General features: G+C 39.8%; 2 protein-coding genes and 1 long non-coding RNA gene across 9 annotated transcripts; 2 read left to right on the top strand and 1 right to left on the bottom strand.

Moving 5' to 3' along the window:
* Positions 1 to 27,529: 27,529 nt before the first annotated feature.
* On the bottom strand, positions 27,530 to 98,069 carry g2e3 (G2/M-phase specific E3 ubiquitin protein ligase). 6 transcript variants are annotated; one of them, XM_023800697.2, is made up of 15 exons: positions 98,052 to 98,069; positions 97,484 to 97,544; positions 97,169 to 97,266; positions 96,886 to 96,987; positions 81,599 to 81,723; positions 78,152 to 78,320; positions 76,500 to 76,606; positions 76,284 to 76,400; positions 62,605 to 62,729; positions 32,539 to 32,644; positions 32,108 to 32,418; positions 30,820 to 31,001; positions 30,539 to 30,711; positions 29,496 to 29,707; positions 27,530 to 29,018 (listed from the first exon to the last, which is right to left on the bottom strand). In XM_023800697.2, the coding sequence occupies exons 2-15, from the start codon at positions 97,530 to 97,532 to the stop codon at positions 28,771 to 28,773; spliced, it is 2,124 nt and encodes a 707-aa protein (XP_023656465.1). In that variant the 5' UTR covers positions 97,533 to 97,544; positions 98,052 to 98,069; the 3' UTR covers positions 27,530 to 28,770. The 6 variants fall into 6 exon arrangements, 3 of the variants coding, with proteins under 3 accessions (XP_023656465.1, XP_023656466.1, XP_072555044.1); XR_002836805.2 differs by lacking the exons at positions 27,530 to 29,018; positions 98,052 to 98,069 and adding an exon at positions 30,282 to 30,435 and having other exon boundaries at positions 29,580 to 29,707; positions 97,484 to 98,028; XR_002836806.2 differs by lacking the exons at positions 27,530 to 29,018; positions 98,052 to 98,069 and adding an exon at positions 30,282 to 30,339 and having other exon boundaries at positions 29,580 to 29,707; positions 97,484 to 98,028.
* A 5,526-nt stretch (positions 98,070 to 103,595) lies between these two features.
* LOC140578385 (uncharacterized) lies at positions 103,596 to 106,682 on the top strand. The gene is made up of 2 exons (XR_011982522.1): positions 103,596 to 104,582; positions 104,863 to 106,682. It is a non-coding gene; the product is annotated as an uncharacterized lncRNA (long non-coding RNA).
* A 1,935-nt stretch (positions 106,683 to 108,617) lies between these two features.
* On the top strand, positions 108,618 to 143,371 carry scfd1 (sec1 family domain containing 1). Of its 2 annotated transcripts, none has more exons than XM_023800696.2 (25): positions 108,618 to 108,702; positions 110,827 to 110,897; positions 111,010 to 111,098; positions 111,623 to 111,713; positions 111,833 to 111,955; positions 112,052 to 112,139; positions 112,977 to 113,066; positions 114,485 to 114,540; positions 114,984 to 115,069; positions 115,335 to 115,434; positions 121,746 to 121,885; positions 124,032 to 124,122; positions 125,262 to 125,335; positions 125,808 to 125,889; positions 126,508 to 126,604; positions 128,022 to 128,092; positions 130,861 to 130,940; positions 132,072 to 132,134; positions 132,952 to 133,027; positions 133,262 to 133,315; positions 140,090 to 140,142; positions 140,471 to 140,504; positions 140,999 to 141,064; positions 141,346 to 141,414; positions 143,028 to 143,371. In XM_023800696.2, exons 1-25 carry the CDS (start codon positions 108,672 to 108,674, stop codon positions 143,049 to 143,051), a joined length of 1,899 nt encoding a protein of 632 aa, XP_023656464.1. In that variant the 5' UTR covers positions 108,618 to 108,671; the 3' UTR covers positions 143,052 to 143,371. The 2 variants fall into 2 exon arrangements, with proteins under 2 accessions (XP_023656464.1, XP_023656463.1); XM_023800695.2 differs by having other exon boundaries at positions 132,949 to 133,027.
* The last annotated feature ends 808 nt before the right edge of the window (positions 143,372 to 144,179 follow it).

Genomic DNA, 144,179 nt, shown 5'->3' with positions numbered 1-144,179 from the left:
CTATGAGAAATTCATAAAATCTTTAAAGAAGAAACCTTATATTCACAGCCAATGACTGTGGATGGAGACAGCATTGAAAAATATTTGTCAGTACTTGACCTGCCCTCCATAGGAACGATACATAATGATAAATTATGTTCCCCCATTACCAGGAAAGAATTAGACACGGAAATAAGCAGACTGAAGTCTAATAAGTGCCCAGGGAGTGATGGCCTCCCGAGTGAGTGGTGTAAGATCTTCAAAGAGGATCTAGCAGCAGTATTGCTTGATTCCTTGAATTGGACCCTCGGCAAAGCAGTGATACCTCCATCATGGAGAGAGGCTGTGATTTCAGTTCTGCCCAAAGAAGGCAAGAATAGAGAATAGGTCTTACCGACCTATCTCTATACTGAATGTTGATGATTGTCATGCGCACCGGTCAGGCGATCGCCACTAGGACCCGGAAGTAGGTGATCGCCCGGAAGATAAATAGCGGAACATTTCATTCTCTCGCCGCTCAGTCATTGAGAAATGACCCAAGCCCTTTCTACCTCCATCGCCGGTACTGTGAGTACTCCAGTCCTTGGTTATATCGTTCTGATTGTGTGTGCGTTTAGAACGGGGATTCCGGTGGGAATCCCTACTCTTTATTTAAAGAGCGTTCTTAGATCAATCGCGTGGTTATCCTACCTTTTCGTGTAAACTCCGCGTCTGGGTTACCACCCATACTACACGGACTATCCGCGGTCACCAGACTTTCTCCATGTTTGCTACTGGAAATCCTGACAGAATGACTGAGCCCTGTGCGGTTAACCCAGCGGAGTTCGCCGCCATCTGTGATGCCGTCGCAAACCAGTCGGTGCTGATCGATCAGCTCCAGCGGGAGGTCGCGAGTCTCCGCGAAGCTGTTCGGGAGCTGGCTGGCGAGCGGCGTGGGCGGCGGTCCGTCTCTCCTCCCCCGCCTTGGAGTCCCACATTTCATTACCTGATAAATGGAATGGGGTAGACGGGACGTGCAATGTATTTCTTACTGCGCTAGATCTGGTGTTTGAGTTCCAACCCGCCAGATACTCCACAGATCGGCAGCGCATTGTACTTCTCGTCTCCCTTCTTACTGGGCAGGCAGCAGAGTGGGCCACAGCCATAATTCGTTCCGGATCTGACATAGGCCACTCTTACCCTGAATTCACGCACCAACTCCGCGCTACATTTTGTCATCCGGATAGTGAGGTGGAGACCGACCAGAAACTACACCCATGTAGTTTTTTTTCCAGGAAATTCAACCCCACTCAGCAGCGATACGGGGTAGGGGACCGTGAACTGCTGGCCATCAAGTGGGCCCTGGAGGAATGGCGTCACTGGCTCCAGGGTGGCAGTGAACCATTCACGGTCTGGACGGACCACCAGAACCTCATCACCATCCAACACGTCAAACAACTCAACCCTCAGCAGGCGCGATGGGCCCTGTTCTTTGAACAGTTCAACTTTCACATCTCATACCGCCCAGGGTCCAAGAACACCAAGGCTCACGCACTCTCCCGCCAGCATGAGGCCGATGCTCCCCGGGTGGACCCCGCGCCTGTTGTACCCACCGCTCGAATCATCGCACCTCTCCAGTGGGACCAGTGAATTTACTACAGCTGAGCTGATTTTAGAGCATGTAGTCCGCTTGCATGGGTTCTCCACGGACATCGTCTCGGACAGAGGGCCTCAGTTCACTGCCAGGTTCTGGAAGGCCTTCTGCCGTCTGATCAACTCCACTTGCAGTCTGTCTTCTGGTTATCACCCTCAAACCAACGGTCAGACGGAGCGGACCAACCAACAACTGGAGCGCTACCTGAGATGCTTTGTTGCGGATAGGCAGCGCTCCTGGGCACGCTACCTCATCTGGGCTGAACTTTCCCATAACCTTCACACTTCTTCTGCAACTGGTCTCAGTCCATTCGAGGTATGCAATGGTTTCCAACCTCCGATGTTCGACTATCAAGAGCCGGAGGTTGATGTACCATCGGCCCAACAGTTGGTCCATCGATGCCGAAAGCTCTGGACGCAGGCCCATTCAGCCATCAAAAAGGCTAATCGTCATTATACGGCTCAACATCGCCGTCGGCACCCACCAGGACGATTGTTCCATATAGGTGACAAGGTTTGGCTCTCCACTCAGAATCTTCGCCTCCGCACCGACTCACAAAAACTCACCTCCCGTTTCATTGGGCCGTACCGCATCACCCACCGGCTTAATCCTGTCACCTATCGTCTCCAGCTGCCTGTGACTCTTCGAGTTCATCCAGTTTTTCACATTTCTCAGCTCAAGCCCTTTGTCACTTCCCCTATGGTTCCGCCGTCCCCCGCCCCCCCTCCGCCCCGTATCATTGACGGTGGTCCCGCTTACACTGTGCGCCGGATCCTCGATGCGCGTCCTCGGGCCCGCGGTACTCAGTACCTTGTTGATTGGGAAGGTTACGGTCCCGAGGACCGCTCGTGGGTCCCGGCCCGGTTCATCCTTGATCCTTCCTTGGTGCGGGATTTCCGTCTTCGGGTGTCCTCCCTGCCTGGGCCGTCTGGTGCCGGTCCTGGAGGGGGAGGTACTGTCATGCGCACCGGTCAGGCGATCGCCACTAGGACCCGGAAGTAGGTGATCGCCCGGAAGATAAATAGCGGAACATTTCATTCTCTTGCCGCTCAGTCATTGCGAAATGACCCAAGCCCTTTCTACCTCCATCGCCGGTACTGTGAGTACTTTCTCCGTGTTTGCTACTGGAAATCCTGACAATTATAAGTTGTTCACATCCATTATTTCAAAAAGGGTTGAACAATTTCTCCCTGAGTTAATAGATGAAAATCAGACTGGGTTCATTAAAAGAAGGCAAATAGGAGACAATATTAGGCGTACCTTGCACGTCATAGAACAGGCCAATAAACAATGACTGAGTGCAGCCCTGGTCAGTCTTGACACCGAAAAAGCATTCGATAGGGTTAGCTGGACACTTTTATATGGAGTACTAGAGCGGATGGGTTTTAATGGCCAAATTATTAAATGTATTCAATCTTTATATTGCGACCCGTCAACTAGAATTAAGATTAATGGGCACCTGACCGAGAGTTTTAAACTGCATAGAGGCACACGACAGGGTTTGTTGTCTTAGTCCCACACTTTTCTACAGGCTGAATTAAAAAATGACATTAGACGAGCTAAAAGGAATGTCGAAAGGAAGATCGCATTGGAGGCTAAGGATGACGTTAAAAGTTTCTTCCAGTATTTTAACTCTAAAAGAGCTCTAAAAGCTGAAATTACTAATCTGCAGGATAGTAAGGGTCTTATAATTGAAAACGACATTGACATAGTAAATGAGTTCAATGATAGTTTTGCACGGGTATTCACTGTTGAGGACACTAGTAACTTACCAGTTCTTATTACTAATCCAACATTGTCTATAACTAATATATATATAACTGAAGCTGATGTTTTGCAAAGCCTAGCTAAGCTCAAAATAAATAAATCACAGGGCCCTGGGGGGTATTCCAGAAAGCAGGTTATGTGACATACCCGGGTAAGTTTAAGGGTAAGTTAGTGGATAACCTCAACTTTCGGTTCCAAAAACGGAGGTTAACTTTCTGGGTATGTACGTAACCATAGCAGCTTACTCTCTGAAGATAACCTGCTACTGAGCAGGTTATGTTCCAGGGTAAGTTTGTTGCAGAAGGTTACTGAGCATGGCGTGCCCTTTTGATGACGATCCTATGAACGTGGAGGCATAAATTATACAAGGTTTTTTTCACCGGGAGAGAGTTATAAGACCGCGTATTGATGTCTTGTCATTTCCTAATGATTATTTGAAAAAGCGTTATCAGTTTTCAAAAGAATCGTTCATTTACTTAACATCTCTTGAAACCGCATATTGCAAATGTTACAAACCCAAACCGCGGGTCTGCGCTTAGCACAGAAAACATTCTGTGCATAGCACTTCGGTTTTTTGCGTCAGGGCATTTTTTGTACAATATGGGCGACGCAGAGCATATAGGAAAGGCAACTGTGTGTAGAGCCGTTTGCACAGTATGTCTGGTACTTAACGCTTCTTACACACGTTTATACAGTTCCCTGTCCATAAAGCTCTGCGTGTTATTAAAGAGGAATTCCACAGAGTGGTAGGTTTGTCCTTTATAGTAAAATCTATGATGCATGTTTAATATATAGTCATACTATTTATATCTATAGCCTACATGTATTCATCCTGCACACACACACACTTGATACTTCCCTATATGACTTTCTATTTCAGGGTTTCCAAATGTAATTTGGAATACATGTAATACATGTATAGTGACAATAAAAGGCATTCATTCATTCATTCATAATTGGGTGCATTGATGGCACCTACATTCCTATTAAAGCTCCTTCAATAAATGAGGGAGACTGTTAATAGATAGATAGATAGATAGATAGATAGATAGATAGATGTCTTTATTGTCACTATACAAGTACAGCGAGATAGCGGAGGAAATCTATTCATAGTATCAATGTGCAGGTAACTTGATTTTGTATCCTTAATTTTTTGCCTTGTTAAAATCATCAAACTCATTACTTTTTTCCACTAACTATAGGTAATAATTACAGCACAGTACAATGCTGGTTACCACTGGTTGCCCTCAGATGGGGTGAGGGGAGGTGGTGGTGGGCCCCCGCCAGTTAGACGGGCTTCAGCCTTTTTTCTATTAGCTACATGACAGAAAGAATATACTAAATCGTGTTTAATAAATAGTTAAGTGATCGTGTAATCAATTACCTTTTTGCAGAATGTTTTTGTGTTTCATTTTGACTTGGCTCAAAGTTCTTCTGGCTCCAGAAGGATTACACCTTATTAAATAAGAAACCATATATTCCTAGTCGATACACATTGTTATTTTAACCTAAAGAAATGAATGGCAGGAAAAGTAAATGCTTTCATAGTGATTTAACAGTAAAAAGGATGCGGAAGGGTTACGTGTTTAATTATTTTGCATTATAATAAAAGGGGACACGCATTTACTCTGTCCGTTATTTTTTGCCAAGCCAACTCTTTCTTTAGCCGATGCAGCCGTATTGCTTTGTTTCATTATTATTGTCTTGAATTCCTCATATGCGTGCATTAAAACTTCCAACTCCGCCTCTGTGAAGTATGCCGCTCTCTTTTTTTCACTTTGATTTTCCATTCTGACTCGTGAAATCGGCGATCAATTGAAAACGTCTTTATGTATGCACGGTGCACGCGCATTAACTCTGGGTAACCGATAGGAGGTTGATTGAACTTACTCTTCTCAGGTGTTTTGGAACCGACATACTCATGGTATGCGGGTTTGGGGTATATCAACCCAGAGGTTAAGATTTACCAAATGGTAAGTTAACCAAGCTTTCTGGAATACCCCCCTGATGGCATCTTACCTATAGTGTTAAAAGAGATGAGGGATATTATTTGCCGACCCTTAACATTACTGTTTCAAAAATCCTTATCTGAAGGTGTGGTACCTTCTGATTGGAAGCATGCCAACATAACGCCCATTTTCAAAAAAGGGGATAGAAGTAATTTGTCAAACTATAGGCCAATCAGTCTAACTTGTATAACTGGTAAAGTTATGGAGGCTATAATCAAAGAGAAAATGGTAGATTACCTGGACTCAAATAACATTTTGAGGGATAGCCAGCATGGATTTAGGAGAGGTAGATCCTGTTTAACAAATCTGTTGGAGTTTTTTGAGGAAGCTACTCAGGAAGTTGATGATAAGAAGGCCTATGATGTCATCTACTTAGATTTCCAAAAGGCTTTTGATGTTGTTCCCCACAAGAGGCTCTCACTTAAACTCAAAGGGGTGGTTTCCCGGACAAAGATTAAATTAAGACAGGAGTAGGCCTTCATCTAGAATAGTTAATCATGTTTTAAAAAAAGGCTTTCTGAAACACAGATTAAGTACAGATTACTAACACCTGAACTATGGAGTCCTCAACTAAAATACACTTGATTAATTTAATGCCACCTGTGCAAATCAGGATTAGCTGGATTGAGGTTGGAATGAACCAAGAAAAGGTTAAAATTGTATGCAAATGAGAAGCAAATGGCAATGGAAGTTGAAAAGAGAGTACGATCAAAGAACTTTTCTGAACATGAGAAAAGTCTTTTAAAGCAAATAGTTTCGAGACATCCTGTTATTCGAAGATAAACTACACACATCAGCTGTTGAATCAAAGAAAAGGAATGCCTGGACATCTATTTGTAATGAATTTAATGCAAATGAACACACATCTACAAGAACAATACAACAACTTCAGGTAAGAATCATTAGTTTTATTATGGCTTTTTAAAATCACTGTTGTATTTATAATAGTTATTTAATACAGGTGTTGTGGAAAAATATCAAAATAATCCTCAAAAAAACTGTTGCTGAAGCTCGAAGAGAGAGGTTTAAGACTGGAGGAGGACCTGCAAATAAAGACTGTGATGTGTTGGATGAGTTACTGACAGGAATACTGGAGAATCAGCAACCTTTGGAGAACATACCAGATGATGACCATCTGGACAGTTCAGATGATGGATCACATGCACCTATATTAAGTATTTGAATTTGATTTTGGCTTTTGTTTCTCTCCTCTCAAACTTCTATTTGCTTCTGTCATATGATGTGAAACATTTTCTCATTTAATCTGTATTTATTTGACCATATACGAACTGTTCATGTTTCAAGGAATAGGTCAAAACAGAACTGAAGAATTGGAAAGCAGCTTACCCTCCACATCCTCAGAAGCAAGGGTGGCAATGTCTGCCAGTACTGGTAACCAGAAGAAAAGACTCACTGTTCATGAAAAGTTGGCTAATGATTTTCATGAACATAAATTGAAGTATCTTAAGGAGGAGCATGAAATGAAGATGAAGATACTACAAGTAGAACTGGAGATAAAGATGAAGGAGAGAGAAATGCAACAGGCTCAAATATCACATCAGTACATGAATCTGTGAAATAAATATTGTTTTATTAAGAAAAGATGGATGTTGTGGTGGTTTCAGTAACATACCAGACCAAAAAGTTGTACACTTTTTTCAAATATTTGGTTTTATTATTACATGTATCAGATCTGAACAGAGGGTTGAAAGTTAAATAATGTAAACAGATCTATTTAAAGTGGCACAATGCAAAAGCATCCCTGTATGCAAGTCCTTCTCTGTGGTTTGTTGTAAATGGTGGCACATCTGGTTTGTCATCCTCTTCTATTGGGGGATCTGGGCATCCCTGCTTTTTTAGGTAGTTGTGAAGAACAGCTGTTGCAATGATGACAGTGCAGCATCTACTTGGTTTGAATCTGAGTGTTTTCCTAAGGCACTGAAAACGACTCTTCCAAACACCAAACATGCGCTCGACTAAACCCCTTGTGCGCATATGAGCCTGGTTGTAGCGCAGTTGTTCAGCTGTTGTTGGGTGCAAGTATGGCGTAAACAAGAAATCCTTCTGAGCATACCCACTGTCACCAAGCAAAATTCCATTATGATCTCTTCTTTCAAATTGAGTATACAGAGATGAGTTGAGGAAAATTCGGGAATCATGAGTTGCACCTTTCCACCGTGCAACAATGTTTGAAAACTCTAACTGGGGAGTGCATACACCTTGGACATTTATGGAAAACCAGTTCTTTCGGTTCCTGTATTCCTCAGCATCTGGAGTAGAGGGACGCTTAATGGGAATATGGGTTCCATCTATGCAACCTATGACTCCTGGGAAATTTCCATATTCATAGAATAGTACCTTGTACTTAGCCTGGGTTCTAGCATCAGGGAAGTTTATGTAATGTGCTTTTCATTCACAAATGGCCCTGCACACTCTGTGAATGACTTTACATACTGTTGGTTCACTGACACCACATAAATCCCCAGTTTCTCGATGAAAGGTGCCACATGCCAAGAACCTTAAAGTTCTGAGCACCTGGAGACAAACTGGAATAGGCTGTCCTCTTTGGGTCACAGATGAAAGCCTGGGTTCTAAGAGTGAAATTATCTCCACTGCATTTACTTTATGCATGCGAAAACGATCTCGAAAACTTATTTCATCAAAACGTTGCAATGGGTCACTTCTGTCTGCAAGAACTTGCCTGGCTGGTGGAAATCGCTGATCATCATTGACATAGTCCAAGTAATCCATGTGTCCTCCAAATGAAATTAATCTGAAGTTAAACCTGCCTCCTGGTAGGTTTAATTTAAGCCTCAATTTAGTCCTGAAGTTGCTCTAGTCTTCCTCCAGGAAATTAGCCTATTAAATTCTGGACTAGACTAAGTCTTAGACTTTTTAAAACCATGACAGAGAAAGCACATTTCTGTCTGATTTAAATGGCCATTTTAGTCTAGGACTAGGCTTAATCTTGGTCCGGGAAACCACCCCAAAGCGACAGGTATTTTAGGAACTGTAGCGACCTGGATTGATAACTGGTTAACGGATAGGAAGCAGCGAGTAGTTATAAGAGGCTCAATGTCACAGTGGGCCTGCGTTCATAGTGGGGTACCGCAGGGTTCAATTTTAGGACCACTTTTGTTCCTAATTTACATAAATGATATAGACACCAATATATACAGTAAACTGGTGAAATTTGCAGATGACACCAAGGTGGGTGGTGTAGCAGATACTGAACTAGCGGCTCAGCAGCTACAGCGGGATCTTGATTTAATTAGTGACTGGGCTGACACCTGGCAGATGAAATTTAACATAGACAAATGTAAGGTACTCCATGTAGGGAGCAGAAATATAAAGTACAGGTATTTTATGGGACCTACTGAAATAAAGGTAGCTGATTATGAGAAAGACCTTGGTGTGTATGTTGATGCTTCCATGTCTCATTCTCGCCAGTGCGGGGAAGCAATAAAAAAGGCCAATAGGATGTTGGGGTATATCTCCAGGTGTGTGGAGTTTAAGTCAAGGGAGGTAATGCTAAGATTATACAATTCCTTGGTGAGACCTCACCTAGAATATTGTGTACCGGTTTGGTCACCATATCTTAAAAAGGACATTGCGGCCTTAGAAAAAGTGCAGCGTAGGGCCACAAGAATGATTCCTGGTCTTAGAGGAATGTCATATGAGGAAAGGTTATTTGAGCTAAATCTGTTCAGCCTCAAGCAAAGGAGACTGAGGGGGGACATGATCCAGGTCTATAAGATTCTAACAGGTTTGGATGCTGTTCAACCGAATAGTTACTTCAGCATTAGTTCCAATACAAGAACTCGTGGCCATAGGTGGAAATTAGCGGGAGAACATTTCAAACTGGATTTAAGGAAGCACTTCTTTGTACACGTCAGAGTATGGAATAGTCTTCCTGATAACGTAGTGCAAGCTGAATCCTTGGGTTCCTTTAAATCAGAGCTAGATAAGATTTTAACAACTCTGAGCTATTAGTTAAATTCTCCCCAAGCAAGCTCGATGGGCCGAATGGCCTCCTCTCGTTTGTATAGTTCTTATGTTCTTATGTTCTCAATATATATAGAGCCTTTGGCCTATGCTATTAGACAAAATGAAGAATTTGAAGGAATTAATATAGCAAATGACAATCATAAAATCGGACTCTTAGCAGATGATATAATAGCCTACATCCAGAATCCAGATAATACTCTTCCCAAACTTATGAAGATTTTCGATGATTATGGTCAAATGTCGGGTTATACTATAAACACTACAAAAACACAAGTTCTCCCTATGAATTATACAAGCAAGGAAATCAGGCAGAAATATAAATGGAATTGGGAAATTAAGTCAATAAAACACTTGGGAATCTCCATTACTCAAGATATGAACAAATTATATGAAATAATTTATAACAAAATAAATAACAGGATTCAGCAGGATATAACACAATGGTCAACGTTGATATTGGATTTTAGTTCTAAATTGGACATAGTGAAAATGAATCTGTTGCCAAGGTTATTGTATCTCTTTTTGTCGTTACCAATGCAGATCCCAGACTCTCAGTTCAAGGCTTGAGACAGGTTGATATCCAGGTTCATCTGGACAGGAGCTCGGCCGAGGGTAAAATTTAGGACACTCCAAATCCACAAGGAATATGGCGGGCTAGCACTCCCCAATCTTAGAGAATATTATTATGCCACCCACATCAGATACATTACGTACTGGTGTTCTCCAGAGTATCAGGCAAAATGGAAGCACATTGAAATAAATGTGGACAGACCTCAACCCCAGACTATGTTAAGTGGGATTGACTATCAAAAAGGGGGAAATAGCATAATCAAAGAAACTTTGAATATATGGAAGGAGATTTAAAAAAAATATAATTTGAAAGGAGACATTAAACTTCTGATGTGGCCTTCTCAGACCTCCATGTTTAGTCCCGGAGAACTGGATATTACATATGCTAGATGGAGAGATAAAGTAATTACAGCTATATGTACACTTTTACAGGGCAGATCATTTAAAACCTTTGGAAAACTTAAGAGAGACTTCAGACTGGAAAATAAGGATCTGTTTAGATATCTACAGGTGAGGCATTTCTATGAAGCAGAAATTTAAAAAGGAATTTCAGAAGAAGGTAATGATGTGATCGATGTGTTGACAACGGCATATAAACAGACACCCGTTAAAATAGTCTCTAAATTATACAGGTGTTTACAGAAATGGAAGGGTATAAATACAATGTGCATTAAATTGAAGTGGGAGCAAGAAATGAATATTGTGATACTGGGGGGCGATTGGCATTCTATGTGCAAAACACAGCACCCTTCTACTAGCTCTAAAAGATGGCGGGAATTTGGCTGGAAGACCTTAATTATCTTTTTTATCACCCCTCACATTAAAAGTAAACAATTGGGCGTGCAGCAGCAATGTTGGAGACAATGTGGACACGTGGATGCCAACCACTCTCATGTGTTTTGGTCCCATTCTGGGAAAGAATCCTTCAGTCTTTGGAGGAATTATTTCTCATCAAGGTTCCCAAGGATCCCAGGATATTGCTCCTGGGGCTGGTTCCTAGCACCATGTTTCAACCTGAGGACATTTACCTTTTCAAAATTCTGATACTTGCAAAAAGACAATCACAAGGAACTGGCTGAAATGTGATCCCCCCAGTCAAGAACAGTGGTGGGTCATCATGGAGGAAATACACTGCATGGAAAAATTGACTTACTCCCTCAGGACTAAAGCTGGGACAAGATTATGGTCCAAATGGTTTGTGTACAAGAAGCAGCTTTGCTTGGACTTTCAGTTGTTGTAAAACCAGTCCAATAGGCCTAAGACACACGTAGTAACACCACCCCCCCAATTGTGTGTTATCTCTTCTTTTTCCTCATGTTCATTTTCTTTCTTGTTGTACTTGCAAAAAGCAAAAATAAAGAGTATAAAAAAAAATGGATGTTGTCCAACCTGTGTCGCCATTCCTCAAAGGCTGCTTTGATGGCTTGGAGCTCGCGATTACCGATGTTGCAATTTTGTTGGTGAGCTTTTTGGAGAAGCGGTGCACAGGTGGATCTTACAAGTGGCTGAATTGCATTGGGACAGAATGGCTCTGATGCCGACTTCGGAAGCATCTAGGTCCACTGTAAAGGGGAGTGATGGGTCTGGCAGGTGCAACAGTGGAGTTGAACAAAACAGGTCTTTCAATCTATGGAAAGCGACGGTGGCCTCAGATGGCCAGTGAAGTTTTGACCCTCAGGTATGGAGGAGGTCTGTCAGGGGACTGGCCACAGTGCTGAATACCTTAAAGTGTCGCAAAAAATGTGAAAACCCTAGAAACCGCTGCAATTCCGGGGTTTGGGGTTGGGGCACAGTCCTTACCTTGTCCTCATCCATCTCCATTCCACCCAGGCAGATTTGGAAAACTGAGGAATTTGGTGGTACATTTCTCTCCCTTCACATACAGATGGTTGTCCTGAAGCCATTGGAGCATTGCACAAACATTAGACACATGTTGCTCCAGAGAGTCTGAGTAAACCAGGATATCATCAGCATACACTAAGACAAAACAATGTAGCATATCATCCGAAATCTCTCCCATGAAGGACTGACATCTAGAGGGGTTGTTAGCTAATCCATAAGGCATCACCAGCTATTCATATTGACCAGTTGAGGTAATAAAGGATGTTTTTCATTCATCCCCAGGTCAGATCTGAATCAGGATATATGCACTTTGCAGATCCAGCTGGGTAAATATGCATGTGAACTGCAATTGTTCCAAAGTGGTGGATATGAGCTAAGGGGCTCCCAGAACTTCTTGGATATGGCATTAAGCACCTGATAATCAATTCAGGGACAGAGCCCACTATCAGTTTTATTAACAAAGAAAAACCTGAGGTCAGAGGAGAGGTTGACGGACGGATAATACCTTGTTGAAGGGATTCCTAGATGTATGTCGTCTCCCTGAGATTAGTCAGGATGGTGATCAATATGCAGCCCACATTGCATCAGGAACGCCTTATAGGTGTCCAGGTTACCATCATAACTATTCGACATAGCAACTTGCACCTGGGACGACTTCTGGGGTGGAGTTGCCGGTAGTTGGACAGCAGCCACCATCCCCTGTTGGAGTTGGCCCACCAGATAGGTAAGCGGTGTGATCTGAGATTGGGCTTCCTGAAGTTGGGCTTGTACATAGGAAGGGTCCATGCTTTCTCTGCTGAGGTATACTATATCAGACAGAACTCTGAACACAGACTTGAGAAGCAAGGTTGGGGTACACAGAAGCCAGGAGGTCAAGAGCAGTAGGTCAATCCAGGGATGGAGATGTCACACAGGCATGAGGCACACCAGGGAACTTCAGGGAGAGGATTGGGAGGAGGGAAGTTGGTCTTGGTTCGAGGGCAGATTGGGCAGGGCAAGCAGGGTGGTTCAGAGCTAGACAAAGAACGCAGGTTAGTTTGCTCGGCACGTCTCCTCGAGAAGGATAATACCTCACGTTGATCCACTGATCACGCTGGGTTAAGTAGACTTGTTAATGGTCGCCTGCTATGTCTTTGCATTCTCAACAGGGAAGGGATGGAACAGGTGTGACAATCTAGAAGAGTGGTGCACATACTTTTTATGTGTATGTTCATTTTCTCTGAATCACATATACACTTTTCAGAAATAACATTAGATCAAATGCAGATTTCTACTGAACTTTTTTGTATAAGAGGCCCCAAGAGTACTTGTGTTAGCTGTTATACTTAGCAACTGGTCTACTTCTAGACTGGAGAGTCACACAGTGGTCCTATTCGCAAAACTGAAAATTTGATCTGGTCCTGATCTTCAACCTTACAACATGTCTGCAAAGGTTGAAAAAGATCTGTCAAATACTTTTTGAGTAATTGTGAGATAAAATGTCTGAAACTACCCTCTTTTTGTTCCAACACTATGTGATGCTACAATTTACATCAATCTCAATATCTAAAAATTTGATCACATACAGTTTGTCACTCCTACAATGTGCCTGCACAGTTTGAAGAACGTCTGGAAAATACTTTTAGAGTTACTATCAGGGCCATAGCCAGGGTTTGAAAAATAGTGAGGCTCGGGACCTGGAGGTGGGTCTCTTCAATCACACATTACATGCCAGAGGCCTATTTATATTTGTAAGAAATATATGTAATGTATTTTGCTTTAATCACTTTTACATGTCACTCCTGCTCTGTGTAGCTTGTTTTCCAGGTATAGGCTATGTTTTATATAATAATTTAGGCTACTGCAAGTTATGTGGAACTATTATATGAATATGCCTCATTAAATGAATTTAGGTCTATGTCCATCCATCCATCACCGTAACTGCCTAATCCCTGCCTATCCCAGGAACAATGGGCGCAGGAAGGAACCAACCCTCAGTAGTTGCCAACACACCGCAGGGCATACACACACACACAGGGCCACCTTAGGGTCGCCAATTAACCTATTGTGCACACTTTTGGACTGTGAGAGGAAAACGGAGCCCCCGGTGGAAACCCACATGAAGACGGGGAAAGCATGTGAACTCCACACAGAAAAGTCTGACGCCTGTCCCAGGACCTTCTTGCTGTGAGGCTGCAGTGCTAAGCACTGTGCCACTGTGTCACCCTAGGTCTATGTCATAAGAACATTATAGAGCAGTAAAATATTATAGCTGTGAAGCATGTAATTTAAGTTTGTAACCACATATGAACATAAAAATGTGAGAGAAATGCTTGATGTCAACACACCATTACAAGCTAGCATCAAATACACTTGTTTTCCATCCATCCATTTTCCACTGCTTATCCGGGGTTGAGTGTCACGATGCAGGGCGGAAGCAGGCGAATGAAGCCGTGAATAGGGGAACACAGGGTTTAATCCACAAAAAGCAGGCAACAACACATTGACACTACAATGACCGGACTGGGGAAACAAATGGAAACGCGGACTAAATACAATGGACTAATTGACAACGATCAGGAACAGCTGGTAAACACGGGGAATCCACATGGGGTTAACGAGGGGGCGTGGCACATGAGAGGAGCGGACGATCAGGGCATGACAGACCCCCCCCCCCAAAGACACGCACTCCGGGCGCGCCCCAGGGGAGGCGACGAGACGGGGACACGGGACCTGGAGAGACAAAAACAAGAGCAAAACACATCAATGGGGCACAGGAAACAAGACGGAAACACAGAACAGGCACAGGACAGAAACCGACAAAGAACGAGAAACGCCGACAAACAGACCAGGAAAGGAGACACAGGGGGAACACAAGCAGGCGGAACAAAAGGGCCAGGAGGGAACACAGGACCCACAGGAGGAGGAGGAGCAGAAATAGGAGGGACGAAGGGACGAGGAGCAGACAATGGAGACCAGACAGGCAGGGACGGAGGACAAAAGGGAGCCCGAAGGAGCCCAGGCGGGCGACGGGCAGCGGCCGGGATGCCCAGACCTCCCCCTCACTAGCCACCTCCTTGAGCTTCTCTAGGGGAATACCAAGGTATTCCCAGGCCAGCTGAGAATTCTCTCCAGCGGGTCCTGGGCCTACCCCGGGGCCTCCTACGGTTGGACATACCCGGAACACCTCCCCAGGGAGCCGTCCAGGAGGCATCCTAGAACCACCTCAACTGATTCCTTTCGATGCAAGGGAGGAGCAGCGGCTCTACTTTGAGCCCCTCTCGAATGTCTGACAGGGACTGGACTGTATTCCACTCTGGAGTTGCCCAGGGGGACAGGCGTAAGGCAGGGGTGGGTCTGTTTATAGCCCCCCAGTTTGGTGCCAGTTAGAATTTACACTGGTGGATGAGGGGGCCGCCTCCCTTTGACTTCAAGTCGGGGAATGGGCTCTGACTGTTGTCTGTGCATACACTCTGAACAGCAGTCCAGAGTATCTGGCCTTCTTGGAGACCTTGAAGGGGGAGCTGGAAGGCGCCCCTTCTGGGTACTCCATTGTTCCCTGTTTTTGTATTATTCTGTCTCAATGATGTTGTAATGTATCACAATCCACCCATGTAAAGTTCCTTGGGGTGACTCTGTTGTGAAAGGCGCTATATAAAAATTAATTGAATTGGATTACTTTGTTCATGTTGGCCTCAGCTAGGCCCCAAATAAGCTGGCTTGCCCTAGGCCATCCTCGGAGATGGATCTGCTGGTCATAGACACTTGAATAATGTTGTCACAAATGACCTAGCATATTGACTGTATTTCAAGCAAAACTGAGACTGTATAACAGAGCTGACAGACAGTCTTAAGCCACTTTGACACATGCACTGCCATCTTGGGCAGGGGCTGTATGTGTGAACACAAATGTACAAATCAGTTGTATCAGACACCTGCTACCCTGCTAGCTCCCTAGTACAAATTCTGGATAATTTCCAATTGACTCCCATATATGAATGGAGCAGGGAAAATTTGAGAGAATTCACCACTAAGTGAGTTTGTTGATGATGTCTCTATTATGTGACTTTAGAAATTAGAAAAATACAAACATCCGAGGGTGAAGAAGAATGAACATTTACAGAATGCCCCAACAAACATGGCTGACTGGAGAGACGACGAGATTCAAGAACTTCTGTCAGTAGTCCCCTAAACAAAACACTGATTTCCACAGCGTGTGAACATGGACATTCTCCGTTTGTGTGCCACATCTTTGATAGGGCAACTGTCTGTTCAACTACTCTCTCCTAGTTATTCAGAGGCATGTTTTGGGTGCAGCATGCAATGAACCAATTGGAATGGCGTGTCTTCTCACAGTGGTGAGGCAGCAGTGCATGATCTACGGTGCATTGCAATTTTGTTCAAACAAAACACAACCTAAAGTTTTAAGGTGTTTCAAAATAAATAATAACACAATAGTACAAATAAAAGACAAAAGGGCTGTTATTTTCCTGCTATTCTTGCTATTCTTCTTCGCCCGTGTTGCCACCATGCCTTCTAAAGTCCTGTAATGTGTCTTCATTTATGTCCAGCAGACATCCATCATGCATGGCAGTGTTACGCAACATACAACATGTCACAAAGAATGCTGCAACCTCCTGAGGGCTGTATTGTAATGTTCCAGCTGATCTGCCCAAACACCTGTGCTGTCTATGGTGCAGACAGAGATCCAGCAGCAGACCAGGCCGTTTATGCCTTTTCGAAGGGGGAGACGTGGACACACCAGTTAGGCCAACTGCCCAGTCCTCTCAGTGCCCCTCCATCCTGCAGCCACTTTTGGGGGGTCTCCTATCCTGCAGGCCCCTCAAGGCTCTTGTGTCCTCAAGCTGCAGTCCCCTCTTTGCCCTCCAGCTCCCTTCCTGCTGTTCCTGAGCGTCCATCAGACTGCCCTCCTGCTCCAGACGTGCCACCGATCAGCCCAGCCTCTCATTCACCTAGGCCTGTGGCAATCCACTAACCCAGTCCTTTTGTGACTCATCCTCAGTCTGTTAACCCTTCAGTGTCCCTTCGACCACAGTGTGTTCTTACCATGTCCATTCCTCCCCTGTTCCTGAGCCTGTCACCCCTTCAAGCTCCTTTTCCCCCTTCCCTTCTGGTTCCCCAACTCCTTGTTTCTCCTCCCCATTTGGCCAGCAAGTGTTTCTTCAGCTACCATGTGTTCTTATTCCGCAGTCCACGGCATGATTCAACGGACTGAGTGCGCAGCTCAGATTGAGAACCTGCTAGAGATGGGTTCATGACTGGTTTGGAATCAGTCTCATATGCTATGTTTAATTATTGGTTTTTGTTCCTAGTGTTTATTAGTTCTTTGTTTCCCTGTTTTAATTCACCCTGCTTGTGTCCTATTTGATTCCGGTTTTACTTGTACTTGTTCCTAGTCTTTCTCTAGTTTCATTAGCCCTCTTTGTTTGCTAATGTTCTCTGGTTACAGCTCTTGTTAATCCTAAATTATTCCACCTGTGTCATGTTGTTCTGCTCCTTTTTTGATTGGTTGATTTTTGTCTTGGTCCACACTTGCCCTTTGTTATCTGAGTGTATATTAGTGCCGGCCTTTGTCCTGTTCCCCAGCCAGTCATTGTACTCATGTTACCATGTGTGGTTGTTATAGTTTGTCTTCCAAGTCCTGCTTCCTGTGTTTAGTTACTTTGTGGTTCTATAGTTTGTTCCTTATTTATCTGGTGTGTTTTGAAAACCTTGTGGTCTTTTTGTTTTGGTGTATTTCCCCAGTGTGTTTTTTTCTTTTTTTTTCCATTTGTTTCATTCAATACACCCCTTGTCTCAGAACCGCCAGTGGATCGTCACCCTCATTTGACACTAGTCTGACACTGGTCTTGCATCTCATTCTTAAATTACAAGTCTGAACCATAGACACTGTAATCAGAGACTGATACAAGACTGAATAGAAATGCTTTTAATTTTGAGAAAAAAACGAGTTACTGAAGAATTGAGACCAAGACCATAAGACATGTCCACTAGGCACAATCAAAGGTGCTAAACACAGAAGGAATAGGATGGCCAGTGACACCTGCTGGCCAAATGGGGAAACAATGATCAGAATGGGACAAGAGGGTGACTATCAGTTCCCACCAATCCTTTTAACATTTTGAATTTTATGCTGGAAACCATGTGATGACCACTACTTTGGGAACTACTACTGTATTGTGTCTTTTCATTTTCAACCATCTCAAAAACCAGCACCTTGGAGCATAGCTGTCAAGTCTCCCGTTTTGGCCGGGAAACTATCGTATTTTACCCCTCTTTCCCGCCATCCTCCCGTATTAGTATTTCTCCGTAAATCTCCCGTATTATAATATAATTTTTTTTTTAAATCCTCTGCCTCTCCAAACTGAACTGTCAGTAGCCTCGCGAGAACTGCCACCTGCAGTAGTCTGCAGGTCATTTACAACATTAACCAGGTCATAAATGCGGAGGTTAAAATGGCAATGCTGTGTGCCAAAAACAACGTTACTTTCACCTTCTGTGACAACTTCAACAAGGATACAAAGTCTGCAACAAATCTGTATAATAAATCATTAGTGAATGCCAGAGTGCCACATGAGTGAACATGAGAAATTAAAAGAAAATGTGTAATGCAAATAAAATGTAAATGACAAGTGGTTATTTTAGATTTCTTGTACACCTGTCTTAAAATGTAAGGGATACTGGAGCTTGGTTGGAGTGGTGGGGTGGCTTGCGGTGGGTGCCGGAAAATTTCCCTTATTTTCAAATCCAAAACTTGACAGGTATGCCTTGGAGACCCCCACATGTACATAAAAACAACTATTCAGGAAAACATTATGCTGTTCATTAGGTGGCAACTGCCACATTGCTAATAAAATGCAGCAGATCATAGCGTCTGCATAAAGCTGGAATATAAGATTAAGTCTACATAGTTCAAAACGGGGGCTCCAGCCTTGGCAGAGGAGTAACATATCCATGGGCTCTTGAGCAAGGCCCTTAACCCCCAGCTTCAGAGGTGCTGCACACTGGCTGACCCTGTGCTATGACCCCTAAGATTGCACCTGCATCTGTGTCTCATGGAAAGAAAAACAGGGTAGGTAAAGAGAAGCATTCCAATGTACTTATGCAAATGGAAAATAAAGGATTATTTCAATTAAATGGACCTGATTAGATTATTTAATGGTGGGATTGGAAATCTTATGAAACACTTTTTAAGTGTGTGGTTGCATTATAGATACTCATCTGCTTATGATGACTTAGGTGCTGACATCCATATCTTAAACTGATTTGGTAGAACATTATAAGCATGTACTACCACCAGATATTTCCCTTTCTCTCCTACTTCCCGTTTTTAAACAATGATACCATATCAAGTAAACACACAAACTGTGGACACTTTTGACATCAAAACAATGTAAAAGGTGCCAGATACGGTGTTGTCTGGTTAGACAGTTTAGGCAGCCATGTGACTGAGTGGTTGTTGTTAGACCTAATGGACCAACCACCATAATTTGAAAATAATTAAGACACTAGCTTTCCTTTTATCATTAATCACTTTTTAAATTTTTGTAGCTGTATTTAAATATGGGTGTATCACATATTTTATTTTTTCTTTTGCTAGATGTTTATGGCTACTTGCTGGCTAGTTCTACTGAGACATGAGGGTGCAGGTTCAATGTAACAAACAAATTAACGGTCATTAACGATGCCCAAACATGTTTGCCGCATGCAGTCTGTTCACTCAGTTTTATTTTTATCAACATTTGACCATTTTTACATGCTTTAAGAAAAACAATATAATGCTCTTAATAGCAGCAGTAATTTGTCTGTAATTTTTTCAAGCAATTATCAGCATTGTACAGCTGTGTATTACCAGACCAAACTTAAAAATACATTTATCTGATATCAAGAAATGTCACAAGTTAAATACAAGCTCATGTAAAAAAATATCATAACATACACTACTCCTGTTCATTGATTTTAATATAATTGTATAGCAATTTAGCAGACACCCTTCTCCATGGTAACAAACAGTACATGACCTCAGCAAAGTGTTTTGCTTTTTCTAAGTAAAGTAAAACAATTCATTCAATATAATAGAACAAATAATCACAAAATTGAACAAGCCACCATCATTAAACTCTTGAAATAATAGTTTTTCCAAAGTCCCGCCTTGATGGACTCCCATAGACAGAGTCTTATAGTATAATTACAGTAATTATTTCCTTCTTGTTTATTTATTCATTTGTCTATCCATTTGTGCAAACCACCACATATGTAGACACCATTGCCTTCATTGCTGAAGAAATATGTTAGTATGCTCATATTTATAAAATGACAAAAATAAAGCCCTTAAATCTTATATTATTTCTGAAGCTAAATAAGAAAACAGTTTTTGGTGCTGTGACATTAATTACCATATAACTTGCAATGCTATGGAATGGGCTGAACATCTTCAAGGCAGATTTTTACAAATAAAACAATAAATCAGTACTATGTATTTTACATTCACCTACCAAAATATTTTGGCCATATGTTTTATTATGGTTTCATATATGCAGAAATATAACGCTGCATCTCAATTGTAGTGTACATACTAATTAATGTGAAAAGTGCATGCTTTTCTTATAAATATTTATGTTTCTGTTTTGGGTAACGAATGTTTTTATGTATCATTGGGTATTTGATATTAGTCTAATACGGTAACACAAATAAGTACAAAAGAAACATTGCTATACTTGCTTTATTTAACATGTCTTTTCTGTGAACATCTATATTGGGCACAAATGGTCTTGCATTCTCTATGTTATGTCTACATGACAGTGTACTGTTCAGCAATTTGACACTATTAAATGAAATGGCTATTACTTAAGCATTTCAGTCTTTAACCTTGCAACATAAATAATTTTATTGATATAGGAATTTTACTCTATATATTATACAATAGAGATCAGAATACAGAAGTAATATAAATAATATTATATAAATCATTATTTACATTTTTAACTTAAGCTGCCCAGTATGTTGGACACAAATGCCATCTATTGGTAAAGGGAAAAAAATACCCTAATAATCTATCATATATGTTTGTATTTGGAATACTCAGAAAATGAATTTCTTTTTATCTATAACAGAAAAAAAATAAACACTTGAAACCACAAAATTGTGTTAAAATTTTCTACACTGTAACATAGTGTAACATATAATACTAAATTAATAGCAGTCAATCTCCACAATTTCTAATTTTGCTTGTGTGCTTTGCAAATAAATGATTTTTCATGAATGTATGTGCACTCTATGTGTATTTCAGCATCCATCAAAGTCAGCAACGATACCTCAGATAACCACATGCTTTTTTGCCAGACTTGTGCTAGTTGAATTATTTGCCCCCTCTTACTCTCGGATTTAAATGTATTTGCTGACATCTTGTGGTGAAATCATATATAAGGTAGATTAAAAAAACTCAGTAAGTGGTGCAAAAATGATTTGGAGAAATTTCTTTTAAACGTAGAAACAGTTTAATTGTATTTTACATTCAACATCTTATAACATATTCCATAACTAGAGGGTCATGGTGTACGTATGTATGCCTGTATGTATGTGAATATAGTTGTAACTACAAAAGGCAATTATGAATATTCTCGGCTTCTTTTTATTCATTTCCCTTCCTTGCTCTTTCCCTCCCTACCTCCATCTATGTATATTCTAACGGCTTATCCAGTGGAGAGTCAATGGGGGACCCTATCCCAGGCAACAGGGGACAGTCACGAGTACACCCCAGTTCAGACTCAAACAAAATCACATGCTAACAGAGTTGCCAAAACTCTTAACTGCTGGTTTGTGGACTGCTTTTTTAAATTATAATTTTGACCTAATTTCTATTTTGGCACACTCAATGAATACCAGCCTACACATTTTATTGTAAATAAACAATTGAGGGAGTGTTTTATCCCATTAGCTTTAACTGACACTATAAAAATGTAAAATTCTTAAATATTTCATTTCTAAATTCTAAATATTCTCATCATGACCTGTGGTAGTTCATTTACAGTAAACTGTTTTTAAATAAAGCAGTATGTATCATTCATAAGCATTTCTATATATTTTAAAATATGTATATTTTTTTACATAGCTGCTTGCTACATCACTAATCTTTCATCTTTTTTATTCTGCTTTATTAAATAGAAACTGGAATTATCACTAAAACTACATTACACATATGATTTAAAAACTACTACAAAGTGTAGTGATAAACTACACTAAATAGAATTAAAAATTTAGATGATTGCTTTGTCTAACAGGATTTTAAAGGCATCATTTGCAAAGATGAAGTGATGAGAATACGTAAACTGGTAATTTTATTTTTTAGTCATAAAAAGAGTACGTTATTTGGCCTACTGATTTCATAATTGTAAAAGAATGAAGCGGTATCATTTTTACTGTTAACATATAGCCAAGGTGTTGGAAGAAGGTGCTTTTTCTCACAGGATTGTTGGATCAAGTTCAGGCGTTTCCAGCCCTCTCAGCCCAGATGTCTGTGCTGGTGCACAGCTCAGATTGTGAGGAGTGGAACAGATGGGACTCCAGTTCCTTGCCCTGGTAGAGATGGTGACATCCTGCCATTGCCGACAAGAGGTGTCTGTGATTTTGAAATGGTGGCTCCTGAAAGTGATTAATACATGTGATCTCATTCACAAGTGGGGGGAGGGAACCTTAATGTTTTATGGTGAGGTCTAGATTTAATTTTCACATGCACACTTATGTTTGCTTTCATGCAACTCCTCAGCCTATGTGATACATTCAACATTACCAGAGGTGGGATAAATGCCTGTTTTTCATACAACATCGATGACATATAAACCTGAAAGAAAGTGTTTCCCTAATGACCTAAATACTATTTAAACTGTGGTAAAGAACTACTTTACCAAAATTCTTAATGTCTTATGTCTTTTACTGATTTTGCACTCTCAATCTCTCTCTCTATATATATATATATATGTGTGTGTGTGTGTATATATATATATATATATATATATAAAAAGCTTAATGGAGTTAAAATAAAATATATGGTTTTCATATAGCCTGCTATTTATCAGTATGCATTTGCCTGGCAAAGTGTAGTTTTGGGTATTTTTGAGCTTTCACACTACACTTTCAATTATGACAAAATAAAAATGAGTAGAAAACCTGTCTGGAGCATCTGCATTATTGTCACAGTCTTTGGAGAGTTCAAGGAAACTGTAAGGTGTCTGAGCCTAACAAGATGTTTTTGCATTACAATGAAATCATTCATATGATAATGCAGCATAATAATTTGAATTGATCTGAATGGATTTTCTTTGTTTCATTATTAGAAATGACAGTTCTACTGTTTAAACAATATTGGAATTTCTTATTCGGGGAAAGTCTATTTTACACATATACATAATGAATATTTTTATATTTTGATATATTTTTAAAATACATGATCATAAATTTTGTGCTATTTGCTTTCTGCTTTTTGGAGGAAGGTGGATGACATGATTCATTTTGTTTTGAATGAACTATGAATACTATTACATTCTCATCAAATCTGTATACCACGGTAACTAGTGTTTGTGTGTTTAGTCTGTGGCTTGCTATATAGGTTGCTTTTTAGAAGGGGAGCAACTGCAGAATCTGTGTATAATTATATCTGGGACAAACCTTGACCAACATAATTAGCTGAATTTCGATTTGTTCTCAATTTCCTATTCAATATGCTCAATAGGAAATCATATAATCCATTAGCCATGAACAGCTCTTTAAAAAAGGAGCATTTGTGAAGCACAGATAATAGAAGACTTAAAATCCTGTAATACAGAGGCTCTATCTTTGTTCCTTGATTGCATAATCCTATTTCACATGCATTTCCAATGTGTTCTTTTATTTTTTTTCTCTCTCTTTCCAAGAACCTAAGCATGACTGAATTATGCAAAATGTCTGTCTGCCTAATAACCATGCCATGGGTTTAAAATATAATATTGCACATAGTTATACACTGCTTAATATTAAATTTTCAATTCCGTTAACCTAACTGAGAATAATGGTGTCAGGACATCCCTGTGAATGTGTTGAAAGACAAGTGTTATGTCATAAGTATATGATTGCTGCTACACACTTGCTGGAATACATTATGAGAAAAACATAGATCTGTATTTCCTGTACCAAGTTCAAATCATGGCTGTAAGAAATAAACTGAAATTGAGTCATTCATAAAACTTTGCAAACATTCACAAATACAAAATTCATTAAAATTGTTATATTTATTACTTCAGGGGACTTAACCCAAACTGTGCAATACCTGAGTTAAATTCACAGTTTAATCAGTTATTTTCAGTTTACTTGTAATGGATAGTGATTAACAGATATCTAACCTTAAATACCCTGGCTTTCATAATTTTTGTTTTATTTGGGAAATATTGTTAATATTTTTCCAACCATGAAATGCACTTGTTTCAATCAATTCATTTGATATTTCTTACATATTTTATGTGCATGTAAATGGTCTGCAAAGTCTAAAGGTCTATGGTACATGCCAAAGGGAGTAACATCACAGAAACCACTGTTCTCCAATCTGCCTGAAATTCCAGCCCTTACTTCATCGCATAACAGTCCTTATTGGCTACCTACCTGCAAGGATCTGTCTACAGACTGTAAGACAGGAATGGAGTGTGTAGGGCAAACATAATTCAGGCAAGCTGACCAATCAGAGCATACTGGGCTCATCAGAGGTGAGGCTTAAAGCTCTATCGCATGGTGTTTCTCAATACCAGGAATGCGAAGATTGTACCCGTCATCTTGGCAGAAGTTGTCTTGCTAACTTGATTCCCAAGAATGAACCTGGAGTGTAATGCATCATGGGATTGGTATCGGTTGGTGAGGATGCAACTGATGAATCCTTGATATTTGGGGTGGGGCAAAAACATCTGAGAATTTTGACCATCCTCTGCACTTCTGTATTGAAACTGGAAGATTCTCATTATAAAATTTAGATTTTTTTTTTGTGTATTTCATTCACATGAAATATATTGTGTATTTTTTTTTTTACTTGCACAACAACCACTGACGTGGCTTGTATAACTGTTACTCTATGCATTCTCTTAGCACAGGTGACTCAAAGTATCATTCCTACAAGCTCCTTGTTTCTATATGACCCACAACTTTTAAAACCTTTACTCTGTTGGCGGGCCAGATTTATCTGTATCGACTAATTAATTGAAACTGAGAAGCCTGTTACTTGGTTACTTGCCTAAGGACAACTTACATTTTGCATTGTGGCGTAATGTGATGGAAGGTGTATAAGGTTTGATGTGTTGCCTGTTCTGGTTATTATGAGCATCTCCAAATGCTCTAAAAAGCATATTTTATTGAATTTAAAATGTGTCCATATGACTAAACATGTTCTTTTTGTTGTAGAGTTCACAATACACTACTAACATCACTAGCACCAATCATTAACGTGTTGTCACATCATCATTTAAACCACGATATATAACAGCATAAACTATATAACCATTTTAGATTCTATGTCATGGTATACCATGATACTTTTGACTAAGGGTACAACAGTAATTCCAAAACATCAGCATCCTCTGAACAACCTTACGTATAGCAAAGGATATTCTGAATTCATTTTTTGGAATACTAACCCCACAATAAATGTATTTTCTAGGGGTGTGAAAATGCATTGTGGTGAATTGATTAAGGTGGCGATTCAACTTCATTGATCTGTGACATCACAATGACTGAGGGATCCCACTCTTTTCTACGGATCATTTTCCAGTACATTTTAATTGATGATTTAGGCTAGCCAGTATGACAGACTGGGGTTGTGCCATACACCAATATTTCTCACTGTGGAAGTCTTATTTAAAAGCTGTGCATTCTATGGCTGAAATAACTTCTCTAGGAAATCATCTCAGATATTAAGAATAAAGCAAACAGAAATGTAGAGCATTTAACTTTAATACATCCAAGTCAAAGCAATGTTCTGGGTAACACTTGCTTTCTCTTGTTACATTATGGATGTAACCATAATTCAAGAGGCTGAAACTCAAAGTAATGTAAGTTATCTTTCAAATTCAAATAACCACTGCTGGCTAGTATCAGGTAGTTTTTATTGGTTTTACAGATAGATGTTTAAAATGAAACATGGTATTTGGTATCCTGGTATTTACCTGAGAACAGGTGTGGCTCATCAGAAGCCAGGTAAGATAGAAAACCTACTGGATGGTAACTCTCCAGGACCGGAGCTGGAGACCACTGTTCTTTTTTTTAAATATATACATGAAAAAGGTTAACCATAATCCATGTTTCATTTTAAACATCTATCTGTAAAACCAATAAAAACTACCTGATACTAGCCAGCAGTGGTTATTTGAATTTGAAAGATAACTTACATTACTTTGAGTTTCAGCCTCTTGAATTATGGTAACATCCAGAGAACTCCATAGGGGCTCTGATTGTTACTGTGATGCTCACTTCGCGGTTGCAGCCTCATTCTGGCCGAAAGCAATTCACATATTCAAAACTTCATATGGCAATATTATTCGTTTGCTGGATTATTTTTCTAGGACAGTACAAGATTTTCCAGGACACTTTACTTTTTCTGCTTGCATGTGTCTTCCAAGACTGGAAAATGGGTTGACTTTTTTCCACGTCTTCCGGGACACATGGGAACCCTGTTTTTTGGTCAGAAACTTCAATGCTTACAAGGGTAGATGAAGATGTTGGGGGTAATGAAAGTAGGCACTTCTTATTTTAGGAAAAAGAGGGAACATGGGGTGGAAATTAATTACAGGGAAAATCACCCTTCTCAGCTTTCTTCTACAAGCCAATGTTAACGTGCTGTAGTGGGGACTGGCAAAGTTGAGTTGAGACCACAAAGTTAAGGTTGGAGTAGGTGTGGGCCTTTGACAACACCGACTCTCGAGCAGTTTGATGCCAAGTTACAGGATGAAAACCAGCACCTCCAAACCCAAAACTGTGGAACTCTAGGAAAAAGAGTATAATGTTCCTTTCAGGTAGTGGTGGGGGAGCAGGGGTCTAGCTGTAGTGACTGTGTTTAAGTACTTTCAGATCTCGCTCACCAGTAACAAAGAACATGAGATCATAGCCACTGTGGCCCGCACCAGGTGAAATGCTATGAAGATCCTTGGATCGGTAGATGTGTACAAACTAGGTCAGTGTTACCCAGCACCGTTCTCTGGGACCCCAAGACAATCCACATTTTTGCTCCTGGCCATTTTCCAGCCAATCAAGATTCCCAAATACCTGGCACGAGTGTGTTGGGAACTGGGAAACAGCAAAAACGTGAAATGATTGGGGGTCTCAAAGGACTGGGTTGGGAAATACTGGACTAAACTATTCACAAAATAATTTCATCAGGCCTCTTACAAAGAAGGAAGATTCACTTCAATTTTAAAATTCAGGAAAGATTCTAGTTAATTTTTATCTCAAAACTAAGCTTACATGATATTTATCCATTATCCATTTCCAAACACACAATTTTCATATCAAAAGTTAACCCATTACAATCCAGCAAATCAGATAAAAATATAAAATGAGAATACTTTAAAGTTTAAATACTACACGTGCAAAAAGGATGAGTAAGCAATGGTTACAAAGGAGTCTACCAAAAATTTTACTACTACTAATATTACATTAGATGTAAATTCCATAGTGCAGTAATACAGCAGGAAAAAAAGCACCAACAATGCACTTGCTTTTAACGTTTTGTTTTTAATAATTATTTAAAAATAACTGTTATACTGTGTTCTTACAGTTTCAGCAGCTAGCACTCTTATGCCATTCCCACCCCACTCTAAAATCAGAATAGAGGAAAACTCACTGTAGCTTCTAAACCAGGCATGCAGAACATTCTCCTGAAAAGGAGTAAAATGGTCTAGAGGTTGGAGAGTTAACTTTAAATTACAAACAGATTTACACTAGATGAATTTATATTCGGATGTTAATAGCAAGATTAAAGCAATTAATAAAGTAGCAGGAAGGGGCAAATACTGCAATCCCTAAAGAATTACACTTCCACTAGACCTATACTAGATGGTAGTTTCTTCAGACACTAAGAACAGAGCTGCTACTTCACATGAACGTCTTACAACAGAGCAATGGGAAGCTAGATCACTAAAATTAAAATCAGTCCTCTCAAAACCCTCATATTTAATTAGTATAAAAACACAAAACACTGAGGGATGTGCAGCATTATCAATAAAACAAAGCAAAATTTAAAAAAAATCCACACAGAAACTAACAGCATTATTGCATGCATAATATATGTGAAAAACCATACCTCATATAGCATAAATAAAACAGGCCTAGTAGATATCCTCAGTTTGGATGCAAGTCATCTGTAAAGTGCCATCAGCAGACTGACTAATTGAATGAAACTTTGTCCATTACACCTATTCTCAACAAACTATAGTGTGATATTAAGATAAAAACAAAACAAACTAGCAGTAACACAGATTATCTTTATAAGTCATTTATATTGCATTTCAGAAATATACATTTGCAACCTTCTGGAAAATTATTTGCCCAATAAAACAGAAAAAAACAATGACTAACATTGTAAAAATAATCGGGAAAGACTAGACTGTACATTTCTTGATACCATTTCAATAATCTACAAATATATATCTAACTGGTAATTAATAGAAATTCTACTCAACATGTGGTTATATATATGTAACACTACAATGTAAATGAACACATGTATAAATATACCATACACCCACAAGAATAAAAATCAGGTGATTTTTTTTTTTATATTAAAGCTCAGTGAGTTCGGTGTTTATAGAAATTAATGCTGAAAAAAACAAAGGGCTCGCTGCATGGTCAGTATGAAAATGACTGTATTCCATATCCTTAAGATTGCAGATGAATTAAAAAAAATTGTGAATTCTAACATAGGATGACCCTTCACATTGTTTAGTAACAAAAATATTATAGAGTCTGCATCATCGTAAGCTGACATACTGCATACTCCATGTGTTTCTTAAAGATCTCATACGAGGTGAGCACAGGAAGCACAATGTGGTTGCAGCTAGGGTGGCGTTCAGGAAACACACCTACAGAGATCTGTGGGTGTAGAAATGAAAGACTGGGGGCAGGATTAAATCCTACTGCAGGGACCGCATCTGCTGAAGTAGAAAAAATGAGGATATCCTCTAATGTTGTTGCACACCTGCCCTCTGAAAGACAATAAGTCAACATGGGCTATTAAAAAACAAGACCTTGACATCAAACATACTTGTTTCATACGGGAAGGAGTCATTGAAGGAATTTAAAGGGGCTCCATTATGCTTTTCAGTTTTCCCCTGTCCCCTGTAGTGTGTCAAATAGCTTTATATGCATGTAAATGGTCTGCAGAGTTTTAAGGCCCAAAAGTACATACACCAAAAGGAGTAACTCATCAGAACTACAGAAAACACACTTTTCTAATCTTTTCTAACACTGGGTTCACTGGAGGTGAGGCTAAAAGCTCAAATCTGTATATTTCACTGTTTATAAACAGAGTGAATAGAGATGTACAGTATGAAAAAGAATGATTTGTAATGCTGAAGCATATAAATCTATTCCAGTACACCACAAAATAAAATTATGAACAGTGAAAATTAGTATAATAGGGCCTTGAAATTAGAACATCTAAAACGTTTCATATATCGTACCTTCACATTCATGCAAGTACTGCCTCCAGAAACCCACTACTGTTCTTTCTTTCTTTTTCTTCTCCTCATTAACAGAGAACTGGACAGAGAAAAGGCTATCCATTGTACCAGCTGACATCTTTTCAGGTGAGGAGCAAAACAGATCACAGAACGGTCCAGGGAACATTTGGATTTGTTCAAAGAGACCCAAAGTATTCAGACCCTCACGAAATCTAAAACACAAAATAAAATCGTTAGCATTATGTGAATCAAGCAGCTTCTAGGCTTGGGCAGTATGACAGTATCATGGCTTTGATATTTAGAAATTCAAAGGCATTACTTTTAATACTGTCAAAAATATAGACACTTCTCTTTCTATTAAACAGATACGGAGATGCTATATTGAGACAATGTTTTGTACTGCATGAAATAAAAAATAAAATTAAAAAGTCCAAGAATGCATAAGTAAAGGTTCATACCACAAAAACGAAATATGCCATGTACACACTGTAAACTGTTGGAGTATGTGTGGCATACGTGAAACCTAGTGTGGATGTGGCTGCAAATCGGCCAATGACAGAGGTGTCAAACAATCTTTTCAATTAGTTGTCTCCTCGTTCCCCTAGTGCTCAACTTCCACAATGATGGGCCCATCTAGGCTCTCTTTGACTCTAGAGTTTACAGTAGCCTACATGATTTACATTTTTTCAAAATACAGTCCAATACTGTATACCAGTGTGAAATGTGTAGAAGGTGTGACAATATGTGACGAAAAACAGACACCGCCCAAGCCTAATCGTTTCCTACCTTGAGCACCTCAAAGTTCAAATTCAAAAGAACATCAGCTTCCCAAGAAAACCTTCATCTTGATGAATACAGTGATCGCAGATGAATGGTAACAGGATTAAATTTAAAATCTTCTCATTGTATTTTTACAGATTCACCACCTTCAGTAGTTTTACTCCAAAAAAACATGAAAAAATTCTCAGATGATCTGAATGAATAAAACTGATATTTCTCCATTACAATTAAACACACATTTAGAAAATATCTTTTGTACTAACCTTTGAAGTGGCAATTGCATTCTTGTTATAAAATGAAAGGTCACAATATCATCCACTAGCTGCTGTTTGTCAGAAAGGCAATTCATTTGTCTCAAACATCCAGCTACTTTCAGATATTCTGTTGAGGAACTGACTGCCTCTTTTAATTCCTTTAAAGATCGGGCATCTCTTATCTGGGGAGAAATGTGGACATTTTTAAATAAATTTAAATAAATCACAAGTATGCCGATTTCAAACAGATAAATATCAGAACTGATGCACTGCAGACTTGTTTTGCATACCTTCTTCACTTTTTCTGCTAAAACGTTGTCCACCATGTCTCTCACTGTCAGGGGGCTATCGCTGGGAAAGTTGAAAAGGCATTTGTACAAAGCTCTAGAGAAGAACCTTGGTGGTGGTCCCCCATGGACAAGACTTAGAGCCAGAGTACATCCTGCATCAAAGTACAGGTCATCTCGTAGAGCTGCAGAGAGAATAAGCAAAGCAAAGTTGAACACAACCTATTGAAACAGTCCTCCAAATCTTAGCTAGTCAGAAATGTGACAATCAAATAAATTAGACATAAGCATTCACCCAAAGTGGGGGTGAGCACTGACTAGACCTGAGTTCATCAAATCAGCTTTTCAGATGAATACTGGTCATAACTAACAAGACTGAGCTTGAATGTAAACATGCTTGTTGTACAATTTTATGCACACTAGAAAAGTATTCCTATTGAGTTGAATTGCTGTCAACTCAAAATGCTAAACCAGTATCTTGTTACAGCAGAGATCACCTCTTGTCATAGCTATTAAGCTAGAAACACAAAAATGGTCAATGTGCATCTGAAAAAAAATCCTGACTTGGTTTTTTGTAAAAATAAAATAAAATCCCGTTATAGTGGACTTAATGGAATTTTGCTTATAACAGACAAACAATTTGGTCCTCAGGGCCGCTTTAAGCTGTAGTTTTGTTCAGCTATAATGGACATGCAGGCTCCGCCTACAAGCTGGTGATATCCAGCACAGATACGTAGTCAGGATTATTAATAGTCACACATCTGGTCAGGTAAAGTTGGATTACTATATGTACAATATAATAGTCTATACCACAAATGTGTCTGCTGGGGTGTGGCATGAGTAAATGTGTCCTGTAGTTGTGTTCTGGGCATACAGCAACTCTGAACATAACAGACTGTTTTGCCAGGTCCCTTGAAGCCCGTTATAACGAGATTTTACTGTAGGAATGTCGGAAAAGTGAGTATTGAATATTTGCCATGGTCACTCAATGTACAAGCCATTTCGAGACTTTGGAAAAGCTCATTTGTAAAGTCAGGTGGTAAAGTCTGTTGGAGATCCATGAGCCTGAACCTGCCCCGTATTAAGTAAAATTCTGTAAAAATATTTTCAAAGTCATGAAGAAAAAGCATAAATTAACAAGATGGATTTCAGAATTTCATGAATCATTACTGAATCAGCAAAAACCAGTATTATGATTACTCATGAAATTGATATTGTTCTCTCCCTTAATAAAGACATTAAGTTACTTTTGCCCCCCGCCCCCCCAAAAAAAAGTATAGCAATATTTTACCTTGAGAATCCAAAGCTAAGTTTTTCTTGTTTTCAGGACCCTGAAAGACTGACAAGTTTTGCAAGTCCTGCACCAGAAGCCTTAAAAACCGGCGTAAGTTCCCAGAACCTACATCCTCGCTGTGCAGTTTATCTCCAGGAAAAGTCACAGTCATGGTGTGGTGTGGGTCAAAGTCATTCTGTCTCAAAATCTGTTGGGCAGCCTTTAAAACTCCATCTTTTTTTATCTCAACCAAAGTGAAATTGAGTGGTGATATTTTTTTGGACAGACAGTGCAAGATCTCCTGAGGTGAATTCATCTGAAAAGAGGATCTGTTGGGAGGAAATAAATAAATAAATATACCAAAAAGCATGCTATGCTACTCATACTGCAGACACACATGAAAGCAATACTAAAACATGGGAGTTCTTTTAAAATGAGGCCATACATACTTTTTACAAATTATGGCAGAATGGAGAGAAGATTGTTGTCTTTTCAGCAGTCTTTTCTTCTCCTGTTCCCCTGATGTTGGAGATTTTATATGCTGACAGACAACACCTATAAAAAAAATTTAGAAAAAGAAAAATCACCAAATGTAATTGCAAGGTTTCTCAATCCTATCAGAAGTACGAAATTTCCAAGGTAAAATACTGTAATCAATTATATCACCCAAGATAATGTGATTAATCTTAAGTTTAGAGCCTATTCAAGACCACATATTTCCTATCCTATCCATCCATCCTCTACTTTCCTACATAAAGGTACTCAAGCAATATTTTGAAGATTGATGAGCTTCTACCCTGCAGCTAAAACCATTTTAGACTTGCATCTATATGAATGAAACAAATCCAGTGGTAATCCAAAAATCTTGGAAATCAGACAGGAAATACACTCACCTAAAGGATTATTAGGAACACCATACTAATACGGTGTTTGACCCCCTTTCGCCTTCAGAACTGCCTTAATTCTACGTGGCATTGATTCAACAAGGTGCTGAAAGCATTCTTTAGAAATGTTGGCCCATATTGATAGGATAGCATCTTGCAGTTAATGGAGATTTGTGGGATGCACATCCAGGGCACGAAGCTCCCGTTCCACCACATCCCAAAGATGCTCTATTGGGTTGAGATCTGGTGACTGTGGGGGCCATTTTAGTACAGTGAACTCATTGTCATGTTCAAGAAACCAATTTGAAATGATTCGAGCATTATCCTGCTGGAAGTAGCCGTCAGAGGATGGGTACATGGTGGTCATAAAGGGATGGACATGGTCAGAAACAATGCTCAGGTAGGCCGTGGCATTTAAACGATGCCCAATTGGCACTAAGGGGCCTAAAGTGTGCCAAGAAAACATCCCCCACACCATTACACCACCACCACCAGCCTGCACAGTGGTAACAAGGCATGATGGATCCATGTTCTCATTCTGTTTACGCCAAATTCTGACTCTACCATTTGAATGTCTCAACAGAAATCGAGACTCATCAGACCAGGCAACATTTTTCCAGTCTTCAACTGTCCAATTTTGGTGAGCTCGTGCAAATTGTAGCCTCTTTTTCCTATTTGTAGTGGAGATGAGTGGTACCCGGTGGGATCTTCCGCTGTTGTAGCCCATCCGCCTCAAGGTTGTGCGTGTTGTGGCTTCACAAATGCTTTGCTGCATACCTCGGTTGTAACGAGTGGTTATTTCAGTCAAAGTTGCTCTTCTATCAGCTTGAATCAGTCGGCCCATTCTCCTCTGACCTCTAGCATCAACAAGGCATTTTCGCCCACAGGACTGCCGCATACTGGATGTTTTTCCCTTTGCACACCATTCTTTGTAAACCCTAGAAATGGTTGTGCGTGAAAATCCCAGTAACTGAGCAGATTGTGAAATACGCAGACCGGCCCATCTGGCACCAACAACCATGCCACGCTCAAAATTGCTTAAATCACCTTTCTTTCCCATTCTGACATTCAGTTTGGAGTTCAGGAGATTGTCTTGACCAGGACCACACCCCTAAATGCATTGAAGCAACTGCCATGTGATTGGTTGATTAGATAATTGCATTAATGAGAAATTGAACAGGTCTTCCTAATATGACTTTGGTGATGGTCAACCATTTCTACATTGCAGGGGTTAGGACAGCAGGGCCCCAACAATCTAGAAAAACTGTGTAAATTCTTTGGCCCCCTTGGAGAGTGAAGAATTTTGAATTTTAGTACAGTTTATGGTACAAAAAGTTACGAGAACCACAACATACAAAGATCACTGCGAGATATCGCAAGAGGCTGCTGTAAACACACTTGGTGTCCTCCAAACTAGCACTGTACATACTTTTTATGCATTTATGAGTTATAGTCTGCTTGCCTTCATGTCCCATCTGCATCTTTTGCAAAACTTCCATAAACTCCCTAAAATAACTTAATTTATGCCAACCCCGCCATATATCAATACTGCAACGGGAAAAGTCAAGATGGAGAGTCGACTATAGTTAATGTAGCCAATGACATTGCCCATCATATGAGATGTGCCATGTGCCAGTAAATCTAAGGGTAAGGGAGTGTGTTTCATGATGAACAATACATGGTATAACCCCAAGAATGTTACATACATCTTTCACTCCTGTTCCCCTTGCTTGGAATATCTCTCGATTGTGTATCACCCTTTCCATTTTGAAAATGCACTTTTGCACACATTTCTCTGCGCTGCACACTACCATTGATGACAATGAAAAATGGATACAAACACATTCCAAAGTGTTTTTACTACCTCTTTTTACCCACAAACACTAGGGACAATCATAAATCATACTCATGCCTCACATTGAGTCGTGTGCACTTTCGCAAATTCATTATCAAGTGACAATGACAATAAAGATTATCTTATCTTAAACAGATAATACAACACAACATTAAAAACGTATAAAGGCAAACAAGAATGTGGACAAACTTTAGATGAAAATGCATGCGAAAACATGAAAAAACACAGTACAACGCATTGTGCTTTTCGGTTTCCCAAGTGTGAACATACTCTCAATGGAGATTCAATTTTATGGCTTTAATGATGAGTGTATTTAGCAGCTACAAGAACAAAAGATATTAAAAAGCTCTCCATACTACTGGAAATTTAATAAACATGAATAGACAAAATGGTGGTTTTGCGTATTCTGGTGGTTTAGAATAACGCCTGTGTGTTCTCTTCTACTAGCATTGTGCTAGTACCACCATGGTATACCATTGCACTTTGCAGTGTAAAACCACCATTTTGTTTCGTGATAATTTGAACTATTCCCATAGTTATGTGGTGATATTAAAGCAGAACATTTATTATAATGAATTGAAGTGTTTTAGAAATCATAAAGGTAGTTTTCTTAAAAGAAACTATGCGTCGATTTAAAATATTGATGTTGACCCATTTTCAGCGCTGACATCGACTAATCGCAGCAGCCCTACAACTTTTACTGTTTACTACTCTTCTCCAATTTCAGGAACCTGGGCCTGAATGCACCCCTCTGTGATAAGGTCCTAGGTCAGGGGTGGCCAATCTTATCCACAAAGGGCCGGGTGTGTATGCAGGTTTTTGGAATAACCTGTTGGTCAGCTGTTCAAACCCAGATATGAGGACTCTTCAGCCAATCAGTCCTCTAATTAGTAATCCAATTAGAGAGTTGCAGCGAAAACCCGCATACACACCAGCCCTTTGCGGATAAGATTGACCACCCCTGTCCTAGATCTTCTCATAGACAGACCCCAAGTGGTGAAGATGGGATCCTGTACTTCAGGTCCCATCACCCTCAATATCGGTGCCCCCCCAGTTTGCTTAATTTACTTTTACAATTCCTCTGTATCAAAATATTAATTGCTGCAAAAATAAATGGTAACCTTATCATTTAACCACATCATCTGAGATAACATAGTACATATTAACCATATAATATAGATTTTTTTGTGAAAATATTGTGCGTTCTGTGTAGGGCTGAGGGATATTTGACGTTTTTGCAACGTTTAAGAGTTGAAAATTATATAGCCAAACAGATCTTATCTAACAAAGTACGTCAAATAAGTTGGTGGTATGCCATTAGTTGTGCCAGCAGACACAAAGCAGTGCCGGCAATCACTTGCTTTGCTCAATACTGCTTCTGTGAAATAGAAAATATTTCCATACAGTGGAAGACTAATTTCTTTTCATGATCAGTTTGTTTTTCGCCTCTTCGCTAATTTTTGTTTAATATCTCATGACCACCACACGGCCAATGTCTGAGCCAAACAGCTAGAATGAATAGAATGATTGATTGAGGAAGAACATGGAGAGCTAATTTTTAAAATAAAAAATACTAGATAATACTAGATAATTATGAAAAGGAACCATTATTAGAATTCCAAAGCTTGCTAAATTTTCTTTCCTTTGACTGACCAAAAATGTTTTAGCGTAATATATTGTTTTGAACCCAGTACACTATTGTGGTCCTTGCGACATAATTGCATGTACATGAAATGCAATGTCAACATTGAATAAGCCTGTTAGGAGTGCAGTGGGTAGCACTGTTCCTGCACACCGCTGCTTTGTGTGTGTATAACCTAATTCATACTAAACTTTTCTACATGCACTTTTTGGCTGAGCATCTTCCACTCTGCAGCTTGAATTCATACTACATTTGACTGTGGATGGTCGCAGTCAGTACATGCATTTAGCAGTGACATTCCACCAGACCAGGAGACAGCAAATGTATTGCAACAAAGAAATACAAATGTGTGACCCTGCAATGGTTGGTTGGTTCCTGCTAAGCACCAAATGCGATGAATGTCTATTATAAATGATTACTCGATAAATCATTAGATTAAAATTGGTAGATTACTCAATTATTAATGCAATTAAGACAGCCCTAGTTGATATGCTTCTTCAGAAGACAATCAATATAAAAGTAACAATCATGTCATAATTAGGAATACAACCTTTAATTGACAGATATAAAAATGTTTAAATCCACATAGATTAAGATCAAGAATCAGGTATTTGTGTGTAAGTTCACATAAGCAGATTTCTACAGGAATGGCATCTAAAACAAAACCATAAAAGTAGTGATGCACTGATAAGGAAATTGCTGGCTGATACTGATTTTAAAAACACCCAGATACCGATTTTTTGGGAGGTTCTGTTAAACAAGGGAGATTCCACCAAAATAAAGTAAAAGATAAATTGTATTCCAAAAATATGAAAAGTATTCTTTGGTAAGAAAACACCAACTCTGGCATACAAGAGTCTCAGAGCATTACAATTGTATATACAGTGGTACCTTGGAATTAGAGGTCGACTGATGTATCGGTTTTGCCGATTAATCGGCACCGATAGTTGATTCCCGGAACTATCGGTTATCTGCAAAAATCCACGCCGATAGTTTTTCCGGGTTGCGTCAGAGCTGAAGCGGCTGAGAACAGTCCGTTGTCCTTATACAGTGCGAGAGCCAACATATATATCTATGGCAAGAGCCGCCTCTATAGGCGAAAATCGCTGTAAAGCACATGCTTTTGTTTTGACACGTGATACTGTTAGTTGCAAGGAGAGCGCAAGCTGCCTGGAGAGAGCGCGGTGCACGGACAACGCTGACACTTCAAATGCACGTTTAAAACACAGACAGCGAAAAGGTATGTATACAGTACACTACAGTACATGTTTTCATCTCAATATAAAGTAATTCATTTGTTGATTAGATTCTGCATTGGAGAAAGAACAGCAGTATGTTTGTCGACAAGGCTGAGAGGACGCTAACATTAGCAATACATCAAGCAGTTAAAATAATGTGGCAAAAATACACGCAAGTCCGACCCAAATGTTTAATGTCATGATTGTTACCATCAGGAATGCGTTCGATTTCAGTTCTTTTTATCTTCAGGCACAGGGTGCGAAACTTCGAAACAGTGAATCTTTTTGCGACGCAGTGTTTTACTGATTCGGAGTTTCATAAAAGCTCTGTTGATACTTTGCTCACCTTCTCTATGTAAGATATTTGTTGTTTGAAATGAAATCATCACTATTATAGGCCTAACTTACGATGTTTTTATTAAATTTGTTATCACGTAATACAGCTCCCTTCGTATTAAAACCATTTCTTGACGTGACACTCATTATCTGGTTCTTGCCTAAAAAGACGGGTATATAATGAGCGTTAACAGATTACACAAACAGTTTGGTCAACCTCTGCCTATGGAGAGAGAAAAAAGTTTTCAAAATAGAAGCAAATATAGTGGGAGACTACACATATAATATACATTTATAAAATTATGTAACATTCATTTAATACTCTGACATTTAAAGATGACCACTTTAGGCATGACTTTGGATTTATGTGAAATGGTTAATGTCTTACAGTGACATTACATTTAACTGAGGTTAATAAATGCTTTAGATGTATTGTTTATTGTTTGTTAATTTCAACATTTACTAATATATTTTTAAATTAAGTTTTGATCATTTTCATTTTATTAACATTTCATCTTCAATATTTTAATGTTTACCTTATTTTCAGATGGCAAAGGCTTTGAAGAAAGTGCCAGTGTGGGAGTATTTCACTGAAGTATCACCAGGGAAAGCACAGTGCAATATCTGTGACAAAATCATCAGCATGGGGGCATCAACGTCCACAAGTAAAAATACCACAAACATGTGGTCTCATCTAAAGCACGTCCATCCAGAAGTCAGCGAAGAAGCAAAGAAAAAAAGGGACAAGAAAGATCCTTCTCAGCCATTAGTGTCTCAACTTTTTGAACACAAGACAGGGTGGAAGGACACAGATCCAAGGTCTCTTAAAATTGATGTAGCAATCATTGAAATGATTGCCATTGACAACCAACCATTTTCTGTGGTTTCAGATGTTGGATTCAAGAGACTCATGTTCCTTATGGAACCCAGGTACAGAATTAACAGAACAAAAATGCTTGAAGACACCTACTCAAGGGTTTTGACAAAAATCAGAAGTGAAGTGATGAAGGACAAGGCCCCATTTATGGCGTTCACAACTGACTGTTGGTCTGGAGCTACAGAGTCCCTGATGAGCCTAACTGGGCATTTCATTTCTGAGGACTGGTCGAGAAGGCAAGTGGTGCTAAATGTCAAGCCTATGACTGGATCTCACACAGCCAGTTATATTCAAGAAACCTTCCTTAACATGTTAGGAGACAAGAACTAGTAGGTCTTTAACAGGACTAGTTAAGTTTCTCCTGTTTCACAAGTTCAAATTTGTTATTTGGAGTGCGTTTTATTATTCATTTTGTATGCAACTTTTTTTTATTTATTTGGAGTGTTACTTTTTGTTTCAGTTTGAAAGCATGTCTTTAATTTACCTCAATATTTATTAATATATTCATATTTATTTCATATAGCACATTTTCATGATTCAGTACTTTTTTTTGTTTGTTTTTTGTAATAAATTTTAGTTAGGGCTGGTCCGAATACCATTTTTTGAGCTTCGAGTATTCGGTAGTGATCAACATCGAATATTCGAAGCTTCGGTGGGAGGGGGCTGAATATATTCTTATCTCTAATAAAGGCAGGAATCTCTGTGTGTGTGTGTCTGTCTGTTGCATTTTTATGTCGAGAACCGTTCATCCAACTGCTGCGGACGCAAGGGAGTGCAAAGTCGCATTTTTGTGTAATATGGATACAGGCAAGTCGCGACACTTTCAGAATGAATAAAATTTTAATAAATGACAGAACAGCACGAGCCGAAAGCCGGGTGCTACATGCGGCCCGGGCAGGGTTTATATTATTTAAGAATGAACACTGCACTATAATACAAAATAAGAGGTCTGTTAGAGCAATACTTTAAATAAGGTAGCCCAACATTTATCAATTAACGAAGTTCAACGAATTTAATAAATAAAGAACACGCCAGCAGCATACTTTCAATAAAATCACACATTTTAATTAACGAACAGTTTAAATAAAATTAAATGAATTCCCTTAATAAAAACAGAAAACAACTTGTTGTGCTGTAGTGGTAGGCGAGTTTCAAATCGCATATTTGATACACTGCCTTTGTTTTGTCTTCAGTCAATATTAAAGTACTCCCACACAACTGAGGTCTTCGGCATTTTTGTCTTCTCTCTGAGATAAAATAAATCCATGGGCGTAAATCCCGGGGGGGACGGAGGGGACATGTCCCCCCCTATCCGAGGGTTGTCCCCCCAAAAAAAATTATAAAAAAAAAATAAATAAAAATCGCACTATTGTGAAAAATATATGTATGTATACCTAAAATAATTCTGTAAGTAGAAAAAAAAACAAACGCAAAAAAATGCATTTAGAAACAGTTGAGTTCCCCCTCCCCTTCCTCACAGTGGTTTGGCCAACTGCCTGCTTTCCCAGGTCATCTCACCTACTCTACACACACGAATCAGGTGTGTGGCTGCGGCTCAATTAATGTTGAACTCCAGTAAGTAGGGTATTTTATTCATTTTAAATAAAGCGATTCTCTTTAATGTAGTTGATGCAGACTCATTCATAAATTAATTGCGGCAAAAATGCTGATTACCGATGTAATTTTCCATGAATCTGCTATATTAGCGATTAAAATATTACTTATCTAGTTAACGTTTACAATACAAAATTGTTTACAATAGCTTGTTGCATATAGTGCACTGCAACTAACACGCCAAAGCCGTTTCCCATGCATTGTTTTATTTGTGACGACTTGGCATAATGTTAACTTAACATTAACGGCCACAATTAGCATATTGTTTAGCTGCGCATTTACTAAATGAGCACTGTGCTACGTCCGAACTGACCCCACTGTATTTTTTTTGTATAATCAATATCTATTATGCATTTAAACAGTCATGTTTAAATTTTATTGTATGTTGATGGCTTGACTGTAAACAACATAAACAATGCAATAAATAGTTTTGAAGAAAAATCTGCTTTGTCATTGAACCTGAGAAAAACTTTGAAAATAACCATAATGACGCAGTCTCCATGCTACAATAATAATGATAGAAGCAAAGTTTTTCATTGTGGGGACATATCTTTATAAGTACAATTTGACTGTATTATTTGTGTCCCCTTCAAAAATTGCTCATGAGAAATTTTATATTTATTGTCCCCCCCTACTGTTAAATGAAATTTACGCCCATGAGTAAATCACGATGTTGGCGTTGCCGCAACGGCTAGTCATTTAAGCGCGAATGAGAACCGTTTCGCAGGGATCGATGTCACGTGTTTTTTTTTTTTTCCCCCCCGAATATTCGAATCTCAAAATGAAAACTCAAATGCCATCCCTCCAATCGAATATTCTGGTCCAGCCCTAATTTTAGTACTATTTTACATGGAGTGTTGTGTTTTTATTTAGTTTTTTTTTTTATCCAGTATCCATTTTAAAAACTATCGGTAAATAGCAATCTAAAAAATAAACTAATAAAATAAATAAATAAAATGAATGTGTGCATGAAAAAAATCACACATCCAAAAGCAATATACGTGAAATAAATTGCAATCCTATACTCCGAAGTGAAAGCAGACACACATGCACCACCTTCAAGTCTCACTATAATTTCCTCTAAGTTCTAGAGTTTACGCTCACTACTTTCCTCTTTGGTTTGCTGCTATCACTGCTCACCTTTTAGGGGCCATGATTACTGTATCACTAAATGTACTGTAGATAAAGCACAAAAAAAAAAAATTCACACCGAATACAGGAACACAGCTTTCCATCCATCCATCCATTATCTACCGCTATTCTGGGTTGGGTCACAGGGGCAGCAGTCTAAGCAGGAAAACCCAGACTTTCCTCTCCCCGGCCACTTCATCCAGCTCCTCTGGGAGACATAGTCTATCCAGCATGTCCTGCGTCTTCCCCGGGGCCTCCTTCTAGTGGGACATGCCCGGAGCACCTCACCAGGGAGGCATCCAGGAGGCATCCTGACCAAATGCCTGAGCCACCTCATCTGGCTCCTCTCATTGCAGAGGAACAGTGGCTCTACTCCGAGTCCCTCCCGAATGACCAAGTTTCTCACCCTATCTCTAAGGGAGAGCCCAGCCACCCTGCGGAGGAAACCCATTTCGGCCGCTTGTATTCGCGACCTCCCTCTTTTGGTCACTATCCACAGCTCATGATCATAGGTGAGGGTATGAACGTAGATCGACTGGTAAATCGAGAGCTTTGCCTTTTGGCTCAGCTCTTTCTTCACCATGGCAGACCGATGCAGCGCCCGCATCACTGCTGATGCCGCACCGATCCACCTGTCGATCTCCCGCTCCATCCTTCCTTCACTCATGAATAAGACCCCGAGATACTTAAACTCCTCCACTTGGGGAAGGACCCCCTCCCCGACCTGGAGAGAGCACTCAACCCTTTTCCGGCTGAGGACCATGGTCTCAGATTTGGAGGTACTGATTTTCATCCCAGCCGCTTCACACTCGGCTGCGAACTGCTCCAGTGAGAGCCGAAGGTCACAGTCTGATGAGGCCAACAGAACCACATCATCTGCAAAAAGCAGAGACCTAATCCTGAGGTCACCAAATCGGACACCCTCAACGCCCTGTCTGCACCTAGAAATTCTGTCCATAAAAGTTATGAACAGAATCGGTGATAAAGGGCAGTCCTGGCGGAGTTCAACCCTCACTGGAAACGAGTCCGACTTACTGCCGACAATGCAGACCAAGCTCTGACACCGGTTGTACAGGGACTGAACAGCCCTTATAAGGTAGCCTGGCACCCCGGACTCCCCGAGGGACGCGGTCGAATGCCTTCTCCAAGTCCACAAAGCACAAGTAGACTGGTTGGGTAAACTCCCACGCTCCCTCCAGGACCTTGCTGAGAGTATGGAGCTGGTCCACTATTCCACAGCCAGGGTGAAAACCACACTGCTCCTCCTGAATCCGAGGTTCGACTATCTGACGGACCCTCCTCTCTAGCACCCCTGAATAGACCTTACCAGGGAGGCTGAGGAGTGTGATCCCCCTATAGTTGGAACAAACCCTCAGGTCCCCCATCTTGAAGAGGGGGATCACCACCCCAGTCTGCCAATCCAGAGGCACAGCCCCAAATGTCCACGCGATGCTGCAGATGCGTGTCAACCAAGACAGCCAAGCAACATCCAGAGCCATGAGGAACTCCAGAAGGTCTGTTTGCCTGTGTGCCAGCCCATCAGAGATGTGACTCGATCTGATCAGTACATCTCTAATGAAAATTATTAGTTTTAAACACACACATACAGGCATGTCTATATAGTGGTTTAAACAATCAAGGTTATTCATGATAATGAATGATAACGATCAATTCAGGTGGAGGGTTTACCTGTCCTTAAGTATAAAAACCCACACAATTTTGGTTTGCTTCTTTTAATACTTTAAGTGCAATATGGGACAATCAAAATATTTCAAGAGCTGGAAAAGCTCACAAGACTGGAAATGATTACAAAAGGATTTCTGAAGACTTGAACCTCCAACAGTCCACATTCTGATAGTTTACAAATTGAAGAAATTCAGTCTTTGCTACTCTCCATACAACGCTTAAAAAATCACTAGCCCAACATCCCAGGAAAGGTTTCTTGTGGGACTACCAAAATGTTGTACCCTGCCTGAAGGGCTATCAAAAATCGTCCACCCAAGAAAAATAAAACTGCCTCCTTAATTTGCCTTTTTTGGTCGTTCGGATCTGCTATTTAGAGGATAATTTTGACCACTGAACAAACAAGCTGTCATGGTGGTCAGTCCAATAGGAAGTACACTCACCTAAAGGATTATTAGGAACACCTGTTCAATTTCTCATTAATGCAATTATCTAATCAACCAATCACATGGCAGTTGCTTCAATGCATTTAGGGGTGTGGTCCTGGTCAAGACAATCTCCTGAACTCCAAACTGAATGTCAGAATGGGAAAGAAAGGTGATTTAAGCAATTTAAGCGGTCCGAGTATTTCACAATCTGCTCAGTTACTGGGATTTTCACGCACAACCATTTCTAGGGTTTACAAAGAATGGTGTGCAAAGGGAAAAACATCCAGTATGCGGCAATCCTGTGGGTGAAAATGCCTTGTTGATGCTAGAGGTCAGAGGAGAATGGGCCGCCTGATTCAAGCTGATAGAAGAGCAACTTTGACTGAAATAACCACTCGTTACAACCGAGGTATGCAGCAAAGCATTTGTGAAGCCACAACACGCACAACCTTGAGGCGGATGGGCTACAACAGCAGAAGACCCCACCGGATACCACTCATCTCCACTACAAATAGGAAAAAGAGGCTACAATTTGCACGAGCTCACCAAAATTGGACAGTTGAAGACTGGAAAAATGTTGCCTGGTCTGATGAGTCTCGATTTCTGTTGAGACATTCAAATGGTAGAGTCAGAATTTGGCGTAAACAGAATGAGAACATGGATCCATCATGCCTTGTTACCACTGTGCAGGCTGGTGGTGGTGGTGTAATGGTGTGGGGGATGTTTTCTTGGCACACTTTAGGCCCCTTAGTGCCAATTGGGCATCGTTTAAATGCCACGGCCTACCTGAGCATTGTTTCTGACCATGTCCATCCCTTTATGACCACCATGTACCCATCCTCTGACGGCTACTTCCAGCAGGATAATGCTCGAATCATTTCAAATTGGTTTCTTGAACATGACAATGAGTTCACTGTACTAAAATGGCCCCCACAGTCACCAGATCTCAACCCAATAGAGCATCTTTGGGATGTGGTGGAACGGGAGCTTCATGCCCTTGATATGAACCCCACAAATCTCCATCAACTGCAAGATGCTATCCTATCAATATGGGCCAACATTTCTAAAGAATGCTTTCAGCACCTTGTTGAATCAATGGCACGTAGAATTAAGGCAGTTCTGAAGGCGAAAGGGGGTCAAACACCGTATTAGTATGGTGTTCCTAATAATCCTTTAGGTGAGTGTATATGGTCTTTCTATATCACGGATTTTCACCTATCGCTAATGGGTCTGGAACGTGACTTCCGCGATAGGCGGGCATCCAGACCCATTAGCGATAGGTGAAAATCCGCAATATAGAAAGACCATATACATAAACTTTTTTATAGTTTAAGCCTTAAAATACCATTCATGTTCTCATTCTGTTTATGCCAAATTCTGACTCTACCATTTGAATGTCTCAACAGAAATAGAGACACCAGGCAACATTTTTCCAGTCTTCAACTGTCCAATTTTGGTGAGCTCGTGCAAATTGTAGTCTCTTTTTCCTATTTGTAGTGGAGATGAGTGGTACCCGGTGGGGTCTTCTGCTGTTGTAGCCCATCCGCCTCAAGGTTGTGCGTGTTGTGGCTTCACATAAACTTAATTATAGTTATAGTAAAATACATAAACTTTTTTATAGTTTAAGCCTTAAAATATATAGTCAGGGTTCCCGCTGCCGCTCGTCACTTTCGTCATTGACGAAAACGGAACCCATGGTGGCGAAGAAAAATGGCATCAAATCGTCACTCTGGCGAATTCAATTTTCAAATGACGAATTTTGAATTTTTGAAAAGTCGAATTTCATTTTTTCCCAATTTTCTACCGTAGCACCCGTAGCGCCTAATCAAAACTGTCCCGGCGCCCCGGACACACGATCGTCGATCATCCATGTCAAATGAGCATGGGCCGTTCTAAAAGTAGCAAATGTTATCGATCGGTGTGGGGACAATCTAAAACGCTTAATGTGAAAACGCTTAATGTGGTTTAATGTACCAAAATAGCGACCAATAATCACCAAATTTCGCACACACACACACACACCTGGTCATAAAGACTTTCACCTGACAAAAAATCAAAACCGAAATACAAGGATATGGACTTTATTTTACGTTAAGCGTTTTCCCCTCCATTGACGCCCATTATAAGGAAAAGTACCAAGACAGCCACCAAAAATTACTATATTTCTCACACATATATCTGGTCATAAACACTTTCACCTGACAAGAAATCTAAACCGAAATGCTAAGAATAAGGACATTATACTACGTTAAGCGTTTTCCCCTCCATTGATGCCCATTATAAGGAAAAGGCTTAATGTAAAATAAAGTCCATATTCCTTGTATTTCGGTTTAGATTTTTTGACAGGTGAAAGTGTTTATGACCAGATATATGTGTGAGAAATTTGGTGATTTTTGGTGGCTGTCTTGGTACTTTAAGTTACATTAAGCATTTTCCTTATAATGGGCGTCAATGGAGGGGAAAACGCTTAACGTAAAATAAAATCCATATTCCTTGTATTTCGGTTTTGATTTTTTGTCAGGTGAAAGTCTTTATGATGACCAGATGTGTGTGTGCGAAATTTGGTGATTATTGGTCGCTATTTTGGTACATTAAACCACATTAAGCGTTTTCACATTAAGCATTTTAGAATGTCCCTCTCAAAGGTACTATGAAACACCGGGAAAGTATTAGCTTACCTTATATATATAGTAATTAGAACATAATTTCCGAAATGCGTACTATACAACATGTTTTCAGCACGCCAGCACGCAAATTTTTACACAGTATTCACGATTCTCCCAACCTTATCAAGTAGACTCGTGACTTGCCCATGCCGTTAGTTGACCAATCACAGTGTGATTGTCAGAAGAGATGTATATTCAGTGAGTTTAATGATTAATTTATTAAGAAGCGGTGAGAGAGTGACTAAAAAAAACGGATGCTGAAAAAAAGTGAAGAATTTGATTAGTGGAAGCAAAAATACAAAGAAAAGTGAAGAATTGAAATCAAACTCCAGGGGGAACCCTGTATAGTGATCCCCCACCTATCGCGAAAGTTATGTTCCAGACCCATCAGCGATAGGTGAAAATCCGCGATATAGAAAGACCATATACATAAACTTTTTTATAATTTAAGCCTTAAAATATATAGTGATCCCCGCCTATCGCGGAAGTTACGTTCCAGACCCATCAGCGATAGGTGAAAATCTGCGATATAGAAAGACCGTATACATAAACTATAATTGCAATTCTGTGTTATTAATAATCGTATATCAGAACTGTAATACGTAATACACCTTACATATGCCATGAGGTACCAAACTGTTTAATAAAAGCTGGATGGAACTTGAGAAAAAAATAATTGTGCTCTTTTTCCGAATTAACGAGATACGGTTTTCATGTAAAAAAAAAAATATATGCATGGTCTGTTTTTCTGAATTAACCTCAAAAACTCTCATTTCGCCTACTTTAGAGCTCAATTTCACTGCAACAATATCACACCTTAGATTAATCCAGTTTTATTTTGGTCTGAGTTAGAAACACTGGGAAATACTCGCAGCTTTAAGTAACATAGATGGCATTGTTATTAGTTTGTCGACTTTGGGCAGGTTTTGCGGTTGTTCAGATGGAAAGCCCATTCTGATCTGCAGAACATTGTAGTGTTTCTCCAGAATCAGTTGGAACAATATGGCATGCTTCACGGATACAAGATGATGTATCTGAAATGCATTCAGGCTGGCCATGTGGTGAGTCAAGAGACAATCAGACCATGTATTGTTTTAATGAAAACTGTATCTGTGTCTGCACTGTGACACACCCCCATTCGCCATTTTGAGTGTATCGCGGATGTTTCCACATTTGGTTAACAAACTTACTGTTTCATATTCAGTGTTTTTTTCTCTACAAAAATGTAACGTTTTATGGAACTTTATCAGTAATTTTAGTTAATAATTTTCATTACCAAAACACACCAGCCATTTAGGTGTTTAAGAATGGAAAAAACACCACAAAAATGTCATTGGACATAACTTTATTGGTAATGTTTAAAATAAAATATAAGCGGCAAGCAGGACACAGGCTCGGTATACAACGAGTTTATATAGATCCTTCCAGGCGTCATGTAAAACGTTAGAAACCGTACTTGCAAATATTTCTATACTTAAACAATAGTTGAGCATTGGTTTTACAGGGCACAGCACACAGTGACAACCTTATCCAGCATTGCGGCTTATAATCAGTGTTGGGTGTAATATTACATTTTTCAGTAACTAGTAGTGTAAGGCATTACTCGTCTAAAAATGGTAATATTATTACAGTTTTCCCGAGCTAGTTACTTGCGTTACATTTGCCAGTAGCACCTTCATCACACACAAGGCACACAACACAGAGAATAGAAGGGAATGGAACAGTGATTGGTCTGGGTTTGGCACGAGGTATCATTTACCATCACCGATTGATCGACACCCGGCAGCCGGCAGCAGAGCGGCACCCGCAAAGACAGATGGGGAAAAATGGAAGCGTCAACAACGGCAAGCTCTTTTTCAGAGGAAGATTCCCAGCAACAGAAAGCTAGTTTCGACGGGTGGAGATTGTCATTATTTTGAATATGTTCAACGGAAGGAAAATAACTTGACGGTGAAGTGCACACTCTGCCCGGGGAGAAAGCTGCTCTCCACCGCTTGTAACTCTACCTCCAACTTGAAGAAGCACCTGGCGACAGCACAGACACATCAAGCTCGTTGCGAAGCGACAGAGTGACATGAACGAGCAGCCCCACAAGCAGCAAAAACTTTCATTTGAACATAAAGTACTACCAACATCAAAATCCGAGATAAATAAGCTTGTTGCCTCGTACGTAGTAGAAGAAATGTTACCTCTTTCTACCGTCGAATCGCTGTCTTTTCGAAAGATAATCTGAAAAATACCGATAGCAGGGACAGACCAGCCGTTTTCCGACAGGAAAACCTTCACAATGTACCTAGATAAATGTTACTAAATGTAACTAGTAATATAACTAGTTACTTTCTCCAGGGAGTAATAAAGTAAAGTAAGGCATTACTATTTTTGAGAGTAATATGTAATATGTAATATATTACTTTTTTGAGTAACTAGCCCCAACACTGCTTATAATCCATGCACACGAATATACATGTACATGCACTGATACACGTATCATTACAGTTTTGCTGTTTACTTGTCTTTAAAAAGCATTCACTCTGTAACACTACTTTAACGCGAGCATATTAATCTATTTCTGCTGCCCTCCTTGCTAGCGTAGGTTAACCAATGTGAAAATACCCACTTTAGAACACAAAAAATGCAAATTGAGTAATATTACTCAAACAAAAAAGAACATCTTAATTGCCTTTATGAAAATGCCGAGAGCAAACACGCATGAAGAGAGATATCGTGTTGAAAGTGATCTCCTTCCGTCTCATTGCTGCAACCAAGGCCACCTGACACCTCTTCGTTACCTCCTGTACCTGCTGTCCATATCCTGTTTTCCAAGTGGGAAACCAAAAAAATCGCATGTTGTAGTCCACCTTTTTGCCATTTCTACCATGTGACTTAGTATGACAGCCTTTCACATAGTGTCCCATTTTACAAGAAATAATGCCGGACGCAAATGCTCACTCTTGCGTTGTATACAAGCAAAATGGCGATTTGACCCACAAAGCACTGCGGCTATAGCGAGTGTGACGTCGGCTGACAAAGACCAATTCAGAAAAACGGAGCATTTTTATTTTTACGTGAAAACAGTATCTCGTTAATTCATAAAAACAGAGCTTTTTTTTTTTTTTTTTTTTTTACATGAAAACAGTACCTCGTTAATTCATAAAAACAGCAGAATTATTTTCTCAAGTGAACGCATTACACTTCCGTAAGAAACAGCTGATAAACACTGGGGATCCACACGGGAGGAGTGGACGAGCGGGGTAGGACATACTGCACTTTTAATCAGATTTTTTTAGATTTTCTAAGCAATTTTTATTCAAATAAGTTTTTTTCATCTCTATATTGCTTTTTTTGTCTTGGTTGAACTTTTTTAAAATCTTGTTTTTATAAAGCACATTAAAAAAACCCTGTGTATGATAATAAAAACTTGCCTTGCCTTACCATAAGGAGACCGAGAAACGTTCTCCTCAAGACCACATGAACAAGTAAAAACTATAGACATTAGGGGTGGCACGGTTCACAAAACCCACGGTTCGGTTTGTATCACGGTTTTAGGGTCACGGTTTTCGGTTCTGTACGGTTCTTGTTATTTTTTCTTTTAATCTTTAACACTCCAGAAATGTACTTCAGCATATGATATATAGCTTAATTATTCACAATTTAGGATACAGTATTAAAAAAAGTTATATCATGTAATCATGCATAAACTGAATTTGACTTGACTTAAAGCACATTATTAAAATTATTAAACATTATTAATCCCAGAACAGTAATAAAATAAAAGTCTTGCCTTAACATAAATGCTAAAACAATAGATCGCTTTAATCGCTATTACAGTTGGGTATGGGCACGCGGTCTTATTTAGAAAACATACAAAAAGAAAGGCATATAATGTTTAATCATTCGTTTTGTATTTGTCCGGTCCACGGGGTTAATTTAATTGGGGATCGTTAAAATGATAGATCACCTATCTTGATTAAGCCTGATTCGGTTCGTTTTATATATATATATATATATATAACGAACCGAAATGAAAAAAATTGGTATTAATTATATTGAATGTTCTTGAGTAATCGATAAAATCAGTTTCTGTGTATGTACAAGACATCAACCTGTAATAGTGCAAAATATGTCCAGTTGATATGTCTAGTATGATGATCTGGCAATAGCCTAGCTGTAGGTCTGTGTGGTCAGACACTGTGCAATAAACAGAATTTTTAGGAACATGGCAAATGTTCACATTGCAGCATGGAAGCAGGCTCACTGTTACAACGCTGACCGGGGAAGCAGAGGCGAGGAGACCTAGGATCGGGGGAATGCGGGGTTTAATGAGCAAAAGGAACACAGACGAGCGGTAAAGCAGAATTACAATATAATGACCGGACTGGAGAAAGAAACGGAAACGCGGACTAAATACAATGGAGTAATGACAAATTTGACAACAATCAGGAACAGCTGGTAAACACGGGGAATCCACACAGGGTTAACGAGGGGGCGTGGCACACGGAAAGCGCGGACAATCGAGGCATGACACTCACTGGAGTGCTTTGTCACAGATAACTTAATTTTCTTTAACAAAGTGCCTAACCTCACATTAAATAAAGTCACACAACAAAGGCGCATAACAGTGTTCAGATGTTGTGTTATCGGTTGGCTGAAATTTAAACGTTTTCTTCAGAGACAGGGTGGTAACGCCGAAAACACGAGCTAAACGCAGCAAACGAAAGGCTACCGGAAATTACTTAGCTGGCTGAACTTTTACCGGAACTACGTCACACCGCTCTGTGCATATAGCCTATTCTTTCGCGCGAAAGCGAAACATACTGACGTCACATACGGGGCACGAGGCTACATTGCGCATGTCATGAACCGTCGAACCGTGCCACGCATGCATGCTCCGAACCGAGACAAGCGAACCGAACGGTTCGGTTTTTTTTCATGAACCGTGCCATCCCTAATAGACATTCACAAGGTAACTCCATGAAAAGCTCTGTAAAAGTAGAAATGTGTTTATTTTATAAGATAACGTGAGCCAACTGGCTAGTAGTTGCCTTTTAACTGAAAAAATTCACTCCAGTCACCAGAGAAAAAAAGTTACTAACGCACTACATCAAAACATTTACATTGCAATAATGTATGGCATGAAATAAACTTAACTATATCATTCAGTAATACAAATAATAAAACAACATACCGTTCACATTGGCCTCAAGAACTAAGTTAGCGCTTGATTCCCCTGCACTTCCTGTTGTGGCTGAGCATGCACCTGACGCCAGTGACTGAAAGTGCACGTTCTGCAGCCAGACCCTTCTCAAACTGTTTGCCTAGCTGCAGTGATCATGCAATGGGATTTGTAGTTTTATTACCACGCAGACACCGGTGCAGACCAGAAAACACAACCAATGGATTAGTTTTACAGCGTTTTACTATTTTATTTTCCGCGGATAATGCTTTTTGGGAATGAACGTAAGAATGAGGTAAGAATTTTAAGACTTGGGTAAATTAAATTTAAGACCTAGGATGAAAATCTGGGCATTTTAAATACATTTTAAGGCCTTAAATTTAACTTTATGAATTTTAGACTTTTTAAGACCCCGCGGGAAACCTGTAACTACACTGATGTTGAGATGTATAACACTACACACTCTTGGCTAATACAACAGAATTTAAACAGGGAACATGGGTTAACAGAATAGATTTAGAGACTCAATGATTTTGAACACATCTTGCATTTACTTAACTTCTTGAATAAAAAATGATACATTATGAAAAAGTATTCAAAGTCCCGTTTCCCTCGCTCGGACTAGGGTCACCGGGGCCCCACCCTGAAGCCAGGCCTGGAGGAGGGGCCCATTGGCGAGCGCCTGGTGGCCGGGCCTTGGCCCGTGGGGCCCGGCCGGGCACAGCCCGAAAGAGGCACGCGGGACTGTCCCCAGGTGGGCCCACCACCCGCAGGGGGAATGTCATGGGTTTGGTGCTTTGTGGATCGGGTGGCGGCCAAGGGAGGCCCTGGCGGTCCGATCCCCGGCTGACAAAACTGGCTTTCGGGACATGGAATGTCACCTCTCTGGTGGGGAAGGAGCCTGAGCTTGTGCGTGAGGTTGAGAGGTATCGACTAGATATAGTCGGGCTCACCTCAACACATAGCTTGGGTTCTGGAACCAATCTCCTGGAGAGGGGCTGGACGCTCTCTTATTCTGGAATTGCGGCGGGTGAGCGACGCCGGGCTGGGGATATTGTTGGCCCCACAGCTCGGTGCATTAACAACGGAGTTTACCCCGGTGAACGAGAGGGCTGTTTCCCTGCGCCTTCGGGTCGGGGATAGGTCTCTGACTGTCATCTGCGATTATGCGCCGAATGTCAGGTCAGAGTACCCGGCCTTCTTGGATTCCCTTAGCGGTATGCTATTTGGCGTGCCGCGGGGGGATTCCATCGTTTTGCTGGGGGACTTCAACGCTAACGTGGGCAATGACAGTGTGACCTGGAAGGGGGTGATTGGGAGGAACGGCCTCCCTGATCTGAATCCGAGTGGTGTTCTGTTATTGGACTTCTATGCAATGCATGGTTTGTCCATAACGAACACCATGTTCGAGTATAAGGGTGTCCATAAGTGGACATGGTACGAACATGCCCGGGGCTACAGGTCGATGATCGATTTCATAATCGTATCATCTGATCTGCGGCCTTCTGTCTTGGACACTCGGGTAAAGAGAGGGGCAGAGCTGTCAACTGATCACCACCTGGTGATGAGTTGGCTTAGGTGGCGGGTGAGGAAGCCAGTCAGACCTGGTAGGCCCAAGCGCATAGTAAGGGTCTGCTGGGAACGTCTGGCAGAGGCTCCTGTTCGCCAGAGCTTTAACTCGTGCCTCCGGCAGAATTCCAACTGCATACCGGGGGAGGTTGGGGACATTGAGTCTGAATGGACACTGTTCCGGACCTCCATTGTGGAAGCGGCCGTACGGAGCTGTGGCTGCAGGGTGGTCGGTGCCAGTCGTGGCGGTAACCCCCGTAGCCAATAAGAACAATACAAACGAGAGGAGGCCATTCGGCCCATTGAGCTCGCTTGGGGAGAACTTAACTAATAGCTCAGAGTTGTTAAAATCTTATCTAGCTCTGATTTAAAGGAACCCAAGGATTCAGCTTGCACTACGTTATCAGGAAGACTATTCCATACTCTGACTACACGCTGTGTAAAGAAGTGCTTCCTTAAATCCAGTTTGAAATGTTCTCCCGCTAATTTCCACCTATGGCCACGAGTTCTTGTATTTGAACTAATGCTGAAGTAACTATTCGGTTGAACAGCATCCAAACCTGTTAGAATCTTATAGACCTGGATCATGTCCCCCCTCAGTCTCCTTTGCTTGAGGCTGAACAGATTTAGCTCAAATAACCTTTCCTCGTATGACATTCCTCTAAGACCAGGAATCATTCTTGTGGCCCTACGCTGCACCTTTTCTAAGGCCGCAATGTCCTTTTTAAGATATGGTGACCAAACCTGCACACAATATTCTAGGTGAGGTCTCACCAAGGAATTGTATAATCTTAGCATTACCTCCCTTGACTTAAACTCCACACACCTGGAGATATACCCCAACATCCTATTGGCCTTTTTAATTGCTTCCCCGCACTGGCGAGAATGAGACATGGAAGCATCAACATACACACCAAGGTCTTTCTCATAATCAGCTACCTTTATTTCAGTAGGTCCCATAAAATACCTGTACTTCATATTTCTGCTTCCTACATGGAGTACCTTACATTTGTCTATGTTAAATTTCATCTGCCAGGTGTCAGCCCAGTCACTAATTAAACACCAGAGGTGAGGGGGGCCGTGAAGCTGAAGGAGGCTTACCGGGAATTATTAGCCTGGTGGTCTTCAGAGGCAGCTGACGGGTACCGGCAGGCCAGGTGGAACGCAGCACGGGCGGTCGCAGAAGCAAAAACCCGGGCGTGGGAGAAGTTCGGTAAGGCCATGGAAAGTGACTTTCGGTCGGCCTCAAAAAGGTTCTGGCAAACCATCCGGAGTATCAGGAGGGGGAAGCAGCTCCTGGTTCCTACTATTTATAGTGGAAGGGGGGGGGGTGCTGTTGACCTCAGCTGGGGACATCACCCAGAGGTGGAAGGAATACTTTGAGGAGCTCCTCAACCCTGCCTCAGATACATCTGCGCACACTGCCTTTGAGACATCTGAGGGCACAGAGCCCGAGGGTGCTGGGGGGGCTTGCACATCACTGGGGCTGAGGTGGCCAGGGTGGTTAAAGAGCTCCGTGGTGGCCGGGCCCCAGGGGTGGACGAGATCCGGCCAGAGTACCTGAAGGCTCTGGATGTTGTGGGGCTGTTGTGGCTGACACGCCTTCTCAACAGTGCGTGGAGGTCAGGGACAGTGCCGCTGGATTGACAGACCGGGGTGGTGGTCCCCTTATTTAAGAAGGGGGACCGGAGGGTGTGTTCCAACTACAGGGGGATCACACTTCTAAGCCTCCCTGGGAAAGTCAATTCCGGTGTACTGGAGAGGAGGGTGAGATCGATAGTCGAATCTCGGATTCAGGAGGAACAATGTGGTTTTTGTCCTGGCCGTGGAACACTGGACCAGCTTTATACCCTTGCAAGAGTACTGGAGGGGGCCTGGGAGTTTACCTATCCAGTCTACATGTGTTTTGTGGATTTGGAAAAGGCTTACGACCGGGTTCCCCGAGGTGCTCTGTGGGGGGTGCTTCGGGAGTATGGGGTCCAGGGTCCGCTGTTGTGGGCGATTCGGTCCCTGTATGAACGGAGCAGAAGCTTGGTCCGCATTGCCGGTAATAAGTCGGACGTGTTCCCAGTGCGGGTTGGGCTCCGCCAGGGCTGCCCTTTGTCATCGGTCCTGTTTATAATATTTATGCACAGGATTTCTAGGCGCAGCCAGGGTGTTGAGGGTGTCCAGTTTGGTGGCCTCAGGATTGCCTCGCTGCTTTTTGCAGATGATGTCGTCCTGTTGGCTTCATCTGCTGGGGATCTCCAGCATGCACTGGGGCGGTTCGCAGCCGAGTGCGAAGCGGCAGGGATGAGGATTAGCACCTCCAAGTCCGAGACCATGGTTCTCGGCCGGAAACGGGTGGTTTGCCCTCTTCGGGTCAGGGAAGACGTACTGCCTCAAGTGGAGGAGTTCAAGTATCTCGGGGTCATGTTCACGAGTGAGGGTAGGCGACATCGGGAGCTGGATAGACGAATCGGAGCTGCGTTTACAGTTTTGCAGGCGCTTAACCGGTCCATCGTGGCTAAGAAAGAACTGAGTCGAAAAGCAAAGCTCTCGATCTATTGGTCCATCTTCGTCCCTACCCTCACCTATGGTCATGAGCAATGGGTAATGACTGAAAGAATGAGATCGTGAATACAGGCGGCCGAAATGAGGTTTCTCCACAGGGTGTCTGGGCTTTCCCTTAGGGATAGGGTGAGAAGTTCAGATATCCGGGAGGGCCTCAGAGTAGAACCGCTGCTTCTTCACGTCGAAAGGAGCCAGTTGAGGTGGTTTGGACATCTGGTGCGAATGCCTCCTGGGCGGCTACCCGGAGAGGTTTTCCATGCATGTCCTACAGGGAGGAGGCCCCGGGGCAGACCCAGGACTCGCTGGAGGGATTATATCTCTCAGCTAGCCTGGGAACGCCTCAGTGTCCTCCCCGAGGAGCTGGTAGAGGTAGCTGGGGAGGGGGAGGTCTGGGTGTCTCTCCTGAAGCTGCTACCCCCCGCGACCGGAACCCTGGATAAGCGGCAGATAATGGATGGATGGACGAACGGACATTATATAAAATGTTCAATAAAAGAATAAAAGTTACAACAAAGTGGCATTCACTACATGAACTGGTGATGCCATTACAACCAGTGGATGGACTTGAACCTGTGATAGCAATGCAATATCAAGGCAAGTGCCTTAATTGTGTGGCTTTTTCTTCAATGAGTTTGTCTATTTGCACCAGTTCCTCTTTTTTATTCCTTTATGCTTCCTCCTGAGGGTGTTCGATTTTGTAATTAGCTGGGCCATTTTTGACCCAGTCTTCCCAGCCAACTTCTCAGCAACATTTTCAAGGATGGTACAAACATCGCTCAGGCCATTGCATTACTTTCCGAGTTCCTCCAGCTCATCCTCAGCTGCCTCTCTCTTTAGCACCTGTGCAAAACTCCCTTTTTTCCTTGCTTGCTCAAGATATAGCCTGTACTGGGACCTCACAGAGGCTGCAGAGGTGAGGAGCTCCTTGGTTAAAGACACCTTGAGAACACCACCACAGCCACTGACCTTATTACAAATCAACCTCAGTGCCTCCAGCGATTTGTCTAGGAGGTTACAAATTTCCACATCCTTGTTCACGGAGAAGCCTCTCTCCACAATGGCTTGTCCATGGGGCCGGAGTAAAAGGCTCTGGCAGAACCTTAACAGGTCACGGTAGGACGTGCTGAGCGTTGACTGCAGAAACACATCCACATGCTGCTTCAGAGGCTGAAAGGAGGGGAAGCGTTCATCTTTGCCCTTGAATGGTCACATCATCATTGATAGAGAAATGAAGATAGTAATTATTCAGGTCGTTTAAATTCATTCCAGTCAATTGCTTAACCATCCATTTGACAAAATACACAGTCATAAAAAAATTAGGACACTCATTAAATATTTAGGACTTTAAGAAATACCAACATATCAATATTTAATCTTCTTTCAAATTATATTTGTAGATAAAGGTGATGTAATTGCATCACCTATGCAAAAACAAGAAACAAATTCACTTATTTAACAAAATAAATTAACTAAGATGCCAGTTCCTACTGAGGAAAAGGTTAGGACACCCTATGCCCTAATAGCTAGTATGTCCCCCCTTGGCTGAAATAACCTCAATAAGATGTTTCCGAAACCATATATCAATCTCTGAAATCACTGGCAGAAAGTTTTCCCCACTCTTCAATGCAGAATTCCTTAAGTTGTGTGATGTTTGAAAGGTGTCTTGCGTGCACGGCCCGTTTCCAATTACCCCACAGCATCGCAATAAGATTCAGATCCGGGCTTTGACTTGGCTATTCCAGAACTCTTTCTTTCTTCTAAGCCTTTTCTTGGTAGATTTACTGGAATGTTTTGGGTCATTGTCATGTTGCATGGTCCACTCCCACTTCAGCTTCAACTTCTGGACAGATGATTTCACATTGTCCTCAAGCACCCTCTGATATGATAAAGAATTCATAGTGGATTATATGATGGTGAGCTGGCCAGGTCTTGCTGCAGCAAAGCAGCCCCAACCGTGACATTTCCACACCCACGCTTCACAGCTAGTATGAGGTTCTCTTGCTCAAAACCTGTCTTTGGTTTACATCAAACATGTCCTCTGTTACTGTGTCCAAAAATTCAATTTTAGAATCATCTGTCCAAAGCACATTGTTCCTCGGCTGCAGGGGGCGGTGCCTCTGGATTGGCAGACCGGGGTGATGGTCCCCCTCTTCAAGAAGGGGGACCAGAGAGTGTGTTCCAACTATAGGGGGAACACACTTCTCAGCCTCCCTGGTAAGACCATGGTCCTCAGCCGGAAAAGGGTGGAGTGCTCTGTCCGGGTCAGGGAGGAGGTCCTTCCCCAAGTGGAGGAGTTTAAGTATCTCGGGTCTTGTTCACGAGTGAGGGAAAGATGGAGCGGGAGATCGACAGGCGGATCGGTGCGGCGTCAGCAGTGATGCGGGCACTGCATCGGTCTGTCGTGGTGAAGAAGGAGCTGAGCCAAAAGGCAAAGCTCTCGATTTACCAGTCGATCTACGTTCCTACCCTCACCTATGGTCATGAGCAATGGGTAGTGACCGAAAGAACGAGATCGCGAGTACAAGCGGCCGAAATGAGTTTTCTCCGCAGGGTGAGGAGCTAGAGATACGGTGAGGAGCTCGGTCATTCGGGAGAGACTCGGAGTAGAGCCGCTGCTCCTCCGCATTGAGAGAAGCCAGATGAGGTGGCTCGGGCATCTGGTCAGGATGCCTCCCTGATGAGGTCTTCCGGGCATGTCCCACTGGGAGGAGACCCCGGGGAAGACCCAGGACACGCTGGAGGGACTATGTCTCTCGGCTGGCCTGGGAACGCCTCGGGATTCCCCCAGAGGAGCTGGATGAAGTGGCCGGGGAGAGGGAAGTCTGGGTTTCCCTGCTGAGACTGCTGCCCCCGCGACCCGACCTCGGATCCAGCGGAAGATGATGGATGGATGGATGGACTACCATTGCTTTCTGCTATAATGTTAACAATACAGTGCTGTGCCTGTAGTTATTACAACAAATTTGGTTTGATCACACATAAATGAACGTGTTTTAAAAGCAAATTGTTGATTATTTTATTCTTGGAAGTGTGGCTGCCAGGACTGTCTGAGGAGGACTTATTTTTGCTTCCCTCACTTGAAGTCAGTGATGCTGACAGACTGCTGTATCACTGCTGGTGCCCAGTTAATGTTGCCTCTCAAACAAAGTGGCTGGTTTGCCTAATGTGAGAGGATAAGAATGGCCTTTAAAATACAATGTTGAATTCCTAAATGTTTATTGCTTTCCCGAGTATATATAGACATTTCATTAATTTTGGGCTACAAACATCTGAAGAATGCCTGCCTGAAGGGCTACCAAGGATTTAGAAATTTTGAGTACCCTTCCATTAGGGTATCCTACGTTTTGGAATCAACAAGAGAAACCTCATTCCAACTGTGAAACAAGGTGGAAAGCAAGTAACAGACATACACTGACATTATTCTGCATAGGGGAATAGGCGAAAGCATCACCAAATCAATGGTACCAAAGGCATTTGATTATGGTTATAGCCAATATTCATTTCCAATAAAGAACATTCCACAAGTTGTTCAATGTGTTTCACACACATTTTACACCAATCAATCTTATTTAATCCATTCCTTAGAAAACAGCAAAATAAATGCAAATATGTATTGAATAAAACATAACGTGGATGAAGATCAGATCATTTCAGAAGTCTTTCGTGCTTATATCAAGATCATTTCCAAAGGTTCACAAACTGTCAATCGTATGTGTTTATGCAAACTTTTAAGTTGTTTCTTGTGTGCAAGGTAACACAACTGGGTAATTCCACTGTGACTCGCGTTACATTTTAGTCCACTTTTCTAACTTGCAGCTGCTGTCATAGCCACAGCAGTGGTCCAAGAAACTTTTATCTACTGCATATGTGATTATTATAGCATAAATAACAAAATTATAAAAATTATTTTTTAAAGAATTTTAATTGAAATTTTAATTACAAATTGATTACAGCGTGACTCGCGTTACAAAAAAAGGAAAACCTTTTAAGTTCAAATGATAATAGCATGGTTTCTCCTCAAACTAAAAACATTGGACTCCATTGAATACCATAAAGATGCTCTCTACATTGCATAGTTCTGAATAGGCTAGAATGGAATTTTAACTTTTTGATTGTTACAGAGAAAATGTTACATAATATGCGTGACTCGCGTTACCTCAAAAGCAGCACTAACTACAAAATGCTCACACTTACAGAATTAAAACATGGACAGGATTTTCTTCCTGATTTTGGTAGTTGGTATGGTGAACACCTGATAACAAAAAAAAAATCTAGCCTACATGTACATATTTGATTACATTGATTAAGTGATTAACCCCATCATGGAAAGAGGTGAATTTCAATAATTGCATTTGATTAACCAAATATAGAATTTTAGCAGTAAAGTTCTCTTCTTTCATAAACATCTTAAGTAAGCCTTTTCATTTAAAGACTGGCAAAGCTGTAATGCTCACGTGAATTCACAAGGATGGGTGGCAGTAATTTTCGCACCATTTTATCAATTGTGTAGAAAATCTCATCTGGGGTATTTGGCCACTTTCAATTTTTCCCAGCGGCCACCATGACCTTCACCTGGTATTCACCTTTTTCTATTTTCTGGACTTCACCAGGGAATATATCTCCCCTTCATAACTCACAGCCCACCATTCACCAACAACTGGAACTTGGGAGGCTCCAGGCTCTTGCATCTCATTATTCTGATCAGACATGTCAAAGGTCAAGAGGAAAGTGGCAATGTTGCCATCAACCATTTTCATGCAATGGATGTCACTAATGCCTGCAATTGCTGGGGCATTTTTGAAGACTTGTTCTAGGCACAATGATTCATTGATGGCTTCTATCTCAGAGGGTTTGATTTCAAGAACCCTAACATTGCTAGATGCTGCTGCTTCTGTAAATGTTGATGTATTATTTACTATGTATTTTCTACACCTAATCCCATTCCAAACCAATCTTTTTACACTGCCACCAATACCATCAACTGGGCCTTTGCCATGGCAGGTGGCAAAAAAATTCCAGGTGATTTCAACATGGTGTTTTGCCTGCAGTGTTCTAAGACAGCAGCAATGAATCGATTTTTAAACTGTGAAGCAGGACCATCTGACCACACGGACAGTTTCTGAACATGATCAGGAAGTTGTGAAAGGATACAATCCATATAAGCCACAATTGTGTCCTTGGAGTGAGTTAAATTGTCACAGGGGTCAGGCTTCAAAACAAAAGGAAGTGAGCAGGATTCTGGGTAATTAGGCAAGAGTGACCTCTATTGGGATCCTTAGAAACTGATTATCCTTTTGTCTCAAAGAAATAATTATAAAAGATAACACTCAGATGTAACAGACAAGATGTTTTATTTTGTGACTCGTGTTACAGTACCCAAGATTTTGTGACTCACGTTACAAGTGACTCGCGTTACATTTTTCTGAGCTAAATTTCTAAAGGAAATAAGGAGACATGGGTCTTATGCCCCCTTGTTTATGTTCTTTATACCTTAAAGGAGGAGATTTATAGATGACAGTTCAGTTCTCACAAGGAGCTGTTAATAACACTAACTTCAGTATGTTGGTGTGACTCGCGTTACACTGCTGGCACACTCCACTTTTAACACAACTGCCTGATGAATAGCTCCAAAACTGGCAAATTTTCACTGTCATTATTGTTTGTGCATGGACAAGGGATATAATTACCAAATACAGAATCAAAATCTAACAAGAAATTGATCTTACAATGTATATCATAAAATTCATGTAAAAATAGGAAAAAATTGATTTTATCCCAATGCTAACTTCTGAGGAAGAATTTTCTAATAAATAGGCTTGTCAGTGCAAGAGTAACCATTTGTTTAGACCCTTAGGGGTGTCCCCTGCAATAAAACCCAAATATTTCACACCAGTGCAGTAAATGAAAAATCAATCCATTTTCCCTTTTAGTGTGGAATTACCCAACTGCAAGTTAACACTCATTCCTAATATACAGAATTCCCATCAACAAAAAAACTTTCAGACTGCTACAAGACTACAAAAGATTCTGATCACCTATCTTGCTTTTCCCAGCCAGGTTCAAATTTAAAAAAATAAACAGAAAACCATTTAATCATTTTAAAGAAATTTAAGGATTAACATTGCACACAAAATTACACTGGATTGGATTACAGGAACCAACAACACATATGTTACGTTGCGAAAACAAGGCACATAATGCTCAACACTATTTATCAGCTATTAGTGGTGCACGGACGTGGAAATTTTAGCTTATACTGATAATAGACACTGATTACTGTGGTAACAAACTGATAACCAGCTAAGCTAGATGTTCAACATGGAAAACACTATGCTAACTGTGACCAAGTTGGTTAAGGCTAAGGGTAATACCACATTTTCTTTAATAGTGTCTGTGCCCAGCCCAGTAGCATTGACTTTGGGAGACTTCAGCAAAGTCTTATGTGGTGAGTGAACTGACAAAACCACTCAATCGCCACTAGAGAAAATGGCTGACTGTCCAATGCAATCATCTTGATCATTTAAATTATGTTTTTAGATCTGGTGAAACTAACATTGAATATTGATTGACTAAAGACGAAATATCAGGCAGCATATCATCGAAAATTGCCACACTGGACCAATAACAATGTCTTAATTTTTAAGGAACATCGCCCAATACTGGTATATGTTGTGCAACTTAATCAGCTATCACTTTCTACTTTGGTTTAGAAAATAGGTATAGAGTTCATTTTGAGTTTCAGACACCCACAAAACCCTTAAAAGGAAAAGAACCACTATGAATCTGGTTTTCAAGGACACTTTATCCTCTATCCCAGTCATCACATGGCCATGATGGAGAACACGGAACCCCACAAAGACCCTTACCATTTTTATTCACTACAGGCCGGCAGTCACTGCAAATCCAGTCACGCTGGAAGGGCTTCAAGGAAGAGCATAGCCGATGAGTTCCCCTGGAGCCACAGAACTTACAGCGTATAATCACCCACTTCCTGGAAAAAAGTGATAAAGAAATTTTGTACACCTGAAGAAAAAAGAAACTGTATACTGCAATGTCACAGTGGCTATCCTTCACTTTTCAAGATTTACATAAAAACCTCATACTTTATAAGATGAAAAAAATATCCTTGATAAACATTTAAATAGCAAACAATCACAAACCTAGCACAGCAGGAACAGCACAATCATTGTTGACAGTATAAAAAGTAAGGTGCATCTGGGGGGTGTTACTTTAAAGGGGCGGTCCCATAAATATATTTTGTCAAATGTGATCGACAGATTGGCCACAAAGGAAATAAAGCATTATCAATCTCACAATCATGGGCTTGGGCACCCCTGCATTAAGGCAAGCAGTCCCAGTGGGTCAAGTGGTGTAATAATGCAATAACTGCTTTAACTGTTTAATAACTGCACACTTTAGGAATAGAACTTATTTGTACTCTTTTGTAACACCAATAATCACAAGACGATATTGTGCAGACATGAAGTGGATGACAGTAGTCTGGGTAAAAAAGTCTGTGTTCTGTTTGCCTTAAGTCTTGGTAAATGCACATAAACATTTTTTTAGAAAATTATTACAGAAAGGTAGTTTCTTTGGTTTCAGTCAACTGGTAAATATCCCCAAGGGGCTCACTCAGGTACTGGAGCATTTGGGGGCCACCACCCCAAGTAAAAGGAGATGAAGGCAGCGTAGAAGCACGAGGAAAAGCAAGAGAAGAGAACTGGGACACAAGCCAGACAATGGAGTGCATTCTACAAAGCCCAGTCAATAATTAATAAAATGGATCAAATTCAACTATGAATAATATCGCAGGAAATGAATAACTGAATAACTTTGCTATGACCATGAAGACCGGTGTGAAGGGTAACATCTTGGATGCCATGATTGACACGGCTCACCACTCAGAACAGCGGGCTCCAGGAAAACCAATGGTGAAGAGCGTGTATTAATACAATGAGCGACAATACAGATATTGTCAAGAAACACTGCTTTGATTACATAATGCTGAAATGCAAACTACTATTTATTGAGGGAATTTACAATGGAAATTCTGGTCACTGTCTACATACTGCTGCAAGCTAATAAGCTAGCACATGGATTAAAGTTTTCTGTTGCTATGACGGATTTCCATCAACTGAGTGCACTAAAAGTTAATGAGATTTATGCAGATTCGAAGAAGAAAAATGGGAGGGGGGCTGGAAAGGCTGTATTTCTTTTGTTTAATTACGATTTAATTATTCTTCCTAAAAATAAAAATAAACATTATGGTTTCGGCAGTTCGCTTAAACATTAATGGCTGCGGAGTAGCCTACAGGCTGCAAGCCATTTCCCGACGCGTGTTTAAGATGCCAAACTTCATAATAAGGAGAAAATAATTCCCCGGCATTTAGTGCCACATCAGTCTCAAAGGCTTTTAAAGTCCCAAAACAAAGACAAGATCTGCAAAAGGGTGAATGGCACGGGCTTCTTGTTGCCTGGCGTATGCAATAATAATAACAACAATAATAGTAACAATAACAGCAGCAGCAGCAATAGGGCATAATAGGCTAGTAGTAGTATATTTTACATTTTCAAAAAAAGATCGGAATAGAATGTATTATGTTTGGAAGGCAGTGGTGTGTCATGAAGTGTCTCATTCGCTAATAGTAGCTAAAAAAAGGTCGGGAAACGGAGAAAACCCATTGCTTAAATAGATAAAGAAGCCAAAACTTCTTTATCTATTTAAAAAAGCTCAAGATTCAGGACAGTGGCTCCAATGTCGCAAGTGCTGCAAGAGCTTATGCTCTGTTAAATATAAATAGCAGCAGTTTTGAAGTCCGTTTTCTTGCTGTTAACAGAGGAATGGCAATGGGAAGCTGCTCTAAATTTCCCGTATTTTGGGTCGGGATCTTGGGATTTTTCAGCCTGCTTTAAAATGAGTTTTTATTTGTAAACATAGGCTATATAAATAGCTGATATGACAAGAAATTACTGTGCATTTTAACCTCTATACCGCAAATGAAGTACGAATTAGCATATACAGGTTAAAATGCATGATAATTTCTTGTCATATCAGTGCAAATGCACATAAAATATGTACCGTATTTTTTGGACGATAAGACGCACTTTTTCTCCCCCAAAAGTGGGGAGAAAAAGTCACTGCGTCTTATGGTCCGAATATTGCTCTGCTCACATGCTTTAACCTTCTGGAGTCGAGTGCATAGTCGGCGACGCAGCGTACTTTTCGCATCTATTTTAGTTTACATCTCGCTGAAATCTTAATGTAGAATCATGAAAAAACGCTGGCTAAATCCGTAATCTGTCTTCTTTGAAAAATTAGATTAAATCATTAGCATTAGCGCGTATTCAAATCGCATTCGCATGGTAATTTGCTGAACAACGCAGCGGTGAAACGCGATCCAGATACATCCCCATCAGCGCCATAAAAGAGAGGAGGGATGTGGCTAGGTAAGGATGGTTGACATAAAATATTTTAGGACACTATTTGGTTCAGAATCTTTTTTCTTCATTTCCCTCCTCTGAAAATAGGTGCGTCTTATTATCCGGTGCGTCTTATGGTCCGAAAAATACGGTACGCATTTGCACTGTCACAGCAATGGATTGCTGCACTTATCGCTTTTAAAGGTGAATGCGTACTTGCGTGCCAGTTATATGCAGCCATGATTATAACAAAGATTGTATCAGAAATTCGGTTTGGTATCGGCACTGATCCAGACCTATTTGACGGATCGGGTATCGGCCATGTGTGACCAATCCACATCCTATACTTACTTATTTCGTTTTTGGCAATCTCTAAAAAGATAGATTTAACACGAAATAGGAGCTATTTGCACAATTAATCGCACAACAGCTCTTTCCCATTTTACATGTGTTTTTTTGTGGCATTCAAGTCAAACAATAACCTCATGCTAAATGTAAAAGTTGGTAGCTAAATAGGAGCCATTTTATAATTATGCAATTTATAATCCGTTTAGTAGACTAATCATTTTAATAGTCGATGACTAGTTGACTGTCAAAATAGTCATTAGTTGCAGCCCTAGTGTTTACTAATTTGATTGCACAGCACTGTTTCAACTGTACCCGTGTGCTTTGGAAATAATCTGAACTTCAACTTTATGCAGAGATAAATCAAATTCACTAGTTCGCTGGAACTACATGCTACACAACATGATGGGTGCAATTCTAACATAGAGTATGACTGCATTTCAGCATTGCTTTGGACATATGTCCAAGGTTGTGATCGACAGTTGGTGCATCATGACATTGGCTGGAATGGCTGCTTGTAAACTAAGAAAGCCTAAAATATACACTATTTAAATGGATTGGATTTGCCTGGGAATATAGCATTAGTGATGTTAAATCCCCAGTTTCAGGTTTCTTTGAGTACACATCAGCTCTGTGATGGAGTAGGCAGGGACAAGGTCGTTCAGAATGCTGGGTCTTAAACTTTTCAAAGGGGTCACAAAGTAAACAAGTGTGTAGCTGATCTTAGTGCCGACTACCAATAGGATATAATTTGTTAAAGCACACGTAATTACGTTAATAACACTAACGTTAGAAATATATAACGTTAAAAGTTACCTATTATTCACATTGTTTTGCATGCTACAGCACCAAAAATAGTATGCGATTTCCTTTTTTTCCACAAAAATAAATTATGCACTTCACCAACTCATCTGGAACACCAATAATTTCAAACACCTTGCTTAGTCTATGCCTATTTTTATACTGACATCCACAAGTAATGTAATTTAATGTAATCCACGATGCAAGTAATTTTATGCTGCCTAAACACGGGCATTTTTACCATGGCTCGAGGGTAAAATGCCATGTGCAGACGTATTCTCTCTCACAATTTGTAGCCCAGTAGTGTTCCATACAGGTCCTCTTCCATTATGCTTGAGAACTATTTGGTCAGAACAAAAAGTTTACATGGTTGCGTTCCATGGAACTTTCTTTAGTGGAGCAACTCTGTATTGCGACTTTTTTGCCGCTGAACCTCATTGTAGGTCATATCACCATAAAGCTGACCAGGTTTCAACTTTATTTTGACACTCTCACCGCCCAAATTGCAACACACTAGTGGTGGGCTATACATTGATTTTATCGATTAATTCAAATTTACAGTTCAGAACGATGTGTTTTTATGAAAATCGATTTTATTACTTATTTTACACACAAGTGACAAAAGCGGAATTAATGCGACGCACCATTCTTCACAGGTAAATTAGCGCAACGCACCAAAACACTGTAGCAGATTCACAAATAACATGGCAACGATAGGGGAAAAGTTGGAGCTTGTGCCCAAGAAAGGTGTTGCTACATCTGTAACATGGAATTGGTTCGGTTCACAGACCAAACAAGTCCTCGTTGCAAAGTCTGTTTAAAAAATGTTGCAACCAAAGGAAGCAGCATGACAAAATATTCCAGCACCTAAAGCAGAGGCACCGAGCAGAGTGGGAGAAGTGCAGCTCCCAGGGAAATGAAAACACCCGCAGCACCAGCACAACATCCAAAGTTAAGCAAGCAACCGTCCCTGATACGTTTTCAAATTGTGTGCCATATAATAAGAATGGGGCACGGTGGAAGGCGATAAACGCTGTCGCGATGTATATTGCAAAAGACATGGTGCCCATACATACTGTGGAAAAGCCAGGATTCATTAACATGATAAAAGTTTTTACACGTTTCTAAAAGTGTTTACAATGGCGTGGTCTGCCATCTCACAAGCATCTTTTTTGGCTCGTCAGATTGCACTTTATTTTGTTTTTTTTTTTATTTTAGCGTTAAAGTTAAAAAAAAATTTTTTTTGGAACCATTTATTTGTCATCTGTAGTTTGATTTGGAGTAGGGGAGGGGAAAATCAATTAAAATTGAAAATCGGATTTATTGTGAAAAAAATCAGATTTTATTTTTAGGCCATATCGCCCAGCTCTACAACACACTGCACCTCACTGCCTGGCAACGCACCCTCCAATAGGAGTATGAATGACTTCCAGGCACTTTGATGTTCTCGCAGCTGAACTAGTGGACACCAAAAACGTTAAGATAAAGTGCATAAGAATGAAAATAAGAAATTAAAGTGCCCAGTCAGTTCTTAGGCTGGTGTGGTGCTTGTAGAGGACTGAGCATATAAACAGTTCTTATGATGAAAATAGAACAGTATGATTACAGCTGGGCGGTATGACCAAAAATTTATATCACAGTATTTTTCAGTTATATCGGTTTCACGGTATACGACTATTTTTTCTAAAAAAGTATGATTGGGCGTTTACCACATTTTACAGGACACATTTTTGTTATATAAGAACATAAGAACATAAGAAATTTACAAACGAGAGGAGGCCATTCGGCCCATCAAGCTCGTTTGGGGAGAACTTAACTAATAACTCAGAGTTGTTAAAATCTTATCTAGCTCTGATTTAAAGGAACCCATGGTTTTAGCTTCCACTACACTAGCAGGAAGACTATTCCATACTCTAACTACACGCTGTGTAAAGAAGTGCTTCCTCAAATTTGTTTTAAAATGTTCTCCCGCTAATTTCCACTTATGGCCACGAGTTCTAGTATTTAGACTAATATTGAAATAGTAATTTGGCTGAACAGCATCCAGACCCGTTAGAATCTTATAGACCTGAATCATATCCCCCCTTAGTCTCCTTTGCTCAAGGCTAAACAGATTCAGTTCCGCTAACCTCTCCTCATAAGACATTCCTCTAAGACCAGGAATCATTCTCGTAGCTCTTCGTTGCACCTTTTCTAAGGCAGCAATGTCCTTCTTGAGGTATGGTGACCAAACCGATATGTTTTTGCATTGTTCCCACATTATATTACTTTACTTGCCATTGCGCCTATCCGCTACCTTAATGATAACATCCGGCTAACGTGTTTGTTGGCTAACTGCTTATAGATAAAATAGCTAATGTTAAGGTGTGAGCCGGCCAAGTTAACATTTTTAATGAGTGTTTAATAGCTCATTGTTGCTGGAACACGAGCTTTACTGACCTCGCAAAATTTCTTATAAAGACCGGGATGTCTTTAAGATGCTTCCCCAAGTTCAACGTGCTACTTGACTTCGTCGCCACATCTTTGTAGCACTGTTTGCTTAGAGGCATACTGACATCCTTAGGCTTTCCATGCTCCTCTGCAAAATAATTACAAACGGCACTTTTTTTTTTTTTAATAAAGCAGCTTGCGAAGTGCCTTCAATTGCAGCATATGCCATGATCGGGCAACTCGGTATGTGTATGTTAACCAGCGCGAGCGCGTTCAGTGGCTATTGAGAGGCGCCTGCGCTGTAGTGGTGCTGTGTGAAGTGTGGCGAATGAGGCGAAAACTGCACTGTTGGTATCAATAATGGTGAAAATGAGTATCCAATCAGATACTTATATTTAATATCGATTAGTATCTGAGAATCTATTTTTTTTGCCAACTCCAGTGTCAGCTATATTTTGTGTTTCTGATCTTTCGCTGTACATTTTTAGCGGTGCAGCAGTGAAAAAGGTACCCCTTTCAACAAAACATGGGAAATCAGTTGCCAATCCGCATTAACGTGGTGCGAGGGGATTGTACCGTAAGATTCAGTGGCTTGTGAAGTCCAGCAATTGCACATAAGTGCCACTCTTGCTGCAGAAAGAAGAGATTTTTTTACAACTTGCGTTACCTCCTCGCACATCCTGGGCACAGCTACGTCTGTAATGTTTGCGCGTTGGAATCACATAGCGTGATTCCAGGGTGTTCCCAAAATGTCTGGTTGTATTTTGCATGATTCTCCCCCTCGGAAATATCGATTTTTGGAGCTAGGAATCGATATAGTATATCATGAAAGGAAATATCAGGATATATTGATGGATCGATTTTTTTGCACAGCCCTAGTTAAATAGGCAAAAAAGTAAACCACTTTTCTTTGTTTTACCTGCACCGGGGGTGGTTGAGTCTTTAAAACAGGACAGTGGATGTGTACTCCTCTATGTCTTGTTGTGCAAAAAGGTCCCAGTATGTGTGCTCAAAACAGTCCTGGAGTTGAATCCTAGGTGGGGAAGGGTAGAGACTCTGTATCCATCCCTAATGTTACTGTACACATTATCCAATGTGTTTGGGCCTCTTGTTGGACACGTCACATGCTGGTAGAATTTAGGAAGGACTATTTTAATGTTTCCTCAACTATGAAAAATCTCTGCAGGGTGAGCAGTCTGCACTTTGATGTTAGCAGGGTGTTTAATGCTGTATTTGTGTTAGCACTTGGTGGAATATACATCGTCGCAACAATGACCGTGAACTAGCGTGGCAGATTTATATATTTAAAAAAAAAAAAAAAAACAACATATTACCATCATGTACTCAATCTGACAGGCAGAGTTTGTCTGTGATGGTTACGCTATTGCATCACATACACTAATTGCCAAAAGTATTGGGACACCCCTCCAAATGATTAAATTCAGGTGTTCCAATCATTTCCATAACCACAGGTGTATAATATGAAGCAGCTAGGCATGCAGACTGCTTCTACAAACATTTACGAAAGAATGGGTCACTCAGGAGCTCATTGAATTCAAGCGTAGTACCATGATAGGATGCCACCTCTGCAATAAGTCCATTCCTGAAATTTCCTCACTACTAAATATTCCATGATCAGCTGTTGGTGGTATAACAAAGCAAAAGCAATTGGGAACAACAGGCCATGTAAAATCACAGAGGGGGGACAACGCATACTGAGGCGCACAGTGTGCAGAAGTTGCCAACTGTCTGCAGAGTCAATAGCTACAGACCTCCAAACTTCGTGCGACCTTCAGATTAGAGAACTTCATAGAATGGGGTTCCATGACCGAGCAGCTGCATCCAAGCCTTACATACAAGTTCAATGCAAAGCGTCTGATGCAATGGTGTAAAACACACCATCACTGGATTCTAGAGCAGTGGAGACTTGTTCTCTGGAGTAGAGACCTGCACTCCCGCGGGAGTACCACGGGACCTGCGGGACCCAACGCACCGAGTGCGGCGCGGGACAAGATTTGATGGGTGAATGCGGGTGCGGGCGGTAAGGTCCTCATGTATGTGCAGGTTGCGGGAGAATAGAATTAATCGCGGGACTGCCACAAAATGTAATTATCTTAAAATTAATTTATTAAAAACAAATAGCCCTACTCATTTATCTACCGCACAAAAGCAACAAGAACGACTAAATTAAAATAATAATTTACAGGCGAATCGTCTACAGAAACTACAATTGCCGCGCTCTGAGTGCCGGGGGATGTAACCAGACACCCCAAGAAGGAATCAGCCTGGTGCTTGGACAGGATGGCATGTTCTGAAAAGCTCCTCGTTCGTGTCCATGTTCATCATTCCATTTAATTAAACTAAAATAAAACGAAACATATTTGTTTATTTTCTGTTTCTTTTTTATATATACTCAAAAGGGAAGTAAGTGAAACAAATAACAGAGTAGCAGGAAGAAGCGGTAAAAATAAAACTACTTATATGTTTACCTGCGGGATTTTGCGGGCGGGAGAGGGACAAAACTTGAATACTGCAGGCGGGAGCGGGAAAAAATAATATATATTTTTTGCGGGAGCAGGACAGAATCTTGCAGGAGCGGGACTGAAAAATCCGTCCCGCGCAGGTCTCTACTCTGGAGTGACAAATCATGCTTCTCTGTCTGGCAATCCGATTGCCGAGTCTGGGTTTGGCGGTTGCCAGGAGAATGGTACTTGCCTGACTGCATTGTGCCAAGTGTAAAGTTTGGTGGTGCGGGGATTATGGTGTAGGGTTGTTTTTCAGGGTTTGGGCTTGGCCCCTTAGTTCCAGTGAAAGGAACTCTTAATGCTGCAACATTCAAAGCCATTTTCAACAATTTCATGTTCCCAACTTTGTGGGAACAGTTTGGGGATGGCCCCTTCCTGTTCCAACATGACTGTGCACCAGTGCACAAAGCAAGATCCATAAGGACAAGGATGAGTAAGTCTGGTGTGGAGAAACTTGACTGGCCTGCACAGAACTCTGACAACCCTCAGCACTACTCAAAAAATATTTAAATTAAAGGAACACATTTAAAAAAAACATGAGATCTCAATGGTAAAAAAAAAACTGGATAATGTGTTCCGAACAAAAGGATGGCACATCATTTAATGAAAATGTTCAAAGACACCCCGAAAATCTAAGTAAAATAATGATGCAGCAGGCTAGTCCATTTTGCCGTATTTTCATTGCAGCAACTCAAAATCATACTCAGTAGTTTGTATGGCCCCCACGTGCTTGTTTGCCTGCCTAACAACGCTGGGGCATGCTCCTAATGAGACGATGGATGGTGTCCTGGGGGATCTCCTTCCAGATCCGTACCAGGGAATCACTGCGCTCCTGGACAGTCTGAGGTGCAACCTGACGCTGTCGGATGGACCGAAACATAACGTCCCTGTGTTGTTCTATTGGATTTAGGTCATGCAAACGTGGGGGCCCGTCAATGGTATCAATTCCTTCATGTTCCAGGAAGTGCCTGCATACTCTCGCCATATGAGGCTGGGCATTGTCGTGCACCAGGAGGAACCCAGGACCCACTGCACCAGCATAGGGTCTGACAATGGGTCCAAGGATTTCATCCTGATACCTAATGGCAGTCAAGGTGCCGTTGTCTAGCCTGTAGGGGTCTGTGTGTCCCTCCATGGATATGCCTCCCCAGACCATTACTGACCCCCCACCAAACCGGTCATGCTGAACAATGTTACAGGCAGCATAATGTTCTCCGCAGCTTATCCAGACCTTTTCACTTCTGTCACATGTGCTCAGGGTGAATCTGCTGTCATCTGTGCAAGGCACAGGGTGCCAGTGACGGACCTGCCAATTCTGGTATTCTATGGCAAATGCCAATCGAGCTCCACGGTGCCGGGCAGTGAGCACAGTGCCCACTAGAGGATGTCGGGCACTCAGGCCACCCTCATGAAGTCTGTTTCTGATTGTTTGGTCAGAGACATGCACACCAGTGGCCTGCTGGAGGTCATTTTGTAGAGCTCTGGCAGTGTTCATCCTGTTCCTCATTACCCAAAGGAGCAGATACCAGTCCTATTGATGGGTTAAGGACCTTCTATGGCCCTGTCCATCTCTCCTAGAGTAACTGCCTGTCTCATGGAATCTCCTCCATGCCCTTGAGACTGTGCTGGGAGACACAGCAAAACTTTTGGCAATGACACATCAATATGCGCCATCCTGGAGGAGTCAGACTGCCTGTGTAACCTCTGTAGGGTCCAGGTATCGCCTGATGCTACCAGTAGTGACACTGACCGTAGCCAAATGCAATACTAGTGAAAAAACAGTCAGAAGAGATTAGGACGGAAAAATTTCAGTGGCCTCCACCTGTTAAACCATTCCTGTTTGGGGGGTCTTCATTGTTGCCCCTCTAGTACACCTGTTGTTAATTTCATTAACACCAAAGCAGCTGAAACTGATTAACAACCCCCTCTGCTACTTAACTGACCAGATGAATATCTAAGAAGTTTAGTTTACTCGATGCTATACTCTGATTTCCTTTAATTTTTTTGAGCAGTGTGTGAGTGTTTACATATGCTACAGTAAGTAGCCACAACAGTTTAATACTGTGGCGTCGAGCAGACCGAGGCAGACACTCATTCACCGGGAAACATATTCTCTAAAAAAAGAGCCAGCCTAAGTCCAGAACATGTGGACATGTTGACATTCTTACACTATAACACAGAAGTCTGACCATCAGATGGATACGGTTGTCTCTTGCACTGTAAATGTGTTGCACTTTAACTTTTTTGCTTTGAAAAAGTGTTTCGTGAAATTTTGGATGTTAGTTGGAGTTGCGCTGCTGATGTTAAAATAAGTGCTCTTATTTGTTTATTTGTTGTTTGCATTTCTTACTGGAGGAGTAAAGGGATATAAAAGAAACATCTTTTTCCAGTTAGAGATGCACTCCTTGCAGAAATGAGCCCTCTTTATTTGTTTGCAGTTATTGATGTTCAAAATATGCTGAATATAGAGCTGAAGACTTTTTCAAAAATATTATTTACAGAAACTTTCTTAAAACCTGCACAATACTGTGAAAGACAAGACTTTTGTTATTTTTTGTGATACTGGAGTGCATAGTGCAATTGTTAAAATATTGAAAATTTAAATAAAATTGCAGATGTTTTATTTTTGGAGAAAAAAAACAATCATTTAGACTAATCGATTAATCGATAAATTTGTCAATAGATTAATCGAAATAAGTCGATAGTGGCAGCTCTAATACACACACACAGTCAGGTAAAAAAAGGTCTTGTATCGTTATCTGCAGTCCTACATCGGAAATGAAAAAATGTGGATTGGCCCATCCATATTAGAAAGTGTTAGGGTTCAGTGAAGAGGTATACTCATTGAATAGACGTTTACATTTCACACACTTGCAGTTAGTTGTGGCTTTAAATTGCACACTCCTTCATTAAAGCATCATGACAAAAACTCAGGCATGTCAGTCCCTTAATATCAGGCTTTTTGCAACTCACAGAAATATTAAAATCGCCACCTTGAAGAATAGTGATTTGTAACAGAATCGGTCCCCCCACCACCCCTATATCCTGGATATGATCTATTAAGCCTTTTGCCAAAAGGTAAAAGACAGGACTATACATGCCCACTCAGCAAGACTCAGAAACAGCTCCTGCTCCATACATGTTACCAGGCTGAACTCAATCTGCATCTGCTAGGCCCATCCACTACTGAGGGTGCGCTACCTCACTCCCCTTTTAACACTGAATGCTGCTGAGACTGACTGATCCTTCTAAACTTTTCACTTCACTTACTGCTTGAGATTCTTGAGATACCTTGAGATTCTTACACTACAATGTAAATTTTCATGTTTGTATAAATCATGCTTTACATGTTACTTCACTACAATGCAATGTATAGTTACTTAAATTATCTAAAATCCCACATATATCCCTTTATCCTACTTTGTATCGTAGTTATTTAGTGCTAGGTAGATTATGTATAAATACAGGGATGCACATAACTTGTACTCATACGTATTCGCGATATAAAGCAATACACGTGGCAGTCTGTCAAAACAGCGTATATGCATACTTATTTTATGTGCATATCTTCTGCTAAGACAAGAAATTACCTATATAAATGTTAAAATGCCTGGTAATTTCTAACATATATGCATGTACACTCACCTAAAGGATTATTAGGAACACCTGTTCAATTTCTCATTAATGCAATTATCTAATCAACCAATCACATGGCAGTTGCTTCAATGCATTTAAGGGTGTGATCCTGATCAAGACAATCTCCTGAACTCCAAACTGAATGTCAGAATGGGAAAGAAAGGTGATTTAAGCAATTTTGAGCGTGGCATGGTTGTTGGTGCCAGACGGGCCGGTATGAGTATTTCACAATCTGCTCAGTTACTGGAATTTTCACTCACAACCATTTCTAGGGTTTACAAAGAATGGTGTGCAAAGGGAAAAACATCCAGTATGCGACAGTCCTGTGGGCGAAAATGCCTTGTTGATGCTAGAGGTCAGAGGAGAATGGGCCGACTGATTCAAGCTGATAGAAGAGCAACTTTGACTGAAATAACCACTCGTTACAACTGAGGTATGCAGCAAAGCATTTGTGAAGCCACAACACGCACAACCTTGAGGCGGATGGGCTACAACAGCAGAAGACCCCACCGGGTACCACTCATCTCCACTACAAATAGGAAAAAGAGGCTACAATTTGCACGAGCTCACCAAAATTGGACAGTTGAAGACTGGAAAAATGTTGCCTGGTCTGATGAGTCTCGATTTCTGTTGAGACTTCAAATGGTAGAGTCAGAATTTGGCGTAAACAGAATGAGAACATGGATCCATCATGCCTTGTTACCACTGTGCAGGCTGGTGGTGGTAGTGTAATGGTGTGGGGGATGTTTTCTTGGCACACTTTAGGCCCCTTAGTGCCAATTGGGCATCGTTTAAATGCCACGGCCTACCTGAGCATTGTTTCTGACCATGTCCATCCCTTTATGACCACCATGTACCCATCCTCTGATGGCTACTTCCAGCAGGATAATGCACCATGTCACAAAGCTCGAATCATTTCAAATTGGTTTCTTGAACATGACAATGAGTTCACTGTACTAAAATGGCCCCCACAGTCACCAGATCTCAACCCAATAGAGCATCTTTGGGATGTGGTTGAACGGGAGCTTCGTGCCCTGGATGTGCATCCCACAAATCTCCATCAACTGCAAGATGCTATCCTATCAATATGGGCCAACATTGCTAAAGAATGCTTTCAGCACCTTGTTGAATCAATGCCACGTAGAATTAAGGCAGTTCTGAGGGCGAAAGGGGTCAAACACCGTATTAGTATGGTGTTCCTAATAATCCTTTAGGTGAGTGTATATTTGTATGTATACCATTCATGCTATGTACTTACAAAGGCAACTACTAAATTTCATTGTATTTGCATAATCTCACTTGCACAAAGACAAAAATTAATCTCGTATCAGTTAGCATTATCTCCACAATGTAAAATAAAGCACAGAAGCAAGCTAATTCAACCTTACCCATCGTTTGCACTGTACCCTCGGCCATTATCACATCTGCACTTGAGAGCATCACAGTGCTGGTACACCTGCAGTAACTCCCCATATGCATTTTCCTCAAGTTCCCATGATGCATCTCTGTATAAAAAGGGCACACAGTACCAAAGTCAATACCATGTCTGTGTCAGTAACTTTAGAACGAAAAAAAAAACAAACTTGAAAACAAAATTGAATTACCTTTCTGGTATGTGAATTCCCATCCGGAGCATTTCCTGTTGAAATTTATCCTTATTGTTGCAAATTGTACACCTGAAGAAGAACATGGCAGCACTGTTTGCTTGGCGCTGAAAGTAAAAAGGCCAAATGATTCTCAGATTAGTTTTTTACACTCAGCATAAGCTTATAGATTTGCTTGAAATCATAAAGGTTTAAAATTTGTGTTTTAGAATGTCAGAAAAAAAACCCACACTAAAAACATCAAAACAGAAAAAAAATATCTGCCCCCTAGTCCTTGTAGTCAGTAATGAATTGACAAGAAAAAAAATGGCTGAATATTGCAATATTTATTAAACAAAGAGGGGCATATTAGTCCTATACAGTGCTCATATACTCATCCCTGTGACAATATAGCCAATACCACATGATAATGTATCCCCGATATCATTAATGACCAAATTATACAGAACCACAAAATAAAAATGCTAATCCACTTTTTCCCCATTTAAATTAAACAAACAATACTATGCCCGCTTGATGTTAAGAAAGTGTCAGATTCAAGATGCAATTGCTTCTTGAGATTTTGGTTATTTGCGAGACGGCAATGAACAGTTAAATAGAAATATTTTTGGAGCTAGCTCGAGCCAAAAATATAAATACAGTGGTACCTCAGAACTCAAACTTAATCTGTTCAGAACTCCAGATCGAATCTGAAAAAGTTCGAATTGTGAGATTTAGATCGAGCTCTAGGTAATTTTTTTTCTAACTGCTTGGTTCGACTTCAGAAATTTGAGTTCTAATGAGTTCGAGAACTGAGGTACCACTGTACTGAGAATGATTTGGATCACATGAAATCATATAATAAATATTGGTGATATTTAATTTGTGCATACTGCATTTAAGTTATTTTTAGGTTCCAAGGTTTTTGTCTAGGATACGCCGCATATCTGTCTCAGCAACCAACCTGTCATGAGTTAGCTGCCCCTGTGACTGTGTGACTTTTCTCGCAGTAACTTAAAATTTTTCAGTGTCATTAATTTTGCATTTTTAAATATGAACCCAAGTATTATTAGCAAATTTTCACATTTGTGGGTGATCTTCTGCCCCCAACTGTCACATATGTGAAAGGGTGCCCATACAATATAGTAACATATTAAATGGGGATATAGATTGCTACTTTTAATATGAATTGGGTTACAAGGCACAAGTCCAGTGTTCCCCCTACCATTATAATGGGGGGGGGGGGGAATATTATATACACATTGTATTAAGCAATATGTAAGGGCATAAGTCAAGAAGGAGCTCATCAGCATTAAAACTTCACCACAGCATGTTTATGGGTGGGGGGGAAACTGGAGAACCCAGAAGAAACCCTAAGATGAAAAGAACATGCAAACTTCACACATGTGATCAGAGCAGAGATTCAAAACGCAGGGGTGTTAGGCAACAGTGCTAACCACTGCTGTACCATGCCACCTCTAGACAATTGATAATGTTATAAATAAGCTAAATAGCTGTACCAGTAATAAATGCATTGTGTTTGAGATGCCTGTTCATCTGTAATAATGATAAACCATCATAATAAACCAGTTTGTAAATTGCATTGAAACTAAGCCTCAGATCAAACTTGCTGAATAAACACGGGATAAAAACAAAGAACATAAAACATTTACCTGTAAACAATCCCGGTGAAACCAGCCACTATGACAACACGGACATTTGAGCACTGTGTAGGACAGGACAGGCTCTACAGATTCTAAGCACACAGAGCAACAGAGTGGGTTGCTGGTGTACGATGACAGGGGCTGGATTTGAACAGGACGATGGTCTTTACAGAAAGATCTATCGAGAGAAAACAGATTACTCAATCATTGTATCATGAATACATATACTACTACTTGCGTATATTAAGCCTGTTTTATACCCACTGCTGACACACACACACTTTAGCGTACCAGAGTGCCTCTTGCTACCACGTACTTTGATGCCAGGGTTGGGGTGGTGCTGTAGGGTAAAGCTGCTGTTAAGCCCATGTTTATGAACTGTGGTATGGATGTTTTATTTAATTATAAGAGTATTTTGCCAAAATTAACATTTCATTATGTGCTTATACAGCAGAGCATGTGAGCGGAGCAGAGCGGTCGGAATTTAGTCAGAGCGCGGAGTGGTTTTTTTTAATTAAGGCTGGAGCGGTCGCTGTGTCTCGCTCCAATTTCGCTCCGATACCGCTGATTCTGAAGCGTGCCCAAATCTACCCAGAATTCATCTGTACAATTATCAAGACTATTACAGAAATTGGCCGAGAAGGAATTCGCAAAGTATTTCACAAAGGAAACTGATAGATCATACAAGTGTAATATTCTTATCAAACGTATAGATGACAATAATGTAGAGCAAGAATAACAAGGTGGTGAAACTGTTTCAGTGAGTAGATTCACTTTGGAATCATTTTTCTCAGAAACACGAGAGTGTTTTATGCGAACAGCCGGAAGCCAGAGCAAAAAGTGAGCAAGTTTTATATGGTTGTAGTATAAGTCTATAAATTAAAGTATAAAAGCCTATATTGGTAAATATTGGTAATCAAATAAATTTGTTTTGCCATTCAAAGTAGGTCTAATAGGATTTTTTAAATTTCACGTAATGCTGTTAGTGAAATTTTATTTTATAGAGACGCAGCAACAGCATCAACAGAAAAAATTGAGGAATTTAAAACGTAGATGCTTAGCCTATATATTCTTTAGACTATTAAGACCATTGATTCCTTTATTTTTAAGCCTATTTTTGTGTGGAATGCCATTGCCAAACGTGTCCGTTGTTGCCTATATATGTTGCTTAAAAATCAATATTTTCTGAGTGGCAATGTTGCCATTGCTCATATTTCTTTATGATACAAGGCTTCGGTTTAAGGTGACATTTGTTAGGCATGCAGATTATTTGTCCCTCTTTTAAATTGGAGCGAGTGTGGAGCGATTTCACTGGAGCGGGAGGAAATTTTAATGGAGCGAGGAGCGGTGTTGAGCGGAGCGGCGTAGTGCGAATTAGAACGGAGGAGTGGGCGGAGCCAACAGCCTAGTGAGCGAGGAGCGGAAATTCTCACCGTTCCACTCCGCTCACATGCTCTGTTATACAGTAAAATCCACTCATAACGGACTTCAAGGGACCTGGCAAAACAGTCCGTTATATCCAAAGTCCATTATATCCAGAGTTGCTGTATGCCCAGAACACAAATACAGGACACGATTTACTCATGCCACACCCCAGCAGATATACTTGTGGTGTAGATTATTATATTGTACATGCAGTAATCCAACTTTACCTGACCAAATGCGTAACTATTAATAATCCCAACTACGTATCTGCACTAGATATCACTGGCACGCCCATGCGCCTTGTAGGCGAAGCCTGCATGTTCATTACAGCCGGACAAAACTACAGCTAAATCAGCCATGGGAACCAAATTGTTTGTCCATTATAAGTGAAATTCCATTATATGCGAGTCTGCTATATCCGATGCTTTTTCTGCATGTTCTTAAAGGTACACAGCCAGGACCAGCAGACCTCGTCCGTTATAGACGATGTTCCATTATAAGAGAGTCCACTATAACAGGATTTTACTGTAGTTTTTAAGAACACGGACAACTATATTACACTGAAGTTTCCAACACATATTTTATTTTAGTTTGCAGCCATCTGAGATTCTTCGTAATCCTGAAGCAAGGAATCACATAAATGCTGGCATTTTCAGACATCCATAGCCATTATTCAACTCAAATTGCCACATTTCTCTGATCGGAGAGGGTAGAAAGTGTCTATATTCAATTTTTGGTCCAATCTCTCTGATTTCCTGCAAAATTTCCCCCAAGCCAATGAATGATCAAGGTGTGTCTATTTCACAGAATGGCCCATTGTCCACATTGTTTTGATTTCCAATTGATAGGTGCTAAGCCTGAGTAACATAACGATATTAATTTATTAACGATATCAGGCAAATATCCTACTGTTGATATCTGACAGTGACCAACCAGCAATTATCCCCTATGTCCAAAAAGTAGGCTAGGACTACACACAAAGTAAGAATGATGTATGATTTGGGTTTCAGTTGAGCTCTGTGCTAGAACTGTTTTATGATCCCTTCTGCTCCCGCTAGGGTTTTTACTTCTGCTGCTAAAGAAAACTGTGAGTGCACCCAGATAACATTGTAGGCACAATAGAATATGTAAAATTTTGAAGGGGCAATTCACCACAAAACTGAAAAAGGTGTATTTTAGAGGATCATTAGTGCTAGCAAGCCATGTAGGTTGTTCTGCCTGCAGTTGCTTAGTTTTGGAGATACTGGATGTAGAAATGTCAGTCAGCCTTTTCTGGAATATAATGGGACTGAATGACATTTGTCTGACGGACGGACGGACTCCACACACCAATCGGCAGCATCTTCTGCACAGTGAAACATTTGGTATGGGGAGTTCGGTACAGGAAAATGGTTCCTATGTTAAACTGCTCACTACAAAGTGAATTATCTTGAGTAACCAGGTCATGATTTCAGGCAAGAGGCATTACTGCTTAACTTTTCAAACGTATTTTTTGGTGCTTTCATCACCACAGAAAGAATGCCACACATTCCCATTATATTTGAGAGAAAACCTTTCTACAGCCGGTATTTCTCCAAAACTAGGCAACTCCTAACAGAACCAAGATATACTGATAGCACGAAAGCCCCTCTAAAACATCTTTTTTTCAGTTTTGGGATGAAGTGCAACATTAAACAAGTTCTACTAACATTCCAGGCTTCTTGCTGTGCAAAATCAGTTAAAATCAAATCATCAACTTAATGTTAAACTAGTGGTTTGCTCAGGTCAACAATAATTGGTATTGGCTTTGAAAAAATTTATATTGGCCAATCCCTAATAATAATTATAAATAAGGATAGATTACAACTCTGCTACTGGATTAAGGCTTAGTTTTACATTTCTGTATTCACAACTGTTATTCTATGGAAAAACACTGTTCTTCACCGATAAGTTATAATTCATATAGCCCTAACAAAACTTAATGGCAGAAATCAACCTATTTTTTTTATATAAAGGAAAATTGCTACATGTCAATGTGAAAGACATACTTACGGAAACTGTCCAGTGAACTGGAATATAAACTCTTGTTGGATTCCACATGGCAAATGGACCACCTTTCTGCAGCTTTTAATGTTGCAGCCAACCGAGGCCCCCTTCTTCTTGCAAGCGTTACAGGTCTAGACAGAGTCAGATAGTTAGCCTAATGAGAAAATCTAGGCCTAAAAACTAAACCAGATTACGACAACTCTGATAAATTTCAAATGACAACAGAAATTGTTTATATATTCACAATATAAAACGGCCGCCTTATCCGTGTGGAATATGTTCCGAGACCCCCAGCTGGTGCCTGAAATGGAGGATAGGCCTAAACCCTATAAATACAATTTTTTCCCTATACATGCATACCTATGATCATTTAATTTATAAATCAGGGACAATAAGAAACTTACAACAGAACATTTTTAACAATATACTGTAATAAGTTATGTGAATGTGGTCTCTAAAAATATCTTACTGTACGGTACTCACCCTTCTTCACAAGCAATGGTTTTTAAATGAAGTTGATTTAAAAGAAAAAATAACAAAATGGTCACTTGAACATACCGCTGCCATACAATGACAGTTGATCTGATATCGACTACTAAATGATTAATGGGAGGGTAATGTATAAAGCATGGATACACTGAACAAAGGGATGAATGACATCCTGGACTGTGCGAGACTTCATCAGGCTACTCAGAAAGGCACACGATTTAAAATTTAATTACTTCTGAAATTTTCCATTTAATATTTTCAGACCACAGGTAACTGAAATGGCAGAAAGCAAAACCACGGATAAGAGGGGACCACTGCGAATGTTTACAACCTCAAAAAAATTAAGACCAAGTAAACTTAAATTTAAGACTTTAGAAGACTATTTAAGGCCTTAATTGGTTCAACCCCAATTCAATACGTTTTAAGACATTTTTATGCCCTGCTTGTTGATAAATGAAACTGAGGGTGTAATGTGATCTGCGAAACTGATCAATGGCGTGCCTGGACCTCATCTTGTAAAAAAGTCTTTGAAAAGTGCCCCAAAACACTTTAGGTTACACTTTATACTATGATTATTAAAGAAGCAGATTAAATACACAAGATTACTCTATTGAAAGTTGTCCTACAAAATAACCCTCCTCTTCTCCTCTCTCGTGTCCCTCACACCATCCACGATTCATTTCAAAGGTAACGTGCAGGTTAATTTGTTTTATGTATTTTTACTTTATATTTTGTATTAACCATTTTTATATCAACATTTTTGGTTTGTGGAACGAATCATCTGAGTTTCCATTATTTCTTATGGGAAAATTCGCTTTGATATACGAGTGCTTTGGATTACGAGCATGTTTCCGGAACGAATTATGCTCGGCAAACCAAGGTACCACTGTACTACACTGTAAAAAAAAAAAAAAAGAGGTAATTTTACAGAAAATAACCGTCATTTTTTACAGTAGCTTCTCTTTTGTAAAAGCTGTCTGCAAAACTCTGTAAAATTACAGAAATTATCCCTGAATTAAAAAACCAACCTTTATTTTACGCATAATGCAAGTAATGAAAAATTACACGTATTTCACATTTTTAAAAGGAAAAATACTGTTTTTCTCAAATTACGTACAAATTTATGTAAAATCACAACATTTAATTGTAATTTAAAAAGAAATTCATAATTTAAAGATTTATGACCATACTAGAAATTGAGCATTTCTCTTTGTAATTTTGAGGTAAATCCTATTCGTTTTACATTACTTTGACATTTAACTTCTAAGTCCAATGTTTTTTTAAATTACTTTTAAAAAGATTATCCAGAATGGAATTGCACAGGTGAGGCAGCAGTAGCCCCTCATGCTTATGTAGATCAGCTCCATGTCTTCCAAAATCATGAATTAGTACATTTAGAGGACTGATATACTCAGCATCCATGCATGTGTTAGTCCACCCCCCCACAATCTAAAAAAATGAGACCACATCATCACTATTTTTTCTTTTAATAACTTTTGCATATTGTGGGTGTGTCTATGTAAAATGTATAGGTTGCTTTATATGCACTAAAGAGAGGTATTACATAATATTGCCATAAAAAAACCTTAGTTGAAACCGGCAAAAAGTATGAACGTGAGTTTATTTTGTTTTTCTGGATGAACTGAACTTTTAATTAGTTAACATGAAGTGTGAACTTGCACTCATTATTGCTTAAAACACTATCAGGCTATCATAGCTCTGGGTCAGTGCTTCAAAATCTAAGCCAACCATCTGCGCGCATGCGCACAGCAGCCCAACCGCTTCTAGCTCAGTGCACAGCCCGCAGCCTTGGCACAATTTTCAAATCGCGCCACTGATCTTCATTTTGAACAGACGCTCCTCTTAAGCATTTGACGGCGAGTAACGTACACTGCCAACCTGGACCAACAGCATTTCCATGGTAAGAACTTCAGTGCCTTTTAATGAAAATTGAAAACGTGAATTCAGTACAAATTCCTCTAACACTCACCTAAAGGATTATTAGGAACTCCTGTTCAATTTCTCATTAATGCAATTATCTAATCAACCAATCACATGGCAGTTGCTTCAATGCATTTAGGGGTGTGGTCCTGGTCAAGACAATCTCCTGAACTCCAAACTGAATGTCAGAATGGGAAAGAAAGGTGATTTAAGCAATTTTGAGTGTGGCATGGTTGTTGGTGCCAGACGGGCCGGTCTGAGTATTTCACAATCTGCTCAGTTACTGGGATTTTCACGCACAACCATTTCTAGGGTTTGCAAAGAATGGTGTGCAAAGGGAAAAACCATCTAGTATGCGGCAGTCCTGTGGGCGAAAATGCCTTGTTGATGCTAGAGGTCAGAGGAGAATGGGCCGACTGATTCAAGCTGATAGAAGAGCAACTTTGACTGAAATAACCACTCGTTACAACCGAGGTATGCAGCAAAGCATTTGTGAAGCCACAACACGCACAACCTTGACGCAGATGGGCTACAACAGCAGAAGACCCCACCGGGTACCACTCATCTCAACTACAAATAGGAAAAAGAGGCTACAATTTGCACGAGCTCACCAAAATTGGACAGTTGAAGACTGGAAAAATGTTGCCTGGTCTGATGAGTCTCGATTTCTGTTGAGACTTCAAATGGTAGAGTCAGAATTTGGCGTAAACAGAATGAGAACATGGATCCATCATGCCTTGTTACCACTGTGCAGGCTGGTGGTGGTGGTGTAATGGTGTGGGGGATGTTTTCTTGGCACACTTTAGGCCCCTTAGTGCCAATTGGGCATCGTTTAAATGCCACGGCCTACCTGAGCATTGTTTCTGACCATGTCTATCCCTTTATGACCACCATGTACCCATCCTCTGATGGCTACTTCCAGCAGGATAATGCACCATGTCACAAAGCTCAAATCATTTCAAATTGGTTTCTTGAACATGACAATGAGTTCACTGTACTAAAATGGCCCCCACAGTCACCAGATCTCAACCCAATAGAGCATCTTTGGAATGTGGTGGAACGGGAGCTTCGTGCCCTGGATGTGCATCCCACAAATCTCCATCAACTGCAAGATGCTATCCTATCAATATGGGCCAACATTTCTAAAGAATGCTTTCAGCACCTAGTTGAATCAATGCCATGTAGAATTAAGGCAGTTCTGAAGGCGAAAGGGGGTCAAACACTGTATTAGTATGGCGTTCCTAATAATCCTTTAGGTGAGTGTATGTTGTGTATAGTTAAATGCACAAACTGTACTAAAATGTTCACATTTTGTAAATGCACGAAAGTATTCACATGATTCTGTTACCTCACACAGCAGAGAAGACGTAGGGACTATAACTTCTTCCCCTTTGCATGTTCGCAATTGTATTCAGGTGCGTATCTCACTTATATGATCACAGGATGTTATTATTATTTTTTTTAAATCAATTTATTATTGTTTTTATTGTATAAGATTGTACAGAACACACTGGAGAATTTAAGTATACTCAGTATGGAGAACTGAAGCCCTGACTACTATATATTATTTGCTTAACTATTTTTGTCATGTTGAATGTTTAACGTATATTTGCGCTCTGAAGGTGGCGTGATGCCTCTGACTATATCCCCTTTGCATGTTCACAACTGTATACAGCCAGAATAAAGCAGTGGACTAAGAGGGTGGACCAAATGCAGACTCCTGTGTAGAGATCGACCGATATATCGATTTACCGATATTTTTCCTGATATTTAAGCATTTTACCATAATCGGTTATCAGTTTTGTAATATCGGGTTCACCGATAAACGCCGCCATCTTGTGGGTGTTTCGAGAATTACGCGCATGATCGCCATTGCAGCACGGCGTCTGAGGGGAAACAACAACTGCGTGCACAGGTAAAGTATACTTACTTGCTTTGCTATATTTAGTAAACTTTATTTAACATAACAGCTATTAATGCACAAATTAGATGTGTTACATAAATGACTGATATGTAGTTTATGCAGCTTGGCTCTAAGAAATAAAGACGAACTCACAGAGTCACATAAGATAATCCGTCAAATCCTGTCACAATAAAGACGTAACTTTGCCTGAATTAAATAATATACAGCCATTAATAAGCACATGTTGTAAATAAAAGCGCTGAATTTAATTCTCTCTCATATTGTCTATATGCTCACCATTAGTAAATTAACATTATCCAGCAAATTATTCTTCACTCTTTAGCCTATAAACAGCTTTATAAACCTAATAAAAACTGTAGTTTAAAATGAAGTTACATTTCTGCAAAGTTGATATGACTCCTATGCTTGAAAACAGACATTCTATATTTATTTTGCTTATTGGTAATGTTAGTGTTGCTGCTCATGCTTTTCTCTGTAGACTCTGTTTTCTACACTACAACCTCGTTCTGCTCAACTGGGAGTATTAAGCTGCATTAAAACAGCAACGTAATTTTTTTTCCAAGTGGCTAAGAATGTTACATGTTTTTTTTTTTTTTTTTTAACTCATTGAAGATTTTATTTTTGAACAAAAACACTTCAGTAACAGTGCACTTCTTGTATTTTTTGCACTTTCAGACCCCTCTTATTGGTGTATAAATAAGAGTTTTGATTTGTATGCAAGGAGGGAGTGATTGTTATAAATAAAACAGTTTGTTCAGTGGTGTTGTAATCATTGTGTGAAAAACAGAAGTATAATAATAAATAAATATCTGTTCTGAATATCGGTTATCGGGCACATAAACATGCAAATAATTGGTATCAGTATCGGTAATAAAAAATCAATATCGGTCGATCACTACTGTCCTTAATCTTCATATATATTTACGCTGACTGGTCATCTCCATGTGCTGTTCAGCTGGGACTGTGGAAATTCCACCAGTACAAAGGGGCGTCCATCACAACAGCTCGGTCAGTATTGAACCATTTCTTTTCTTTTTTATTATTATTTTTTGGCTACAGATGATGCACAAAGACTTCTAAAAACAAGGCTATAGGTTTCATCATGTCAGAGTTCCCTTTAAGACTGTGTACACAGCCAGCTATTTAAAAAAAATATATATTTTTTAATAATTCTGGCCTCATAGATGTGCATATAGTTACACTCTGGAGCCCTGTCTGATTGCTTAACCATTTAAATCCTATGGAAGCAGCAAGGGTGTGCTTCCAAGTCTTATCCATTTTGGCTTTGTGTTTATTTTTTTTTAATAAATAATTAATGGTGGAATCTACATTTTTGTGCACTTGTGGTTAGATATATTTTAGAACCAGGTAAGCACCAGATGATTTTTATCATGTCCTGACATGTATTAGGTGAGACCAGAGATGGAGATTTCAGGTCCAAAGAGTACAAATCCAGACCAAGATTTCATTTCCAATACCCAGTTGAGTATAAAAAGTCTCAGTCACAGAGTACTCAACCTCTGGGTGAGACCCATCTCTTCACCTCAAAATAGAAACACTTTCTACTGTTTTTTTTTTTTTTTTTTAACCTTTGAAATGTCGGTTTCCACTGGCGTAAAAAATGGTACCGGCGCCAAAAGACATCATCAGTTACTGCCCCTGACTGACAGCCCAAAATTAAAACTAACAGTTGAGGCTGGAAAATGCGGTTTATTGTTATGTCAGCTTCTATCACAGTATAAGATTCAGTAAAATCCAAATCATGCTGCCCTCAATTACGTTTACGTAGGTACACTTACTTTGGCTAAGCCGATCAAAGCAGTAAGAATTAGCTTACTGCTAATTCAGTCTTTTGAAAGCAAACAAATTATTTAACTATGTTTTTTGATTTTCAAGCGGCATTGTTCGGTGTTTCGCGTGTGCCCCATTTCTTCCAAGCGGCTTGGTATTACGGTGTTCCGGGCAATTAAGTTTCCCTATATTTCTCCTGTCTATCAGGAAATAATGTTTCCCCTAATATTAAAGCAAAGAGGTATGTGAAATGTCTGAAAATCACTCAGGTACATTATTACATGTGAATACAGTAGATCGTACTTATACTTGTACTTATATGCACAATATAGTCTTATAAGCAATACTAGAGGTCGATTTGCCGATTAATCGGCACCGATAGTTGATTCCCGGAACTATCGGTTATCTGCAAAAATCCACGCCGATAGTTTTTCCGGGTTGCGTCAGAGCTGAAGCGGCTGAGAACGGTCCGTTGTCCTTATACAGTGCGAGAGCCAACATATATATCTATACGTGATACTGTTAGTTGCAAGGAGAGCGCAAGCTGCCTGGAGAGAGCGCGGTGCACGGACAACGCTGACACTTCAAATGCACGTTTAAAACACAGACAGCGAAAAGGTATGTATACAGTACACTACAGTACATGTTTTCATCTCAATATAAAGTAATTCATTTGTTGATTAGATTCTGCATTGGAGAAAGAACAGCAGTATGTTTGTCGACAAGGCTGAGAGGACGCTAACATTAGCAGTACATCAAGCGGTTAAAATAATGTGGCAAAAATACACGCAAGTCCGACCCAAATGTTTAATGTCATGATTGTTACCATCAGGAATGCATTCGATTTCAGTTCTTTTTATCTTCAGGCACAGTGTGCGAATTGCCGGGGGGATGGGGGGATCCGACTGGAGCGCTTCGAAACAGTGAATCTTTTTGCGACGCAGTGTTTTACTGATTCAGAGTTTCAAAAAGCTCTGTTGATACTTTGCTCACCTTCTCTATATAATATATTTGTTGTTTGAAATGAAATCATTACTATTATAGGCCTAACTTTTTTGTTTTTATTAAATTTGTTATCACGTAATACAGCTCCCTTCGTATTAAAACCATTTCTTGACGTGACACTCATTATCTGGTTCTTGCCTAAAAAGACGGGTATATAATGAGCGTTGTTAACAGATTACACAAACAGTTTGGTCAACCTCTGCCTATGGAGAGAGAAAAAAGTTTTCAAAATAGAAGCAAATATAGTGGGAGACTACACATATAATATACATTTATATAATTAATATTATATATAATTATAATATTATATAATTATATAATTATTATTATAATTCATTTTGTATGTAACTTTTTTTTATTTATTTGGAGTGTTATGCTTTCAAACTGAACGAAAAAGTGTCTTTAATTTACCTCAATATTTATTAATATATTCATATTTATTTCATATAGCACATTTTCATGATTCAGTACTGTTTTTTTGTTTGGTTTTTGTAATAAAGTTTAGTACTATTTTACATGTAGTGTTGTGTTTTAATTTAGTTTTTTTTTTTAAATCCAGTATCCATTTTAAAAACTATCGGTTAATTAATCGGTTATCGGCAAGTACGGACCAACCTAGCTATCAGTATCGGTAAAATTCAATATCGGTCGACCTCTAAGCAATACTATACCGTTTTCATCAAGAAATACCTCTATCCAGCGAATTTAATTTATTATCTGTAAAAACAAAAAACATAGAAAAGGCATGTGATGTTTCAAAATTAATATATGGCTGGTTTACCTCGTAAAAAGACATGAAAACAACAGCGAAACCGTGTACAAATCAGCGCGCGACAGGGGAAACATAGGGAAACTGAACTGCTCGGAACGGCAAAAACTTTTTTATTTCGAGTCGTGCCATCCAAATCCCACTGGATCTGTTCATCCGACCATATGGCGATTAAAGCCTGTGTTTCCTCGTTTGTCCATCCTTCCATTTTACTTTTTTATATTTTTGTTTCTACTGCTTTTTATTTTGTTTCTCGCTGTGTATTTCAAAAGATGGCGGTTGTATTTTGTGTTTCAGCGGCAGGCTATTTGCATAACCAATCGACAGCAAATACGTTTGCAAGTCCCACCCCAAAGTACCGAAGTACCAAAGAAGTACCCCAACTGGTTTGGCACTTTCGGTACTCGAGATTTCGGTACTGGTACTCGACCGGAAGTCAATGGTAAAGCGAAAGTACCGTACCGAAAGTACCATACTTTGTGCGGTGGAAAAGCGCCCCTAGTTAACCTGTTCTTTTGAATGTTAAATTTTAATGTTCTTGTCTTCTCTCTCCCACCCCACCCCTCCTTGATGCACCAAGGATCCAGTGGACTACTGCCAGTTTAGAAGAGGATAACTCTTTATGGGGTACAATGTATTGTCACCTTTCACGATTTCACTGTATGTTTGGTTAGGAGGGCTTGCAATATTATTTAAAAAAAAAATTGTGCAAGCTACACCTATGCAACATAGTCCCGGACTTGTATTGCATTTTGGTGGTCCAACTGACAGGGAGGTAAGAAGCAAACTTTAAACTTTTAAACTTTGAATAATGTTGCGGGAGGCATTTGCAGTGGACCCTCCCAACCACTCCCACACTTGATCACCATGTTTAAAAACTATAGGTCTATACCATACTGTAGGCCTAATTCTACAAAACTGAATCTTTGCATTGTATTTAGTGCCATAGGCATACTTGTATTGCACTGTTATAATTCTCTATGGTTTTATCGGTTTCGTCTTCTAAAATAAGTGCTTAGTCTTAAGCTTAAAGGAAAACACCAGCTTTTTGATTTGTTCATTTGTAGTCAACCCCAGAGTTACATAAGACGGTGCATATGCTTCTCTTCTCTCTTTTTGCAATGCCCAGTCTGACACCATTTGCCTAGCATAATTCAATAGAAATGGATGCCATCCTTTTTAGGAGTTGTAGGCTATAGCTAGACATCTACTCCCAGTGAATTACGCTAAACTAGATTAACAGTGTCAGACTGGGCATTACAAGCACAGCTAAGAGAAGGGTATGCACCCTCTTATCTAACTCTGAGGTTGACTGCAAATTGCCTAATTTTTTTTTTAAAAACATGCCATTTTCCTTTAACACTTCATTTAATTTAAGTTTTTTCACTTAATTCGAATTACTATATTTTACTTTAATTTTATGGTTTTTGTTTGGCAGCCATTGCTGCCAGTCATCTGATATTTTTTACAGATATTTTTTTGCTTTATTTTTTGGAATTGCCCTTTTAATTAAGGTATTTGATCATAATAAGAAAAACTAAAATAACAGTGTTTTTATGTATAAGAATAACGGACATTTTTTGTAAATTTAATGTTTTTGCACTTCATTTGAAATAAAACATTTTACTGTAATTTTACAGTTTTTGTTTGGCAGCCGCTGCTGCCAGTCATTTTACCTTTTTTTTACGAGATTATTTTTTACAGTGTAGGACTACATGCTGTGATTTTGTTATATAGTGATTTGATTTTGCCATTACAAATGTTTATAAAATGTTTATAAAACAAAGAGTTCATAAATATTTCACGAACCCATCTAGGAGTGATTTCAACAGCAAGGATGCAAATGATTGATTGTCTCGGAGAATGTATGCAGCGCACATTCAAAAGTAACGGAAGTAAACTTTAAGCTGATTTTTAAACATATTAGATAATCTATAAAAGGAATAATTAAAATTGTAAAGCTAGCTAAAGTTTTTTTTCTGACAGGATAAAAATGTTGTAGTGAAACTTTAACTCCCTGCACTATAATGTCCGTACAGAATTAACACTAAGAAAGCTGATCTTTAATCTGACTATCGATCTGAGAATTGCATATGTATAACATGCAATGTTGGTATTAATATTGCACATCATCCAGCCCTATAACACACTACAGCCATTTTTCGAATTCAGTGCAAAACACCCCACCTCACGCTGTGATATTATTCAGCATCAGTACCAGTTTCTACGCCAGTGGAAAACCAACACCTTGAAGTCTCATACTTTTGGTACTCTCAAATTTCACAAAAATTCTTTCTTGTCTAGATAGAAAATCTCATGCCAGCCAGCTGGCCAAAGTTAGCAAAAGCTGTGTACATTTGTACCATGCTGACGTGGTATAAAAGTGCATATTACCACCAGTTTTTAAATGCAAATTGTAACATAAATGCTCCGTAGGAAACTACCATGCCTCAACATATTGAGTAGAAAAATGTTTTGTCAAGAGAGGGAAAAAATGCAGTGTCGAAACGTATTTTCTCGGGGTTTTTTTGGCCCAAAGGCCTTCCATACTCCTGTGCTGACGTGTAAAGTATAATCAAGATATCTCTTGAGAGAGATGGAGTTATATTGCGAATGTTGATTTAAAAAAAAAAACATAGTTCTCAAAAACCCCATGATTTTTCCAATACTTTCTGGTATTTTTTTTTTCCCCATAACCTTTCCAGGTCTGGAAAATATGATTTCTTGATTCCATGATTTTTTCCAGGATATTGATGACAGTACAAACCCTGATATGTACATGACAATGGTCAATATAACCTTAATCCCACCACATCTATCTGTATACCAATAAAAATTACTGTTTACCAGCCAGCTGTAGCTAATACATGTATTCGAAAAATAAAATTACTTGGGGCTCTATTTTCCACCTGTGCAAAAAGCAACTCAGAAGCGATTTTGGTAGTTTCATACCAGCACATTGCTTATTTTCACACCATGTGCACACGTCTTCAAAATGGTAAATGATTTTTTCTGCTTGTCGGAGTGCTGTTTTTTTAAATGAAGGCCAGGCGCAAAACTATTTTAAGCCAACGCATGTCATTGCGTTTTTTATCAACAACTACAAAAAAGCACGTCTGAAGTCCCTGGCACATTGTTAAATGGTATTTAAGCAGTGCCTTTTAGAAACGTGTGGGTGCCTTGTGCTCATTACGGACACAGGTATGACCTTGAGGTGCACTAATGGTTTTTTGTTTTATTTTATTTCACTTAATTTCATTAATATTGTAAAAAGTCTTGAATTCATTATCAGAATTAAGCATGTACTGTAAATGAAAGGACATCTGGATTGCTGAAAAGGCATTTCAGATATTTAGATAAGTCAGGTGGAACATTACAATATAGCCCTCAGAAGGTTGCAGCATTCTTTGTGGCATGCTGTATGTTGCGTGACATTGTCATGCACGATGGATGTCTGTTGGACTTAAATGAGAAAACATTAGAACTGTAGAAGTTGTAATGTTGAACTGCATGTGTCGATGCCAAAGGCAGCAGCACGGGCAAGGAGGGAACTGCTGGCAGAAGACCTGAATCGTCTGTAACCTGGTAAAAAATCTAAATTGTGAGTTGTAGAAAAATAACAGCCCTATTACCTTTTGTTTGAACATTCTAAAAAACCTAAAAAAATTTAGATTGAGGTTTGTATGAACAGAGATTGCACTTTTATTTTGCGAACTGCAGACCCACGTTTAAAATAAACACACAAGCATAAGCAACTCCCCATTCCCTGCCGCTGCTCTCATTCAGCAGTGACTTCAAAAAGTTACCAAAAGTACAGAACTTGAAGGTGTTGGTTTTCCACTGGTGTAAAAATTGGTACCAGGGCCAAATGACATAACTCGAGGCAGGGTATTTTGTACTGAAATCGGAAAAATGGCTGTAGCAAGACTGGACGATGTGCAATATTAAGACCAGTGTTTCCCCTACCATTATATTAGGGTTGTGCCGCCCCCCAATGGCACCTCCTGCCCCCTTAGAAGGTCAAGTTAATTTTATTTTATTAAATTTTCTATATAGCGCCAGATCACAACATAAGTAATTTAAGGTTACCTTTCCTATAGAACAGGTCTATAAATTGTCCTTTTATTAAACAAACTAAATAGCTTTATGTTATTTATCTTATTTACACACAGCTTGTCATTTTTGTCTCTACACGGTCGCGTGTTTACAATTCTCCTCTGCTCTCTGTATTGCGCATAGCGGAGTTCCGCCCCGATGCACGTGCACAGACACATGTGCACAGACACATGTGCGCACACAGGTGAGCACACAGGTGAGCACACTCCCACCAGCGGACAGAGAGCGCGTGTCAGAAAATATGTTGCGTCAACCACCTGAAAAGCAGACAAAAATATCTGCATTTTTTTAATGCAGTCATTAAAAGAAACACATGAACACCATGAATCCTGTCGGTATCCGTCTGCCATCCCCACCCCCCCCCCCCCAAAGCTGTAAATCTAGAGGAAACACTGAAGACCAACAGTGCATGTTATGCACATCCAATTGTTACATTACCAGTCAGCTAGATTAAGGTCAGGCTTTTTCTTACCTTCAACTTGGTACAGATATTATAGTGCAGGGAGTTTAAGTCTCCCTAAAACATTTTCATTCTCATTGGGGGGGGAAAAAAATCTAGCAAGTTTTTTTTTTATTTTAATGATTATTCCTTTTCAAGATTATCTACTATATGTTTAAGAATCAGTTTAAAGTTTACCTGCTTTTGCATGAGCATGCAGGCGTTCTCTGAGACAATCAATCATTTTCATCCATGCTGTTTAAATTACTCCTAGAGAGGTTCATGAGAAATTTATGTTGAATCCCTTTGTTTCATAAATAGAGTGGTACCTCGGTTGTCGAACTTAATCCATTCGAGTTCTGATCGAATTTTCCCATAAGAAATAATGGAAAACCAATTAATTGATTCCTGGTCCCCCAAAATTACACCTAAATATGGTTTTGTTTTTCTTTTTTTAGCATATAAACACAAAATGAACAGGATAAAACAAGAAGAGCATTTTTTTCTTAATGGCTTCCAAAACGATAAAGATTACCCCTGTCCTGCCCCGATCGTCCGCTCCTTCCGTGTGCCACGCCCTCTCATTAACCTCATGTGGGATCCCCATGTGATCAGCTGATTCTGGTTGTTGTCATTAGTCCTTTGTATTAAGTCCACGTTTCAGTTTGTTTCCCCAGTCCGGTCATTGGGTGCTGGCACGCTCGGTGTGGATAACCCCAGCCCCAGTCATACCAACCGTAGCAAAAAGGAGTCCACCGATTATGATGACGACAGCAACCTTTCTGCAGGTTAGTAGTAGGCTAATGTAATGTTAAATTAACATTACATAGGTGGCTTATGTTTTGTTGTTGTTTTTTGTATTTACATATATATTCATATATACTTTAAACTTTTAATATATTGTTCAATTTTAAGCATTCAATTTTTTGTTCAATAAAAATTTATTCTTGAGTCATCCACCATCATCTTGTGGCTTTTGTAAAGTATCGGTTCAGGCACCGGTACCATTTTAAAAGTATCGATTTGGCACCGGTATCGAAAAAACCCCAAACGATACCCAACCCTAGATGCACATAACTGGTACGCAAGTACGCATTCACTTTTATAAGCGATACTTGTGGCAATCAATTGTTGTAACAGCTCAAATGTGTTTGTGTTTTAAATGCATTTGCTCAGCTATGACAAGAAATCATAAAGTAAAAATTGGTATATATAAAGGGTAAAATGCAGGATAATTTCTTGTCCAATCAATGCAAATGCACATAAAATATATATGCATTTGCACTGTTACAACAACTGGTTTTCGCATGTATCGCTTTTAAAGTTATGTGCATCCCTGAACATTCACAACAATTCTTAAAAGCTGTTAAGTTAAACTAATAAAAATTAAACAATTCCACAAAAAAAAATAGGGATCCTGCCGCTAACGTTGCTTGGGCCACTAATAATAGGACCTTTCTGTAAACAATCTGTGACCATGAAATAGGTAGGTAATTCAATTATAGCTCAACAGCGGAATCAGGGTTCCCGCTGCCGCTCGTCACTCTCGCCATTGACGAAAACGGAACCCATGGTGACGAAGAAAAACGGCATCAAATCGTCACTCTGGCGAATTCAATTTTCAAATGACGAATTTTGAATTTTTGAAAAGTCGAATTTCATTTTTTCCCAATTTTCAACCGTAGCACACGTAGGGCATAATCAAAACTGGCCCGGCGCCCCGGACACACGAACGTCAATCATCCATGTCAAATGAGCATGGGCCATTTTAAAAGTAGCAAATGTTATCGATCAGTGTGGGGACATTCTAAAACGCTTAATGTGAAAATGCTTAATGTGGTTTAATGTACCAAGACAGCCACCAAAAATCACTATATTTCTCACACATATATCTGGTCATAAACACTTTCACCTGACAAGAAATCTAAACCGAAATGCTAAGAATAAGGACTTTATACTACGTTAAGCGGTTTCCCCTCCATTGACGCCCATTATAAGGAAAAGGTTTAATGATTAATTTATTAAGAAGCGGCGAGAGAGTGACTAAAAAAAACGGATGCTGAAAAAAAGTGAAGAATTTGATTAGTAGAAGCAAAAATACAAAGAAAAGTGAAGAATTGAAATCAAACTCCAGGGGGAACCCTGCGGAATCAATAATTTTTTTCACAAGGGAATGTAACATTTCCCTTGGCTTTCACGTATTTGCCGTTTGTGGGCGTATCCGCAATAGCAAAGGGCCACTTCTGTTTGGTGAGAATGATTAGTACACAAGGTGGATGGTGTGAATTTGAAAAACTATTCTCACAAGTTTTAAACCGTGAATTATACATGCTGTATAATGCAAGCCCTAAATCACAGCCTATGCGATTTGCTAATCACGTTGTTTCAAATAGCAATTTCGATTTCAAAACGATAAATCATTCAGCCCTACTCTCCAAGGTCATAAACAGATACCTCAGCATGTTTTGAAAGAGTAGGGGTGATACCCTGATGTCGTGGCTAGAATTTCCCCACTGCTGGCCCTTTCAAATCTAGCCTCTTAACCATATATTTGTGGCATGTTGCATAACCATATTTCATATATGGTGAGCATACTGACACAGAATGGCTGCAGTCGCATCATCCAGGTACGTGCTACATATAGGTGGGGGTTGAAGTGGTTCCCCTTTGGTTCGTTATGTGTCTTGAAAAAAACAACATAAATGTAACATTCATTCATTCAAGTCTTGCATGTCTCAGAGGTGCACTGATCTGGCCACAATTTTCTCAATTTCAAGTTTACCTAATTTAGCTTAGAAAAATAGAAGTGACAGACTCACCAATCTCGAAGACCTGCGTATCTCTTGTTTGATGTCCTCCACTAAAAAGCCATAGATTCCTTCATCTTCCTCTCCACGCTGATACACTCCACTGGCCATAAGCTGGTATAGAATAATTTTAGTGTGTAAAGTAGGCCTGAACAATGTGTGAATGTCGACGACGACGGGGGGGGGGGGGGGGGGGGGGTGTCACAATAGTTTACATACGTACTGCGATATGTAAATTACCATAAACGTAAATTACGTAAAGGTGCTGTGTAGACCATTCATGTACAACGCTCACCAAGCAAAAGTAGTGTACAGTAAGGTTGTGGTTCTCCAGCGTGATCTTCTCTCCATACTTGTTTGGACAGTCATCAGCAAGCTTACAGAGTTCACAACCTCGAGACGAGTAAAGTTACAACAATTATAAACACACTTTTGCACATGTTAAAAACATTTGGCAAGCTGCCGATAATTAGCTACTCGTTAAGCCGCATTTTATTGGCATGGCCATAAGAATAATACGTTCATGATTATGAAACTTTCAGACGAAAACTCCGGCAAAACCACCTAGCTGCTAAAATCTATTTAAAAAGGAAGGCAGCTCGTTACTCACGTTCCTTGGATTTTGATTCGACCACTTCAGAATGCATAGTCTTTAGCATCTTCTAGACGTACTAAACACCACAAGAGTGTACCTTAAAGACTTTGTATCATTACCAACGAAAATAAAATAAAACATTAAATGCGAACTTATTACAAGCTTATACTAAGTCTACAACAATGGTATATTATAGAGATCCTTCACTCAATATATATATATATATCAACTATATATATATAGTTTTAATAAGCATAAGACATTGTAACCCGCTGAACTAACGGGTACAAAAACAAAGCAAGTATTCACGCACTGAGCTGTAAGAAACAAAGGCGTGATCTAAAATCTTACGAAAACAACGAACGGGTACATCAAAAACTAACTCAGCAGAAAAAAATATCGCAGCCAAGACTAAAACACTAAAAATATATAGGTGTTTGGTGTCACGTTAATAATATTCATAAATAAAGCGCAAGCAGTCTCTTCTCTCCAGTTCCAGCTTCTAACGACCGAAGTCTCTTGAACTTCCCTCTGGAACAAAAATTCAAATGAACACATCCGGAAACCTAGAGGAGGCGCTTACTGCGCGTCATTTTTTCCCCCAAACTCGTTCGGCGTAAATCACGCCTCGCAAGCATAACCACGCGGGCAACCATGACAAACCACGCCCGCACGTCTGACGAAACCTCAAGATTGATTTCATTGGCTAACAGTAAAAGAACTCTGGTCCGAACTGTCCCTTTCATCTTTGATGGGAGGTAAAGCTTCCTATCCGCCCAACAATGGTTATTCTGGCCAAGAATAACTCGATTTAATGAACGGCAAATATTAATTTGGCTCAAATATTCTTAGCTATTAAAGATAGGGGCTAACCCATTATTTAAATTGGGATTTGTTATGTTATGATCACTCCAGACTAGGTACCCTTAAGCTGGACGCCTTATATCATCACTCCCAGAGCAAACGTCTTCTTCTCAAAGATGTTATTGGTCCAAAGAGACCATTTTGTAATGAAACCCACATTTATTTATTCGATGAACCATTTATAATTTTGACATTCTCGTCAAAGTAAAGCCCAGCGACTCGAAGCAGGGAAGCTTCTTTCATTTACACGTATATGTAATATCACGTGAATGATACACCCGATGCGTCCTGGAGTGCTCTGGTCTGAGGTATCGAATCTCGTCAGCCCTTCGAAACTTATAAAAGCGAGGTGAAACCTTTGGGTGTCGTTCTTTTTTTTCGGTTGGAGAGACTGCTATACAGTTTGGATTATATACAGCATCGTTTGATGCAATAGTGAAAGTGGCTCGTATGTTTGGGAAAATGTTGAGTTGATGTCTCAATGAATTTTAACATGGCAAAATGCGAAATTATTATTAATTAATTATTATATTAATTTAATCTGCCAAATTAATACATGTAAATTATTATATTCGTATTGTTAATCATTATTGTATTGATTAGGTTTGCATTGCTTCAAACATCTGCGTATGACAATGGGTCACACTCGCTATAGCCGCAGTGTATTGTGGGTCGAATCGCCATTTTGGATGTATCCGACTCAAATGCGAGCATTTGCGTGCGATATTATCTTTGGTAAGATGGGATACTCGTGCTGTGTGAAAGGCGGTCATACTAAGTCACATGGTAGAAATGGCAGAAAGGTAGGGTGACCAGATAATCCATGTCAGGGAGGACACTTTGAGCTACTTCGGGTTTTACAAACTACTTCCAAATTAAAAGGCTCCTGTGCTCGGCTAAAGAGTTCAGCTCTTCTTGTGCTTTGACTGGTTTGTTTCCTTGACTGAAAGACTCATCCAGCTGTTTTACATTAGCATTAGTGACACATGCATGCTTATAGGAGACTGACCAATCAACACACAGCAAGAACTCGGTGCTCAAGTGAAATCCAAGTCCGTTTAATTGAAATGGTAATTTACAATTCCTGTCCTAGCTCAGAGTGTCCTCCCTGACATGGATTATCTGGTCACCCTACAGAAAGGTGGACAACAACATGAGATTTTTTCGGTTTCCCACTTGGAAAAGAGGATATGGACAGGATATGGCGTCGAATGGCCTGGGTCACAGCAGTGAGACGGAAGGAGATCACTTTCAGCACGATATCTCCCTTCGTGCGTGTTTGCTCTCGGCATTTTCATAAAGGCAAGCAAAATGTTTTTTATTTAAGTAATATTACTGAATATGCATTATTTTGTCTTCTAAAGTTGGTATTTTCACATTAGTTAACCTACGCTAGCCTTACTAGGGAGGGTAGTAGAAATGTGTTAACGTGTTCGTGTTAAACTAGTGTTACAAAGTGAATGCTTTTTAAAGACAAAAGTAAACAGCAAAACTGTAATGACATGTTTATCAATGCATGTATGTGGATAAGGTTGTCATTGTGTGCTGTTCCCTGACAAACCGATGCCCAACTATGGTTTAAGTTCAGAAACATTTGCAAGTACGGTTTCTAACGTTTCACATAATGTCTGGAAGGATCTGTATAAACTCATTGTATACTGACCCTGTATTCTGCTTGCCACTTATATTTTATTTGAAATATGACCAATAAATTTATGTCCAATGACATTTTTGTGGTGTTCTTTACTCTCTTCCTTTCTTAAACACCTAAATGACTAGTGTGTTTTGATAATGAGAATTGCTTATTACTGATTACATAAAACATTACATTTTTGTGGAGAAAAAACACAATATGAAATATTAAGTTTGTGAACCAAATGTGTTTACATCCGCGATACACTCAAAATGGCGAATGGGGGCGTGTCACACACTGCAGACATGTGACTGACAAAGACCACATCCTCATCTCTGGAGCCCCCCACAGAAAACACATGGTGACCATGAATGAGAACCCCTCCCCAAAGCATCCCCACATTCTTTCTATCAAGGCCCCCATCTCCCCAATTAAAAAACCCAACAGGTGACAGTCACACGCAAGAAATTAGTTCACAATAGCACCTACTTGGCAACAATTGAACAACAATGAATTCGTCCCGGATCCATCAGAATATTTCCTTGTAAATACATAATGATTTAGATGCATATAATAAAACTGAAACACGTAGCATTTTTAAGATTATAGTTAACATAACGCAATTAGAGCCTGCTGTCATACCAGCAACATTTTTCATTTAATTCAAAAGCTGAGATGTCATTCTCAGAAAATTAGTAGATGTCTCCCTATGTTTGGAAAAAATGTACATAGCCCTGAAACACTTTCCGGCACAATATGTGGAACGCCAACCTCAAAAGCTTCGTGAAACTTTATTGGCCCATCACTAATTTTATCTTTGATACACTGGGGGCACTATTAAAATACAAAGGTGTAATCATTGGGGGGATGAATTAATCCAAATTAAATATTAGGGTGTCATTCATCGGTTCTGTGCTGTTAACCAATGTATTGTACGACAGTGACGATATGTTGCACATTGACGGCTTCGGTTCTCCCCTGAGACTTGACCAAGACACTGAGCTCACCAGCAAACAACATGGCAGCAGTGTCTGCCTTTATGTAACCAAACACTGTTGCTCAACGATCATCGTCCGGGAGGAGCTGTGCAACAAAGACATTGAACTTCTGGCAGTCTCCCTCTACCCTTTTGACCTTCCCAGAGAGTTCCCTCAGCTCTTTTTCATCCTGGTCTACATCCACCCCAGAGGAAATACAACAGCAGCCACAAAGCACATCAAAAAAACCCTGGATAATCTGGAACTCATCTCCCCTGATTCTCCTAAATTCATCCTGGGAGACATTAACCACTGCTCCTCTGACAAGTGCCTTAAAGGATATCAGCAGTACGTCACCTGCACCACCTGTAAGGGGGAGACACTGGGTAAGTGCTATGGATCAGTTCCTGGTGCATACAGATCCATCGCCCTCCCCCCTCTCGGCTCTGCTGATCACCACATCATCCTGCTAGCACCAGCCTACACCCCGTTCATAAAGAGGACAGAGAAGGTTGTCAAAAACTTCTAGCAGTGGACTAGTGACAGCATTGCATTGCTGCAATATCTTCAACCGCACTGGTGCCTCCAACACCGAGGACATTCTAAGGAGATGACAGCAGCAGCAATATCTCCTAAGGAAGCTCAACAGCTTTGGGGTCAACAAGGTCATAATCAGAACCTTTTACTACTCCTTCATTGAGAGTGTCCTCTGTTTTTCCATCACCTACTTGTATCACTCCACCAGCCTGAAGCACAGGACCCACCTGCACAGCACAGTGAAAGTCTGGTCTAAGATCATCGGAGTCCTGGTCAGAGCACTTTCATCCCTGAGTGAGCAGCAAACTCTAAGAACAGCGTCCCAGCTGCAGGACACAGAGGAGGAGAGTGAACTTTGTTCCTAGGGCCATTCAACTCCTCAATTCACAGACTTGAGTGCCTTCCTGCACTGGAACCCGTCATTCATTCTGCACTTTAGTCCCCCCATGCCCACTAACAATCCCTCCCTTTACATATCTATTCAGTTCTTATGTACCTGACTGACTGCAATTTTGCAAGGCATCTATTTGCATTTGCTGCCATCAATCTAACCTGCTGCTCCACCTGCCGATACTTCCACCCTTCATAAGAACATAAGAAATTTACAAATGAGAGGGGGCCATTCGGCCCATCAAGCTCGTTTGGGGAGAACTTAACTAATAGCTCAGAGTTGTTAAAATCTTATCTAGCTCTGACTTAAAGGAACCCAGGGTTTTAGCTTCTGCTACACTAGCAGGAAGATTATTCCATACTCTAACTACATGCTGTGTAAAGAAGTGCTTCTTCAAATTTGTTTTAAAATGTTCTCCTGCTAATTTCCACTTATGGCCACGAGTTCTAGTTTTTAAACTAATATTGAAATAGTAATTTGGCTGAACAGCATCCAGACCCGTTAGAATCTTATAGACCTGGATCATGTCCCTCCTTAGTCTCATTTGCTCAAGGCTAAACAGATTCAGCTCAGCTAACCTCTTCTCATAAAACATTCCTCTAAGACCTGGAATCATTCTTGTAGCCCTCCGTTGCAGCTTTTCACTGCCCCCCCCCCAAAGGGGTTATCCATCCCGGAACCCCCACAAACGTCCGGAAGCATTCCGGGCAGCGCTCTCTGTGGTTGTGGGCTCTCCAGTCCCCCACCTTCCTGATCAGTCCCTGCTGCCAGGGTACTCACCACCAGTCCTGGTGATGGCTGCTCCGAGTAGGCCAGGGGCTGGTACGGCGTCAAGCAGTCACGGTGCAATAAGACAGTCCTGTGCTGCTCAGGCATCTGTCCACGCGAAACCACTTCCCTTCTCTGTAAGACTGTGCAGCGGTTTGTCCCTGGTGGCAAAAATGTCCTGGAACAAGTCCAATAAAGCCTTAAGCTTGTCCCGCTGCTCCGCCGTCAGGTCCCGGGTGCTGTACTGCCACACTTCCTGTACAGCTTGCACTGTCTCAGGAGACACCCCAACTGTGATGTTACTGTGGTCTGAGATTGGGGCATTGTGTGGGGCTGTGTCGCTGGTGCTCTTTCCCCAGGTGCTGTGGGCTGCTCCCTTCCCACAGCAAGTGGTCTTCTTCCCTCTCTGCCACCAGTCGCTGCTGTCACACTGGAGGGCCACCACATCTCCACCAAGGTGGAGAGCTGCTACCATCTCCCAGTTGAGTCAGGAGATCCAGACTGATGATGCAGGGTTTGGTAATGTCAGCGGGTCAGACTTCTTGCACCACTGTATGTCTGGCCAGCTGGATGCGCAGCTGCCTCTTTCCTTTCATAGCCATGCACACGGCAGTCACCGACAACAACTGCCAACTGGCTGGCACAGCTCCGATGGTACTCGGTAGCACACCCAGTGAATCAGAGTGATGGTGGACGCCGTGTCCACCAGGGCTTGATGGTGTCTTGGTGACCAGGCAGTCGAGGTACAAACCCGTGGCCTTGCTGAGCCAGCCCACTCTAGGTGCAGCTGTTGGGGTTAGACTGGCATACATTGCAGCTGGCACCTCCCTCACAGCGCCACCCACCCAGCATTTCCCGGTTGCTGTTCGTATATTCGTATATAGTTTTGCAGTCACGTCTCAAATAACCATTACCTTAGACAATCAGGGCGTGTTTTGTTGCATCATTGTCCTCTGAACTAGGGATGTTAACCGATGACCGTTTGACCGGTGGTTGACCGTATCAACGTTAACCGGTCAAAGTTGTCGGTAGTCGGTTAAAAAAAAAAGTGATATCTAAATTAGGCTATTATAGACAGTGGACTATACGCTACTACAGTTAGCCATCTCATTCCTCATCTTTTTGTGTTAAGTGAACAAATTATCCCTCACACTCAATTTTTCATAACTCGCCTGTTTGTACTTAATAAACCAATAAAAACATTTGGCGCGAGGTCACAGCGTTTGGGTTCGCGCGCTCACAAGGTTTGCGAAAAGTAAAGGGAATCATCTTTCTTTATTATGGTTAGCACTACCTCAACTAAAGCGGCGTCTCTTCGGAGCTGTCATTTTCTTAAATGAGCCGTGGCAATGTTTCAAATGAGCTTCTAACCTAGACAAACGCCTTTATTTTCAAAGCGATCACCTTGTACCCAAACCATTTGAAACTAAGGAGCCATTTGTCCTACGATTACATACAACAAGCTCTTCGGCGCCGCGTTTGCGGGACTCATGTTTCGCGCTGTAGGGGATTTTAAAAAAGTGACGTGAGTGGCAGTGTGTGTGTGTGTGTGTGCGGGAGGCAGAGCGGCAGAGAGATGCGACAGAGTTGCGAAATTGCAGGCGCGGCTCGAAATGGCTGTTATTTCAAATAGCGTACCATATTTTAAACTAATCGGTTAACCGGTTTCAACCGGCTACTGAGGCTCGGTGGTCGGTCAAGAATTTTTTTAGTTTTCGCCATCCCTACTCTGAACTCTGTAGCATTGTCCTCTGAGCTGCAGCAGAAAGCTGCAAAATAAGATGTAATCGTAACATGTGACGTGTCTCAAGTACTCAAAAACTATTAACATGTCTGCAAGAGCAAAACAGAGCTTACATCAGCATCAAGTATGACAATATCCTTGGGCTCTTTAAAGTACACCATCAAGAGGAGGAGGGCACAGCTTCTTGCCTGAAGCTTCTGGTTTGAAATTTGTACCCTTATATCTAATTTTTCATGCTGTCTAGACAGTATATAGGTGTATACAGTGTTTTAAAAAGCAGCACTATTACCATATTTTGAAATGCTGACGATAAATTTTGCTGAGTGTGGGGAGGGGAGGGGTCATGGATAATTTTGTCACAAGGATTTCAAAAGGCTGCTCTAGGCCTTATTACCGTAATCCTGGTCAAGCCTTGATGAATAATTTAAAAATTGTTTGTAAAACTGTCCCATTTCACTACACTGCTTGTATTTGTTGCAGTATATCTGCCCTCTCTTCCATTCATGCACCAACCATAACCAACCACATCCACAGCCAAATGTAGCATAAACACAAGCTGCTGTGCATACGTTTGCAACCTGAAAGAGCACAAAAGTGCATGCAGAAAAGTGAAGTATGAATTGGCCTTTAGAGAGATAAAAGAAGCAACACAAAAGGTCAAGACACTGGTGGATCTGAGGACCATCATATTAAAGAGCTGGGACAATGGTAAGCCTGACACACCAGAGGGGCTTAGACAGTACCATTCAATGAGAGATGAGTTGACTATCCAAGATGGCATCCTCTTTTGGACCGAGTGATTATTCCAGCTTCACTGTGAAAGGATATTATGCAACATCTACATTCATCTCATATAGACAATGAAAGCTGACTGTTTTTCAAACTTTTGGGATATAGACTACTTGCCTGATACCACATGCATGACAGTAATTCATAAGCTGAAAGCGCACTTTACAAGGTATAGTAGATCTTGTTGTTTCTGACAATGGCCCACAATACATATCAGGACATCAGGCTCTGACATCTGGAAATGACCCCTATCTTGACATGTTGGATCCTTGTAATACCCCATCTCAGGGATTGGGCACCATTCTGACTCAATGCCTGATAAATTGCAGGGCACTTTGATATCATCAAAGCTGCTGCAGCCACAAACCCACTACCAGCTCTGCACAGAAATCAATAGAGAATGGCACATTACAATGACAAGTCAACCAAGGACAGCCAAGGAGTGCTCTTCATGCAGGTGATTGTGTGAGGGTGCAACCTATACTACCCAGCACAATCTGGAAGAAAGATACAGTCCACCAGCCTTTGGGAATGCATACAAAACCAGGTTGAAGTGGAGAGCGGTGAAGTTGTACCACAGAATCACAGATACCTCAGACGTGCAACTGATCTGATGTTCCAGCAACAAAAATGACATCAGAAAGGTGCTGCCAACAGTGGGGGACCCAGTGTCACAGCGCACGCTAGTGGACCCAGGGCAGACTCACCTGCAAGAGTAGTTGAAGGGTTGCGAGACCGAGTTACTTACAGGACTGTGCGTGCCGTGAAAATATGTAAATAGCTGTTTGACTGTGTTATGGGACATAGGATGGAGTTGAGTTTAGTAATGTAGAATAAGGATATGTGTGCAAGTATAATAAATTGGAGTTTAAGTTTGGAAATTGTTGGAGTCACTACTGAGAAACTGAATTGATACAAAAAGTGGAAAATGAGCCACAAAGAAAGTGAAAAATGAAGACTGATGTCAAGACCAAAACTGAACTTGAATACTACAATACCATATTTTAGTACCATACATGTACAGTTCATAAAAAATCAGGCTTATTTTTAAGGTATTAAAATAACTAAAGAAGAAAATTGAAGGCTGTTGGCATTTGGCATGAGCAGTGACTGAAAGTCAGACGTAGATGCTTTGAATAGCATTTCACATGTCAACAGTTTCCAAGTGATGTTTGAAACTGAAGTTGCTGATTAAAAGCTGTAATAATAACTAAAAGATGGAAGAACTTGTAAGGTACATTATACTCATTAACGCTGTCTGAATGTCAATATATGCAGAATTGGTTCTCTGTTCTTATTCAGGTGGATTTGCAAAAGTTGTCATGTAGAATAAAATCCCATTTTAAAATATAACAAAAAGTCTTATTACAAAAAGTTCTAAATACAACAAAGTACCAAACTACTTTGGAAGAGTTGGGGAATATATTTTGATTTGATGTGTTTTGAAAAACTAATTATTAGCTGTACTTTACCTACTGTGTTTTTCAAAAAAATAAAAACCATCAAAGATGCCCATGTTTACATGCTGTCCCTGTATTTGCATTGGCCTACTTCAGGAACCCTAATTTAGTTCTACAGTCCAAACACTAGCAGCTTAGATGAATTGACATGTGTGCCTTGTGATGGACTGGCATTTCATCCAGGGTGTCCCCTGCCTCATATCCTGTACTATCCATATCCAGCTTCACCAAGACTCTTTTCTGGTTAAACAGTTGTGGATGATTGATGAAGGGAGGCATGAAAAGCAATTTTAGTACCCAATGCATAGACATTATACACTCACCTAAAGGATTATTAGGAACACCATACTAATACGGTGTTTGACCCCCTTTCGCCTTCAGAACTGCCTTAATTCTACGTGGCATTGATTCAACAAGGTGCTGAAAGCATTCTTTAGAAATGTTGGCCCATATTGATAGGATAGCATCTTGCAGTTGATGGAGATTTGTGGGATGCACATCCAGGGCACGAAGCTCCCGTTCCACCACATCCCAAAGATGCTCTATTGGGTTGAGATCTGGTGACTGTGGGGGCCATTGTAGTACAGTGAACTCATTGTCATGTTCAAGAAACCAATTTGAAATGATTCGAGCTTTGTGACATGGTGCATTATCCTGCTGGAAGTAATCATCAGAGGATGGGTACATGGTGGTCATAAAGGGATGGACATGGTCAGAAACAATGCTCAGGTAGGCCGTGGCATTTAAACGATGCCCAATTGGCACTAAGGGGCCTAAAGTGTGCCAAGAAAACATCCCCCACACCATTACACCACCACCACCAGCCTGCACAGTGGTAACAAGGCATGATGGATCCATGTTCTCATTCTGTTTACGCCAAATTCTGACTACCATTTGAATGTCTCAACAGAAATCGAGACTCATCAGACCAGGCAACATTTTTCCAGTCTTCAACTGTCCAATTTTGGTGAGCTCGTGCAAATTGTAGCCTCTTTTTCCTATTTGTAGTGGAGATGAGTGGTACCCGGTGGGGTCTTCTGCTGTTGTAGCCCATCCGCCTCAAGGTTGTGCGTGTTGTGGCTTCACAATTGCTTTGCTGCATACCTCGGTTGTAATGAGTGGTTATTTCAGTCAAAGTTGCTCTTCTATCAGCTTGAATCAGTCGGCCCATTCTCCTCTGACCTCTAGCATCAACAAGGCATTTTCGGCCACAGGACTGCCGCATACTGGATGTTTTTCCCTTTGCACACCATTCTTTGTAAACCCTAGAAATGGTTGTGCGTGAAAATCCCAGTAACTGAGCAGATTGTGAAATACTCAGACCGGCCCGTCTGGCACCAACAACCATGCCACGCTCAAAATTGCTTAAATCACCTTTCTTTCCCATTCTGACATTCAGTTTGGAGTTCAGGAGATTGTCTTGATCAGGACCACACTGTTGAAATAGTTATAGCTAGATAATTGCATTAATGAGAAATTGAACAGGTGTTCCTAATAATCCTTTAGGTGAGTGTATGTCATATGACATATGTCCTGCAAAGAACAAGCATCCTCTACATGATGTATCCCCACCTTGGGCCCTATGCTTCTTGTTGTACGGTCCAGACCCCCCTGACATTGTGCGGGAGCTGAAGTAGCTGGAAAATGGATTAAGGAATCTGATCATAATTATACTATAACATATTTTAATTAAAAATGAACATCAATGAATGTTTGTAATAATTCAATGTCATTTGTACAACACCTTATGATGGTTATTCAAGAGAAATTCCTTCGACAGATGAATTTTATGAATATACAAATATGCTTGTAGCACATGACATTGATAGCAAAAAAAATGGTGTGGGCTAATTTGAGACGCATGGAAGTATTACAATGGACATACGAAGATGCAATGTTCAGCCATGCAGAAATCTAACTATATGTAACACAAAATTTAGTGTATTAAAAAACTGCAAATGACTGATGCTAGATGTTAAAGTTCATAGTGAGCTCCGAGTGCCACGTCATCGCCGGTGTCACCGTCATTTACCAGCAAAGATGGCTACCTCCATCAGGGAGAAACAAACAGGTCTGGTAGTATTTTAACTGCGAAATCATATTTTCCTACAGATATTGTGTAGTGATTGTACACCTTTATAGGAAAATTACTGAACTGGTGCTCTGAAAGATATTTTAATGTAAATATTGATTCAGTTTTCTTGTGAAAAACCGTTTAGACGCCTTTCCAACAGTTTAGTATGCTAATATGTAGCTGAAGTTACTGTACGTTGTACAATGCCGATTAATAGCCCTATCAAATAACCAAAAGTGAAATTAACCAAAAGGTCACCTTTTTCGTGCTATGTCCACGTCCTTGCCCGAGAAACGGAGTTTAGAGCTAGGAGCGACGAGTTGAAAGGATTGGTACTCGTTAAAACTACTAAGAAAGACGGGAAACCTGCCTTGGGATTTCGCTATATATATACATTTTATATATACATATAAAATGTGTGTGTGTTATTTTTGCTATTACCTATAATCATAATCGCGTAACGTTCTCTTAATCTAGGTAATGGTATGAGTTCCGGTGGTGTTTTCGCGATTATTCTGATATGACGTGAACGCGAGACGAATTTGTAGTGGAGGTAATTTGTATTAAAAATAGTGTTGTTAGTATAAGTGTACATGAGCTACAAAACATTTGTGTACATAATGGGTAATATGGTAATGAGCGGGATCAAATCTGTTTCATTATATATGTACAATGACTGCTACATCAGGGTAAACGACCCCCTTCAGTGGCAGAAGTAGTATCATTTGGTTACGTTATCCCATTTACAATAAGTTAAAGACGCTTTCGTGTCAAGAGTGCATAGGCATAATTACCTGGAGTAGGTCCGTAAAACCGGAAAACAACTATGCAGTACCATTTGTATGAGACCTGGAAAGCACAACAAAAGGCATACAATATTAAGATTTAAATGGTAAACGTCCACATTCTTTTAAATTACACCAGAGCACATGTGGTCTAAAGGTGATTTTCCATCGTTTTCTTGATCGATGCCCCTATCCTTATTAGTCAATAGAGACCCTTGAATACTGTCCGAAAACATGTTTTGCTCTAAAATCGATCTTATCCAGGACGGGTCATTTTATTTTTCAGAACTGCTCAAATGATATTGTATGCCATTTGGTACACTTTAATGGGACTACTGCAACAAACAAGCATATGCATGTCTTGATAATCCCTGAAAGGATGAGTGACTTGGTATGTAAGTGGGCAGTGAATAATGCAAATCGTATTAATAAATAAAGTGATCAACAAATGACAGGGAAATCCGACCAATCAGATATTTACAACTGAAAATTTCATAGAATTTGGAAGGACTACTGCGTCATAATAACGTTGGCCTCACTAAATGTTTAAATTTAAATCAAATTTGATTTCATTTAATGTAATTCTGTTTTATGTGATTTGTTTTTTTGTAGTTTCAAACATATGTACTTTTCTGAATAAATGATAAAAGAAGGCCTTTATGACAGTAAAACTCCCTGAAAACTGATTTCCCCCCCCCTCCCCCTATTTTAAATGTTTCATCTTCATTTGATCTTTTATCTTTATTTGTCGGCATTTAAAGTATTACTTTGAAATAAATGCTAGGTACATTTTAAAGCAGTTACCACATTTTTTTGGTTGTACATCTATTAATAATTCTGTGCACGATTACATTTTCAGTATGTGCTTTGTTTTGCATGCAAAAGAAATATTCGCTGTCAGTGCCTGTTGATAGGTAGTTATTACATTTATCCTTCAATTGCTAATTTGAAATAGTTATAGCTAACAGGAAGGCTACAGGTGAAAAGATAACAGCTCAGTCCTGCAGTGGTTTACAGAAAGGAATTCTCACACCACTAATTTACCCTTAAGGCAGTTCTAGAAGCAAAATGGGTCCTATCCCATACTAGCTGGGTGTTTCTAATGAAGTGCCCTCTGCTTGTCAGTATTCAGGACTAACGTACACCCTATCCTGCCTTTTACTTATTATTTATAGTGACTTTTCTATGTGACACATTTACATATTTTAAAGTAGTATAGCAGTATACCAAATAAGTATGCCTTTGCAAGTGTCACATACCCTACCCATTGAAGAGTATTCTGTAAAGACTGGTGAGATGGTGTCATAGCTTAATAATTTTCTCTGTTATCCTACAGCCGCCTTGAGGCGAATGCTGAACTTCAATGTCCCTCCACTGAAGAATACAGTTACTGAACCAGTATGGAAGGTAACACATTTTAATCTTTTTTTTTTTAATGAAATAGGATTGTGTTTTCCAACCTAGTCTGTGCATATTCGTTTCCTTTCACGTTTAGTTGTGTTTCTGGTATGTCTCCCAGGTACTGATATACGACAGGTTTGGTCAGGACATCATTTCTCCTCTGCTCGCAGTAAAAGAGTTGCGAGATATGGGCATTACTTTACACCTGTAAGTAGCTGAAAACTGTTACTAAGAAATGAAATATCTACAAAATAATAAGCAGTTACAAGAAATAATAGGATAATTACTAATAGCAACATGTAATACAGATGCTCCTCTACTTACGAACTTTCAACTTACGAACTTTCAGACATACGAACATCGAGGACTGTAAGTCAAAATTGTGTTCATTGGGCTCCTGTTTCCTGTCTGCAACATCAGTTTTTTTTTCTGCGTGCCAATTCCGGGTAGTACAACTTCTGGCCGCTATTCCTGCCCTGCAGCAGCGTAGCGTGCGTACTCCCAGCATCCTAGTTCTTTGTACTTGCGTATACGCTTAAAATGATGTTGAATAATGACTTACAAACATTTCAAGTTACGTACGGCTGTTTGGAATGTATCTCATTCGTAAGTAAAGGAGTGTCTGTACTTTTAATATGTGCTTTATTCTGGTATATGTTTATATCCTTATGTTAATTTATTGAGAATGATCCTTATTTATATTTGTTAAAATAAGAAATGGTGTTGTTTAGCTTGCTACATTCAGATCGAGATTCTATCCCAGATGTTCCAGCCATATACTTCGTCATGCCTACTGAGGAGAACATTGACAGGATATGTCAAGTAAGCCATAGTTTTGAGTGTATGTTCTGTTTTTTAATTTGATTTGAGTGTAAAGAGTATAGTAGTCCAGTCACACACATTTATGAAATATACTTGTGCAATTATTATTTGTTTTTTAGGACCTTCGTAACCAGCTCTACGAGTCTTACTATTTGAACTTTATCTCAGCGATTTCCAGAAGCAAACTAGAAGACATTGCCAGTGCAGCTCTTGGGGCTAATGCAGTGACCCAAGTCACAAAGGTTAGATGCTGAACCTTTTTAGTTTATCAGGTGTATTCTAAATGAAGCTTGTTATTGATATCATAGCTCATTGCTCTGCAATCTTTGTCTCTACAGGTGTTTGATCAGTATTTGAACTTCATTACCCTAGAAGATGACATGTTCGTCTTGTGCAATCAAAATAAAGAATTAATTTCCTACCATGGTATATTTCTCTATCAAAATGCTTTGTTCTCGATTCACTAAAAATGCTTATTCAACCCAACTAGCAAAAGTGTGCAGGGTGGACCAAAGTAGGTATGCAGTTTTGATTTTACAAAGTAAAGGTTCTCTTTTACAAAGTTATTTTTAGAAGTAGGTATACAGTTTTTATTTTTCAGTACTGATTGGGTCACATTTAGTCTCTCAGGTGTTCAAAATGTTAATACATTCCTGGAGCCTGTCCCTGACACTGTGACACACTTTAGCACACAAATCCCAGTTAACATCAGTGTCCACAAATGCTTGCAAGATGAACTCTTTCAGTTCATCCACCGTGTGGGGCTTCCTCTCAAAAACCTTCTCCTTTATTATGCCCAAAAAAAAGTCCATGGGTGTCAGGTCAGATGAACGTGTTGTCCAGTCAATGCTGCCACTTTGCCCAATCCAACGCTGTGGAAAGATCTAGTCAAAACTATATACCTACTTTTAAAAATAACGTTAATTTGATAACTTTACTTTGTAACATAGAACCTTTACTTTGTAAAATAAAAAAACTTTATACATTCTTTTGGCCCACCCTGTATTTTAATGAAAGTACTGTAAAGTAATGTAACAGAACAAAATAAATTAAGCAACAATATATGTGTTTTTAGGGTGGTTCAGTGAATAGCTCCAATACCTTACATTTCTAGGGTTTCAAATTCCATCTCCAGTTTGTGTGTATTTGTCAAGTGCATACAACATATGTAGTTGTGGGTCATTTCTAAATGGTTTCAATCTATTTCATCACATTAAATGGTTGTAACCCTCTTCTTATGTTTATCTAAATTCCATTTTACAGCAATAAACAAACCGGACATAATGGACACAGATATGGAGGCGATCATGGACACTATAGTAGACAGCCTTTTCTGCTTCTTTGTCACATTGGGTGAGTTTTTTATGGTAATATTGATTAAAACAACTTAATTCATTGATAATGCATTGTATTGGAAAACTACATTCTGCATGGGGTTGTAATCTATGAAATTAATTTTATACTGTTGATATCCACTAGATGGTAGTGTTTCACCAGTTCGTTTAAATTGTGGTGCTTCGTAACTTCGTGCTAGTGATGATCAATAACTTGCAGCACTATAATGGTATATATGTATCTATGCTTTTGCATTCTCAATATCTTTAAATGAGATTTAGACAGGACTGAATAAATATGTTTGTCCTGGGAAAGTTAAGACGCTAATTTCAGAAACAGGTAGAGCAGCACATAATTGCTGGTACACTGAGATTAAGAATTTAGTATTTGGGACCATTTTTTGTTTGATTCTAATGTTCTACCATTCACAATTGTTTTTGTGTACCAATGTTATATATTTATATAAAGTATATTTATTTTTTTACATAGCAAAAGTTTTTTTTAATAAATCTCCCAAAATTTGGGCTCTGCTGTAAGGTAAAGCTTTTAAAATATATGAATTCTTCTGCACTGGGATTTACAGTTTTATTAATTGATGTGCTATTTTTGACTGGCTTTTGTCTAGCAAGAAACTTGTTCCGCGCTAAAGGCGGCTCTTAACCAGAACAAATAATGAGACTGCATAGAATATCATAACAACCACCACAGTTTGATTTATTATGGGATTTTACAGACTACATCAATGCAGATACATTACAAATCTTTTTTTGTTTGTTTATAAATGTGTATGGCTTTGTTCTGTGGTATGAATCAAGTCCCCAAATGATTGATTACTTTTGAACTACAGACATGAGTCATATTTTTATTTTTATATTTCTTTGAACATTGCGCCTTAATTTAATTTGAGTAACTTTCCTTTGGCTGCTTGTGATTATACAGAAGATAAACACATCTGTATCTTTTTTATCATTTTTTTTCGAGCCATGGCAGAGTTATTTTACTTTTGGCATGCTGATGCATGTGCTCTAACTTTGGTCTTATAAAAAGTTTACATCACTGTGTAGTAATCCAGTAAGTTTCTGTGGTTTTTAGCAGTAGATTAGCTGAGTCGATCTCTACAAAACCCAACTGATGGGGCAAGGTATCTCATTCAATCTGGCAATTATATTGTAGTGATTGAAAATATCAGCTGCACTGTTAAATATATTATTTAAATTTAATAAAAATGAATCCTGTAATGTTAATTTAGCTGTCTCTTCCAATTTAAACAATTTTGCATATTAATCAAATTTGGGCATGGGTAAGCATTCAGTTCAGGCTGCGCTGGGGCATCTGACCCAAACTATAAAACAAGATGCTGTCCTCAGATTCCAATGTATCTTCTGTGAAAACCATCAGTGCTCTCCATGAGTGAATTATATTTTTATTTGTATCAGGTGCTGTCCCGATTATTCGCTGCCCAAGAGGAAATGCAGCAGAGATGGTGGCTGTGGTAAGAATTACATTTCATTGTAAATGCTGTAATAGAAACTCTCTGCCATGGTATAATTGAGGGAACATTACACTGGGTCCTTTGTGAGGTCTTTTTTATTTTTAACCTTTGTCGCATTTTTCTTGTATTTAACTTAATTTAGTGTATATGTGTTAAAGTTATACTTATTTACAGGGGGTTCTAAAAAGAAAGATCCTAGCTTAGAGAAGTCATTATTAGTAGATTACAATGTAGTAAGCATTATTAATTATGTCACTGTGCATGACATGGAGATCCAGGGCCTAGTTGGGGATTTGATGCACTGGTGTAGACTGTTCACTCTTTGTTTCTTGCCTTTTGTGATCTTCATAAAGTCTGAGTCGTATTCACCACTCACCAAGTATTAGGGCTCTGTGCCATAAGCTTGAGAGATGTGGCTGAGTACAGTTCTCTGATTGTTACAGAAATTGGACAAGAAACTGCGGGAGAATCTTAGAGATGCCAGGAACAGCCTGTTCACTGGGGACACCATGGGAGCAGGCCAGTTCAGGTGGGTCACTTTAACTATCATGCATAATGTCATACATAATTGCAATTGTTATGTAACTGAAGGATGGCGTTCCTTAAACCAGATGCTCATTCACTCGGAAAGCAATCTCAGTTGTGAACTTAGACTAACTGAACAACAGAGAGAAAAACAGATGTGTTGTTCAGAATGCCATATTGTTCTCAATGGTAAAACAATTGTATACTTTTCTCAAGATTTATGTGCAATGATCCTGTAAAAATTAATACTCCCGCTTGTGTCTGTTCAGCTTCCAGAGGCCACTGATTGTCCTTGCAGATCGAAACCTTGATTTAGCAACCCCACTGCACCACTCATGGACCTACCAGGCTCTCATTCATGATGTTCTGGTGAGGAATGGAGTAAAAACACTATTCCCTGGCAACTTCTCTGTGTAGATTTAATTCATATTTTTGTGCAGTGATATTTTTCTTGAGGGAGTAAGTGAGAACTTTATGTGATACCAGTCAGTGGTTTATTAACATAAGGTTTTGTAAAGCAGACACTACTATACTCTGAAGAACTTTAATATCTCCAGCTATAAGTCACCCCCTCACTGCAAAGTGTTGAAGGTGTGCAAGTCATATCAGCCAGAGTCGACCTCTACTATAGTGCTATAGTTAACGTGCCTCATTGGCCCATACTTCAGGAAATATGTGGCTTAATGGCATTTCTTGCATATGCATTCCTGCCCCCATTCTTACTGAATTTTGCACCATTTTGAATTTGAAAATATGTTGCATTTTGAAAAATTCATATTGGCTGTCATTTTGTTTCTTCCTCACATTAAGTACACAAGTACTTGGAAAAAGCTTCATTGTCAGAAAGTCAAAAATGGGTATAATTAAATTAAGAGCATGTCTTCATATCTCTTGAAAATGCAGCTGAGAATTTTTGCATTGTTGCAAACACTGAAAATGCCTAAAACTAGCTGAAATTTTGATGTCAAGTTGTGCAAATTGAGTATCTATCCTGCAGTCCATGCTTGACTTCAAATTGTAGTTTAGATGTCATACATCCAAACAAGCCATGATTTGAAATGGAATAGCTAACTTGAAACCATAAAGTGCATTTATATTTAATAATAGCAATTAACCCAGTTCTCATCTGTAATAGTTCTGTTGGTGTCCTGAATCACACCTGATGAACTTACACAGGAACTGGTGAAAACTGTAAATTTAGTTTGGAAAATGATGAGCAAATAGAAAACAAATCCTATGAAAGTAGGATGATAGTAGGTAGTTATAGTAGATAGTTCTATACTGAAATATATTCTGTATTGTACACTTTAATCTGTAGTATGAACTATTTTTAATTTGTGTAAGCATTTGTGCCTCATTTGCATTGAGAATCCTGCAGATAAGTGACATGTTGCCACGTCAGGCCTAGTTGCTCTGTCCTGTTGTTTGTCTTTGTTGCTCTTCCTTGGATGGAATATGTAGAATTATAAGCTTCCCAAGTAGAGCAATTCAGATTTGTTCCTCCTGAATAGATTCTGTATTTTTCATTTGCGAATGTCCCATAACCATAAAGTAATAATATTAGTAAAAATTTGTTGTTTCTGACTTAAATATTTTGTTCCTGGTAACTTATTTGTAATATATAATGTAGTATATTCCTGTAAATGTTAATTATATGAACTTATCTGTCAATCCATATCCATCAGTATGCGTTCAAAACTCACTATCATGAAAATTGTCACTTTGAGCTAAATTACTAAACGGGTATTATTTACTTTGTTTCTTGACGGCACATTTTGAGTTGCATCAGCATATTCCTTTGCAGCTATAATGGGAGGATGGCTCTCAGACACCAAATAAAATCTGCAATGACACGCGATTAATTTTAGCTGCACAGTTATGACAGTTGTGTGTTTCCTCCAAATTCTGTGTTAATGTAAAGAACATGCACCATTCTGACAGGCCAATCTTGAGAGAATATCTTTCCATGGCTGGAACCAACAGATAAGCCCACACAAGGACAGAGGGAAGTTTGTTTTCTAGGTTTCTGGTTATTGAGACGGGTGCTTCGAGACATCAGACCCATCAGCCTCCCGTCTCCCCCACCAAACTTTAGCTTTCCTAGAACTTGGTGGTGAAAAGTTTGATGTTCGCTAACAAATACAATATCAGTTTACTTATGATTTATGGTATGATTATCACAGTGGTTACTTATGACTTTTCCCTGTGAGAATACAGCAGTAGCAATTGCAGTGAAATGCCTTGAGACTGCTAGCACTATAAATTTGGTATACTTTAGGACTGCAAGCTTAAGGTCATGATATTTTTATCTAATTAGATGACCATAGATATCTTCTCTGAAGAAATAAGTAGACATTTGGTTGAGTAGTAGAATTGTATTCTTTCCCAGATTTGTGGAAAATTGTTGCTTTCTGTGGCATTCTATACTTTATCCTGGAGTATGCCAGAAAAAACAGTAATTTTTTTTCATTTCATGAGATCATGAAATTCTCGACCATGTCATACTTTGTTGTGGCTAGACACTTTTCTACAATTTTCTGAAATTAATTTGCTTTCTCCAGTGGGCTTACTACCTGTACGAGGGGCCAAAGGGGTCGGGTGCAATGTGAGTTGGGCAGTGGCCGAAGGCGTGGACCTTGGCGGTCCGATCCTTGGCTGCAGAAGCTGGCTCTAGGGACATGGAAAGTCACCTCTCTGATGGGGAAGGAGCCTGAGCTGGTGCGCGAGGTTGTGACACTCCGACTAGATATAGTCGGGCTCACCTCGACGCACGGCTTGGGCTCTGAACTCTCTTCGAGGGGGTTGGACCCTCTTCCACTCATGTTGCTCGCGTGGAGAGGCGCCGAACAGGGGTGGTCATACTTATTGCCCCCTGGCTGGGCGCCTGTACATTGGGGTTTACCACGGTGGACGAGAGGGTAGCCTTCCTTCGCCTTCGGGTGGGAGGACAGGTCCTGACTGTTGTTTGCGCTTATTCGCCAAATGGCAGTTCAGAATACCCACCCTTTTTGGAGTGCTTGGAAGGGGTGTTGGAGAGCACTCCTCCTGGGGACACTCTTGTTCTGCTGGGGGACTTCAATGCTCTTGTGGGCAATGACAGTGAGACCTGGAGGGGCGTGATTCGGAGGAATGGCCCCCCTGATCTGAACCCGAGCAGTGGTTTGTTATTGGACTTCTATGCTCATCATGTATTGGCCACTCGGGTGAGGAGAGGGGCGGAGCTGTCAACCAATCACCACCTGGTGGTGGGTTGGCTTCGCTGGTGGGGGAGGAAGCCGGTCAGGCCTGGCAGGCCCAAACGTATAGTGAGAGTGCTGGGAACGTCTGGCGGAATTCCCTGTGCGAAGGAGCTTCAACTCCTACCTCCGGCAGAACTTCACCCATGTCCCAGGGGAGGCGGGGGACATTGAGTCCGAATGGGCCATGTTCCGCGCTTCCATTGTGGCGGCTGACCGGAGCTGTGGCCAAAAGATGGCCGGTGCCTGTCGTGGCGGCAATCCCCGAACCCGCTGGTCGACACCGGCGGTGAGGGATGCCATCAAGCTGAAGAAGGAGTCCTGTTGGGCCTTTTTGGCCTGTGGGACTCCAGACTCGGGTATGGGAGGAGTTTGGCGAGGCCATGGAGAACGACTTCCAGATGGCTTCGAGGAGATTCTGGTCCAGCATCTGGCGGCTCAGGGCGGCTCTGGATGTTGCAGGGCTGTCCTGGTTGACACGCATCACGTGGACATCTGGAGCAGTGCCTCTGGACTAGCAGACCAGGGTGATGGTCTCCCTCTTCACGAAAGGGGATTGGAGGGTGTGTTACAACTATAGGGGAATCACACTCCTCAGCCTCTCTGGTAAGGTCTATTCGGGGGTCCTGGAGAGAAGGGTCCGCCAGATTGTCGAACCTCGGATTCAAGAGGAGCAGTGTGGTTTTCGCCCTGGCTGTGGAACAGTGGACCAGCTCTGTACTCCCGGCAGGGTCCTGGAGGATGCATGGGAGTTTGCCCAACTAGTCTACATGTGTTTTGTGGACTTGGAGAGGGCATTCAACCGTGTCCATCGGGGGGGGGGGTCCTGTGGGGAGTGCTCTGGGAGTATGGGGTGCCGGGCTTCCTTATAAGGGCTGTTCAGTCCCTGTACGACCGGTGTCAGAGCTTGGTCTGCATTGTTGGCAGTAAGTCGGACTCATTTCCGGTGAGGCTTGGACTGAGGCTGCCCATAACCTTTATGGACAGAATTTCTAGGTGCAGCCAGGGCATTGAGGGTGTCCGGTTTGGTGGCCTCAGGATTAGGTCTCTGCTTTTTGCAGATGATGTGGTTCTGTTGACTTCATCAGACCGTGACCTTCGGCTCTCACTGGAGCAGTTTGCAGCCGAGTGTGAAGCGGCTAGGATGAGAATCAGCACCTCCAAATCCAAGACTATGGTCCTCAGCCGGAGATGGGTGGAATGCTCTCTCTGGGTCAGGGAGGGGGTCCTTCCCCAAGTAGAGAAGTTTAAGTATCTTGGGGTCTTGTTCATGACTGAGAGAAAGATGGAACGGGAGATTGACAGGCAGATCAGTGTGGCGTCAGCAGTGATGCGGGCACTGCATCATAAGAACATAAGAACATAAGAAATTTACAAACGAGAGGAGGCCATTCGGCCCATCAAGCTCGTTTGGGGAGAACTTAACTAATAGCTCAGAGTTGTTAAAATCTTATCTAGCTCTGATTTAAAGGAACCCAGGGTTTTAGCTTCCACTACACTAGCAGGAAGACTATTCCATACTCTAACTACACGCTGTGTAAAGAAGTGCTTCCTCAAATTTGTTTTAAAATGTTCTCCCGCTAATTTCCACTTATGGCCACGAGTTCTAGTATTTAGACTAATATTGAAATAGTCATTTGGCTGAACAGCATCCAGACCTGTTAGAATCTTATAGACCTGAATCATATCCCCCCTTAGTCTCCTTTGCTCAAGGCTAAACAGATTCAGTTCCGCTAACCTCTCCTCATAAGACATTCCTCTAAGACCAGGAATCATTCTCGTAGCTCTTCGTTGCACCTTTTCTAAGGCAGCAATGTCCTTCTTGAGGTATGGTGACCAAACCTGCACACAGTATTCTAGGTGGGGTCTTACCAAGGAATTATATAAGTGTAACATCACCTCCCTTGACTTAAACTCCACACACCTAGAGATATAACATCGGTCTGTTATGGTGAAGAAGGAGCTGAGCCAAAAGGCAAAGCTCTTGATTTACCAGTCGATCTATGTTCCTACCCTCACCTATGGTCATGAGCTGTGGGTAGTGACCGAAAGAACGAGATTGCGAGTACAAGTGGCCGAAATGAGTTTCCTCTGCAGGGTGGCTGGCCTCTCCTTTAGAGAGAGGGTGAGGAGCTCAGTCATTCGGGAGAGACTCAGAGTAGAGCCGCTGCTCCTCTGCATCGAGAGGAGCCAGATGAGGTGGCTCAGGCATCTGGTCAGGATGCCTCTTGGACGCCTCCCTGGTGAGGTGTTTTGGGTATGTCCCACTGGGAGGAGGCCCCGGGGAAGACCCAGGACACTTTGGAGAGACTATGTCTCTTAGCTGGCCTGGGAACACATCGGAATTCCCCCGGATGAGCTGGATGAATTGGCTGGGGAGATGGAAGTCTGGGTTTCCCTGCTTAGACTGCTGCCCCGTGACCCGACCCAGAAAAGCGGTAGGAGATGGATGGATGGGTTTGCCATTTATGATTTACTAAGTTGCCTGCCTTTGGTTATGTCCACACCACTACTTATTGTTTACAACGGAGATTTCAAATAACAGTGATCTCCATCTACAGAGGGGTTTTCACCTCATTTACAAAATTATTTTCATACACATATGACATAGTTATTAGCCTGCATTGAGCATCTGCGCATCAATACAGTAATCAGTAAATTAGTTTCTTTTGTGCAACTATGCAGCAGTCACACTGTTTTTAATATGCTATTTATATGCACACAGTCCGGCAACAGGAAAATCTCTATTGAAAGCATTTCCTCCATATCAGAATACTGTTTACTTCCATGTAGGATGACCAAGTGACCAATCAGATAATGACCGGGATCAAATTGTGGGTGGCCCATATGCTGAGTAGAGACCAATTAGGGCATTTTTACAGTCTGTTTTTTCAAAAGTCTTCATTTTCATCCCTTCATCCACACTGCAACACTAAAACAGAGTTTTCAGAAGAATACGGCTGTGAAACAGCTGTTTTTGGGGGCTGAATTTTGGACAAAATATGAAAATGGAAACCCATGTCTGTGTTTTTAAACAAAAAATGTAGCAGGATGGACTTAGCCTTAGTGATACAGTATTCATGACTGAAATATTAAAAGTGAAATTAATAACACTATTTTCTGAGCTGAATGGTTTCCCTCTTCCTGAATCGTGGACATTGTGTAGTTTTCTGAAGTATTTTGCGAATATGCAAGTGTACTATTTAAACACTTCTCACAATGGAATGAATTTTTACCAAACCGACACCGAGAGTTTAAATTGTATAATGTGCATTTGATTTTGCCATTGTTCGGGACCAGGGGTGGCCATGCCAGTGAGTACTTTTGTGAGAAGGGGAACATGTTTAACAAATATTTTCAATAAAGTATTTCGACAAACACAGGCAGGTTGCGGAGCCCAGTGTGTCATTTGCTGTACCCCTAACAGATGTATTTATGTTTCAGGACTTCCACTTGAACAGGGTGACTCTGGAGGAGGGTGCTGGGTCTGAGGCCCTTCCTGCAGGTGCCCGACCAAAGAAGAAGAACAAAAGGATCTATGATCTCACAGCTGCTGACAAGTTCTGGCAGAAACACAAGGGCAGGTGAGCATCTTTAATTACCTGTGGATGGAATTCTAATGTAAATAATCCCCTTTAACATTATAAGAGAATTATTATTTTTCTCAGATTTTTAAATAACAAACTTGGTCCAAGAATGAACAATGAAATTTCTGTGCAAAGTCATTTCTGTGTCACTCATTTAGGTCTATGGATTTACTATAGTTATGGTACTACAGAAGGACATTTTGTCATAGGGCCTATTTCATTTGATTGCTCTGGCTCATGCTACTCTTGATAATACTCTCACTGCTTCAAGTAATGTTTTTCAAAAATATTTTTTGAAGTAATGTTTTCGAAAGCACATTGTCTTCCAGAAGCTACCATTTCTGGTGTTGTGTGTTACATGTGCTGTAATATCCATTTGAATTGAATCTGAATTCATCTGAATTTGTGATTATTTTTGAGGGAAAAAACGTGTTTTGTTTTACAGACATTGACCCAGAAGTAGTTGTTAGAGGTGTATTTTATGTTATAGCATTAGTATGTACATACTTACAGATTCTTCTAAGGATGATTTGCAGGTACAGTTAGGGAAATAATTATTTGACCCCCTGTGGAATTACTAACTAGACCCATTTATAAAAAAATGAGAAGTAATTCCACTTGTAGGTTTATTTTAACGCCAGAAGAGAGATTTTCAACAAAGCGAACAAGAAAAAAATCATTATGTAACAGGTACAAATCAATTTGTTATTTATCTAGGGAAATAATTATTTGATCCCCTACAAGCCAGCAAGAAATTAGGTCAAGTACATGTGCACTAACACAACACAAGTAGTACTTAATTAAGTATTAACAGATACTAAACCAGCATTGTCATTTAATGGCATTACTTTGTTAAACAGTATTCTTGGGTCACCAACCTGTCTACATCTTCAACCTTATTACCATGGGAAATAACAAAGAGCTGTCTAAGGACATCAGAGACTGTTGACCTTCACAAATATGGAATGAGCTACATGACCATCAGCAAGCAGCTTGGTGAGAAAGTGACAACTGTTGTTGCAATTATTCACAAATGGAAGAAAGATAGAATAACTGTCGATTACCCTCGGTCTGGGGCTCCAAGGATGATCTCATCTCATGTGGCATCAATGATCTTAAGAACAGTGAAAGCTAACCCAGAACTACACGGGAGGAGCTCGCTAATGATCTCAAAGCAGCAGGGACCACAGACAACAAGAAAACCGTCAGTAACACATCATGCCGTTACGATTTTAAATCCTGCATTGTTTGCAAAGTACCCCTGTTCAAGAGGGGCCCATGTTCAGGCCTGTCTGAAGTATGCCAGTGAACACCTGAATAATTCCAGTGAGGCTTGGAAGAATGTGATGTGGTCAGATGAGACCAAAATCGAGCTTTTTGCCATCAACTCTACTCTCCGTGTTTGGAGGGAAAAGAATGCTGACTGTAACCCCAGGAACACCATCCCTACCATCAAACACAGAGGTGGAAGCATTATGCTTTGGCGGTGTTTTTCTGCCACAGGACGGCTGCACCGCATCGAAAGATAGATGGATGGGGCCATGTACCGTAAAATCTTGGATGAGAACCTTCTTCTTTCAGCCACCCCTTCAGCAGGTGGGTCTTCCAGCAAGACAATGACCCTAAGCATACGGCCAAGGCAATAAAGGAGTGATTCAAGAAGAAGCACATTAAGGTCATGGAGTACCCTAGCCAGTCTCCGGGCCTTAATCCCATAGAAAACCTATGGAGGGAACTCAAGCTTCGTCTATCCAAGTGACAGCCTAAAAACCTTAAAGATTTGGAGGAGGTCTGCAAAGAGGAGTGGATAAAAATTCCTGATGATCGCCGTGCAATCCTGGTGACCAACTACAAGAAACGTTTGACAGCTGTGCTTCCAAACAATGGTTATTCCACCAAGTACTAAAGCATGTGTTACAAGGGATTAAATACTTATTTCCTGATATGAATGACTAATTGGTTTGTAACTCTTACATGATGATATTTTCTTGCTTGTTTTGTTTATAATCTATCTTTTGCTGCTAAAATAAACCTACCAGTGAAATTATAGACTTCTCATTTATTTATTAATGGGTCAATTTAAGAATTCAGTTAGGGGTCAAATAATTATTTCCCTCACTGTAGCTTTCTTAATGTATTGCAGCCCATTTCCTGAGGTGGCTGAGTCTGTGCAGCAGGAGTTAGACACATACCGGGCCCAGGAGGATGAGGTCAAACGACTCAAAAGCATCATGGTAAATTTAATCAGTTTTAATGTTGCTGTGTTTTTACGACCTTAAAGAGTCATCCTATGTATTTATACATACTCAGGCACACATTCCATGGGTCATTCATCCTTCCATTGATAAAAACCTTCCCCTTGGTCCTAAATTTAATAAATTAGAATGACCCTTTCATCATTGAACCCACCCACCTCTTTTGCTAACCAGAAATGGCAGCTCTCAGCCTCACAGCAAAATCTGTGATAATAGATAGCATACACCTCCCTATGCAGCCAGTGTTACCACATTTGCTATTATGATTGGAATGAAAACAGTGACAGGGTCTGATTTATTCATTCTTTTCCCCTTGGGGAATATCAGTGGTTTTCTTCCGGTCCTACAGATATATGGATCATAACAAGGAAAACTGAATCCAAAATCCATCTGCTATTTTCTTTTTCCCCATCTCATCTCTGGGAACAGTTATGTAACTAATATCCCGCTGGTCTGCCATGCAGTAAATTTGAGTGCGTTTCAACTGGCAATCTTGTCGATAAAATGATCTAGCTGTTATTTAACTTTTTAGGTAGAAACATACATTTTATTATTGGTGCGATTTAATTCTATAATAATTAACTATACTTTAAAAGTGCAAAGGAGCTTGCATAAATTTACTTTATGCAAATTGTGTTGATAATTTAGTCCATAAAAATTCCAGATTTTAACTTAATTTTGTAGAAAATATTATAGGTGAAATGCTTTATTTGTATTTCTTGCAACATTCCATGCCTGCTTGGTGTTACACATGGTGAAAGTTATACATTACGCATTTATCCTCTGCTTTACTGGATTTCTGCATAGAACTTTGATTATGATGTTCAGATGTATCCTAATTTAAAAACGAAGTACTTCTAACATTACCCATGATAGCAGCAATATGTCTGTTGCCCAGCAACAGTGTGTTTCTGTATTTTCAAAATTAGCTTAGACTATTCACAAATTAAATACAGTTTTCCAGGAAAGTCTTGGCGACATTTCCTAACATTTAATCCTCAAGGGTCAGGGTATTATTTTGCATCTTTCCCACATAATCTGGTGTCTGTCATAAAATAATGTTATATATAAAATTTATGTTTATTTTAGTAACTATAGGTGCTTTTCCCCAATCAAAGGGCTTAGAAGGAGAGGATGAGGGAGCCATCAGCATGTTGTCAGACAATACAGCCAAACTGACTTCAGCTGTCAGGTAAAATACTGCTGTTAAGTTGTAACACCATAATTGACAACATAAGACAAAATAATCCTTTGGCCATATTGTGTGAATATTGCAGGTTTTTTTAAAATTGACCAAAGATAGGTGCCTTTTAGAAAATGCTGGATTTAGGGGTCAGATTTCACTGGCACTGTCCACATTAGGGATATGCATGCCACATTAGAAGTACTAACCCCCCATTCAGTTGAAAAATCCAAGCTACGGTGGATGCACCGACTTGGCTGTTAACCATTATATCTTTGTTTAATTCTGATATTCCTTTGTACCTGCAACAATGCCAGTTAGTTGACTTTGCCACAAAACCCTTTGCCTCAAGCAGGTGATGCCACAGTTAGTAATTGTTTAAATTATTACTGCCTTGCCTTGGATGAAACATTTCAGTGATTGAGCAAGATAATTGTCTTTGTCTTGACAATTGAGCATAATTAAACATTCTCCTGATCAGTTCATTACCAGAGCTGCTGGAAAAGAAAAGATTGATCGACCTTCATACCAATGTAGCTACTGCTGTGCTGGACCACATTAAGGTTGGAGAGCAAAACTCTTCATTCTCTTTTAATAGTCCAATATGCTGTCTTTACGTGTGTGTGTGTGTGTGTGTGTGTGTGTGTGTGTGAGAGAGAGAGAGAGTGAGTGTGCGCGCACCATTGAATCACCATTCAAGTATAGCAACCTTTTTAACAATGCTTGGTTATAAAGTCATTTGTCAACTAATCAACCTTGTTCAATATTTTTTGTCAATTAAAAGTCTAACAGTGTGTAGCTGGCAGACCTTTTGGTTTGCATCCAGTTTTGTTCTGTTAATGGATTTTTTACTGTGTGCCTTGGTTGACAGAATGCAGATGTCATCAGTGTTTTCTTTTGTGGAAAATATGTTGGCCTCAGAAAACCGAGTAAATACTATAATGACATGAGAAATATTGTAGTGATTGACATTGTGTTAGTGTCTCACGTTATTCTCAGCAGTGCGTTCTATATACTACTGCTGTAATGTACCAGTTTAAATACTGGTTTCATGTGGGTTTCTTTAATACTGGTTCCCAGGTATGCCTGGGAACCCTCTGGAAAACCTACAACCTTCATATAGTTCAGTAATATTTATGCATATAAGTAACTCATATTTGGATTTTTCAAAACACTCACAGACCCGTAAACTGGACTTATACTTTGAATACGAAGAGAAACTCATGAGCAAGTCTACCTTAGACAAGTCTCTTTTGGATATCATCAGCGACCCTGACGGTAAGCATGCAATATAATGCATCCATTTTCAAGTGGGTGGAAGAAGAAACTTTCTTCTTCTTAGGAAAGAATAAAAGTAGCATGCTAAAACAGATAATTATATACAAGTAACTGTAGATCAGGGGTCTCCAACTCCAGTCCTGGAGAGCTACTATCCAGTCGGTTTTCAATCCTACCTGGCTTCTGATGAGCCACACCTGGTCTCAGAAAATACCCGGGCCAGTTGTGGCTCATCAGAAGCCAAGTAGGATAGAAAACCTACTGGATAGTAGCTTTCCAGGACCGGAGTTGGAGATCCCTGCTGTAGATGCTTCCAGTGTATTTCATGTGATGTTTATTCTTTTTGGCTTTAATTTTCTTCCGCAATATTAATATTTTTTGTAATGTTTAAAATATATCTTTATTGTGTGAATGTATCATTTTCATCAGAGCTATGTATGTGCTCTAAAGTAAATGGGAACAGTAGTGGTGGCAAATTATGTATAATATATTTATAATTAAAATGTGCATATATGGTGAGTTTGTTAAACATACAAGCAAAGTAATGTCTTAATTCATCACTGAAGTCTTTAGGTAACTCTAAAATAAGTCATACTTGCCTTTTTGTCTGTGCATGGCAAATCTAATGACTTTGATCATTATCTTACCAAAAAGTAACATTTATGCTACACAAACGTGAGATTCACATAAACACTTTCAAGTCTCAGTTCCAGCTGTTGAGCACTTGTATCTTTTGGTGACTCAAATTAACACACATGAGCATGCACTCTTTCACTAGTGTTATCTGAGCACAGGGGATGTTGTGGACAGCTCAATACTGGATAGAACTGGGAATTACTAAATGTGGAGTGGGAGGCATTTCCCAGAAAAAAGAAAATTTAATAACCTCTTGATACGATTCAGTGATGCCTTTTATCCTGAAGGGCAAACGTTTCTTCCTTGACTGGCTAATAATAAAAATGTTAAGTTTATTTTTCCATGTATTATTTTATCTGTCACTTTATTATTGGCTTTACACCTTTTACCTGCCAAATACTTCATAAATAGTAAGTTTCAGCCCCAGAGTAAAATAGTTTTTTTCCCTTCATTTTAAGTCATGTCTATGCCTCTTGAATGTGTTCCAATTTCTCCCCCTATTAGTTTGTGTAAATAGTATCATCTTTGCACATGTATAATCTTCTAGCGTGTGTACATTATTGCCCTCTTCATGTTAATGGAATGGAAATGTGTGTTTTAATAAATATCAGGAAATGTGTAAATCATTCTTTTTACTAAGATGACAATCTTTGTAATGTATATCCTTAAGATGAGAAATATACATAAAATTTGGGGCAGATTAGTGAAATGCCAGAGAAAACTTTGTGTGTCTATAAAGATTTTAAATGTGAATTTTCTAAGTAAATTATTTTTCTTTCAGCGGGAACACCAGAGGACAAGATTAGGCTTTTTCTGATCTTCTACATTACATCACAACAGCCGCCTTCAGAGGTGAGAGTATTAGATGCTATATCATGAAAACGTATAACTTGTAATGTATAAAATAACTCCTATTACTCTAGAAACTACGGAGCCCCTAAAGCAGAGGTCACTAACAGGCGGACCGCGGTCCGGGTCCGGACCCAGAAGCTGTCCTATACGGACCCGGACCGATAGCCAAAACATTAAGTTATTTAAAACCTGACGTTTCTATTTTATCCGGCGTAGCTTTTGTGGTCTTTTCGGTAGTGGTTTAGCAGTAGAACCGCCGTTTCCCACGCCAATGAACGTCAAACACCTCTAACCGCCAAGCTAGACGTAGTTCGGCTCGTGCAGCCCTTTGTCTGCGCTAATGTGCCATTAGTGTTAATAGCAGCAGAGAAGCTAAAACCCGCAACCAAAAATTCGTAATGTTCCTAAAAGAGTGACTGGTCTGTCCTGAAATCATACAGCTGAAAAGTTTTTAAATACAGTATGTATTATATAACATGTTGGATAAATCGACGTAGTTTATTGTTGATTTCATGTTCGTTGAAGTTTCTGCTTTTTAACGTATGTATAGAATAATGTTATCTGTTATATAAATAAACTCAGGTGAAACAAAAAATGTACGTTTTCATGGCTGCCAAATCTCAAGCATCTGGCATGACACTCACGCTGGAAATCTTACGGCAAATCTATATTATTCCATTATAAAACCTAAAATTAGCTACGTCAAGGGTGTATTTACACGGTTAAATACAAAAGCAGACTATTTACAAGGTAAGAACTGTTATGTGTGTGTGCAGACATCTCGAATTGACCATCTCCAGCCAGCTGGCCGAAGTTCTGTGTCACGTGACAATAAATATTAGCAAAACGTTTTTGAATTGTACTGAATGAATTTGATTTGACAGTCAGGTACTGATTAAATGCAATGCTGATGCAACTAATAGGCTACTTAAGTAGATATCACACTATTAAATAGTTAGACATTATGATCTTCCGGACCTTTGTTTCAAGAAATTTTCTCTAACTGGACCTCTTTAAATTTTAGTTGAATATCCCTGCCCTAAAGGGACAAAGGAGGAGAAAAAAAAACTGGCAGAAGTAAAAATAAATAAATAAATAAAAGTCATGTGTTTTGCGTTATAACCCAAAACTTTTCCGTAGTAATGCAACAATAAAATCAGGTGACTAGTGTACCTTTGGTCATTCAAGTGCAACTTCCAAAGCTGCTGTTTTCATGATATGGTTGATCCCCACTTCGCTTATTAATCTAATTTAACGGTTAAAAAAAACTTTAGAGTTCAGTGTGGTAAGATTCGATTTGTTTAATTCATAATTAGTAATTTGTAAAGCAAGCCTTGGTAAAGTTTCAGTAACATTGCTATAATGCTAATCTGTTGAGGTTGATTTAAGCCTAAAGAATTGTTCATTTTTTGTTGTTTTGTATTTATAATAAATTAATATAATATAAATCAAACGCACATCCTCTTTTCTCACATGAAGTCCATTTATTCTGCATTTTGCGTACATCCATCAATAACCATGAAGGTGCCCAGAGTTATTTTGTATTTCCAAAGATCTCTGGATTACAAAGTACTTGGATATGCTATTGTTGAAAATAAGTCAGTGGGGAAAAGCCAAAATAATTTGCTTAGACATAATTTTATGTAAATGCTCACATCCTGCAGTGTGTGTTCACAGCTTTATGACAAAATGTATTATATTTAAATTTAGAACATCCCTACAGAACAATCAAATGATGGATTACAAATGGGAAACTATCAAAATTGCTATTTTAAATGATCACAGTTTCTGTTTGGATTGCCTTTTCATCTGTACATGGGCAATACAGAATGCACACAGTTTAATTCAACAGATCAAGAATAAAACTGGAAAGCATTGATCAAAATAAAAAGTCAAACATTATAGGTCACTGTCAACTTAATATTCAAAAATATTTAGATAATGAACAAGGAATGGTTTGAATACTTACAGACAATATTCAAAAGCTTCATTGTTCCATGGAACAAACATAGTTTTTATTTCAGAAACTTCTGATGTCATTGCCAAGTATCATAATGTTTGAAGTCAGATAATGCATCATTGTTCTAAGGATGTCAGGACCTTTCATTGAATGTTATCCACCTAGCCACAATTTTTCTGTTGATTGTATTGCATAACTCAAGTGACTTGGGAGTATGAAATATGGATGACCCTTAAATTTGTGCTTTTGTACACTGCTTTGCCACCTCCTCTGTGACCACAATCCTCTATGGAGACTTAAATCCATTCTCATCAAGGCTGTCTCTTTGATGAGCTGTTGGTAGTACACCAAATAGGGATCATCCCATTCCTAACTGTCACGGTGATCAATGGGGTCATTTCTCTTCTGTTTTGGGTCAGGCTTTGACAGTGGGAGTTGGGGGGGATTGTTCCAAATGTTGTTCTTTTTTTTCTTTCATCTATTTCCTGGCCTGATTACTCCACACTAAAATTTCTACTCTTTGGAAAAGTGTAATTTATCATACATGGCTGAAGTTTATGCATGTTGTGTTAAGTGCTTTAAACAATTTGCACTGTTAAAGAACTCTACCATTGAGGGAGCCATTTTTTATTTAGAAAATCTTGTTTTTAATATATATTTTTTGCAATTAAACATCTGTTTGCAGTCATAAGAAATGTCATTATAACCTGCAGGGCTGTGGTCCCCAAAAACCAGTGTAGGATATACATACTGCCTTTATAGCAATTAACATAATTTGTGTAAATGACTAGATATTCCCATATTTCAGGCTGACTTAGATCAGTATAAGAAGGCTTTGATGGATGCTGGCTGTGATCTGAGTCCTTTGAGCTACATAAAACAGTGGAAGTGAGTTATCGTTTTGTTTATATTTTTTCATTCAAATTTGCTGAGTTGTCTTTTATTGCATGTTTTATATGTCACTCATTACAAGTTGCATGTTACTCTTACATTTGAATGGCACACCACAGTACAGTGGTACCTTGGTTTGCGAACATAATTCGTTCTGGAAACGTGCTTGTAATCCAAAGCACTCAAATATCAAAGCGAATTTTCCCATAAGAAATAATGGAAACTCAGATGATTTGTTCCACAACCCAAAAATATTCATATAAAAATGAGTAATACAAAATATAAAGTAAAAATACATACAACAAATTAACCTGCACTTTACCTTTGAAAAGAATCGAGGATGGTGTGAGGGAGACGAGAGAGAGAGAGGAAGAGGAGGGTTATTTTGTAGGATGACTTTCACTATAACTAACGGAATCCCTATCTGTTGGCTCACTGGAATCTTTTTCTTTTTGTGCAACTAACAAGGAACCTAGACAATGACAGTTGTTTTTGCCTCCTTTTCGATTTCGCAGAAATGTGACATTGCTTTGTCGTTAAGCAGATTCATCGCTCGCACTGCTACTGCCTTATTCGGGTGGTGCTTTTCTACTATATTTTGACTATACCAGTGAGGCACTCAGACCAAGACTGTGCATGGGAAATGATTACCCATAATCACACAGCGAGAAAGAGAGAGCAGAACCGTCGGCTGAGGTCCCGTGACGCTAGGCAGACAAAGCGTATACGTAATACTCGTATTGCAAGACCTCGCTCGTTTATCAAGTTATAATTTATTAAAAAATTTTGCTTGTCTTGCAAAACACTCGCAGACCAAGTTACTCGCAATCCAAGGTTTTACTGTAGTTCCGTTCTAGTCAACTTCAGTAATAGTAAAGAAAAAACAATCCAACAGTGCCAGGTCCAGAACAAAATCACTAAAGGTGCATCTGAAATTAGTGAGAGAGCACGATCCTTACAACCATGTCACAGTCTTAGACTGATTGAATTCCACCTGAACATGCAAATTGCTAATTTGAGGGTGCTATGCCCAATTGCAAACCCAGGTCTGCACACCGATGAGATATGAAAAGTGATTTATTGGGAAGGTAGTAACCACTGTATTTTTTCTTTTCTTAAACACCCCAGAGCATTCACCAAGATGGCTGCCACACCAGCTAACTATGGGAACAGTGGGGTGAAGCCAATGGGGTAAAAAGTTACTTAAATTCCATCACCTTTAGCAACTAACATAGGAGTTGGCAATTACAGGCCTTGTGGTATGTTGGTTTTTGTTCCCACTGTGCACTTTAATTAATTAGCCTTCAGTTGTTTGTTGAATTAATTATTGCATAGAAATAAAAGGCATCCAGGTAAAAGACATTACTTGAAGCTGCCATTTAAAAAGTAAAAAGCCAAAAACCACCTAAGATTAATAATAAGATTAATAAGGGTTTTTTCCCAAACCTTCCAACCATCACTGGCTGGCGACACCAAATCCTGGTCTAATAAAAAATTCTTGCATTGCACAAGTGAAAAAGATTTTTCTTAGTGTTGTCGTCCCTTTGATGAATTCATATTTTCTCATCCAACACCACTCTTACTAATAAATCTTGCATATATTAAATATATATTTTATTATAGCCTAGGTATATAAGGAGGGATTCTGAAGTACTCAAAATATTATTATATTACCTTGTTTATTGTTCCATATATTAATCACAATTTACACGTCATCACTATCTGTGACATGTAAAAATAAAGTGAAATACCAAAGTGGCATGACACATTCAAGCACAAAAATAACACTGTGGCCTATTCCAATATGGCTGGAGAATGGCCATTTGTATTAAGCTTTTTCTTATTGTTCCCTCCACCCAAGCAGGTTCTTAGCTCTTTATCTATTGTATCTCTCCTACTGGGCCTCCCACTAAGTACTCTCTCTTAAAATCAAAGATTCCTAACTCATCCTGAATAGTGAAATAAATGTACACAAAGCATGTATAGAGCTACTTTGTTCTCCCAGCAGCCTCTTCTCCATGGTTATGAACACAGGCTCCCAGTTTGTGATGGAGGGCGTAAAGAACTTAGTGCTGAAGCAGCATGTAAGTATATCTGTCCACACAGTATCTTCATCATCTGTGTAGAATTAAGTGTGCAGTTAGAACATTATATAAGGTCACCCAACCCCCTGTAGCAGTAAACTAAGTTAAATCTGGAAAGTGAGTGAATGATGTCATGAAGCACAGGCTGTTGGATAACTTTGTTCAAAAAAAAAAGTTAGCTTTGTGTATTTTTTGTTAAATACATTTGTTTTCCTACTTGTTTGCTTTTAACAGAATCTGCCTGTTACACGCATTCTGGACAACCTGATGGACATGAAATCCAACCCGGTGAGTGTGTGTGCTCCTCCACACAGTGTGCCTTTGTGCCCAGGAAGGCTGATCAGTGGGGGTGCTGATAGCCTGTAGGGAAATGTGTCACTGATACTAGACGTCAAACTCAATACAGTCCTTAAAATTTCACTGTAACATCAATCTCAAGTCAGTTTTTCCCTAGAAGCATAATATTTTCTTACTACAGTGACATTTTTAATTGTGTTCCTGTGAGGTTGCCAAATAAACTGCTTTAAACGAAAAAAACAGATTAGTTCAAACAAAAGTTCAAATAAACTTACAGAATCTCTAGCAGACCAAAGCAGGATAATTTCACATCTAGACTGAAGAGGTGAGACACTCAGCATTTCGTTTATATGTAGCTAGGCAATTTAAACCCTGAGATTAAATGCACTTCTGTCTTGATTGCTATTTTACACTGTTAAATGCATCAATCTATGGAGTAACTCTTTGTTTTCAATGCAGTGTCTTTGCTATTATATGATAACAAATTACCTGATGGAAAATACTGCAAGGCTGATAACTGCTTTTTCCCCCATTTTTTAAAATCATGGTTTGGTGTTTCTGCTCATGGCATGTGATGCCAACAGAAAGGAAGGCTGACCTTTGGTGGGAGACTTGAGTGGGGGTAGCATGGGGTAGCATCAGCATCGTACTGTAGAAGTGACAGACGCCATGTAGGTCAATGAATAATAAATTTGGTGAACAAATAACTAATTTATTGAAAAGAAAGAGTTAAGAATAAAGTGCACTTTATTGATCCTAGGGAGAAAGCAGCAGGAATGTGGTTCACAGACAAACATAGTTATACTGCCAAACAAACAAGGTACAAAGACAGAACACATACGACAAAAAGATTTAAAGAGCACACACCACATAAATAAAATATTGTGAGAATATCGTGATACTACAGAATTAAATATTTAAAGATAATAATAATAAATTAGTGATAGCATATGTGCTTAATGAACAGATAGCACCGGCCGTTTACCTTGTGATAGGTGACTTCCTGATGTGTTCTCTCTGAGGGTGGGGGGTGGCACTTTGGGAGGAGGCATTGTGGTGTCTGATGGCAGCAGACAGGAAAGATCCCCAGCAGTGTTTTTTAGCATATCATAATGGAATGAGATGGTGGCTAAATGTGCTCCCGGACAGCCCCCCTGAAGCGGGTGGGCAGAACTTTTCATAATATTGCTAAATTTTGCCAAAATCCTCCAGTTGTAGCCTTGTGCTTAATGCACTTATCAACAGTTAAATAACGCTCTGGAAAAAATTCTGCACCATATTTAAAAAAAAAAAAAAAAATCAGCATTTTTGAATCCTGGTTTAATGCTGGTTCTGCTGACAGAAAGTTATGTTGAGCAGCAGGTTGCATGTAGACTGAACATTTCTAAGACGGCAATACACAAGAACAAGGTGAAGCGGGAGACACTGGGAACAAACTTTTTGTACTGGAACGCGGTTAACTTGAGTGTGACATCATTCCCAGCTCCAAGATAAATGGAACGCAGCATCCCTCATCCACTTTGCAGTTGACTTTAGCACAAGATTTGCTGTTTGCTATCGCAAACATCAAGCCAATGCACTGTTATTGGCTATGCCCAGATACCAGTCATCTCCTCCCACTGCTGTTACACGGCTGTGGCAGCACACCTGTCTATTGACACTAGGTTAATGTTTCAGTCCTGATCTCTCACTGCTCCTGCTAGTTCAGCTAGCAGAGGCATTTCTTATCAAGATATTTCTTATCAAGTAAAGCAATAGCAAGAAATTTAGGACTCAGTATCAAGTGGTAGGGAGATGACAAATGGACTGATGTTACAGACAACAAATTTTATAACATTCTTATTCTCAGTTGACAGAAACCCATTTCTGTTGCTTGGAGCAAACTGTTAAAGGAAGTAATGCTTCAAAGTATATTTGGATTGTTTTTTGCTGAGGGAACTTTTAATCTGGAACTTTTTGCTGTGAGGGTGTTTTAAGATGATATGGAACTTAGCATTGTGTTTGTATTAAGTTATAGGAAATGTAGTTATTTCAGGTAGTTAAATTCTTTCCACTTATACAATGTGCTCACAAGAATAGGATTTTTTTAATGCTGCATATTATACAAGCAGTAAGCCTGCAAACTTAGAGGTTCCTATAGCATTAACAGGATGTTTTCAATTTAGAAGATCAAGACATGTTGCATTTCTTTCAATATGTCTACAAGCTCCATTTTCTAAAATGAACAAATCAAAAATGTATTTTAAATTTTTCTGATTTTCAAAAATGCAGCTCCTTCTCTGTCCTGACCCAGCCCTGAGACTTGAAGAAGCAGAATGAAAATTCTTCTTTGACTTTAGCTTGTATAACATTTTACTGTAATGTGCCTTTCATCTGGATTTTGTTAATTTGTCCTTTGCAGTAACTTTTTTTAGAGTGCTGAATACTGCAAACATTACATACTGGATTATGTGTAGTTATATACAGACTAGAACTCTAAACTGATTAGTAAAATTTACAAATCAAATCGCACAGTCTTCTATAATTAATTGTGATTCATCGCACCTAATATTAAAACTTACAATCATAAATATTTAGACATTAAATACCTTAATTAATGTACAATGAACACAAAGGGAAGTATATTGTGTTTAAAAATAAATCCTTTTTTTTTTACCTCGTTATTCCAAACAATTCTGTAAACAAGCAAATATGCCTAACCAACAGATATGGTTAAAATGTTAGTATTAGTAGCACAGACTGAAATGCATTGCTGATAATAATAATAATAAAATAATAATCCGATCAACTGCATTGTCTTAACAAGCTAATACACTACTTAAACTTAAGTGCATGGGAGAATTGACCCCTATAAAACTAAATGAGATAAAGTATGGTTTAAGCAATGGACTATGCACACCACTTGATTTTTAGATTTTGTATTTCTATACATCTTTTTTAATAATTGCAGTGTCCATTCATCACCAGTGAGTATAAATGAGAAACAACTGTTGAACATGAAGTGCATATGGAAATACTGGAATATTTGTTCAAATTTGCCACAAATATAATCTGGAAAACCAGAGGGTGTGAGAGAGTTGCTATCAACTCAAAAGAGATTGCCTCTTGTAGATATTAAGAGGATGAAGATGATTTAGCACACATAATGAAAGGGCTCAAAATACAAAAATGATTGGTGTGCATCTCTGCCTGTGGACATCGTATTTCTGTGAGTAAAAATTGCCTGACTTGCGTTTTAGGAAAGATATTTTAGCCAGAAAACCGAATGTTGAATATGTTTAACTTAACTGCGGTCACAGGATTCTCGTGGACATGCCATTTTCAGAGTTTGGGAAATCCCATAATAAAATTCAATAAAATAAAACAAATACTGCGAATTACAATATTCAATAGGGAGGTTAGTTAAGTATGTAACTGGGGGGAAATGGAAAGCCCCAAAAAATCATATAAGTGGGCACCATAATAGGCCTACCCTTTGTTGTCTGTATTTAAACGCCAGGAGTATTAGGAATAAAATTCATGATTTAGAGGCTCTTATCTCATCTGACTCTTATGATATTATAGCAATAACTGAAACGTGGTTGAGAGAAAAGGATGGACAAGAATATAATATGGATGGTTACACGTTGTTCCGTAAAGACCGTAAAGGTAAGAAGGGAGGTGGTGTTGCAGTATATGTAAAGGAAAACTTGCAGGCAAGGGAGCTTACTGATATAAGTAAAACTACGGAAGCTATATGGGTAAAATTAGATGCTAAAAACTCAAATAGCCTAATTGTCGGTGTTTGTTACAGAGCACCTAATGTAGCTGCCAAGGAAAGCAGATTGTTATACAGTGATATTAGGATTATGAGCAATAAAAATGATGTGGTAGTTATGGGTGATTTTAATCTACCGGGGATACAGTGGGACATTGTTGCTGGCTCTTCTGAAAATTAACTGGAGATGGTGGAATTAGTACAGGATTGTTTTTTTACTCAGTTTGTTAACACCCCTACCAGGGGAGATGCCATTCTTGATCTTGTTTTCTCTAATAACCAGGACAGGATTGGTAAATTAGACATTTTAGAACCACTTGACAGTAGCAATCATAACATGGTTAAATTTGAGGTTAAGTTTAGTGCCCGAAGAGCAAAGTCCAAATCAAAAAGATATAATGTTAGGAAGGCTAACTTCAATTGTATGAGATTAAAACTAGAAACTATGAACTGGATGGAGTTAAATAACAAAACTGTTGGGAATTTTTTAAAAGCACATTATTGCAAGTGCAAGAGGACTTCATACCTGTTTCCAGCAAGAATAAATTTAGGAAATTGCAACCTAGGTGGTTTACTATGGAAATAAAGTATAAAGTAAGGAGGAAAAGGGCTTTGTTCCAGAAATGGAAAATAACTGAGGATGACAGAATAAAGCAAGAGTATCTAAATCTACAGGCTGAGTTAAAAAATGACATTAGACGAGCTAAAAGGAATGTCGAAAGGAAGATCGCATTGGAGGCTAAGGATGACGTTAAAAGTTTCTTTCAGTATTTTAACTCTAAAAGAGCTCTAAATGCTGAAATTACTAATCTGCAGGATAGTAAGGGTCTTATAATTGAAAACGACATTGATATAGTAAATGAGTTCAATGATAGTTTTACACGGGTATTCACTGTTGAGGACACTAGTAACTTACCAGTTCTTATTACTAGTCCGGCATCGTCTATAACTAACATATATATAACTGAAGCTGATGTTTTGCAAAGCCTAGCTAAACTCAAAATAAATAAATCACAGGGCCCTGATGGCATCTTACCTATAGTGTTAAAAGAGATGAGGGATATTATTTGCCGACCCTTAACTTTCCTGTTTCAAAAATCCTTATCTGAAGGTGTGGTACCTTCTGATTGGAAGCATGCCAACATAACACCCATTTTCAAAAAAGGGGATAGAAGTAATTTGTCAAACTATAGGCCAATCAGTCTAACTTGTATAACTGGTAAAGTTATGGAGGCTATAATCAAAGAGAAAATGGTAGATTTCCTGGACTCAAATAACATTTTGAGGGATAGCCAGCATGGATTTAGGAGAGGTAGATCCTGTTTAAGAAATCTGTTGGAGTTTTTTGAGGAAGCTACTCAGGAAGTTGATGATAAGAAGGCCTATGATGTCATCTACTTAGATTTCCAAAATGCTTTTGATGTTGTCCCCCACAAGAGGCTCTTACTTAAACTCAAAGCGACAGGTATTTTAGGAACTGTAGCGACCTGGATTAATAACTGATTAACAGATAGAAGCAGCGAGTAGTTATAAGAGGCACAATGTCACAGTGGGCCTACGTTCATAGTGGGGTACCGCAGGGTTTAATTTTAGGACCACTATTGTTTCTAATTTACATAAATGATATAGGCATCAATATATACAGTAAACTGGTGAAATTTGCAGATGACACCAAGGTGGGTGGTGTAGCAGATACTGAACTAGCGGCTCAGCAGCTACAGCGGGATCTTGATTTAATTAGCCGACACCTGGCAGATGAAATTTAACATAGACAAATGTAAGGTACTCCATGTAGGGAGCAGAAATATAAAGTACAGGTATTTCATGGGACCTACTGAAATAAAGGTAGCTGATTATGAGAAAGACCTTGGTGTGTATGTTGATGCTTCCATGTCTCATTCTCGCCAGTGCGGGGAAGCAATAAAAAAGGCCAATAGGATGTTGGGGTATATCTCCAGGTGTGTGGAGTTTAAGTCAAGGGAGGTAATGCTAAGATTATACAATTCCTTGGTGAGACCTCACCTAGAATATTGTGTGCAGGTTTGGTCACCATATCTTAAAAAGGACATTGCGGCCACAAGAATGATTCCTGGTCTTAGAGGAATGTCATACGAGAAAAGGTTAGTTGAGCTAAATCTGTTCAGCCTCAAGCAAAGGAGACTGAGGGGGGACATGATCCAGGTCTATAAGATTCTAACAGGTTTGGATGCTGTTCAACCAAATAGTTACTTCAGCATTAGTTCAAATACAAGAACTCGTGGCCATAGGTGGAAATTAGCGGGAGAACATTTCAAACTGGATTTAAGGAAGCACTTCTTTACACAGCGTGTAGTCAGAGTATGGAATAGTCTTCCTGATAATGTAGTGCAAGCTGAATCCTTGGGTTCCTTTAAATCAGAGCTAGATAAGATTTTAACAACTCTGAGCTATTAGTTAAGTTCTCCCCAAGCGAGCTCGATGGGCCGAATGGCCTCCTCTCGTTTGTATAGTTCTTATGTTCTTATTTTTATTGTATGTAAAAATGACATAAACCAGGTAACATCTGCTTCTCCATGAGACGTTAACTGAATATTTAGATTTTATCGTTGAATTCTGGGATTCTGTGCATTGTCAAAACCTAAACTCTTGTGTTGTTTACAACAAGGAAAGAATATTATAGGTCTTTATTAAAAATCTTTGCTTATACTATTCTCCCATTTGGGTATCACAATGTTGCATGCAATAATTTGATCAAAGAAATAATAAAGTGTTATGACTTTAAGATTGACGCTATGCATTAAAGGGGACCAATTAAGCTTTTCCATACAGAGATGGGGGCTCGAATCCCCTAACACCAGAGGCGTGAAGCAACAGGGCTACCCACTGAAGCACCATGCTGTCTCTGATGGGCTTGCAGTATTTTATAATTAAATGTGGTCACCATAGCAGTCGTATGACTTCATTAACCAGGATGTACTTTGTGCATTATGTCTAGTTGTATATTTGCTCCTGTTTGCTGTCTTCAACAGGAGACCGATGATTACCGCTACTTTGATCCGAAGATGCTTCGTGGAAGTGAGAGGTGGGAAAATTCACAGTGATACAAGGAACTGATTGATCAGAAGCCTTTCAGATTTTAGCATCAAATGGAAACTGTAAAAGTTATCTGCAATTAAGTAGACTAATATAGCTAATAAAGCTTAATGTCAAGCTGTATGTTTACAACTAGTTAAATTTATATAAAAGGTTTGTATAAAGTTCTACTTTAATTAAACTTTCAAGTATTTGAAATGCCATGTTATAGGATGTTAGTATAGGATTTATGTAGGGAGTAATTATAACTGTTAACAGAATTTAGCCAGTGTAGTGCATACCTTGCTGCCCGCTGCTGACAACGTTTTTTGTTATAGTTCCATCCCAAGAAACAAGAACCCCTTTCAGGAGGTGGGTCTCACTATAATTACTATTATACTGCTGTTCAGACCTTTTGCAGTGTTCATTCCTGCATTTCCAGGAATTGTTTATATAAAGTACAATCCTTTGTGAAATTCATAGGGTTACAAAGACTCATATTTAATTCAAAATGAACAGGAGTGAGGCTCCTGTTAACAACACTGGTTAGCCTTTATTATGTCATTTTAATATATTTACAAAACAAAAGACTAAGTTCACATACAAAAGCCTTTAACTTATCTATCATGCCAGTATGAAAAAATATAGCCATACCTATATAATCAAGTATTGAATAATCATCCATTAGAAATTATGTTCTGATGCCGTTGCGTGATGATAATTTGCATATCCTGTTCATATATTTGCAAAGAACATGCTTTATACACTTATCTACAGCTTCAGTAGTCTAGTATTGCCTGTATAAAAGAATGCATAGCATTTCTGGGTAAAAAAAAATTATAATAATCTCCCCCCCCATTTCTTAGGCTATTGTTTTTGTGGTTGGAGGAGGCAATTATATAGAATATCAAAACCTAGTAGACTACGCAAAGGTAAGTAACATTCTGAAATTGATTTTCTGAGGTATAAATAAAACTGTCTAGAATCAGTAACATTCCAATGAATTGTATTGTAAATAGAAAAGATGTGCTAAACAATTTCTGAACTCTTTGTTTTCCATACAGTGTATTTAGTCTTTTACTGATTAAAAGCCTCCACCTAACAATCAAGAAAGCTTGTGTAGCATGTAGTATCCACTCCATTTAGGAAAAGCAGCAGGCCTCACCCTTTAAACAAAAATAACTACTTTAAACTTTCTTTTTTTGTACTGCAGGCAAAACAGGGGAAAAGAGTGCTTTACGGGTGCAGTGAGCTGTTCAATGCTGCTCAGTTCGTCAAACAGGTGATGCTAATTTCGGTGAAGGCAAACAGCAGGGACCAGCAATACAGCCATGGCCAGAACTTTTGAGAATGACACAAATATTGATTTTCACATAACCTGCTGCCTCATTTTTTATGATGTCAATTTGCATATTCTCCAGAATGTTTTGCAGTGTGAGCAGATGAATTGCAGTTAATTGCAAAGCCATGAAAATTAACTTAATCCAAAATAACCCATTTCCACTGCATTTCAGCCCTGCCACAAAAGAACCTGTTGACATCATTTCAGTGATTCTCTCGTTAACATAGGTGAGAGTGTTGATGAGGATAAGGCTGGAGATCATTCTGTCATACTGATTGAGTTAGAATAGCAGACTGGATGCTTTAAAAGGAGGGTGGGGTTTGAAATCATTGATCTTCCTCTGTTAGCCATGGTTACTTGCAAGGAAACACGTGCAGTCATCATCGTTTTGCACAAAAAGGGCCCCACAGGCAAGAATATTGCTGCTAGTAAGATTGCACTTAAATCAACCATTTATCATCAAGAACTTCAAGGAGAGAGGTTCAATTGTTGTGAAGAAGGCTTCAGGGCACCCAAGAAAGTCCAGCAAGTGCCATAACCATCTCCTAAAGTTGATTCAGCTGTGGGACTGGGGCACCGCCATTGCAGAGCTTGCTCAGGAATGTCAGCAGGCAGATGTGAGTGCATCTGCATGCACATTAAGGTGAAGACTTTTTAGGATGGCCTGGTGTCAAGAGGGATAGCAAAGAAGCCACTTCTCTCCAAGAAAAACATCAGAAACTGATGGGGGATTGATATTCTGCAAAAGGTACAGGGATTGGGCTGATTAGGACTGGGGTAAAGTAATTTTGTCTGATGAATCCCCTTTCCGATTGTTTGGGGCATCCAGAATAAAGAACACAGCCATGAATAAAGAGGGGTACCAAAACATCCTCCGAAAGCAACTTCTCGCAACCATCCAAGAACAGTTTGGTGACGAACCAGCATGATGGAGCATTGTGCCATAAGGCAAAAGTGATAACTAAGTGACTCGGGGAACAAAACATCGACATTTTGGGTCCATGGCCAGGAAACTAACCCAGACCTTAATCCCATTGAGAACTTATGGTCAATCCTCAAGAGGCATGTGGACAAACAAAAACCCAGAAATTCTGACAAACTCCAAGCATTGATTATGCAAGAATGGGCTGGCAGTCAGGATTTGGCCCAGAAGTTGATTTGACAGCATGCCAAGGCGAATTGCAGAGGTCTTGAAAAAGAAGGGCCAACACTGCAAATATTCACTCTTTGCATAAACTTAATGTAACTGTCAATAAAAGCCTTTGATATACTTCAGTATACCATAGAAACATTTGACAAAATGATCTACAAACACTGAAGCAGCAAACATTGTGAAAACCAATATTTGTCATTCTCAAAACTTTTCGCCACAACTGTAGTGATATAACAATAAACAGAACTATGAAGTGGGTGAAAAACAAACATTAATTTACTTGTTTTGAATATGCTTAATGCCCTAAAGGAATGAGAAACTGATGTGGCATTTTCCATTATTATTGTAGTTCACTGATTGGTATTTTCTTTTAATTCTGTTTATTCTTGTCATTTTACAGCTTTCACAGCTGGGTCAGAAATAGACAACATTTTTTTCCCTGGACACCATAGTGAAAATTTTATCTCCAATCAAGACTCCAATCAGTAATTCTATAACAATCTTGCAGCTCCTGAATTTCTAAAATTCCACATCTTTGATAATGTTTACTAAACCAAATAAACTGTGTTAAAAATGTTTACCTATGTTTTCTTAATTCTGTGGTTATGTAGAAGTAAAGGGTAAAAATTGTATGCAAGCTTTAAATAAACTAAAATGTCAGCTTTTGTCAAACCAGATTGACCAATGTATCTTGTAACTGCATGTGGTCAAGAATAATCTATGAAAAACTTTGTTGTTGTGCAAGCTTTGTGGTGCTCATCTTTATTGTATTCACTTGGACGGGGAATACATGGGTGCTTTTCCACCGCGCTTTTGGTATGGTATTTTCGCTTTTCCATTGACTTCCGGTTGAGTACCAGTACCGAAAGTGCCAAACCAGCTGGGGTACTTTGGTACTTCGGTACTTTGGGGTGGGACTTGCAAATGTATTTGCTGTCAATTGGTTATGCAAATAGCCTGCCGCTGAAACACAAAATACAACCGCCATCTTTTGAAACACAGTGAACAGCAAGAAACAAAATAAAAAGCAGTAGAAACAAAAATATAAAAAAAGTAAAATGGAAGGATGGACAAACAAGGAAACACAGGCTTTAATCGCCATATGGTCGGATGAACAGATCCAGTGGGATTTGGATAGCATGACTCGAAATAAAAAATAGCCGTAATAGCAAGCCGCTTGGAAGAAATGGGGCACACGCGAATCACTGAACAATGCCGCTTGAAAATCAAAAAACTTAAGCAGAACTACAGGAAAGTGAAGGATCATAATAACATGTTTGAATTCAGCGAAAGAAATACCGCACTATGCTTTGTGATGATGCCATTTGGTGCCGGTACCAGTTTTTACGCCAGTGGAAAACCAACATAAAAGAAGTACCATACTTTTGGTACTTTATGTGTTATGATCCCCAGTCTAGGGTTACTTTTGGTACTTTATGTGTTACGATCCCCAGTCTAGGGTTGGAGATCGCCAGAAAGGTAAGGGAAAGGGGAGAGGGGAAGACGAGACAAGCGGGGAATAGGGAAAGGGAACACGGGAAACGAGGGATCT

Source organism: Paramormyrops kingsleyae, chromosome 14 (genome assembly GCF_048594095.1).
Source record: "Paramormyrops kingsleyae isolate MSU_618 chromosome 14, PKINGS_0.4, whole genome shotgun sequence".
Lineage (NCBI taxonomy): Eukaryota > Metazoa > Chordata > Actinopteri > Osteoglossiformes > Mormyridae > Paramormyrops > Paramormyrops kingsleyae.
The sequence above is the reverse complement of the archived record's forward strand: the minus strand, read 5'-3'. Positions and strand labels throughout refer to the sequence as shown.

What these genes read in the sequence shown, in the direction of transcription:
- g2e3 (XM_023800697.2), bottom strand. Translation starts at nt 97,532, where the DNA reads ATGCTAAAGACTATGCATTCTGAAGTGGTCGAATCAAAATCCAAGGAA. An exon ending in TCTGCCATAATTTGTAAAAA is followed by an intron (nt 32,419 to 32,538) that starts GTATGTATGGCC and finishes TCCTCCCAACAG; the next exon opens with ATCCTCTTTTCAGATGAATT. An exon ending in TAGCAGAAAAAGTGAAGAAG is followed by an intron (nt 30,712 to 30,819) that starts GTATGCAAAACA and finishes ATTTCTCCCCAG; the next exon opens with ATAAGAGATGCCCGATCTTT.
- scfd1 (XM_023800695.2), top strand. Translation starts at nt 108,672, where the DNA reads ATGGCTACCTCCATCAGGGAGAAACAAACAG. An exon ending in AGAATTAATTTCCTACCATG is followed by an intron (nt 112,140 to 112,976) that starts GTATATTTCTCT and finishes TCCATTTTACAG; the next exon opens with CAATAAACAAACCGGACATA. An exon ending in ACAAGAACCCCTTTCAGGAG is followed by an intron (nt 140,505 to 140,998) that starts GTGGGTCTCACT and finishes CCCATTTCTTAG; the next exon opens with GCTATTGTTTTTGTGGTTGG.